The following is a 144,179-nucleotide window of genomic DNA, read 5'->3' as shown; positions in this document are numbered from 1 at the left end:
CATGCATTGATAGATGATTGGATAAAGAAGATGTGGTATATACATACAATGGAGTATTACTTAGTCATAAAAATGAATGAAATTTCCCCATTTGTGACAACATGGATGGACTTAGAGGGTATTATGCTAAAAAATAAGTCAGACAGAGAAAGACAAATACCATATGATTTCACTTATATGTGGAATCTAAAAAACAAAACATGAACAAACAAAACAGAAACAGACTCATAGATACAGAAAACAAACTGGTGATTGCCAGAGGAGAGGTGGTTGCTCTAGGTTTCACCTATTAGGTGAAATAGGTAAAGGGGATTAAGAGGTACAAACTTCCAGATATAAAAAAATGTCAGGGGGATGTCATATACAGCATAGCAAATATAGTTAATAATATTGTAATAACTTTGTGTATTGACAGTTACTAGACTTATCATGCTGATCATTTCATTGTATAAATGTTGAATCACTGTGTTGTACACCTGAAAGTAACACAATATTGTGTGTCAACTAAACTTCAACGTTAAAAAAACACCAAGGCCATTAAGGCACTTAATTTTCACTATACTGATTATAGTTTTTTCCTTACATGTGTACTTCCTTTATTTTTTCTTTCTGTGTGAGTAATGGAATACCTCAAAATGGAGGTCTTCAAGAATGTACCTGCTGAAACAGTAACTTAAGTTGTTGTGCTAGCTCTTATACCAAGTAGTGTCTCTTTTTTGTTCCTTTCTTAAAAATAATGTTTATTTTCTCATATTTCTTTTCTTTTCTTGGATTTTTTGTTTCATCTCATTTGATGCAGGAAAAGCATTTGACAAAATCTAGTATCCTTTCATGATTGAAAAAACCCTCAATAAACTAGGAATAGGAGGGAACTTCCTCAATATGATAAAAGCTACATATGAAAAACCCTCAGGTGACATCACACTCAATGGTGAAAGACTGAAAGCGGAACCTAAGATCAGGAACAAGACAAGGATGCCCACTTCTATTCAACTTTGTAATGGAAATTCTAGCCAGAGCAAGTAGACAAGAAAAAGAAATTAAAAGCATCCAAATTGGAAAGGAAGAAATAGCACTATTCCTATTCATAAATGCCATGATATTTATCTCAGGAACCCTCAAAAATCCACCATAAACTATTAGAGCTAATAAACAAATTCAGCAAAGTTATAGGATACAAAATCAATGCACAAAAATCACCAGTATTTCTATACAGTAACAATGAACAATCCAAAAATGAAATTAGGAAAACAATTCCATTTGTAATAGCATCAAAAATAATAAAATCTTAGGAATAGATTTAACAAAAGAAAACATATTCTGAAAACTACAAAATATTGTTGTAAGAAATTGAAGAAGACCTAAATAAATGAAAAGACATTCCATGTTCATAGATTGAGAAATTTAATATTACTAAGATGGCAATACTCCCCAAATTGATCTACAGGTCCCTATGAAAATCCCAGCTGGATTCTTTACAGAATTCTTGACAAGCTGATCATAAAATTCATTTGGAAATTCAATGGACCAAGAATAGCCAAAACATTCTTGAAAAAGAACAAAGTTGGAGGATTCACATTTCCAAATTTTAAAACTTACTACAAAGTTACAGTAATCAAGACAGTATGATACTGGCTTAAGGAGAGAAATATAGATCAATGGAATACAATTGAGAGTCCAGGGAAAAAAGACGTATGTTTATGTTCAGTTGCTTTTCAACAAGGGTGCTAAGACAATTCAATAGGGGAAAAAACAGTGTTTTGAATGTGTGGTATTGGGATAACTGGATATCCATCAGCAAAAGAATGAGGTTGGACACCTACCTCACACCATATAAAAACATTAACTCAAAATTGATCAGAGACCTAAAAGTAATTGCTAAAACTATAAAACTCTTAGAAGAAAACATGAGTAAACCTTTGTGACCTTGCACTAGACAATGGCTTCTGAGACATGAAAAGCACAAATGATGAAAGCAAAAGTAGATAAACTGGACTTCATCAAATTTAAAAAACCTTTGTGTTTCAAAGTACATCGTCAAGAAAATGAAATGACAACCCAAAGAATGGGAGAAAATATTTGCAAACCACATTTTTGCCAAAGGACTTTTACATAGAGTATGTGGAGAATTCTTACAACTCAATAGAAGAAAGACATATAACCCAATTAAAAATGGGAAAAGGGGGCCGGCCCCATGGCCAAGTGGTTAAGTTCACGTGCCCCGCTTCGGAGGCCCGGGGTTCACTGGTTCAGATCCTGGGCACGGACCTATGCACTGCTCATCAAGCCATGCTGTGGTGGCATCCCACATAGAAGAACTAGAATGACTTGTGACTAGGATACACAACTATGTACTGGGACTTTGGGGAGAAAAAGAAAGTAAAAAAAAGAGAGGAAGATTGGCAACAGATGTTAGCTCAAGACCAATCTTCCTCACCAAAAAAAGCATACCTTAAAAAAAAATGGGGAAAAGATCTGAATAAACTTTTTTCCAAAATGTATATACAAATTGCCAATAAGTACATTAAAGGATACTCAACATCATTAGCCATTAGGGAAATGCAAATGAAAACCACAGTGATATATCATTTCCCACCCCCTAGGATGGCTATAATCAAAAAACATAATAACAAGTGTTGATGAGGATGTCGAGAAAGTGTAACCCTTTTACATTGCTGGTGAGAATGTAAAATGGTACAGCTTCTTTGGAAAACAGTCTGGCAGTCGCTCCAAAGGTGAAACATACAGTTTCCATATAACCCAGAAATTCTACTCCCAGGTATATATACACAAGAAAAATGAAAACAAAAATTTGTACATGAATGTTTATAGAAATTATTCATAGTAGCCAAAAAATGGAAACAACTCAAATGCCCATCAATTAATGAATGGATAAATAAAAAATGGTATATCTATACAATGGAATATTATTCATCAATAAAAAGGAATGAAGTTCTGATACATAGTATAACATGGATGAACCTTGAAAGCATACTAGGTGAAAGAAGGTGATCACAGTACTGTATGACCTATTTCATTATGTGAAATGTTCAGAATAGGCAAATCTGTAGAGAGAGATAATAGATTAGTGGTTGCCTAGGCTTGGAGCGTGGGGTTGGGGGAAAATGGAATTACTGCTAATGGGTACAGGGTTTCTTGTTTCTTTTGGGGGCAGTGACAGTGTTCTAAAATTGATTGCACAACTCTGAATATACTAAAACCATTGAATTGTAGACTTTGAAATTGTGAATTGGTTGGCACGTGAATTATATCTCAATAAAGCTGTCTTTTTATTTTTTAAATAAAACATAACCAGTTGAAAGCATGGGGGGAGAGCGATGTGAATGTTGCTGAAACTTGCTGGAGTGACTGAGGCAGCTGAGGCTAGGTGGTCCCTGAGTGATTACAAAAGGAGAGAGACTATCCTAGAGTTGGCAAAGTAAATTCTACAAAGTAAACTATTGGTCAGGGATTATAATATTTTACCTAATTATGTCCAAGCATTGCCAGGAAAGGTGCTCACAAGCACAGTTCTCTCAGCCAAAGCTTGTCTTCCACCATTTTCTTCTTCCTTGTGGTGCTTAGCTGCAGGCCTCTTATATTCCAGAGCTTCCACAGCCACAGCTGCCACCACTACCACCACTGGCAATGTACACCAAAGATGGTGCTGCCACTGAGAACTGATGTTAAGGGCATTATTTTCTGCATCATGGGTCTTCTTTGGGCCGGGATATGCCTCCATTTTTAGGCTAAAATTAACAAGAAAGCTCCCAAAACAAGGTTGTTTCATGTTTCTTATATCTGCTCTGTTTTTGGCAAAAGAGCCATCACCGTTTTTCCTCCTGTCACACTCTTTTTAAAACTAAGGCTTGAGTGTCCTCAGATTTGGGCCAAAGAACAAGCTTGGTGGTAGACATTGCCCTCAGTGCTCTATTCAGTTTTACATTTCTCATGCTATTCAGCCAACCTTGTGGGCCTCCATTCTTTTTTTTTTTTTAGGCTAAATTCTTTCCTAGAATACTTCTCAATCCCTCATTTACATAGATCCCTAAAGAGACTACCCTATCAGTCCTCTAGACATATCTGAATCCTATACTAAACAGTATGCACTTAAGCTGAGACCCCCTGCTCCATCCCATAACTGGCACAATTTTCATTCAATCATTCATACTTTATTTACTAAGCACCTATTATGTGTCAGACCCTATTCTAGACACTGAGGATATAGAGGTGAACACAGTGCAATCCCTGCCCTCATGAATTTTCTGTTTTGAGGGGGACAGACAACAAACAAGACATTATATAATTTATTTAATTGCAATTGTGCTCTGTAGGAAAATTATAGGCTGCTGTGACAAGATTTGATAGGAGCATCCAACAAACGCTCAGGCGGCAGGAAAGCTTCCTTGAAGGAGTGATATTTCTGCTGCATTCCAGAGGCTGTGGAGGGCTTAATCAGATGAAAAGGGTTGAGGCGGAGAGATGAGCTTTTCAGAGGGAGGGAGCAACATTCATCTTTCATTCATTCATTCATTCCTGCACTCATTTAACAAATATTTATTGAACATCTACCATTTATCAGGCATTGTTCGACGTGCTGAGGAAACAGTAGTGAAAAAGCAAGCAAAATCCATGTTCTCACATTGCTTACATTCTAATGGGGAAAGGGCCGATAATAAACAATATAAATATGTAAAATAATTGGTATGTTAGATGGTAAGTGTTATGGAGATCAAAAAACAACAAAGCATGATAGGGAGTGCTGATGATAGGTATTGGGGAGGAGGGTGGAGTGCAGTTTGCAAAGATCTAAGGTAGGGAAGCTCCTACTACTTTCCAGAAAGTGAAAGTAGGCAACCATGGCTTTGGGACCAAGAGTGGATGCTTGTCCTGCTATTACTACTAGCACTATCTTCTATTTATATAGCACTTTGTTTTTATGTATATTGTTTCACACGCTGCCCAGTCTTGCCCAATTCTTGCCAACACAGCATAGTTGACCCTTCTTCACCAAAAGCTTTTGATTCAGCATGTTGTAGGGGCAGTTTCCATGGAAACATGCCTTCAACTTTAATGAAAGTTAATACAGAATTAGAGAATTAGGATTCTCTTTACAGAAATGTGTCTTAGCTAACTTTGCTGGGTTGCAAACATGTTTGTGGAAATGAATATTTTAGAGCTTTAAATTCTTGCTGATAAGACAAGACAAAGGTGAAAGAATGTTGGCAGAATGACCAAATGTGCAAAGGAAGAGAATGCTGATTTCCAGGGGAAGGTAATGCTCAATAACTTCTGCAAAGCAGGGAAGTGGTGGATCTGGAGGTGGTATGTAGCTGAATGTTCAGAAGTCATGTCTCCTCTAACAAGTAGGCAAGTCAAAGTCCATCAGCATGTTTGTAGAGAATGAGTCTATATTGCATTGTTCCTGACACACTGCACAGCATTCAAAGAAAAGCACTGGGAAATAGTGAAGGTAGTGGGGTTTAAAGTGGAGGAAAGGATGGAGACACTATAGCTATTGAGCAGACTTCTTTTAGTCTGGGCTCTGTCACTTACTACCTATATGAATTTGAAGGAGTCTGAGCCTCAATTTCCTTACCTTTAAAATGAGGATGGGAATATGCCTTTCACAGGATATTGTGAGAAATAAATGTGATAATGAATGTATAAAGTATTTTAGGCTAACAATAGCTCATTTTTATTGAGATCTTAGTATTTTCCAGAAACAGTTTTAAGGATTTGACATCAATTAATTCATTTAATCCACAACAACTCTAGGAAATTGGTGCTATTATTATTCCTCCCGCTTTACAGATGAGGAAACTGGGGCTTGGGAATGTTAGGTAATTTACTCAAGGTTACAAAGTGAACCAGGATTGAAAACTCCAGAGGCCATGCTCCTAAGTGTCATACTACACTGCCTAGGTAGCAATCCAAAGGACAACAGAGTTAACTTCTCAAAGGAGGACATAAAATCTAGCTAGTAAATAGCAGAAATAGGATTCAAACCTTGGTCTGTCTGCAAAGTCCATGCTTTTTCCATTGTTCAGTCTCCTAACAGCACATAATAATGGTAGCTATCATTTATTGACTGCCTACTTACCAAGCACTTTATGTATGGTACTACAATCTTCATAAGGTAGATAACCCTACAAGGTAGACATTATCCTCACCTGACAGATGAGGAAAATGAGCCTCAGAGTTTTCCTTGCCTAAAGTCACACAGCTCAGGGTTTGAATCCACATGTGCCTCACACCAGAGCCTATGTCAACTGTACCTTGCTACCGTTCTTGCAAAGTGTAAAGGGCACAGGTGTTCATTTGTAGAGTCAGAGTGCATGACAAGAAGCATCAGCTGTGTGCTTTTGGAAACTCAATTGATATTATTTTACATGAGGATGGTGCCAATTAGCTAATTCCTACAGCATCCATCATCTGATTTAAGGTGGTACGTCTGCTTATTTCTGGTATCCCTTCCCTTCTAGCTCTTTCTCTCCACACCATCCCCCCATCTCTCCCTCCTTGTCTCCTTTCTCTTTCCTCCCCTACTCTCCTTTTTTATCTTCGTGCTTCCTCTCCCAGCCTCCTTGCCATCTCTAGGGCCACGTGAGTTCAGGCAGGGAGACATGAGGGCATCTTCTGTGGGATGAGTTGTCTTCAGGGTCACACCAACCCTGGAACTGAGCCTCTTGTAAAGATAGCGGTCCCAGTCAGGGTGACCTCATATTGAATGAGGAGCTTGGCAATTGGCTCAGCCTCCTCAGGTTTTATATAAGCATGTTAACTGAGCCAGGCTCAAGAGAGAAACAACTGTATTTGGAGACATGCATTAGGAGCACTCATCTGTGGGACCATGGCTGGTGTAAAAGTATGCATGAAATATTCAGCTCATTCACTTATCTAGACATTTTATTCTTCAAATATAAGTGCCTACCACTGTCTGAATGGAGGGACAAAGAGAAGGAAGCAAGTTCCCTGCCCTCAAGGAGATAGGAACTCTCAGTTCAATGTGGGTGCAGACACATGCCCAAATACTTGTAATACACAGAGATAAGTGCTTTAATAGAGATTTATACTATTCTAGGTGCCATACATTCCAGAGGAACTAGCCACTTATTCTTTGGGAGAGGGTATGAAGAGTCAGAGAGGGCTTCAGTGAGGAGGTGGCATTCAAGCTAGGCCTTGACACACGAGCAACAGATCACTAGTGAAGGAAGGACATGCAAGGCAGAACAAAGAATTTGTGCAAAGGCATAGAGGCCTGAAAGCAGCTTCTGGGAATAGCAAGTGGTTCAGGATTTCTGGTAAAGGTTCAACTCCATTCCTACCAACTATGTGACTGGGCCAAGTCACTTGCCCCTCTTGGCCTGCTTCTTTCTCTGGTAAATGGTAAGTATAATAATAATGATCATTTTATCCACACTATATCTCGCTAAGAGTGTATGAGAAGCAAATGAAATGGTTAACACGGAATTCTGGCATCACGTAGAGAAGTGAATTCAGCCATCCTTTTCAACCTTTAAAGGCTATGTGATAGTAGATATGAGATAACTTTATAAACTGTAAAGCACATACATGTATGTGTTGGTAATATTGTAAATCTCATGGGCCAAAACCACAGTGCCACAGGAAAGCTCAAGCCTTTAGTTTTTAATCACAGTGTTCAGTCACCTGGCTCCAATCCCTCTCCAACTTAAGGACTCTCCGCTCCATCCCCTCACCCCCATGACTACTTTTCATTAGTTTCTGTGAGGGGATATGTGAGCAAGACTATTTCCCTATACCCAATCCCTATCCTCTTGTTACCTTCTTATCTTTTTGTCCCTGGGCCCCAAACGGGGACATACATCCTTCAACTCTCCCCTTTAGTCCACTCTCCCCTACTTCATTCTAGGAGTTTCGCAGCCTGTAACTCTCTTGCCTTATTCAAGTATCTGGGACACAGATTATCAAATTTTTGGGACACAGTTCCAAAGTCCTATTCACAGTGTCTCCCAGGGTAGGGTGTGGTATGTGTCTAGGGGACATCAAGCAAATAGACCTCCTAGTGGTCTGTCTTAACCTCCTAGGGCTTTAATATAGAATGAAGAATGGGGTTACTCTTGTATTTAAAGGGTTAGTGGTTAGATAGAACTTGGTAATCAGGCATGTTATATTCTGATTCTTGAAATGGGAAGGGTATATGTGCCCTGGGTAATTAGTATTGTATCACAGGAAGCCCAAAAAGAATGGATGTTTCCAAAAAAAAAAAATGGCAGGCTTTCCTGGCTGAGTCCACGGTTCTAAGTTCTATTGAGCCAATGGACTCTCTAACTTATCCTTGGCAGTAGTCCATCAGTCACATCCACCTGTAGATGATTATATCTGGCCCCGTATATGTCATATGTGTGTGTGTCTTCCCTTTCTGGATAGACTCTAAGCTCATAAAGGGCAATACCTATGTCCTGTGGATTTATGTATCTCCATACCATGCCTAGCCTAGCATTTGACACATAGGGGCTCAGTTAATTGAGTGAATGAATGAGTGAATGATAACTACTTGAGTAAATCAGTAAATGCTAAAAGATAGGCTAAGGGAGACAGGATAGCTTGACTTGGGAATTCTTAAGAAATCCTTCCTGTTTGGACTTAATACTATAGGGAGTTACATTTGCCTCCTGGTGATAGGGCAACCAATACTTTCCCAGAGGCTGGCACTTATTCAATCATAACTCTGATGGCTAGGTAGTACATTGTTGCCTCAGCCTGCTTTCCACAGCTGCTTCCCTCTATCCTGGAAGTGGAAGGTAAATCAATCATTTAAAAATTTCCACAATAATTAATTGAACACCTACTATATGTCAGGCACTTGGACAAGTAATGAGTTACACAGAGATGAATAAGACATAGTCCTTGAAGAGTTTGCCCTCTGATCAGAGAGACAGATATGTATTCACACACCTATAATATAGAAGGAGGAATGTACTGTGTAAGGTCAAAAGAAGGGGTATTAATTCAGTCTGGGAGGATATAGTGGGTTGAATGGTGACCCCCAAAAAGATATATCCAAGTCCTAACCCCTGATATCTGTGAATCTGAACTTGTATGAAAAAGAGTTTTTGCAGATGTAATTAAGTGATAGATCTCAAGATGAAATCTTTATGGATTAACCTGGTAGGACCTAAATCCAATGACAAGTGTCCATATAAGAAGATGAGCAATACAGAGATACAAACAAGAAGGTCATGCAAAGATGGAGATCGAGATTGTAGTTATGCTGCCACAGGCCAAGGAACACCAGGAGACACCAGAAGTTGGAGGAGGCAAAGAAAGATCCTCCCTTAGAGCCATTCGAGGGATCATAGCCCTGCCAACACCTTGATTTCAGATTTCTGGCCTCCAGAACTGTGAAAGAATAAATTTCTGTTATTTTAAGCCACCAAGTTTGTGGTAATTTGTGGCAACTTCCTAGCAGCACTAGGAAACTAATACAGGGGGATTAAAGAAAGACCTTAGAAAGGATATGACACTTCAACTAGATCTTAAAGGAAGAGAAGGATTTTAATGTGCGGAGGAGCAGAAATGGCATTCCATGCTGAGGGAACAGCATGAACAAAGACATGGAGATATGAAATGGAGAATGTCTATGTGGTTGGAGCACCAGCTATGTAGAACTGGAAAGATATTGGGACTGTTTCATGATTATTACCCTAGGGATTTCAACATTTTGTTATTCAGATTTTAGGGAGCCATTGAAGATTTTGAAGGTTTGAAGTAACAGAGAGCATCCTGTTATTTAACAAAGCTGAGGACACTCACTGACTGCTCTGAACAAATAGCGATACTGAGTGTATGTTGACTCCACATTTCCTAGATGCCAATGGATTGGTTTGTATGTAGCCAAACAGGGTGCCCAGGCAGAATTTGTGTTAGATTAATGGGAACATCTCTTTTCTTGCTTTGTTCTGCACTCGCTCTTTCGAAACACATCCTCCATTCTGGGCAGGATCTACTTAGGATACATTTTGCTGCATAATCCCCAGTGCAAGGTCCTTGAGGATTTGGTGTGATTGCCTATGTGGATGGAGCTGGAGAGGCTAGTTCAGGGAAGGTCAGGCCTCGAACCCAGCCAGAGCCTCTCTTTCCTTCCTAAAGTAATCTCTCACTCTCCTTTTACCTATATTATTTGCTCCATGGTCTGAACCAGTCATTATTCTCCACATTGTACTATCACCATCACCATCATCACCACCATTATCAACATCAGCAGCAGGAGCCGTAGCTATTAACAGGGTAAAAGGAGGATATCATAGGAACTGCTAGTGTAGATAGGAGAAAACTCACGACTTCTTCATCAATGACTTAGGAAATCCTTCCTGCAGAAAGGGAGATTTCAGGAACTTCTGGAATGCATGCACAAACAGACACATTTATTATATGGCCCTATATGCCAAGCCTTTTGCCAGGTGTTTTCATGCATCTTAGCTTATGAACTTCTCACAGGTTCTCTGTGAGGTAGAGATTATTGTCGTTAGGCCCTTTTTACAGATGAAGAGATTGTGGCTTTGAGAAGACTCAGTAAAATGCTCAGGATCACATTAGTAAGGGACAGAACCCAGGGCCATTTTATTCCAAGTCCATTTCTTCTCTACTACAACACAGCTCACCCTGCTTTCCTCTACCTGGGTTGGTAGGGTGGGGGAATGAGGTACACTCTGAGGTATTGGATTTTATGTGAAAAGGAGTCCTTTAAGGTCTTTTCCTTAAAGGAGAAGAGGTAACTATGTCCAAGAAGCCCTGGGCCAGATGTTTCTAGGGCTAGTTGAGCTCAGTCTGGCTAGTTCTCCTCACTCTGGGACTACTGTTAAAACCATATGTCCTCCTTGCAGTTTCCAACAATGTACATTTGGCCCTACTACTACCTGCCACACTGAATAAGGCCTGTGAGTCTGTGCTTGAGAGAGAGCTCACACTGTGCAGGGTGTTCTGGCCATGCCCAACCCAGGGAAGCCCAGAACCCACATCACACATTCCACACATTGTCCACAGAACTGCAGCGTCACCCAGGTGCACAGCCCCATGATGGAGACCTGCATTTCTCCGCGGGATCCCGTTAAAGAAGCCTGCTGATCTCTGTCCATGGTCCTGTCCTGAGTCTGGACACACTTCCTCACCACCCACAACTCCACTCCCACTTTGCTCAGGCCCTCCTCAGTGCTGCCAGACCACAAACATTTGGCCTGTGGCTTCATCTGGGCTTCGCCAATGGCCCTTGGCAACTGAAGATGGAAGTGGTTTCCTCCAGACCTCAGTTCCCTAACTTTGACTTACTCAGCCTGTCCCAGCATGTTTCAAAGGCTCACCCTGAGAAAGTGCTTAGTGGCAGAAGCTGTCCCTACCTGGGCTGGCTTTGAACACAGCAACCAAGACACCTGAGCATGAAGGGCAAATGGGGGCAGGACATCCCAGACACTTTTGATAGGAACCAGCACTTTGCTCATCTGGCCTTGATTTGTGGGCCCAGCGGTTGCAACTCAGCTCTACTTCCATAAGACAATGAGCTCAACCAACAGGTTTTGTTTGTTTATTTGTTTGTTTTAAGGCTTCAAGGAAGCAGGCTTCAAGGACAGTCATTGTTTTTTAATAGATTGTCATGAACAAATGACATGATGTATGTGAAAGTCCATCATAAATCATAAATGTTCATCATTGCTAGCAATCTGAACCATAAGGTTCAGTGCCTCATCTAGCTATCTATCTAGTATGTGGCCATGACCTTTATTTTCCACATTTATAACGCAGAGACTAAGAATTCAAGGGTAAAATATCCTAGAGTTCCAAAGCCTCCCCAGTCTGGTCCCATTCAATCTGTCCAAATTTGGCTTGCTCCCCAGAGTGATGTGTTACTGATTCTTAAATACATTGTTCACCATCCTGCCTCGGCACTTCCTTAACTCATACTCTTCCTCATGCTCAATGTGCTGTTCTCCTCACTGCCTAGCACAGTCCTACTTCTCCTCCAGGGCCACCACACCTGGTGCTATGTCCAAGGACCCACAAACTCCTTTGATCTCTTGACCAAAGAAGCCCTGACTTATTCGCACCTCTCACTCAGCCCTCATTCTGCACAGCCTGAGAGTATTGCTTTCCTGTGTTTCCATCCCTAGGCTAATAGACTATAGGCTCCTTTGAGGTAAAGATGATGCCATTAATTGTCTCTGTTTTCTCCTCCTGAGATCTAACACTGGGCCCCAACCAAACAATAGCTGAATAACTCAGAGAATGAGGATCCCTTTGCCCCTCCTAGGGCTGCTAAAAGGAAAACAATGAAACATCTGTCTCATGTCAGAAGGGAGAGAGCTATAGTTTTCTAATGCTATCTAGGACAAAGGAGAGGAGTATTGAGGCAGCTTGTCAGTTCCATTATATTTAATGGGAGCCCACAATGTGCTAGGTGCTTCCCCTCAAAGACGAGGAACGGCCAATGCTGATTTCAATTCACTGGCCTCTCAAATCTTGACCCCCTGAGTTCCTTTGGGCCATTCTTTGGAGTTCACAGGGGAAGATGACATAAAGTCCCAGACAGAGGCCATTATTATGATTGTTATATAGTTTTTGGGCACAATAGTGGTACATTATATGAAAAATAATATGATAGTTTCCTCCCTTACATATGCATATGATACTATGATAATGTCATTCTGTCGTTCACCCTCTTTTATCCCTCTGGGCTAGGGCAGAACATAAATTTGAGCTGAAAAACCTCCCGTGTCTGTCTTCAACATAATGGAAAGAAACTTTCTGGGTCCAGCTCCAGGATGGCAGCACCTCTGATGCCCCCCAAATTTTCAGACACTATAGCTCCCTTCACTAGGAACAGGCTGAGTTGTGGGACTGTTAGGGAGTATGGCAGGCTGAAAACCACAACACCCTTGGCACTTGTTGGCATCTGAAAGGCTGTGGCCATTTTGGAATACCAGTTCTAGAGGCTAAGAATCATCCAGGCATGTAACATGGAAGTAATGGAGGAGTTAAATGTTTTTCCCAAAGAGAAACTCCAGTAAACTCTCTTTAATATTTGTTATCAAGCTTTATTAGTCAGTGAATAAAGAGACTATGTTCTCCGTTTTTTCCGTGGATAAACGAAGGGTCAGAGAGGTTCAGTGATTTGCTGCACATCACAGTTTGTCGATGGAAGAATTAAGGTCAAACCCAAGATTCTAGGTCCTAGTCTCATACTCCTTCAGTACTCCACTTTGCCCCAATAGACATGACACAATTGACTGTTAAATAGCAGGAGCCAGTTGTTTCCAAATGGCACCTTCTTGCGTTGAAGTCTTATAGTGGTTCTCTCCTTTAGATCTACCTTACAGAGAGAATGACTATGTAAGAGATCCTTTGTTACTTTTTTAGTCAATAAAACCCCAAGGAAAGGGATGATGTGGGCTAAGACAGCTGCCTTGACCTAAGTTCCATCCTAGACAGAGCAAAGAGTGTAGTGAAAATCTGATCAATGCCTTTATATTGGGTGCCTCTGTTGTGCTAGGCACTGTGCTCTGACTTGGGCACCAAAGTTAAAAGTACCTGCTCTCAAATGAAATCAGTGTCTTGCACTCCCATGTTCATTGCAGCATTATTCACAATAGTCAAGATATGGAAAGAACATAAGGGTCTATCAATGGATGACTGGATAAAAAATACACACGCGTGCACACACACACACATGTTTATATACACCAAATGGAATATTATTCAGACTTAAAAAGGAAGGAAATTCTCCCGTTTGTGACAACATGGATGAACCTGGAGGACATTATGCTAAGTGAAATAAGCCAGATACAGAAAGACAGATACTGCATGATCTCACTTATATGTGGAATCTAAAAAAGTTGAACTCATAAAAACACAGAATAGAATGGTGGTTGCTAGGGGCTTGAGGTAGGGGAAATGGGGAGGTGTTGTTCAAAGGGCATAAAGTTTCAGTTATGCAGGATGATTAAGTTCTGGAGATCTAATGTACAGCATGGTAACTATAATTAATGACTGTATTTTATACCTGAAATTTGATAAGAGAGTTGATCTTAAGTATTCTCACCACATGAAAAAAATCACAACCATGTGAGGTGATGGATATGTTAATTAGCTTGATTGTGGTAATCATTTAAAAATGTATACATATTTTTAAAACATACATATTTCAAAACATTACATTGTACACCCTAAATATATATAATTTTTGTTTGTAAATGAAAAAAGTACCTGCTCTCCTCTCTATAAGTGAACAGTCTAGAAGAGGAAGAAGATACATAAACAGACAATATCAGTATCGTATGCTGAGTATAGTGATTCAGGTAAACACAGGTGCTATAAGAGTGCAGAGGAAGAAGCCCAGGCTAGCCAACAAGTAGAGATAGGGCCTCAGAAGTTTTTTGGAGTAACTACGGCTAACAATAGTGCCTGGCCCATTGAAAGCTCTGAATGAAAGTTAGCTATTATTACTATGGCAGTAGACATTATCCCTGTCATCAAGGAGCTCACAGTCTAGCAAGGGAGAAAGCACCAATACATAACTATAATAATATGTAATTCATGCCAAATGGTCTGTTGGAGAAGACAGAAATGGATTATAGCCCACATTCAATGAATGCTGCCTATGTGCCAAGCACTATCCTAAGGACAGTATACATATTCCTTCATTTAGTTCCCACAACGACCGTATGTTTAATTCCATTTCCCTCAATTACAGGCGAGGAAACTGAGGCACAGAGAAGCAAAGTAACTTGCCTAAGGCCAAGTTGGTTACAACTAATGAATGGTGTTAAGTAGTCACATATGAGAAAGAAAAACTAAAGCAGCCCCTGACATCTGAAAGCTGGCCTGGCACTCACAGGTAGGCCATGTTGTTCTCCTGTTGGATATAAACAATCTCACAAAATACCAACATTAGAGAGCATTACTCTGAGAACATGATAAAGTGAAGCAAAACAAGGCTGCTTCATAATTTAGTCTAAGCACAGACAAAAACAAGGTCACTATGCCACCCACAAAAACTTTACCCCCACTTTATTTATTTTTTAAATTTATTTGTTGTAGTGGTAACATTGGTTTATAACATTGTATAAATTTCAGGTGTACATCTTTCTATTTCCATTTCTGTGTAGATTACATCATGTTCACCACGCAAAGACTAGTTATAATCCATCACCACACACATGTGCCTAATCACCCCTTTCACCCGCCTCCCTTACTCTCTGGTAACCACCAGTCCAAGCTCTGCCTCTATGTGATTGTTTGCTGTTTTTAGCTTCTACTTATGAGTGAGATCATATGGTATTTGACTTTCTCCCTCTGACTTATTTCACTTAGCAGAATACCCTCAAGGTCCATCCACGTTGTCACAAATGACCACTTTCATCGTTTCTTATGGCTGAGTAGTATTCCATTGTGTATATATACCAGATCTTCTTTATTCATTCGTCCCTTGATGGGCACCTAGGTTGCTTCCAAGTTTTGGCTATTGTGAATAAATGCCACAATGAACATAGGGGTGCATGTATCTTTACGCATTTGTGTTTTCATGTTCTTTGGATAAATACCCAGCAGTGGAATAGCTGGGTCATATGGTAGTTCTATTCTTAATTTTTTGAGGAATCTCCACACTGTTTTCCATAGTGGCTGCACCAGTTTGCACCCCCACCAGCAGGGTATGAGAGTTCCCTTCTCTCCACATCCTCTCCAACACTTGTTGTTTCCTGTCTTGTAAATTATAGCCATTCTGACAGACGTAAGGTGATTTATCATTGTAGTTTTGATTTGCATTTCCCTGATAGTTAATGATGTTTAAGATCTATTCATGTGCCTGTTGACCATGTGTATACCTTCTTTGGAGAAATCGCTGTTCAGATCCTTTGCCCATTTTTAAATTGGGTTATTAGGTTTTTTGTTGTTGAGACGTAAGAGTTCTTTATGTATTTTGGATATTAACCCCTTATGAGATATATGTTTTGCAAATATCTTCTCCCAATTGTTAGGTTGTCTTTCCATTTTGTTGATGGTTCCCTTTGTTGTGCAGAAGCTTTTAAGTTTGATGTAGTCCCATTTGTTTATTTTTTCTATCATTTCCCTTGCCCGATCAGACGTGGTACTTGAAAATATGCTGCTAAGACCAATGTCAAAGAGCGTACCGCCTAAGTTTTTTTCTAAAAGTTTCACTCTTTCAGGTCTTACATTCAAGTCTTCAATCCATTTTGAGCTGATTTTTGTGCATGGTGTAAGATATTGGTCTACTTTGATTCTTTTCCATGTGGCTGTCCAGTTTTCCCAACGCTATTTATTGAAGAGACTTTCCTTTCTGCATTGCATGTTCTTGGCTCCCTTGTCGAAAATTAGCTGTCCATAGATGTGTGGGTTTATTTCTGGGCTCTTGATTCTGTTCCATTGATCTGTGTGTCTGTTTTTGTGCCAGTACCATGCTGTTTTGGTTACTATAGCTTTATAGTGTATTTTGAAATCAGGAAGTGTGATACCTCCAGTTTTGTCCTTTTTCTTCAGGATTCCTTTGGCTCTTCGGGGTCTTTTGTTGTTCCATATAAATTTTAGGACTTGTTATATATTTCCATGAAAATGTTGTTGGAACTTTGATAGGGATTGCATTGAATCTGTAGATTGTTTTAGGAAGTATGGACGTTTTAACAATGTTAATTCTTCCAAGCCAAGAGCACAGAATATCTTTCCATTTCTTTGTGTCTTCTTCAATTTCTTTCAACAATGTTTTATACTTTTCAGTGTACAGATCTTTCACCTCTTTGTTAAATTTATTCCTGAGTATTTTATTCTTTTGGTTGCAATTGTAAATAGGATTGTATTCTTAATTTCTCTTTCTGCTGCTTCGTTGTCAGTGTATAGAAATGCAACTGATTTTTGTATGTTGGTTTTCTATCCTGAAACTTTACTGTATTCATTTACTATTTCTAAAAGTTTTTTGGCGGATTCTTTGGGGTTTTCTATATATAAAATCATGTCGTCTGCAAATTGTGACAGTTACACTTCTTTCTTTCCAATTTGAATCACTTCTCTTTCTTTTTCTTGCCTGATTGCTCTGGCTAAGACTTCCAATACTATGTTAAATAAGAGTGGTGAAAATGGGCATCCTTGTCTGGTTCCTGTTCTTAGAGGGATAGCTTACAGTTTTTCTCCGTTGAGAATGATATTAGCTGTGGGTTTGTCATATATGGCCTGTATTATGTTGAGGTACTTTCCTTCTTTATCCATTTTATTCAGGGTTTTTATCATAAATGGATGCTGTATCTTGTCAAATGCTTTCTCTGCATCTATTGAGATGATCATGTGAGTTTTAGTCTTCATTTTGTTAATGTGGTGTATCACATTGATTGATTTTCAGATGTTGAACCATCCCTGCATCCCTGAATAAATCCCACTTGACCATGGTGTATGATCTTTTTAATGTATTGTTGCATTTGATTTGCTAGTATTTTGTTGAGGATTTTTGCATCAATGTTCACCAGTGATATTGGGCTGTAATTTTCTTCTTTTGTGTTGTCCTTGTCTGGTTTTGGTATTAGGGTAATGTTGGCTTCATAGAATGAGTTAGGAAGCTTCCCCTCCTCTTCAATTTTTTGGAAGATAGGTATTAAGTCTTCTTAGAATATTTGGTGGAGTTCACCAGGGAAGCTGTCTGGTCCTGGATTATTTTTTATTTTTTGGTGAGGAAGATTGGCCCTGAGTTAACATCTGTTGCCAATCTTCCTCTTTTTTTTGCTTGAGGAAGATTGACCCTGAGCTAGCATCTGTGCCAATCTTCCTCTATTTTGTATATGGGACCCTTCCACAGCATCACTTGATGAGTGGTACCTAGGTCCAGGCCTGGGATCTGAACCAGCGAACCCCAGGCTGTTGAAGTGGAGCATGCAAACTTAACCACTACGCCACTGGGCTGGCCCCTAGACTTTTATTTTTTGTGATGTTTTTGATTACTGTTTCAATCTCAATACTGGGGTTGGTCTATTCAAATTCTCTATTTCTTCTTAATTCTGTTTTGGAAGGTTGTATGACTCTAAGAATTTATCCATTTCTTCTAGATTATCCAATTTCTTGGTGTATAACTTTTCATAGTATTCTCTTATAATCTTTTGTATTTCTGAGATGTCCATTGTAATGTCTCCTATTTCATTTCTGATTTTATTTATTTGAGCCGTCTCTCTTTTTTTCTTGGTGAGTCTAGCTAAAGGTTTGTCAATTTGGTTTATCTTTTCGAAGAACCAGCTCTTGGTTTCATTGATTTTTTCTGGTTTTTTTCGTCGCTATTTCATTTATTTCTGCTCTGATTTTTATTATTTCCTTCTTTCTACTAATTTTGGGCTTTGTTTGTTCTTCTTTTTCAATTTCCTTTAGGTGCACTGTTAGATTGTTTATTTTATATTTTTCTTGTTTGTTGAGCTAGGCCTGTATTGCTATAAACTTCCCTCTTACAGCCACTTTTGCTGTATCCCATAAATTTTGGCATGTCGTATTTTTATTTTAATCTGTCTCCAGGTATTTTTTTATTTCTTCTTTGATTTCTTCATTGACCCAATCATTGTTCACTAGCATTTTGTTTAATTTCCACATATTTGTGGCTTTTCTGATTTTCTTCCTATAGTTGATTTCTAGTTTCATACCATTGTGGTAAGAAAAGATGCTTGGTATTATTTCAATCTTCTTAAATTTATTCAGTCTTGTTTTGTGGCCTAATATGTGATCAGTCCTGGAGAATGTTTCATGTGCATTTGAAAAGAATGTGTATTCTACAGTTTTTGGATAGAATGGTCTGTATATATCTACTAAGTCCATCTGACCAAAATATCATTTAAAGCCAATATTTCTTTATTGACCTTTGTTTGGATGATCTATCCATTGGTTTAAGTGGAGAGATAAAGTCCCCTACTATTATTGTGTTGCTGTCTATTTCTCCTTTTATGCTTGTTAATAATTGCTTTATATATTTAGGTGCTCCTATGTTGGGTGCATAGATATTTACAAGTGTCATATCCTCTTGTTGGATTGTTCCCTTTATCATTATGTAGTGCCTTTCTTTGTCTTTTGTTACAGTTTTTGTTTTTAAGTCTATTTTATCTGATATAAGTATTTCAACCCCAGCTTTCTTTTCACTGCCGTCTGCATGGAGTACCTTTTCTCTGTCGCTTCACTTTCAGTTTGTGAGTGTCTTTAGGTCTGAAGTGTGTCTCTTGTATGCAGCATATATATGGGTCTTGGTGTTTATCCAGTCGGCCACCCTATGCCTTTTGATTGGAGCATTTAGTCCATTGACATTTAAAGTAGCTGTTGATAAGAATGTACTTATTGCCACGTTGTTACTTTTTTTCTGGATGTTTCAGTAGTTCTCTGTTCTGTTCTTCTTCTCTTGCTCTCTTCCCATGTGGTTTGATGGCTTTCTTTAGTATTATGTTGGGGTTCCTTTCTCAATTTTTTGTCTGTTTATTATAGGTTTCTGGTTTGTGATTACCATGAGGTTCATATATAATAATCTACATATATAGTAATGTACATGAAGTTGATGGTCTCTTTAGTTTGACCTCTTTCTAAAAGCTCTACTCTGTTACTCCCCTCCTCCCACATTTTATGTTTTTGATATCATATCTGACCTCTTTTTGTGTGTGTGTACCCATTACCCTCTTATCACGGAAATAGGTAATTTTAGTACTTTTGTCTTTTGAACTTCATATTATCTTCATAGGTGGTTGATCTGCTAATTTTGCTATATTTTTGCATAACCAGTGATTTTATTGGTTTTTGTAAAAATAATTTTCGTGTTCCTGTTTGTGGTCCTCTCTTTCCCAGTTAAATAAGTCACTTTAGTATTTCTTGTAAGGCTTGTTTCTTGGTGATAAACTCCTTTAGTTTTTGTTTGTCTGGGAAACTCTTCATCTCACCTTCCATTCTGAATGAGAACCTTGCCAGGTAGAGTATTCTTGGCTGTAGGTTTTTTCCTTTCAGCACTTTAAATGTATCATGCCACTCCCTTATAACCTGTAAGATTTCTGCTGAGAAGTAAGCTGATAGCCTTATGGGGTTTCCTTTGTATGTAACTTGTTGCCTTTCTCTAGTAGCTTTTAGGATTCTCTCTTTATCTTTAATTCTTTTTTTTTCCAAGGAAGATTAGCCCTGAGCTAACATCTGCCAATCCTCCTCTTTTTTCTGAGGACGACTGGCCCTGAGCTAACATCCATGCCCATCTTTCTCTACTGTATATGTGGGACGCCTACCACAGCATGGCTTGCCACGCAGTGCCATGTCCGCACCCGGGATCCAAACTGGAGAATGCTGGGCCCGCTGAAGCAGAACGTGTGCACTTAACCACTGTGCCACAAGGCCAGCCCCTATCTTTAATTCTTGACATTTTAATCATAATGTATCTTGGTATGGGCCTCTTTGGGTTTATCTTGTTTGGTGTTCTCTGTGCTTTTTATACCTGGATGTGAATTTTCTTCCTTAAGTTAGGAAGGTTTTCAGCTATTATTTCTTCAAATAGATTCTCTGCCCCTTTGTCTCTCTCTTCTCCTTCTGGGACACCTACAATATGAATGTTAGTGTGCTTGATGTTGTCCCAGAGTTCCCTTTAGACTGTTCTTGTTCTTTTTGATTCTTTTTTCTTTCATCTGTTCAGCTTGAGTCATTTTCTCTAGTCTTTCATCTAGCTCACTGATCCATTCTTCTGTATCACCTACTCTGCTATTGAGTCCCGCTAGTGAATTTTTCATTTCTAATATTGTATTCTTCATTCCTAATTGGTTTATATTTCCCACTTCTTTGTTGAAGTTCTCACTGAGTTCATCCATTCTTCTCCCAAGATCAGTAAGCATCCTTATGACTTTTTGTTTGAACTCTTTTTCAGGTAGATTGTTTATTTTGTTTCATTTAGTTCTTTTTCTGGGGTTTTGTTCTGTACCCTTATTTGGAACATAGTCCTTTGCCTCCTCATTTTGCCTCTTTCTCTGTGCTTATAACTATGTATTAGGTAGGTTAGCTATATCCCTTGATCTTGGAGAGTTAGCCTTATGTAAGAGATGCCTTATGAGGCCCAGCAGTGTACTTCCCTCTCGTCACCCTTTCCAAATGTTCCAGGGGTGTCCCCTGTGTGGGTTATGTGTGTCCTTCTTTTGTGGCAGGTTTGCTCTGCTGTAGGTGCCCAGGGAGGCTAGGCTGTCCCCCTGGCCAGCTGGTTGTAATGCTCAGCTGCTTGTGGCTGCTTATGGACCCTTCAGTCACTTTTTTGGGCATGGGGAGCCTCAGTATGGTTGGCTGCAAAGTCTAATAGCACATTCCTGTTACAGTTTTTCTGTTAAGTGAGTAGGCCCCCAGCATGGCTGGTTGCTAGGCTCAGGGGTTTACAATTGCTGTAGGCCTCCTGCCTGCAAGGCTCTTGTCAGCTCTCTCAGGATTGCAGCTGAATTGGGCTGCAATTCAACTGTTTCAGACTTTGGAAGCTGGGACCAATCCCCTATGTGACTGTTTGAGAAGCACAAGTCTTCTGCAGCTGACAAGCCCCACCACCCGTAGAGCCACACACACTGTCAACACAGTCCTGCCTCATGCATGCCACCTGACCCCCTGAAGTGGACCCAGTTACCCCACTGCAGAGGCCCCACAAACTCCACCAATGCCCCACACACTCCACCTGCTCCTCGTGCATGCCCTGCCCCTCAGAGGTGAGGCCAGGACCCACTCGCCTGGCTGCAGAAGTTCCAGGCGCCCAGCCTATGCAGGCCCACAAGTTGCCTGAGAGCTTGCTATTTGGTGTGGGCAGTCCCTAGGGCAGGCTGCCTGCCCTAGCTGAGCTGGAATAAATCAGCACTCCAGTGAGTGGGGCAGACCTTCTGCTAACAGACCAGTGGAAGAACTCCAGTGGTGTCTGCCTTGATCTGTGTCAGCACGCCTGTAATAGGTCACAATAATGGCTGCAGCCAATGTTTCAGTCACTGGACAGGTCTCACCTCTCACCAATATGCACGCAGAGCCTATCAGCTGAGTCTCTTTTAACCAAAGGACTGTGCTCCTTTCTTTCTTTCCAAAAGAAGGTTGCTTTCTGAAATGGGTGAATTTGTGCATGGGCCCTTTAAGAGCTGGCTTTTTCGCCCTTATGTCCAATAGCTTGTCTAGGGGTATTCCCCCTTGTTGTTAGTAGCCAGCAAAGCCGGATATTATGACCCTTGTTTTGGTTGTGCTGAGTCCAAAGGATGCTTATAGCAGTAACACTCCCCTTCTCAGGTCCCCCACTCCTGCACAGAAGGCTGCATACCTTAGGATTGCTCTGGGCTGGCGGTGAAGTGCCTGGCTTGCAAAGGTGGCTTTTTTTTCCTCCAGAAAGGAATTTCTGCCTCTTCCACCTCAGTCAGGACTGTCCCTTGTTGCAGGGGTTCTTTTTATACAGTTTCCAGTTCTCTCTCAGTAGTAATTGTTTCAAGAGTAGCTGTAAATTTGTTGTGTCTGTGGGAGGAGGTGAGTTCAGAGTCTGCCTACACCATCTTGACACCAACCTCCTTACCCCCATTTTAGTTTGCCCTCCCTATAGTGAAGATTTATTAAGATGCCCAATCATAGAATTTCCCTTGCTTTCTGACAGCATTCAATACAGAATGAACCCTCACTTTCTTAGACTGTCCCTCAAATTACCCAACCAAACCGCAAATTCTGTAATAAGTCCTTTCTACTACCCTTTTACTAAGACACCCCATGACTCCCAATTGTGTTAGTCTCCTGGGGCCGCGATAACAAAATACCACAGACTGAGTGGCTTCAACAACAGCAATTTATCTTCTCACCATTCTGGATGCTACTAGTCCAAGATCAAGGTGTCAGCACATTCAGTTTCTCCTGAGACTTCTCTCGTTGGCTTGCAGATGGCTGTGTTCTCGCTATATACTCAAATGGTCTTTTCTCTGTACGCATGTGCCCCTCATGTCTTTTTGTGTGTCCAAATTTTCTCCTTTTGAAAGGACACTCGTCAGATTGGATTTGGGCTCACCCTAATCGGCTCATTTTAACTCAATCACCTCTTTAAAGGCCCTATTTCCAAATATAGTCACATTCTGAGATATTGGGGGTTAGAGCTTCAACATATTGAAGTGGGGAGGCGACACAGTTCAGCCCATAATATCTATTGTGTGCATTCTCCCTCACTGTAACAAGTAATAAACCTAACTGGTTCAGCTACAGGTGTGTTTCCAGCAGTCTTTGGGTGGAGGGCAAACTGGTAACTGTAACAGGTAACTAACAAGCAACTAACTTTAAAAGGGAAGAAAAGCATATGTGGTTAATACAAGTGAAAACAACGTGCTTTCCAACAATGGAAAAAGAGAAATTCGTTGTGGCCATTGAGATCCAGCCAATAGATGAGTGGTATTTCACATGTTTAACCATTTTGTTTGTTTTTGTTTTTAAGGGCAGCGGCCAAATCTTATTTTTCTTCATATTTACCCCAATGCCTGAAAGAGGCAAATATATTTGCACAGTGCCTAACAGGTGCAAGATAAAGATACTGTTTCTATTCTCAAGATATATATATCTAACTTCTTTGTGGTAAAATGGGAGTAATAAAATTGTGTTTGTTGTGAGGATTAAATGAAATAATTTGTGTAAATTGCTTAGCACAATGTCTGGCACATACTAAGGACACAATCAGTGTCAATTATTTAAGGATGAGCTATTGTTTATGGATGAGTTTCACAGATATAAAATGAGTGGGAAAGGACAAGAGTATTCCAAGTAGGCGGAATGGCAGAAACCAAGGCCTGGAGATGAGGAACTGTAAAAGGGCCCCCTGTGCCCAAACGCTTTAGTGCTCAGCAATAACAGATCCATGGAGAGTGCCTCAGACTTGATAAGACAACCCAGACCTTGTTGGCAATGGGATAGCTAGAACATTTGTCTCTTGTACTTTGTCAGGGAAACGGAAACAGGTCCCCCCCCCCCAACCGTGTGCTATTTCTGGAGAGAGGCTGTGTGACAGGCCATAGAGGCTCCACTGAGGGTGATGGTCAGAAGTCGCACACATCGAGTCTCAAAGCCTGAGCCCTGGCAGCAAAATGAGGCTGCAGCTATGGCAGCAGAGAAACCTGTAATCCGGTTTGCCTGACTGGAGAAGCTGTGCCTAGGCAATGGCTTGCGGGAGCAAGTGCACACAAAAGTAGCTTAGTTTTACCCCTTCTGTTCTAGCACGAACCTTTCCATCTCTTGCCCTGGCTCCTAGGGGTGGTGGCTCAGGGGTTCAGGCCCCAACCTTACCAGGGCAGGGCTCCAGGAGTGCTAAATGGTCCCTTCTAAGTTACTCTCAAATCCCTTGCTGTTTTCTGTTGGGTACCCAGGAATTCTGAAGGGAAATGACCACCTAAGGGATTTCTCAATGACAGCAGTCAGGCAGATCCCATTTCCTTCCCGGCATTCTCATGTTCCCTTCTTTTCTCCTTCTTTATTCCAAAAAACACCTCTCGCCAATTCTTTGGGGAATGACCTACCCTTCCAACACGACCCACCCTCCTGAGGGCCTAGGCTCTGAAGTTAAGGGTAGGCAGAGGTTGAATGGTTAGATGCTTGGTAGAAGAAGCCGTTGAAATATTCTTCCCCAAACTTCAGAGCGCCCCTATCTGTACACATAACTGCCCCATAAGGCATGGGAGAGTAGTGTCCAGCTGCGTGTCTGCCCGGGGAACAACACGCCACTGGCGTCGTGGACTGGGCTGGCTGCAAGGATGCGAGTGGGGGGCGGGGTGGGGGTGGGGGTGGGGAAGGGGGGTGCGCGCCCTTTATTACAGGTGGCCGCGCAGTGCGCGCTCCCGGGCGCCTGAGGGGCGGGAAGGACAGACGGACAGAGTGGGAGGGGGCACATGGGGAAGGGACCGTAGAAAGGGTAAAGAGAGAGTGGGAAGGAAAGGGAGGCTTGTGGTGGGGAAGGAAGGTAGAGGGGGGAACGCGTCCAGCAAGAACAGCCGTGTTGGAGGAAACAATGGCAGGGGCAATAGCGATGGTGGCAGCCGAGGCAGTCCCACTCTGGGCACCTTTCTGAATGGGCAGAGGCAGCCCGGAGAGAAGCGGAGACCAGGCAGCGTCCGCAGAGGCTCTGAGAAAAGCGGCGGAGGGAGGAGAAGGGGGGGGAGGAGGAAAGGGGGGAGGAGGGGGACCAGGCAGGGGGAGAACCCGGGAAGGAAAACCAGTAGCATCAGCAGCAGCAGCAGCAGCAGCCGCCGCCGCCGCCACAGCAGTAGCAGTAGCGGCAGTAGCAGCATTTAGCAATAGCTTTAACAGCGATAGCGACAGTGGCAGCCGCCCTCCTTCCCTCTCCCTCCCGCGGACGACTGCAGCCACCGCACCGAGCGGGCTTCAGCGCCGCGCGCGCAGCCTGCTGCTGAGGTAGCCCCGGCCCGAGCGAGCGGTGCTGCCCGCGAAGCGCGGACCGCGGGAGCAGCCGGCAGCCGCTGAGGCGCTGAGTTTCAGGGCGAGAGAGCCCCACAGCTCTGACTCCATCTAGCGCGGCGGCGGCGGCGGCGGCGCCTGAGGGAGAGAGGCGCGTCCACCTGGCGGGCCCGGCGCATGGAGCTCAGGCAGAGGCGGCGGCGGCGGCGGCAGCAGTAGCAGCGGCGGCGGCGGCGGCAGCTCGAGCAGCGGCGGCGGCGGCGGCAGCCCAGCGTTGACGGCGGCCGCGCCAGCTCCGGCGCCCGCTGCCTGAGCCCGCCAGCGACGTGCGCCTCGGGAGTCGGCCTGTGAGGTGAGTACGAGCGCTGCCATCCAGCCCCCTGGCCTTCTCGCCGGCTCCCCGGCTTGCAGGGGTGGCGGCGGCAGAGGGTGGAACGAATTGGGGGACGCCGAGCAAGAAGAGGAGGAAGGAAAAACGGAAGGGAGGACGTCAGTGTGAGAATGGCGTGCATGTGTGTGTCTGTGTACGAGGAAGCGAGGCGGCGAGGGCGAGAGATCCCGAGTAGCCCTGACAGGCACTGCAATCTAGGAAAGGCCTCTGTGCTGGCGCCGGGGGCGGGGGGGAGGGGAGGCGAGCGGGCCGGGCCGCCGCGTCGCACGCACACAGCCGGCCAGCGGGGACCCGCAGAGTGCAGCCTCCTTTTGGGCTGGTGCCCAGGGAGATCCTGACCCGGGAGCGGGCAGAGACACCGCACGCTTCGGCGCGAGCGGGAAAACCCACGCTGCGACTGCGCCCGGGCGCCAGGGCCAAAGCGGCCAAGGTGCGAAGCGCCGGCTCCGGCGCCTCCCGCGCGCGCAGAGCTGCCCTGAGGGCCAGAGAGCGCCCCCGAGCACGCGCCGCCCGACCGGGGCCGCGGGTAGGTATAAGTTGGGGGCCCTCCCAAGCCTCGCCCAGCTTGTCACCTTTGCGGAAATTGGCCCGCGGCCCCTTCCCGCTCTCAGTGACAGTCGAGTTGATGCTTCCCTGCGTGGTTTCTGGCGCTGCGCTCCGCCGCGCCCCGCAGCAGCCGTCTGCTCGGGTCTCGCACACCCGGTGGGGCGGGGAGGCCGGGAGCTGGCGCGGGGAGCGGGCCCGGCTCCGGGAAAGTGTGGAAAAGGCGCCGCTGAGTTGGCGCCCTTCTGCTGAGGAATCCAGTGGTTTCAGCATGACTGCTTCTGTCTGTCTGATTCGTGAAGGACCGAATCACCAGCGCAAGGTTTTCTTTTTCGAAGTTAAAAAAAAAATTGACATCCCCATTTTGACACCAGCACACTTGATTTTTGTCGAGCTTCTGGTTGCATTTTGGAATAAATGGGTTTCGTATCTTGCTTCTGGGTTTTGACCCCAGCATTTCGTTGAATTCTGTGCACAGCAGTATACTTAGCTATGTGGCCTTTTCCTAACGTTCCATTTTCTAGACTGTTATCTGAAAAGACGTGATTTGTGTGTAGGGCTGCCAGGGCTGTTTTTAAAAAGCATCTCAAACACTTTGACCTGGGATTTGAGTGTCTCCTCACTCGTTTCTGGTGGAGGAGCAGAGTGTGCTAATAGTTCCTGAAATATTTTGTTTGGCGAGAAAAGGTGCTCCAGTGGTCTTCTCTGAACTACACAGACCATCTGGGTTTTGGGGGGTGAATCTTCCTTACGTCTTGTCCCATGGGGTAACATATGACCAAACGTTTTATTTACGGCAATGACGTTCTCTTGGCTGAGGAGAATTTACACTTATTTAAAATACATTTTTAGAAGGGAACAAAAAACCCCTAAGTAACTGTCATTTTACATATTAACTGGGAAACTGGCTAATCAAATAAAACTGGCTGAGCGTCTGAAACTCTATCCCAGTGAAATATGTGGCTGTGAATATAATTAACCATCTGTCTAGTGAGCAATTTAAATTTGGGCTAGTACATTTTTATTACAGTGTCTAATTTCTGGAAGACTTGTACATTTTACCCAGCAGTAACAACAAAAATGTGTTTGCTTACTAGGTCAAAGATTTACTTGTGTGGTGGTGGGATTTTCCCTTCCTCTCTCCCCCACCACATCTTTCCTAGTCCCCATTCTCCTTGACCTGGGAGGTCAAAACGAGCCTCTTGCTTTTGCAAAGGGCATATTTACAATAGAGAAACTCAAACCAACTATGGCAGCTAGTGGTTAGACATTTTTGTTTCTTGGAAATACCTTCCAATATTTTACCTCCCACAGAACCTAGATAGATTGCATACATTTGAGTTGAAAAAATAAGATTTTTGTGCACATGTGTTCAGATGGAGTAGGGTGATTCAACAAAATTTAAGACTTGAAATTGGACCCCGTTTACTGTCTCTTATTCTAATTACCCACCTAGCCCTCCCCTGGCTGTCCCAACCAGCCTTCCATACCCCACAGACACACATTCACACACACACAAACACACACACACACACGCACAAATTGTCTCATTTTGTCCTTACGATCAGTTTTTTAGCTTAACAGTATTCAAATCTGTGATTTTAACAGTATGTTAAGAAACTACTTTTTTTTGGAAATCAAGTGTAAAATACCATAACGTTGTACGTATTTTTAAAATTTTCCCTATGGTGCGATTTTAACGGAAATTTATTACTAGGAAAAAAAGGAATAGATTTTGGGTAGAGGTGAAATGGCCCTGGGAAGATTAGATTTCAGAGGCCTCTACCAAATAGCTGTTGTTATAACATAACATAATTAAAATGAACCATGGATTGATTGTGCAGTGGACTAGAGAACGTCACTTAAAGGAAAATACTTTTAAAACAAATATTTGGCTAAATAACAGCTCTGATAAATGGGTAACAATTATGTAAGCACATGATAGAATTTGACATATGTCAAGTCTGTTAAATAAATCAACCTGTTCAGTGAATAAATCTTCAATGCATCAGTGCTTTCTAAAACACACACACACACACATAAGCAAACTTATAGCACTCTGTTGTCAAAGTAAAACAAGTGCAGAACACTGCTGCTTTCTGTCTGTTTTACTCAATCTGTCTCTCTTCTCTTTCTTTTTTCCACAATCTTCTGATCACCTGTAAACTCCCCAGTGAGCAGAGAGAACTAAAGATGTGGTGCTGTCGCTTGTGTTTGGGAGGTGGGAAAAGAGAGATGAGAAAAGTCATAAGTGCTAGATTTTAAACACTCAAAGATGTGCTCATGGATTTATGACACAATCACTGTGGAGGTCCTGGTCTCACGGAAGTATCTGCTTGGGAGAGAAACTACCCTAACCAAAGAAGTATTGATTGCAGTTCTCTGTTCCTAAGTCCAGTTCTAGTAAATATTTTTTTTTTCCTCCAAATCCCTTAGTGAGGGGAGAAAAGGAGATTCTAATTGGCCTTTGACTCTCTTACATTATCTTTAAATTTATTTATCTGGTGGTACATACATGGTTTAAGTTTTCCGGCTTCCGGTGAGAAAAAGGAGAGAAGGACCAAAGTGGATGATGGGGAAGGGAAGTGATATACTAAGGAGTAGGTCATCGGGCTTCCCTGCTTTTCCCATCTTAAAGATTTCAGGTTTGGACGTTTTAATTTCTTTATATGTTTTTCCCTTTTACGTCCTCTGAAAAATTGCCCATCAGCTAGCTTCCTGACAGTTTCTCCACCAGAAAGCACCTTTTCAAACCCAAGGACATAGCATTAGGCACAAAGGACTTGTTGGTCTCTTCCTGCCACTTCTCCAGGGCTGCTTGGAAACAAAACAAAGGGCACTGGACAAGACCACATCACTTGAGGCTACCTTTAACTTCAGACCTTTTCTCTCGCTCAGAAATTTCATTTTAGGCAGAAGTGAACATTCCTGTCTTCTCACACAACACCGGCCTTGTACAACAGTAAACACATCACAACCTTGGGGAAATCTGGTCTGGGGTGGGATCAGCCAGGAGAGTAGAGTGGGGGGCAGGGGGAAGCTGCCTTTTAGTGATGGTAAGGCCTTTTCTGGGCTGAGTACAAAGTAAGGGATGAGGACCCTCTTTGTCTCTCTTCCCTCCAGACCCTCATTGCCCACAGTGATTTGCAGGCCTCTGTCAGGGAACATGCTCTTTTTGGTCTCTTTTTCTGTAGATAAGCACTATGACCTAATGTCTTTCCCTCCCTCGTTTTCTGGTGGAAAAAGGGCTGAAGTCTTTGGGATACACTACTATGTACATAATTTCTATTTTCCTACAAGGCACTTCAATAGGTCATTTTATCTATCCCCAGTAAGATGATTTTGGTATGAAAAATTCTCTATTTTCGCAAACACCCCCAAACCCCATTTAAAAAGTTACACTTCTCTTCCTCAGTACCCCATTTCAAGTATTACACAACTAGCCTAAGCAAGAAGCTGCTCCTAATGTTTAACCTGAGGAGATTTAGAGGTTAGAGGCCAGGATTATACCATGGGCCTGACTGCTAGAGTAGAACCAAGCCATCCTTCGTTGAGAACAGGCATAGAGATTTGTTTTGTTTGGGGGAAGTTAAAGCATTTCCTCTTTGGAGGACTATAAGTAGGGTGGCCATATGTTGTGATTTATACCTGTTGTCTCAGCATACTTATTTCACCCTCAAAAGTGTCCCAGGTTAGGGGCCGGCCCCGTGGCCGAGTGGTTGGGTTCGTGCGCTCCGCTGCAGGCGGCCCAGTGTTTCATTGGTTCGAGTCCTGGGCGCGGACATGGCACTGCTCATCGGGCCACGCTGAGGCGGCGTCCCACATGCCACGGCTAGAGGGACCCACAACTAAGAGTATACAGCTATGTACCGGGGGGCTTTGGGGAGAAAAAGGAAAACATAAAAATCTTTAAAAAAAAAAAAAGTGTCCCAGCTTGGACAAAAAATTCTGTGGTCACCATAACTATAAGCAACATTTAAATCAAACTGTACTTCTTGATTTAGCAAGATGGTTATATTTGTAAAACTTGGGGGGATAATGAGCTTTGAAGATGTCGTAGTCCCTTAACTGGCTCGGCCTGTTATTTTTCTAGCTAAGAAGTCTTTCTGGAGGATTAGATCCCAGAAATGATTCAGCCTTTGGGCTTGATGGAATTGAATTATTGGGCCCAAAGAGACATCTCTCCAAAATGTGTGTGTGTGTGTGCGTGCGTGCACGCACACACACACACACGCGCGCGCAAACACATGTGAAGAGGTGCTGTCTGCATGCTGGAGAGTGGTTCTTACTTTCATGAAAAACTGGTAATAGGTAGTAAGCTTAAAGCATGTCAGGAGACATTTCAGTTTAGAAAGATCATCCTGACCGTGGTAGTTGTAAGACAAAAGAAGGTGTTACCAGTGGAAGTGTGAATTATTCTTTTTAGAATATGTTTTGAGAGGTGCACAGATAACACTCTCTGTCCAGAATAGTTTGCATGTGGTCTTGCCAAATATATAGATATATAAATAAAATATAAATATATATATTTATATTGCATATATTCCCGTTTGCCTTTTCTGTAATGGACAAGATAAGCTTTTAAACTGCCTTCTAGTCATAAGTATCCATAATTGGCTTTCATTGATCTAGAGCTAGGGTCAAAAGAAACTATGCCCCACAGGCTAAATCTGGCCTGCTATGGAAAAAGAAAGAATGCAGACAAGAAGAAAGTGTGGAGCCATTTAGAGTTGCTTTTGTAAGTGTTTTCAAGCTTCTCCTTCGTAATTAAGCTTTACTTAGGCCAATGTCAAAATGAGTCCACATTTCCTGAACACGTACCTGTCGGCTGGTATCTAGGGCTTGGGAGATTATGCGGAACCTGGTGGACTGGCAGGGGATGACCCAGAAAGTGAGATCCACATGTGAACTTGTTTGTTTGAGTCAAAATGTCAATAGTGATCTTTTCTTTCCTGCCTGTTGCAATAACCTAAATTTTGTGGTGCCACTAAATTCTTTGTGTCCTCCTTCTCAGTATTTGCCACGTTGTTCCGTGCATGCATGTGATTTATTAACCCAGAGACCAGGTCTCAGCAAGTTGCTTTAACAGAGACCTGCTGTCTCTTTAGTTACTAAATAACTGGAACACATTCTGAAGACATGCTTTACTGAGTAGGGGAGTAGAAAAAATGAGCCATCACCATCTAGCTTAGTGGTTCCTAACCTTTTTTTTTTTTTTGGCATGAAGCCACGTGAAAATTTGATGAATGCCAAGGATACTCTCTTCAGAAAAGTGCACATTTACATATGTGACACTTGCATACATTTTCAGGAAGTCCAACCATGCATTGTGAGTGGAAAACCTCTGCACTAGCCTTTGCCCAATTGTTACAAGAATTCTTGTTGCATGGCTGTCATGGTCACGGTAGCTTGAAATGGAAGCCATGAAAATGGCTCTCTCAAGAAAGCCTGTTATTAGTATACTTATACTGCACAGCTCTTAGCTACTGTTCTAAGCACTTTTCTGATTAGCCTTCATGGGCATCTTTTATTATGAAAAAGAGTCACTTAACACTCACTTTGACATTACTATTCTCACCAAAACCAAGTCAAGGCTAGTTTCCCAAATCCTTGACTTGTCAATTTTCAGATTCTTAAAAATGTCTGTTCTGCACTCACTGTTCACAAGTTCATTATAAATATATAAAATATATTTCATAAAAGCTCACTCTGGCTTGCCTGTTCCCATCTGTCCCTCTTTCATCTGTCTCTCTATCTCTATGTATTTCTCTTAGTCAATGGTCTTGACAAGAATATGGAACTCTTGCTAGTACCTATTGTTAGGTAAGGTGGTGGAGTCAGAGAGGGAGGTGGTGTCCAGATATCTTCATGAGGACCCTTGGGACTCATGGGTCTTTTGGAGTATTAGCCACCTTGGAACCCTAACATCGTATATTAAAGGCAGAGCTCCTTAGTTCTGCAAACGTGAATATATGTCATATCTGTGCCTTGCAGCTGGGGTGGTAGGAATAGGTGGTATTCCCATCCGTGAATAAATGTTTATTGCCTGTCTCTTTCTTCTTGTTTAGCAGTTTGGAGTGTGGCAGAGTATGAGGGCTAATAGAATCCTAAATCTGGAAGGATCCATTAAAGATCATTTCTAATTCAATTCAGCAAACATTTATTGAGCATCTACTCTGTGCTAAGCACTGGGATACTAAGGATAGAGAAAAGAGTAAAACAGATTCTCCTGTCTTACAGGCAATTTGCTTTGTTCCTAGCTGGGTCTTTTTACCATCTGTATTAATTTACCCCACCTTTTTTCTAATTTGATGCATTTTTCTATTATTTCTATATTCTCCCTGTTAGAAAATAAGTATAGAGTCCCTGTTTTCCTCACACATCAGGAAATTCCTTGGCAAACAGGTATCTCTAGCTAAGTTGAAACAAGATTTCCAGCCTCCGTGGCACAAATGCTTCAGTTCTTATTTCTGCATTGGCTTAACAGGCCCCATTTAATAGGGAGTAACATGTTTCTTTTCCTTGCAATTCTAAGGCAAGATTTCTGTCATTGCTATCACTAGTGATGTGGAATTGCAAATAGCATTAGCTATGATGTGTTGATCATTGACATAAGATTATACCACAGTCATTGACTTCTGACTAATGAGTTGAATGTACTCTGCAAAAAGCCAGTTGTCCATCTTTGAGTGGGTTAGTTTTTAACCCCTACTTGGTGATTGTATTAGTTTTCTATGGCTGCTGTAACAAATTACCAAAAACTTCGTGGTTTAAAACAACAAATTGATTATCCTACAGTTCTAGAGGTCAGGAATCTGAAATAGGCCTCACTGGGCTAAAATCAAAGGGTGGGCAGGGCTGCATTCCTTTCTGGAGGCTATAGGAGAAATTCCATTTCCTTGATTTTTTCAGCTTCTAGAGTCTGCCCACATTTCTTGGCTTGTTGTCCCCCTCCATCCTCAAAGTCAGCGATGGTAGATTGATTTATTACATCGTATCACTTCAGTCTTGCTCCTAGTGTTGCATCTCCTTCTCTGACTTTCACTTTTCTGCCTCCCTCTTTCACTTTTAAAGACCACTGTAATTACATTGGGTCCAGCTGGATACAGGATAGTCTCTCCATCTTAAGGTTAGTTTATTTTCAAACTTAATTCCATCTGCAACCTTAATTCCCCTTGTGCCATATAACCTACCATATTCACAGGTTCTAGGAGTAGGACATGGACTACTTGAGAGTGTTATTACTCTGCCTACCACTGTGACTTGATGTTTTTCAAATTTTGGAATAATTGTAGATTCACAGGAGGTTGCAAGGACAGAGAGGTCCTATGTACCCTTCACTCAGTTCTCCCCAGTAGTTACACCTTACATAACTATAGTATAAGATCAAAACCGTAAACTTGACATTGGAACAATGAGTGTGTCTAGTTCTATGTCATTTTATCATGTGTAGATTTGTGTGACCATCACCACAATCAAGATAAAGTACTGTTTCATCACCACAAAACATCTCTCTTTTGCTACCCTTTTGTTGTATTTATAGTCACACTTACCCCCCTCACCCCCACTATCTCTCACCCCTGGCAATCACTAATCATTTTTCTAAATTTACAGTTTTGTCATTTGACAAATATTTTATAAATGGAGTCATAGAGTCTGTGACTTTTTCAGGTTGGCTTTTTTCACTCAGCATACTGCCCTCGTGATCCATCCCAGCTGTTTTGTGTATAAACAGTACATTCCTTTTTACTGTTGAACAGTATTCCATGGTATGAATGTATCAGTTTGTTTGACCATTTACCTGTTGAGGGACGTATTGGTTGTCTCCAGCTTTTGGCTATTACAAATAAAGCTGTGCAGGTTAGTGTACAGATTTTTGTGTGAACATAAGTTGTCATTTCTCTGGGGAAAATGCCCAGGAGTGTGATTGCTGAGTCATATGCTAAGTGTAGGTTTAGTTTTTTAAGAAATTGAAAAACTGTTTTCCAGAGTGCTTATACATAACTTATCACAGTCCACAAGTATCAACATTTTACCTGTTTTAGTAAACCTTACCTCTTTTTAAGTCCTTTTATCCTCCTTCATTTATAATGCCATTGTCTTAAATATTTCTTCTATATATAATTAGAACTACATCAGTGTTATAATTTTTGCTTCAACTGTCAAACATAATTTAGAAAACTCAGAATAAGCAAAGTCAGTTGTATTTACTCTTACTTTTACTCTTTCTGTTGTTTTCCTCCTTCCTGAGGTTCCAAGATTCCTTCTTTTATGTTTTCTTTCTGTTTAAAGAACTTACTTTAGCTATTCTTTTAATGTAACTTTGTTGGCAGCAATTTTCTTAGTTTTCCTTCATCTGAGAATTTCTTGATCCTTCCTTCATTCCTGAAGAATATTTTCACTGGATATAGGATTCTGAGTTGACAGTTGTTTTCTTTCAGCACTTGATAAAGGTTGTGCCACTTCCTTCTGACCTCCATGGGTTCTGATGAGAAATCTGCTGACATTCAAATTGCTTTTTCCCGTGTAGGTAAGGCATCATTTCTTCCTCAATGCTTTCAAGATCTTTTTTTTAATGCCTTTAGTTTTCAGAAGTTTGACTATGATGTGCCTTGGAATGAATTTCTTTGGGTTTATCCAGTTTGGAATACTCTCAGCTTCTTGAATCCATAGGTTTATGTCTTTTGCCAAGTTTGAGAAGTCTTCAGTCATTATTTCTTTCAATACTTTTTCTGGCCTGCTTTCTTTATTGTATTGTTTCAGGCCTCCTCTGATGACAGGAAAATTAGATATTTTTTTATAGTCCCACAGGTCCTGAGGCCCTGTTCTCTTTTTTTTCAGTCTATTTTTCTCTGTTATTCAGACTGGATAATTTCTATTGTTCTATCTTCAAGTTAGCTGATTCTTTCCTCAGTCCTTTCCATTCTGCTCTAGAGCCCATCTGTTGAGATTTTTTAAAATTTCAGTTATTATATTTTTTATTTCTAAAATTTCCGTTGGTTCTTCCATATATCTTCTATTACTTTGCTGAGACTTTCTGTTTTTCATTTGTTTCATGAGTGTTTGTAATTTCTTATTGAAGCAATTTTGTCATGGCTCCTTTAAAATCGGATAATAGTCAGATAATTCTAACATCCCTGTCATTTTGGCTCTGGCATCTGTTGATTGCTTTTCTTCATGCAGTTTGAGATCTTTCTGGTTCTTGGTATGATGAGTGATTTTTGACTGAAACTTGGACATTTTTGTAGTATATTATGAGACTCTGGATCTTATTTAAACCTTTTGTTTTAGCTAGCTTTTTATGACACTGCTCCAGCTGGGGAAGGGAGTATGCTGCCTTGTTACTGCCAGATGGAAGTAGAAGTCCAGGTTCTCCACTCAGCCTCTGTTCATACTTGGAGGACAGGGTTTCTCACTACTGCTGGGTGGAAGTTGGAATTCAGTCACATTTCAAGTGCTTTATGGCCATATGTGGGTAGTGGCTACCATACTGGACAACACAGATGTAGAACATTTCCGTCACTGTTTTAGGAAGACTGGGGGTGCAGAAGGGAGCTTGATCCTATAAGAATTGAAGTTTGGGGTTAGATACTGTGGCACAGGTAAAATAAAACAGACTTAGTTATTGAATCTGAGGTCTAAAGCTGGGGTTTGGTTCCAAAACCTGAGGTGCTGTGACTACTAGAGAGATAGGGGTACAGGGAACTCAGCTGGATAATATGGATCCAGTAGAGCTGGTAGAAACTATACCATAGTATTAACCAAGTTTTTCCCTCTCAATCCTGGTAAGAGAGGTGGAGTGACATGCTGCAGATTCCTGTACTTCATTTGGTTAAATGGAAAGTCTTTGCCATTGGAGAGAAGTTAGATTGTTTATTCATGGCAAAAAACTCTACTTCCGTGACTGAAGTAACCATTGATTAAGGAAATATTAACAGAAAAGAGTAGGTTATGAAAAGGGTATTCATTTGGTTTGTAGAATCTAGGGTTTGTTTGGCATCTTGGTGGCACCAATGTTCTGATCCTGGAGACTTCCAATATGCTCAGCCAAGTGGGAGGGTATTTGTGAAAGAGCTCTGTCCTTCACAGAGCTCCATGTTGACTTGGAACTTTTTGTCCAAGGCTCAGAGAGTCAGTAGACCCTGTTACACAGCTTCTTTGTGCACTGGCATAACTCTTGCCTTCTCAAATCTCTCTTTGCTTAGATTTGTAGGGGTGTCCTCAATGTAGATTCAGTGTTCTCAATCTCCCCTTGGGGAAGCTCAGTAACATTTTCCCCTACTGGCTCTCTATATTTGTATATACATCTCTGTGTGCTTGTTTTTATGGACTGCCTATGTACTGTACCTCTTGGCAAGGGAAGAGGTGTACCCATTGTTTATTAAATGTGTGTTGTATGGGTGGTAGATAAGTCATGTTGCCTTTTCCCATAGCAAATCCTATTTGTGCAAAGCTGTGGCCTTGAAATGTTAAGATGTTTCATAAATGACAGTCAAATCCATTTGGCTAAATAGGTGAAAGGAAGGGGAGTTGTGCCTAAAGTGTTTTTTTCAGATTCATGTGGTTTGACTTAAAGCTAAACAAAAACACATACTCATCTGAGGAAGAAGCAGTTTGAAAGTTAGGCTATAAAGAGATAGAGAGACATGCTTTATAACCCAAGGCCAAGGTATCAGTGGCTAAATCCTAGACCATGGCTCAACTATATTCTTCCATATGTATATCTGTGGGGAAGAGATGAGTGTGCCTGGTCTATCACTCAGAGATATGGAGATGATAATAGTGGGAGCAACCAAAATCCCAATTTGTTACTTTGTCTCTCAAGAAGGCTCCAAATATGCAGCTTAATTTTAAAGACAGTGGTCACCACTTAAGCAGAGGGGCCAAAGGATCAGGACACTGCTATGCAGATCTGGGAAGAGAACCTGGAATCATTCTTCCTTGCCATTGATCTCACCCTTTTCCTATAAGCCACTGTTTTTTACCCTATTTCAGTAATGCTTTGGTAGCTACATATAATTATAATTTAGCACCTGGATAAATGGAAAGACTCATTTGTTTATTGTCCAGATAAGGTGGTGATGTCATGATATTGTTCATCCCAAAGATTCATGATTCATCAAGGCCAAGTCACTTCTAGCCAACCACTGAAAGATGCTGAAAATCAGGTAGGTAGACTAATCTCTCCCTTTTGGTTTTCACCTTTACCATTCTACCCTCAGGTATGACTTCGATATCTTCCAGCATTGAGTACCATTGATTAACGGAAGCCTAAAGTGGATGCAGCTAACATCAGGAATGGGATTCCTTTATTTTCTGAAAATTCAGTTTATTAGAGTGAAGAATCCAGAGGCCTGCCTCAGACAGCCAGGTCATATACTAGACAAGAGTACCCTCAAATTATTCTTTTAAATGAAAAACAATTTTGGCATAATATGCCCTGGAAGAAGTGTGATCCTAGGTATCCTCTTTATTTTGCCTTCTGTCCTGTTGGACTTCCTCAGCCTTTTTCTGATCTGTGTGCCTCTTAACCTCACTCCCAATAACCCTTTATGAGGCCCTTTGTAATGAGCTTCTCCCTGCTCCATGTCATCTACTTATGGCGCTGAAATCCTGGGTGTCACATGGTGTAAGGTACCATTGGCCACAACGGGCCCAGAGGAGGATGCTAGGGAGACCAGCTGTTTCCACACCCTCACGGAGAAGGAGTGCTCAAGCAGCTGGAACAGCCTGAGGTGGGAGAGGCAGCAGTGGATGACAGAGCAGAGAGCTGCTGTCTGAGCTTGTTGCTGAGATGGCTAACTGAGGGAGATAGCTGTATGTTCAGTGGTCCTGAGAAAGTGAAAACTCAGACTGGTGTGTCTTCATTCAGGAGACAGAGTTATGTTAAGGGGCCATAGGCACTGAGGCTGCCAATAATAACACCTTATAATTCTATCGACCCTCTCTTCTAAAGGAGTCAAAGTGCTCCTATGTTTTATTTCGTTTGGCCTCACAAACAACCTCATGGACTTAGGAAGGTAAACATCGAAGACCACATAGGACAAGTTGCTTCCCCTCTCTGGGCCTCAGAGTTTTCAAACTATGAAATGAGGGCTTGGTCTAGAGCTGATCTCTAAAGTCTTTTCCTACAGTAACAGTTTCCATGATGGTAACTTTTTCCAGATGAGAGAACTGAGTCTCAGATACTTTAAAGTGAGTTGGCCAAAGCCACACTGTAAATCAGGGACAGAGAGATAATTACAGGCCAAGCCCTGATCCCTTCCCTTAGATTGCCCTATCAGTAGTCTCTTTGAACAGTGAGGTAAGGGGAATTCTTGCTTCCAAACACATGACGCCTGTATTTATCCATTCCATTTACTCATTTACTCCCCCTCCCCCTCCTGACCACCTTCCCAACCTACCCCCCTCACTTATCAGTAAAGCCTTCAACCTTCCCCTTGATGTTGCCCGGGATCCATATCTTGTTTGACTGCAGCTGCTTTCATGGCATATTGTGCGGCTGGATGCAAGGTCATTGCTTCCCTTAGAGAACAAAGTCTGGAGCCAGCACTTTAGTTATATCAGCCAAGAGAGGCTATGGCTCCTGGGTATAGCAGAGGGTTGGGGTGGGAAGAGCCATTCAAAAACATCTTATTGTGAGGTGCCCACAAAAATCAAGGAGGGCTGGGGGAAAGGGCTGACAAAAGGGGCTAGGGAGGAAACCGAGAGAGAGTTGATAAAAGCAAATGGATTCAATTGTCAATCATTATGTAGCAAAGAGCCAAGATGACTGAGTTTTCTTCAGAGTTGGGGGATAAATGTCATTTCTGTCTGTGACAGGGATTTAGCTTGGGGGAAGGCAGTAGGGAAAAATGAAAAACTTTATCTTCAGTAGGTGTAGCTTTTGTAGTAAGACATTTAGTTTAAGAAACGATGTGAGCTGAGTACTGTGAGGGAATAAATTCAGAAAACCATATTCCCCATATGATTCCTGGAAACCAGTAGGAATTTGGCTCAAGAAGGGATGGCAGAAGGTGATTTGTGGTGTTGTAACAGCCGCCTTGGAAACTGAGATGGAAAATTTGTCCCTGAAAGGCTAGGTAGTGGGAGGAGACTCACTGGAAGTTTCTGTCCGGAGAAAAATCAGTGAAACAGAGTGAGGTTTTAAATACACATGGTGGGTGATAGGGGCTGGAACACCTAGGAGCCCCCATCTTGTAATAGGTCCAGTTGTTAAATCTTTGGCTTATGGTCTAGAACAGGAATTTGTTAGTTAATTTTGGGTAAAAAGTTCCTGGGGTACCCAGGGCCTCTTTCTATGTTAATCCCAGTGACTCCCCTCTTTCCTTTTTCTTTGTCCTGTTACTTTTTTCTCTTTTCCATTTCCCTAGTCTTGAAATTAAATTCACTCATCATTTATCAGAATAATCCATGAACATTTCACAGATTTTGAAAAATATAGAAAATAATGCAACCTTTTGCTTTTTTAAAAATGATTTATGTTTTTATTTTGAATAATTAGAAAAGTATCGATAAACACTGACAATCGGTTATATAACAAACCACCTGGATCTCTACTCAGAATCGACAAACTTAGCATTTTTTATTGTGGTGAGAACACAACATATCTACTCACTTAAATTTTTAAGCGTACAATACAGTATTGTTAACTGTAGGCACTATGTTGTACAGCAGATCTCTCGAACTTACCATGTTGCATAACAACTGTTACCATTTTTTTCTTTCTTTCTTTCTTTCTTTTTTGAGGAAGATTAGCCCTGAGCTAACTGCTGCCCATCCTCCTCTTTTTGCTGAGAAGACTGGCCCTGAGCTAACATCTGTGCCCATCTTCCTCTACTTTATATGTAGGATGCCTACCACAGCATGGCTTGACAAGCGGTGTCATGTCTGCACCCGGGATCCGAACCAGTGAACCCTGGGCCGCCGAAGTGGAATGTGCGCACTTAACTGCTATGCCACCGGGCCGGCCCCACCATTTTTAACATAAAGTTTGTTTTAGATTTTTTTTCCAGTGAGAGAAATAAAACATTACAGACAAGTTAAATTCTGTCCCCTATTTCTGGATCCATTCCTTTCCATCCATTCCCAGAGGCACATATGAATTTGGTATGTACTCTTGCATTTTATTTTTATACTTTTACGTATGTATGTATATGTGTGTGTGTATATATATATATATATATACACAAATATATATACGTGTATCTATAGATACATAAATATGCGTGTATATATATCCATAAATAATATATAGAATTGTTCTGTGTGTTTTTCTTAATTTATGTAAGTAACATCCCATCCTAATCTATGTGTCATTCTGCAACTAGTTTTCTTTTCATTCATTCAACATCTTGTTTGGAGATTTATTCCGTTTTTCTTTTTAGATTCCCCTTTTCCACTCGAACTGTGCCCTAGAGCCACTGACATGTACAATGCTGTTTCATGATAAAATAATATATAATCACATTACAAGAAAACTGGAAAGTCCAACCAGTTGATAGCTCTTAAGACCAGAGAGCTCAAAGTTCTACTATAGACTCAATCTGCAAAGGCTGTAGGCAGCTCAGACAGCCCAGTGATTTTGGCTATAAAACACTGAAGAGCAAAATTGGAAGGGTCTCTAGAGATACCTCATTGTCAGTCTCTTACTCCATTTTATGAAGGAGTAACAGAGGCAGAGGCCCAGAGAAGGAAAACGTCTTAGCACTTGCTAAGTCCAGTTAATATTGTGCTCAAGACACCTGGCTCCCTGTCCTGTATACAAAACCTTTCCATGACAAAAAGAGGAAAAACAACCCCTAAAACTGCAATTTTCCATTATAAAAATAATCCATTTTAATATAGTGTGGGAAATACAGAAGAGTAGAAAAATGAAGAAATCAAAGACTGCCCATTTTAGTATTTTGATCTTTCAATCTTTTTTCCTGTACATTTTTTGTTTCTTATTTTTTCCACTTAACATTATAATGTCATAATGCACAGTTTTCAAAAGGCAGATTTGTACATTAAAATCTTGCTAATGAATAATAATGAATAGTGAATAATTTTTAAGACACAATTTTGCTATTTAGCCATTAGAATAGCATAGGCGAGGACTTTGAAGAGAAGGAAACAAGGACCAAGGTATATTCCCCAGCAAGTTTGTTCCTGTCCTTTGACCAGATCTTGTTCTTCTGAAAAACAAAAATGACAACAACAAAACCTAGATTGACATTTCCAGGATTCCTTCTCCTGAAATATTCATTCAGAGCAGTTACTCTGTGCTCTGAAATGGCTTGGGGTGTGACTAAGAGGCCCTGATAGATCCCTCCACCTCCAAACCAAGGATAAGAGAGCCCTTGAGGCCCACAAGGACCCAATTCTGGGACTGCCCAGCTCAGAGGAGTTGACCCCGAGGAAAAGACAGTGGCTGTTTCCCACCATGGGTGGGGTGGGGTGCTCAGTTTTTCCAGAGCTGGAGCACAAAGAGGATGACAGCCTTTAAAACTTCAGCATTTACTCTGAGAGGGAGACATCCATCCCTGACAAAGCCACACCACTTCTACACACACAAACACGATTAAAATTGTTGAGTACGGTTTTGGTTGTGTTCATTGTAATACACGCAAAACTGCATTCAACCATCAAGACATGCTGGAAGAAAGAGAGGTGATGGTTTATCATTCTAGACAGTTCAATGTGTTTGAAACAATGAAGCACCGAGAGATTAAGCTACTCACTCAAGGTCACACAGCAAAAAAGCATGACGCTGAGATTAAAAAATAAAATTTAAAAAAATGAAAGCGCCATTATTCTTGGTCTTGGGTCTCAAAAAGCGGGACCTTAGCCCACTGAAGTTCACCATACTTCTGCTTTAATCAGTTTCATTTGTTGACAGCGTATCCTTGCTGCCTCTGATTCTCTTTGCATGGCCCAAATGTCAATTCGCAGTTAGTTGTTCGGCAGCGCTTGACAGTTTCAATTTTTCAGTTCCGGGCTCTGTTCTTTCATGCAGGGCTGGAAACCAGGAGACACACTAGTGGCTGGCTGCATTTCTGCCCCAAGCTTGGGTGTGGGGTGGGGGGTGTGTGTGTGTGTGTGTGTGCATGTACACCTGCGAATTATTGAGGACTGCAGGATTGGGAATGTTCAAGATTTTAAATCAAAATAATTAAACAAATTCCTCTAAAAAGAACCCTCCCCCCTGCCAAAAGCTTTTATTTTTAAAGACACTTATTTCTGCAGTTGATTGAGGTTTAGAAATAGGCAGGATGAGGGTCAACAAACTGCATTTTGCTGAGGCGTAGGGTGCTCTTGTTTCCAGGTCATAGAAGCCAATGTTGGAACAAGTCCCAGCTGTGTTTACCCTCAGATTCAAGTTTCAATACAAGGGAGCTTCTTTCCACACCCGTTTTCCCTCCCCCCAGCAAAAGCTGCTAAGCTAAAGCTGCCTTTAAGAAGGAGTAGCTTTAGGCACTGAGTAGCATTTCCCCTTCAAACTGGGCAGACAACTTCTCTGTGAAGTCTGAACCTGCCACACCTATAAGAGTCTTCGGGAAATGTGAAGTGGCACTTACTGCATCTAAACTCGGAAGAACTTGCCTGCATGCTAACCAGCTTGGCTGTGGGAAAGCTTGCAGTTTTTTTGCGTATCCAAAGGCCCGCACTTAACCAATCAGGTTTGAATGCAAGGGTATAGTGGGCATAGGGGGGCTACAGGAGGCTCACAGCTGTCCTCAGGCCCAAGAAGAGTGGCAGACCAAGAAGTCCATTATTCATCTGTTTCCAGTGTCTCAGGTAAGTCCTTACTGAGAAAGACAAGACAGGCAAGTAGATGTGAGAGCCCAGAAGAGTTGCAAGAGACCTCAGCCACAGATCAACTACATCCGTGCTTCTCAATCTTTTCATACCCTCCTAAACCCTTCTGCCATCTTTTTTCATAAGGCCCAGCGCTTCTGAGAGTTTTCTTCCTCCTGAAAAGGCTGCATTTATTAAATAATAGCTTCTCCATGGTCATACACACACGCGCGCACACACACACGTGTGCATCAGAGCTTCTGATCAGCATGAATAACCATTGTTATTGTGCTTGGTTGCTGTAATTCCAGGGAAAAGCAAAGAAACTTGACATTTAGATAATTGGGGCAGCTGTATGATATAGTTAAGTGCTCTGTTTTCCTTAAAGTTTTGAAATATTGAAAATGACTTGAGGATCCCAATGATACTTTTGTGGTCCATTAAGATGACCAGGGACCTCAGGCTGGGAACCACTCATTTAGTTAACCTCACCCCACCCCCCGCTGTTTTTGAGTCAGCAAGTGAGACTTTTGGCCAAATAGAAAGTTAATCTTTGAGCTGGGATTAAAACTCATCCCACTGGGTTTTGCATCTTTTACTTGGTTTCCCCTGTGACACTTCTGACCCATAACTTCGATTCATCTATGATCAAATTTCTTAAATGTCGTGAAGGCGACTTTTGGTCAGATCTCTACTAGTCAGGATTCTCTGGAGAAGCAGAACCAATAGGATTGAGATATATATATAATAAGTAATTGGCTCACGTGATTATGGAGTCTAAGTCCCACAAAATGCTGTCTGCAAACTGAGACCCAGGAAAGCTAGTGGTTTAGTTCCAGGTTGAATCCTAAGGCCTGAGAACCGGGAGAGCCAATTGTGTAAGTTCCAGTCCTAGGGCGGGAGAAGACCAATGTCCCAGCTCAACAGTCAGGCAGAGAGAAGCTTTAATATACAATAAAGGCACACAGGGTGGTTTGGAACTGCCTTGAGATTTGAGACAGGCCCTCATTTTCTGGGAGGGGTGTTAAAGGAGCTCTCTCCTTCCATTTACCTGAAGCTAGAAGTCACTCATAGATTACAATATGCTTAAAGACTAGTTACTAAGTATGAGATACTATAGCTGGGAGGAGGGACGTGGTAAGAGTAACAGTGGAGCGGTGGGTGAGTAAAATAGCCCCTATTTCAGGGAAACTATTAGGGAGAAATATGTGCACAGGACTAGTTCTAAGGCAAGGCGTAAGATAGTGCATGTCACTGGGGGGTGTAAATTGCATATGTGATACTTTGTTCAGCAGGATTCCCTGGGACTGAAAGGTGTATAATGGAATCAGGTAAACCAGCAACTGCACTATTTCTAACTGCCTGCTAGGAGCAGACAATTGTTGTAAGTTGTGTATCACTGGCTTTGTGCAGCAAATCACAATAAAATTTAGAAGTACTATCAGCCTATTTGTATGTTTACCCATTAAGCCTCACATTGACATCTTGGCCACAAATGTTTTCTGCCTTCTGGAAATAACTAGGAGATCATCTAAACCATTTTTATCTGATACATTAATCACATTTTCTAGATTACTCTGCCTACATATACCCGTGGACAGGCAACTACCTTCAAAGGAAATCCATGCCAGCACTCCCATTCCTTTTGTTTTATTATTTTTAATTGTAAAATACACATAATATAAAATTTGCCATCTTAATCACTTTTAAGTGTCCAATTCTGTGGAATTAAATACATTCACATTGTTATGCAGCCATCACCACCATCCGTCTCCAGAACTCTTTTCATCTTGCAAAACTGAAACTCTGTGCCCATTAAACAGTAACTCCCCACTTCTCCCCCTCCCCCTAGCCTCAGGCAACCACCGTTCTACTTTTTGTCTCTATAAATTTGACTATTCTAGGCTCCTCATGTAAGTGGAATCATACAGTATTTATTTGTCCTTTTGTAACTGGCTTATTTTACTTAGCATTAAGTCCCCAAGGTTCGTCCACGTTGTAGCATGTGTCAGAATTTCCTCCCTTTTTAATGCTGAATAATGTTCCATTGTATGTATATATCACATTTTGTTTATCCATTCATCTGTTAGTGGATACTTGGATTGCTTCCACCTTTTGGCTCTTGTGAATAATACTGCTATGAACAAATATTGCTGCGAGACCCTACTTTCAATTCTTTTGAGTGTATACCCAGAAGTGGAATCGCTAGATTGTATAATAATTCAATTTTTATGTTTTTGAGGAACTGCCATACTGTTCTGCATAGTGGCTGCACCATTCTACATTCCCACCAACAGTGCACAAGGGTTCCAAATTATCTACATCCTTTCCAACATTTGTTATTTTCTACTTTTCTTCATAATAGCCATCCTAACATTTGTGAGGTGGTATCTCATTGTGGGTTTAATGTGCATTTCCCTGATGATTAGTGATGTTGAGCATCTTTTCATGTGCTTATTGGCCATTGTCTTTTATCTTCTTTGGAGAAATGTCTATTCAAGTCCTTTTCTTGTTTTTTAAAATTGGGTTATTTTTGTTTCTTTGTTGCTGAATTGTAGGAGTGCTTTATATATTCGGGATATTAATCCCTTTTCAGATTTGTGATTTGCAAATATTTTATCCTATTCCATAGATTCACTTTGTTGATTGTGTCTTTTGATGCACAAAAGTTTTTAATTTTGATTTAGTCCAATTTATCTATTTTTTCTTTTGTTACCTGTTCTTTTGGTATCATATCCAAAAGATCACTGCCAAATCCAATATTATGAAGCTTTTTCTCTGTGTTTTAAGAGTTTTATAGTGTTTAACTCTTACATTTAGGTCTTTGATCCATTTTGAGTTAATTTTTGTATATGGTGTAAGGTAAAGGTCTAATTTCATTGTTTTGCATGTGTATATCCAGTTTTCCCAGCACCATTTGTTGAGAAGACTGTCCTTTACCCATTGAATTCTCTTGGCATCCTTATTGAAAATCATTTGATCATATATGTGAGGGTTTATTTCTGGGCTCTCTGTTCCATGCCGCTGGTCTATATGTCTGTCCTTATGCCAGGACAACAATTTTTTTTATTACTGTAGCTTTGTAGGAGGTTTTAAAATCAGGACATCTAATGCCTCTACTTTGTTCCTCTTTTCAAGATTGTTTTGGCTATTTGCGGTCCCTTGACATTCCATATGAATTTTAAGATGGATCTATTTCTGCAAAACATGGGTTTTTTATATGGATTGCATTGAATTTATTGATTACTTTGGGTGGTATTGACATCTTAACAATATTAAGTGTTCTAATCCGTGAATACGAATGTCTTTCTGTTTATTGGTGTCTTCTTTAATTTCTTTCAGCAACATTTTGTACTTTTCAGTGTACAAGTCTTTCACCTTCTTGGTTAAGTTTACTTCTAAATATTTTATTATTTTTGATGCTAGTGTAAAAGCTAGGGATAGTTTTCTTAATTTCCTTTTTAGATTGTTCATTGTTAGTGTATAGAAATGCAACTGATTTTTGCGTGTTAGGTTTGTATCCTGCAACTTTGCTGAATTCGTTTATTAGTTCTAACAGTTTTTCTAGAATGTTTAGGGTTTTCTATACATAAGATCATGTTGTCTGTGGACAGAGATATATTTACTTCTTCCTTTCTAATTTGGTTGCCTTTTATTTCTTTTCAGAAAGTCTATTCTTAAATTGAGCCGAAATATGTTTTCTTGTAGCTTTCCTTTTTTTTAAATAAACTTTTTTATGTTAGAACACTTTTAGATCTACAGAATTATTGTGACAATACTATAGAGTTCCCATATACCCCACCAGTTTCCCCTATTATTATCTTCCATTACAGTGGTACATTTATCACAATTAATGTACCAATGTTAATACATTATTATTAACTAAAGTCTATATTCTTATTTCCTCAGTATTCCCCTAATGTCCTTTTTCTGTTCTAGGATCCCATCCAGGATCCCACGTTACGTTTAGTCATCATGTCTGCTTAGCTCCTCTTGACTGTGACAGTTTCTCAGACTTTTCCTTGATAGTTTTAAGGATTAGTAGTCAGGTATTCTGTAGAATGTCCCTCAATTGGGATTTTTCTGATGTTTTTATCATTATTAGACTCACTGAATCAATAAATGACCCTGTATTAGAATGAAGACCCCCTAGGGGAAATATAATTCTTGTGCTTTGTGCAGAGCTTAATATTTTTCAAAACTATTTAGGAACTCATTTCTTTGACCCTTCTAACCCCTTTGTGAGGCACGTAAGGCAGGTAGACAAAGGCTCAGAGAGGGTACCTTGTCCAAAGTCACATTATGAGTTAGAACTGGATTTTCCTTACTCTTACTCTAGTAACCTTTACATTTTGTTTAAACTTTGACCGTGTAGGGCTAATATTTGTCAAACCTTCAACCTTAATCGGAATTGCTGGTACACTTGCATATGAGCTGAAGTTAGCCTCCTGGTAGAAAATGAGATATGAAAGGTAAGTCTGAAATGCAAACATTTATGAAATGTTTTTAAAAATAAAAATCAGGGTCCAGTCCCGTGGCCTAGTGGTGAAGTTCGGTGCACTCTGTTTTGGTGGCCTGGGTTCTGTTCCTAGGCACAGATCTACACCAATTGTCAGTGGCCATGCTATGGTGGCAACCCATATACAAAATACAGGACGATTGGTAACAGATGTTAGTTAGCTCAAGGTGACTCTTTCTCGGCAAAAATAAATAAGTAAATAAAATAAAAATCGTTTTTGTATGCTAGTAGATATCAATTGGGTGGTCAAGCCAGAACCTAGAAAGCATAGGATTGGCTTTGGGAATAGAAGTGTGAACAGAACAAAGATAAATATTTTCTAATTGTCCTTGCTTGTTGCGGATATTAGGCAGCTAGCTTTGTCTTTTTTTCACCACTTATCAAATTCTAATGGAAAGGTGCTGAGGTGCAGCTAATCCCAAACATTGTATAATCCCCAAATAGTTTATACAGTAATATTGTGTCACGCATACACACCCCAGTGCCCAGTCCCTGCTCTTCTATTTTGGAGGTTGCAGAGACTGCACTGGGAGACTTGGCAAATGGCACCAACTTTTATTCCTGGGATGTCTCTGCTCATTCACTAACCAGGGAAAGAAAATAGTTAAGAGTCTTGTCATATGGGCTAGTACTGAGGTATGGAGGAAAAAAAGAGCTGGAAAACTTTTCTCCCTTTCTACCTGACCACCCCCTCAATCTTAAAGCCAGTTTGTACAAACCAGAAATTGTGGTGTATACAGAATATTTGAGATAAGAACTCTCCGGAATGAATGGTTGTCATATCCAAAGAGCCTGCTGCCTTCAGGGAGTCATCGGTTGAAAAGAAATAGCTAGCTATCTATGGCGCCACCTACTGGCCTGGGTTGGATGGAGAAAGCAATTTATTTGGAAGAAGGTGGTCTGAGGTTTGGCTAGCAAATGGGAAGGGCTGAATTTCATGGCTGAGGTCGGGGAAGTATCTGGAGAAGGAGAAGGGCAGCAAAGGGACTGAGAGCTAGACTTTTCAAATCCGGTGACAAAGGATGGGGAGGAGTAAATGCATGTAGACACAAATCCCTACTCTGAGAGTGGAGGTTGGTGAGGGAGAGCTCTTGGCTTTAATATTTTATAGATCTCTGAGATGGAGGGTCCATAGAGGAACCTGGAAAGTATGACTAACTAGTTGAATCTGCTATGGAGAAAGGGGATATGGGGTAGGCTTTTAATTATTTGAATCTATGCACTTTATTTCTTTGCTACCTGAAAGAGGTTCTGAGGTGAATTGTGTGAGGAATGTGAATTCTGCTAATATAATTTTTTTTTATTGGAGGAAAAACTAAGTCATTTGTAAACTTGAACTTTTTAATCCTTCTTTACCCCCAAAAGTGTTAGTCACTGTAAATATGGTCAATATGATTCTTCCCTAGATAGGGGTATCTAAGTTAATGGCAGAGCCAGGTAATGACTCCAAGTCCAAATTGGCCCCAACTAACCCTAATGGTTGGGCAGCTTTGAATACATTTAGGAGACAAGAATTTCTGCAAAACGTCTGATGAGTCCAAAATGAGACTTTGAGGAAAAGCTTCTACACTATTCATAAATGATATCTGATTGTGAGTACATGGGTGCTGAATATTTTAAAAATCTTTCAGCTTGCCTAAACCCAGTCTTTCCATCTCCATCTTGGATGCCATTATCTCATCTCTTCTCCCTCCCATGTTTGATGAATGCACAAGATTAAATATGACAGTGTTGCACACAAATGAAATGGCTTGCTTAGCTGTGCCTTTAAAGCCAGGCGTAAGAGTCTATACAGGTCTTAGCTCCCTCATCAGATGAACCTTTTAAGTCTTTTGAAAAACCCTTAGGGTGAGAGACAAGAAAACTTTGAGATTTTCATTCTTCCATTTGCTCTGTGGCAGAGATAGGTACTAAACTTAAAAAGAAGGCAAAGTTCCTTTTCCTACTTGTGCCTTAGCTTCTTGAATGATAAAATGACACACATTCAGTTTTCTATTATCTGAAGTCATCCACTTTGTGGATTATTCAGACTCTTGTTTCCTCATCCTTCAGCTGTTCAGTCACTTCTACGAAAACTTACATATATGTAGTTTATTCTACCAGAAGAGCACTCGGAGAGCTTAGGCATATAGGGAGAAACAGAAAAATGAGGGGGCAAAAATCAGTCAGTTTTCTAGTACTTTCATTCCTTCATATGTAAGTCACCATTCTTATTTAAAAAAATAACTGGGTAGCTCCACCTCCTTGCCCACTCCCACTCCCATAGATACATATTCTCTCCCTCCCTCCCTCCTCAGCAACTCTGGTGGACAGACTAGTCTGACACCTCAAAAATACTTTAAGAAAGAAACTAAATTCTGCTGCTGACATTTCATTCCCCCTGTGGTTTTAATTAGGTGTAAATTCTCCTATGCTTGCTTTGAAACATGCCTCAGGATCTTAGGGAGATGGCAGGCAGATGGGGTATTAATTCAGGGTGATGTTTCTCACTTCACGGTGCCCATGCAACATTTATTATCATTAAAATAGTGTCATTCAAATGAGGTGGCTGATGTTGGAAAATGAATGCAAAGTTGATCATTGTTTTGTGGATCTGAGTTGTTGAAGAAGCTGACTTAGAGGTGGCACTTCAACACTGCTTGTGCAATAGATATCTGTATGTTACTCCATAGTGAAACCCTGAGACTCTGACAGGAGGACAAAGCCTCTAAGGCTCTATTAGAGTGGTGGGAATAGAAGTACCTGCCTCTCCTATTTTACCAGGCTGTGGGGAGAATGAGGAATATACTATGTGTACAGTGGTCTGAGTGCCTAGAAAGAAAAATGTAGATGTTTTATTAGTCCTGTGTAAGATCTTTGGTTAATTCCCCAGAGCCCTGGAGAGTCCTGGAAGCCCTGTAACTAATTTCTCTTTTCACTCCTCAGGTTTTTGTTTCCCACTGGTGCCCAGGTTAAAGAGAAATTGATTCCTTTCTATCTTGTTTTAGCTTTTGTCCCTCTGCATTGAGGCTTTGAATTCAGAAAACCTCTTTGGGTCTGTAGGGCTGTCCACTGATACTTAGGCTTAAACATTAAACAACCTCACAGAACTAATTACGTTTTATGGCCTGTGGCCAAGTCAACTAATTTTGCTTCATAGAATTTCTGAGAGAAAAAAATACATGTTTAGGATTTAGTAAAACTTCCCTCAAAATCTCTCTTTGTACATGCAAGTATTGCTGATCCCGGGGAAGGGTTTTATACTAGCCCAGCTTGGGAACATCCAACTTTTTGTGCTGTATTCTTTATGACCACTCCATGTTAACCTGTGAAAAGGTGAGGGGGACAGGAGCCATTTTGAAGAAGTAGAATAGACTGAATCAGATGTCTAAAAAACACAGCTTGATTAATTCAAAACTGAAGCCCTGGCCTCCCCAGTCTCATGCTCCACAGCAATAATTTCTCCTTGGCCAGAGCCCTAAGCATCTGTGTCCAAATCTCATACTCATTACTGGGCGGATTCACCAAGTCAAACCTCGAGTTGCCTGGGTTTTTTTGTGCATCATCTCCTAATTTAAGTTAAGCTTAAAAATGAGAGCCATTAAATAATAAAACAAACATACAACAATAACAGAACACTATGTCCTGGCCCTCAGAGGTCAATTTAATGTGATTAACAGCAGAAAACTTCACAAAAGCTTTCACTGGAAGATTACCAGAAACGGCATCATTCAATATGTTGCCACACGCTGCCATTCTTCCACTTTGGCATTATTTATTGATTGTAGCAGAAGCACGATATTTGTACCTATTAAACCTTTTAGTTTCCTTTCAGCTTTTCCTGAGTAAAAGTAGAACTGCACCATTATTGTTAAACCGTTCTCAAGGCCAAAAACCTCCTGAATATTGTTTACGTCCCTGATTGCAAAGGCGAGGACTGAGGCAGAGCTGCGCTGCCTGCTTTGATTCATATCAAGGGTAGCACTGTGTGTGTGTGTGTGTGTTTATGTACGTATGTGTTCACGCAGGAAGGCATAGTGAGTGGAACGAGAGTTTTAAGGAAGGAGGAGGGGACTGGAAGGAAAAAAACTTTCAATGAATTGAAACTGCATAATGAAGAGATTCTGAAATTTAATTACAAAAATGACTGTGTTTTTTCTCTCACCTCCTCCTCTCTCTCCTTTCTTCCTCCCTCCCCTCCCTAAAGCACTAAAGTAAAATGAGACTGTCAGATCGAAGCCACACACCCACTCTAGGTCTGTTTTGAGAAGGAGATTTTTTTTCTCTCCTTATTTACTTTGTGGCAGTGGCAGAATGGATACTGCAAGATGCAGTTACAGTGTGGAGATTTGCCACTGTTCAGCTTGTTCCCCTCCCCTGTGCTGCTCTCCGGTCTGGCAAGCAAGGTTAAAGCTTCAAAGGCTTGCTGTGGCCACATTTCTCACCATCTCTTGTGCTTTCACACTTGGCCATTCAGTATTCAGTTACCGTCCCTCTGACATATGGTATGAAAGAGTTGGAGGTTTGGTTTCCAAGTTTGGAAATGCTTAACTGTTGCCGTGGAAGGTGGGTTTATCCTTGTGGCTGCAGGTTCTGTTGAAGATTTTTAGAAAAGGAATAAAATGTCTTTTTAACCTAGTAGTCAAGAATTCGTTTGTGAATATGTACATAATTCAAATCATGCATTTTGGGGCATACCCACATTATTTAATATTGGAGTTTCCCTTTTTAATTTTTATCTAGGACTCTTCAGAGTGCCTGTACGTGATTACCCTAACGTTTTTTCAGGCTAGTTGTCCGTTTCCAACTGGTCTAAAATGTAGCTTCTGGATTTTCTTGGCCTCTCCTGGCTTCTATTCTCTTCTGGTTTGTGTTTTCTCCTCAAAATAAAATTGCACCTAATTAATAAGGGTAGATGGATATTCAGTTTTAATACTGTCCATGAAAGCCTATCTCCTACACCCACTCTGTTAGGAATATCTTCCTCACATACAACACACACTTTTCCCATAGTTGGTTGAGAGAGACCTATAGTTCTAGGATCAAAGTCCTACAAGAGGATCAGGGTCATTGGACATGCAACCAAGATGGGGACAGAGGCCCATGGGACAAGAGCTGGGATGTGTAGTGTTGTGAGCTGTGGGGAGGAGGAAGAAACTAAATTCAAGTTTGGTAGAGGGAGAGAAATTGAGTCGGGAAGGACCTGAAGCAGGCAGACAGAGAGAAGGAAACTAAATCTGAGTCTTTGGTTGTGGCTGTTCACTGAACACCCCTCATTGCTCTCTCTGTTCTTATTAAGTTATCCTTCAGCTGCCTCTGAAATGTACACAATGTAGATAGTGCAACTCATTCCTTTAGTGAATTTTATCACTTATATGGTCTTTGTTAGCTTTGGCTTTTTCATGGCTTTTGGGAGCCCAGAACTAGATGTTCCTTCTCAGGAAGAATTTTATCAGTGCTCTGGGAAGATGAATTTACTATTCTGGCTTGTATTTGTATACATGCAATCACATATACGCTCAGCAGCCACCTTATTTACTCATTTCTGTAGAGTCCATTCTAATCTTGAAACTCTTTGCTACATTTCTCAATCTGATCTTAACAGAGATTAAAATAGATAAACAACTAACTAAATAAATAGGGTTCTCAGGTCAAATATGTTTAGGAAATAATAGATTAAACAAAATAAAACAATTTCTTTTTTAAGGAATTTTTAAATATTAGTGTTATTTTGGGTGAGGAAGATTCGCTCTGAGCTAACATTTGTTGCCAGTATTCCTCTTTTTTTTTTCTTTGCTTGAGGAAGATTAGCCCTGAACTAACATCTGTGCCAATCTTCCTCTATTTTGTATGTGGGTCACCCACACAGCATGGCTTGACAAGTGGTGTAGGTCCACACCTAGGATCTGAACCTGCGAATCTGGGCCACTGAAGCGGAGCACACTGGACTTAACCACTGTGCACAGGGCCAGCCCCAACAATTTCTTTACAACATGTCTTCCCAGAGTCTTTCTGTTCATGTATGTTGTGACTCTACAAGATACAACTTTTCTCAAATTCATTTGCTAACAATACCTATTAGTAATATTTTGAGAAATGCTTGTGTCGCAAAGCATACAGTTTGAGAAACACTGTTTTTGAAATTTATAGGACTTGAAGCTTTTAAATCAAATGATTTTTCCTTTATAATTTTGGTTTCCATACCCATTGGTCTTTGCCGCTTCTATGCCCCAACAAAAGAAAACCTTTTACCATCTGATGTTAGTACTTGGCATCCATCCATTTCACTGTGGTTCTCATTTCCAAAGCCTAGCTAGTTACTTTCCCCTCCCATTCCATTCTTTTCTACCTTTCCACTTTGGCCCTGGGAATTAAAATATCCCATCCTGCACCTCACAGCTTATTTCTTCCACTCAGTTTTGCAGACCTGGACCTTAATGGAAATAATAAGCACCTTATAATTGTCTAGTGCTTTATATTTTCAAGATACTTTCACATCCATGATCTCATTTGATCCTCTCCACACCTCAGTGGGTAAGCAGAGCATGGATTATTACCCCACTCTAGCTCAAGGCCATACAGCTAACTAAGGATAAAGGCAATAAGGTTTTTAGATGAATAAGTTCCACTGCACTTAACCCACCATCATTTCCCCAGCCTAATTCCTGCTATTTTTTTGGAATTGAAATATATATATATATATATATGAATCTGCTTGGCAAATATGAGAATTTGCTAAGAGAGCAAATGTGGAAAATTGTTTGGCAGGAAATCACATGTGAAGGGGCCCAACTGGATCACTTGGTGCTTGAAAACTATGTCAGAAAGGAAGCCAAGACAATCCTAGATTAGGCCATCACAGGGAAGACTCATTAGCAGGGGCCCCTTCCTGTTGCTGAGAGGGACTTCTGGTCGTGAAAATCTCTTTCTCCCTGACTCTGTGCTGGAAGGACTGACTAGTTAACCTTGAATCTATTTTTGTAATGTGGCGATTTGCATGCTGATCGGAGCCATACTGGGGGAAGCCTTTGGGTCTAAGGCAGTGGTCTTCAAAGGGGCAGGAGGAAAATTTTGCCATTTGGGACATTTGGCAATGTCTGGAGACATTTTTGGTCACAACTGGGTGGAGGAGTTGCTACTGGCATCTAATAGATAGATCTCTTAGAATTCATAGGAGACCTACCCCCACCCCCACACACATGCAACAAAGAATTATCTGACCCACAATGTCAGTAGTGCCCAGACTGAGAAACTCTGATCTAAGTGAAGAGCCTGGGTCTCATAGAAGTTGTTTTGATTTGATCTCTGCTTTTTACACCTGTACTTGCTCTGTATGTGCATGCACATGTGTGTGTTGGGTGTTATCCATTTAAGTAAATGTAGAAAGGGCTCTCAGCACACCTGAATAGTATCACTGTGCTGTGAAGAAATGAGTGTGCAACATGGTGAACTTGAGAGGAGATTCATTTGGGGTACTGGGCTCCTCTGGGGTGGTAGGTACAGTGCACACACCTGAGGACACAGAATCATCTGCCAGCACTTGCCTGGGAACGTCTTTTTGTCTCACTTCTAACTCTCTAGCAATTCCCAGACTTCATATGCCTCAATTCCCACTTGTGGAGCCCGCATCAGGGGCTGCTGTGAGGTTTAGGACACAAATCTGCCCAGAAGTGCCTAGAAGCTGTCTGAAGAGGAGCTTTTGGGGTTTGAGGATGGATTGCATTCTTTCTCGTAGATTAAGCTGAGAGAAAAACTGGGGGATGGCGCTTGTGATGATTGCCTAGGCTTTTCTCCAACAGTCTTATGTGTAAGAGGATATTGTGATGAACCCAGCCACTGCAGTTGTGAACATGCAGGATCCAAGGAGAGGGCAGTGTACATGGGAGGAAGGGGTGCAGCCATTTGGTGTGTGGAAGGAATACCTGAACATCTGGGTATGTGTTTGTGGTTTCATATTTGGGCTTCAATTCAAAGCCCTTTCATTTGTGTGATAAATAATTTCCTATCCACTCCTAATTTCCATTGACTAGTGGTGATTAACCTTTTCAATTTTGACATTATAGATTATAAATGAAGCTCATTCTTTTAGGCTTTACCACAGTGCTGGTGTTTGAGTAGAAACAAAGGCTGGGATGAGAATTCCTTCAGTGTGTTTTTAGTGCAGCCCTGAAGGAATTGCAAACTCTTGTAAAACCTCTACCTGTAATGTGCAGAACATTACGGTTTGCAATGTAGGGGTGGGACGTGGGAATTACCAAATGTTGTAACCAAGGGCAAGTGTTGGTAAAATCCTGGAAACCTGTCCCTTTTCAGTTTCCTCCTTCCCTCTTCTCTTAGGCCATCCCCATTATGTCAGATGAAATTCATGAGTGGCACAATACTGAGTTCTGTTGCTGGTTAAAGAGAGTTTAGTTCACGTCCTTCCTTGGGAAATTATGTTTGTTTTCCACTCCTCCTCCTTTACTGTCTCCTCTGAGTTTGTATGGGATTTCTGTCTTGGGAAGTAGGAAGTGTTTACCCACAAAGGGTATAAAATAAGATGATGTGGGGATGAGATAGTCCTTTAATTGTAGTCTACGTTGCATAAAACTCTGCCATTTGAAATAGATGCATTTAAGTTCCTAAAAGTCAGGAGTTGTGGTTGAGCCTGACAGCCATTAGCAAATATGATACAATTCAATGGTGAGTACTTATGAATTTATACATGCATGCATTTATGTTGGCGATATTTTGTTGGTATGTTAGAGAATGAATGTGAATATCAATATATGGCCATTTCTCCATTATCCACAACAATTGAGAAAAGCAGTGATACAAATAATCCCAAGCATCAGGTGATTCAAAAATCTTTTCTGTTGAGTTTTAAAGTATATTATTATTATTTTTTAAATGAGCTTCACCTACATGTGTCAAGAGACTATGTGAAGTCAGAGTGGGATTAAAAAGAAAATATTAAATAATGCACAGGGGGAATAACTCTGGGTAACAAATAATTCGATCATGTAGTCTGCAGATATCATGACCAGTGTTCAGCGATGGCTCAATATCAAATCAGCATCCTAAACGTCAATACATTCTTGAAATAGCAGGGCTCTTTACCATGTATGTTTTGTATAGCTTTCCTGAAATTTACTTCCCAGGTGTTTTCACATACTAAATACCACAGCCTTGATCTCTAAGTGATAAATAATTGTCTAATTATCTTAACCTTTTTCCCCTTTATTTTCTCTTCACTTTCTTCTCACTAACCTCTTTTCTCCCATTTTTATACCATCATCTAAATAAAATAATTCCTGACATGATCTGTCTAGGTGTAGATGTCTTTGAGTCCATCCAACTTGGAATTTGTTGAGATTTTTGGATGTGTTGATTAATGTTTCTCATCAAATTTGGAAAGATTTTGGCCATTATTTCTTCAAATATTCTTTTTGCCCCTTTTCTCTCTCCTCTCCTTCTGGGGCTCCCATCATGCATATGTTGGTGCATTTGATGGTGTCCCACAGGTCTGTAAGGCTCTGTTCAGTTTTCTTCATTCATTTCTTCATTCATTTCTTCATAGGTGAAGCTCTTCATTCATGTCTTTAATAGCTGATTTAAATTCTAATAAGTTCAATGTTTGGACTGCCTTAGGGACAGTTTCTATTAATTTTTTTTCCTATGTATAGGCCATACTTTGGTTTTTGCATATCTGGTAATGTTTTTTCTTGAAAACTAGATATTGTAAATAATACAGTGTGGCATATCTGGAAATCAGATACTCTCCTACCTCCCCAGGGTTTGTTGTTGTTGTTTATTTTCTGAACTAATTCTGTAGCATCTGTATTCTTGTCATATATGGTCACTGAAGTCTCTGCTTGACTAGCTTAATGGCCAGCTAATGATTGGACAGAGATTTCCTTAAACACCTGGAACCAAAAAATCTTCCAGTCTTGGCCAAAGGGCTCTGTGTGCATGTTGGGGGCATGTCTTCAACACTCAGGCAGGTAGTTGATAACTTTACCTTAGCTTTCACTTCCTGCTTGTAGAGCACCTCAGGGTCAGCCAGAGGTAAGAGCTTGGACCATTCTCAGGTATTTCCTGAGCATGCACATAGCCCTCAGCTTGAGCATAGCCCTACACACGTACATGGATATTGAGATTCCCAGGAACATGTCACAGTTTTTCAAATCCCCATAGATAGTTCTCCAACTTTTCCTTTTAAGCTTTTTGGTTAGCCTATTGTTTGCCCCATCTGTTATCCACTGCCTCAGACAGCCATGATGTTAAACAATTGCCACTGATTGTTTTCAACAAATTCCCCTGGGGAAAAGCCTGTTTGCACTGAGAGAGCTCCCATCAGGTCAAATAAAGACAAGCCTTGTGAGTGGGATATTCCAGAGAACCACCAGACAAGTCAAATAATGACAATTCTCTGAAAATTGGGCTTTGAAGAAGCTCTAACCCCATTTTGCCCCCTCCAGTGACTACTGGTTTTCACTGTGATTGTGGGCTATTCGTTTTCAAGGCTACTTCAGAGTTGGGGAGGGGAGATGGGAATAGGGAAAGTTTGAAAATTATCAAAGCTCACTGTTCTTACTGAGATACAACCATTTTTCTTGAATAAATGCTCCCTCAATTGCTGCAAGCCTTTGGTTAATTTCCAGAGTTCTACAAATCTGAATTCTAACAATGTTTGTCAGTGGTCTCGTTAGTTGGATGAGAGAGAGGATTTTCTGAGGTCCTTCCTCCACCTGACATTCCTGCTGATGTCACTCTGAATTCCTAGATATATAATTTGACTTTTCTGGTGTTGATGAAGAGATGGGATAGTCCTTTTAGTAGGACCATTTTTTAACTTTTTATTTGGAGATAATGTCAAGTTTACAGAAAGTTTACAAAAATAATACAAAGAATACCTGTATACCCTCCACCCAGATTCACCTATTGTTAATATTTTTCCTCATTTATCGTTTTTTCTTCTCACTGTGTGTGTGTGTGTATACACACACACACAAATATATATACATACATATATATATATATATATATAATCTTTTTCCTGAGCCATTTTAGAATAAGTTGCATACATCGTGGCCTTTTATCCTAACTACTTTAGAGTCTGTTTCCAAAGCATAAGAAAATTCTCTTAAATAACCACAGTACAGTTCTCAAATTCAGTAAATTTAACATTGAGGCAATACTTATCTTCTGCATTCCTGTTTTGTCAGTTGATCCAATAATGTCCATAGCGTTTTTTTCCCTCCAATTCAGAATCCATTCCAAGATTATGTACTACATTCAGTTGTCATGTCTCTTCAGTCTCCTGAATGAATCCCCCATTTGCTTGCAAGTTTACAAGAGAGAAGAGCCATAGTAATTTTTCTAGGAATAATATTTCAAAAGATCAGCTTAAATAGTGACCATGGAAGCTATCTCTATTTCGAAACCTCCCACCCAGGGTCCAAGAAGAGTTTTCAGGTTAGCAAAAAGGGGGAGAGATGCCAGATCCTCCTAGGCGCTGGCATTCTCCTGCCTCTCTCTTTCAGTTTAATGTCTCAAACGCATCTTCTTCCCCTTCTGACTGCTATCCCTTTGGTACCCAACACATGACAGATATGATTTGCCTGAGTTTAATTTGTCATAGCATATCTGACTGAGGAGTATTACAAAATAGCTGGGGACCACAGTGAGCTTTCCTTCCAGGAGACCTTGTTAATTAAATTTTGTATGAAGGAGCCCAGGAACAGCAGCAAAGGTCTTTTTTTTCTTTTTTTGAGCCAAAATGTAGCAGGCATTTCCCAAAGAGACCTCATCTATGCACTTCTCTGTGAGAATCAATTAGTGTTATGAATATGTGATAGCTTTCCTAAAAAAAAAAAAAAATCTGCCACGATGGAAAGTCTACACCTTAACATAGACAGAAATGTTTCTGCCTTCACTCTTTGCCCCTCAATTCTCTTTTTTTTTTTTTGAGGAAGATTAGCCCTGAGCTAACTACTGCCAGTCCTCCTCTTTTTTTTTTTTTTTTTTTGCTGAGGAAGCCTGGCCCTGAGCTAACATCCGTGCCCATCTTCCTCCACTTTATATGTGGGACGCCTACAACAGCATGGCATGCCAAGCGGTGCCATGTCCGCACCCAGCATCCGAACCGGCGAACCCCAGGCCACCGAGAAGCAGAACGTGCGCACTTAACTGCTGTGCCACCAGGCCGGCCCCCCCTCAATTCTATTCTTAAATGTTCTACACCACTACTCCCCAAATATTAATTTGAAATAGTTATTTTCTAGTGGACAGCTCATTAGACACTTTTCCAATGCTGTGTAACCGAGCCCTGCCACTGTTTTCTCCACCCACCTCCCCCCAGTATACACACACATTTATGGCCTGAAGCCAATGACTGCCTTGGATCTGGAGACTTCTCTTACCTACTTACTCATATTGCCATAACCTCAATTATTGTCCCTCAATTATTTTAACAAAAATCTCTTTAAAATTGGTCCTTTTTTATTTGTGTCAAAATGCTTTTTAAGATTAATTTTAATCCTTATCTAATTTTACTTGGCTCAATACAAATTTGCTATCTAACAGAATTCTGTAGCTTGAACTTAGTGTTTCTCAGCACTGTACTTTGGAGATCTCAGGGGTTAGGTGCTTCAATTTGAAACCTTCTATTTTTATAACACTTCTAAATGGTTAAATGTCAGGTATCCTGCTTTTGGCTGACTTGTTCTTCATTAATCATTTTCTTGCCCTTTTATGCCTCTTTCCCCCACCCCCATGCTATTTATCCACCTGTGGGCTACTCATCTTCTATCTTTGCCTATTGAAATCTTTACCATTCTTATCCTAGTTAACCAGATTATACACTCTGAGCAGACAGAGACCTTGTTTTGTTCGTTTTGAAACCTTACATGGCACTAAATAATAGTGCCTTGTTATAGTAGGTGCTAAATGTTGAATGCCTGAATATTGAATAACCAAATTATATTGAAAAACTAAAAGTACTGTATACTTTAAAAAAAAGAATTTTCCTGAGGCCCTGAATCTCTAAGGGTTAAAAGTTCTTCTGGATTGAGTCTTCATTAAAATTATAAAACTTTTATAGTAAATATATATGAATGAAATGTTTAGGACTTTTTTTCAATTAGTTGATACATCTGTGAATCAATATTAATTATTGCCAGAGTATGACAGGTTTAGCATCAGTTTTCTTCGTGTTTTTGTATTTTTAAGATATAAGTGATTATCAACATGCTCATGTAAATGGAACAGGAATGGAAGTTTTGTTTATCAGTGTTACCCAATTCTTTGAACTCCTTTCAAGTTATTTGCTGCAAATTACAGTGATCTATTATAAAAAGTTATTTTAATGATTTACAAGTTGACCATCCTCTAATTTTGTTCAAAGTAAAAAGTTAGATGCTATCTGCCTCGCAAAAGTATGCGTTACCCAGTTAATGGAATAATTGACTTTCTCAACACCTATACCAATATTTGGAATTATTTCTTTATTTGGTGCCCTGGAGGTTTTTATACCCTGGGACTTTGTACATATTAAGATGCAGAGTAGGTGAGAAGTATGCAGTTCTTTAGTAAAGACAGGGAAGGGCCATAAGAAAGGGGACTCCTTAACCATGGATTCTTTCTCAGGCAGTTCAGATTTAGGAAGTAATATATAGGCAAGTTGAGGATCTTCAAATGGATTCCCTTGAAACTATCACTGCCTCCTTATCCACTCAAAAATCTTGGTGATTCAGGCCACAGTTTTAGACCACTGCTCTATGGAATTTAGCACATTTCTGTGTTTGCTGAGTCCTCCAAAAGGAGTAAACAAATGCCTGTATTTATTAGAACTGTGGAATGGAAGTGTTGTTACTAGAATTCTTGGGTTGATGAGTTATCATCATCAAGGTGGATTGAAGACACCCCACCTTCACCCCAAACTGATGAGAATATCACCTGTTTTTAAAGAGAACTTTAGAGCAAACACACCTTGATTTCTTCCTGTTTTCCATACTTATGCCTAGCATCTTTCACTCTCAGGATAATCATTGAAAATCTGTAGTTTTATAGGCTTATATTTATTGTTTTAAACATAGTGTCACTGTAAGTTTCACTATCTTTATAGGCAGAAGTCGCTGAAAAGATGAAATTTGTGCCAATTTGTATATTTAACTAATATCTCTCTTGTCTTTGTAAGCATATTAACAATCACTGCTATCTTTTAAATGGTTAGGTTTTTCTTTCTTTCTTTTTTTTTTTGAGGAAGATTTAGCACTGAGCTAACTCCTGCCAATCCTCCTCTTTTTGCTGAGGAAGACTGGCCCTGAGCTAACATCCATGCCCATCTTCCTCTACTTTATATGTGGGACGCCTACCTCAGCATGGCTTTTGCCAAGCAGTGCCATGTCCACACCCAGGATCCGAACCCGTAAACCCTGGGCCGCCAAGAAGCGGAACGTGCGAACTTAACCGCTGCGCCACCTGGCCGGCCCCAAATGTTCAGTTTTTTTAACAAAACCTCTTTATTAGTTTTTCAGTTCTTTTTAACTTTTTAGGAGATGTTAGTGTGTCTTTATTTTTTAAGCATTGGTTATTGTAGTGAGCTGAACAGTAGCCCTCAGAAAGGTCTGTCAACGTCCTAATCCCCAGAACCTGTGAAAGTTACCTTATGTGGAACGAGTCTTTGCAGATGTATTTGGGTTAAAGACCTCAAAATGAGGAGATCACCTTGGATTATCTGGGTGGGCCCTAAGTGCCATCACATGTATCCTTATAAGAAAGAAGCAAGGGAAGGTAACACAAGCACACAGAGGAAGAGACATGTGGAGGAGAAAGCAATGTGAAGATGGAGCAGAGAAGGATGTAGCCACAAACCAAGGAGTGGCGGCAGCCACCAGAAGCTGCAAGGAATGGACTCTCCCCTGGAGCCTCCAGAGGAGAGTGCGCTCTGCTGACACCTTGATTTTAGACTTCTGGCCTCTTGAACTGTGACAGAATAAATTTCTGTTATTTCATGCCACCACTTTTGTGGTAATTTGTTACAGCAGCTACAGGAAACTAATACACTTATTATGCGCTTTCAATCCACAGTGTTTTGAGGACACAGACCCAATATTAAGCATCTGGCTTCTTTGTCACCTGGCTTGAATTTGGTTTGTTGAACATGAAGAAGTAGATCATTTGTGTTAATTACTTTCCCAACCAGTAGTTTTGCTAAAGGTAATTATCAATTTTTTAAATAAATAAGGACACATTTTTCTGAGCACAGGAGAAAAATCAAGCATAGAGAATAATCATAACCTTTGAATGTTATTCAACAGGAATGGCTTTTTTCTATGGGAATGCAGAATAAAATTGGTAAATAATCAGTTCAGGCCAGACATGAGCTGTATCAATGATTACAAGGCAAAGAAATAATTCAGCCTTAGAACTGAGCAATTCATTTTAAGGAATGGGGAGGAGCCAGTTAAGCTTCTAACTGAGTTGCCTGACCATTTAACTGACTAAAGAGCCATTTAATGCATGAGGTGAATATATATGCTCAGCAAGTGTCTTGCATATAGTATGTACTCAAATTTTAATTTTATATCATTACTACTATTATTATTATTACTGTTATTAATTAACTTATAACTTTGAGTTGACATGGATACCTTTTAAGAGCTATGAAGAGAGTGTTACAGACTGTGCACGCTGCCACCTTGAAAGTGTCCTTGCCAATGGGCACTTGTAATTGAGGTAGAGAGAGAGAAGGTATAAAGGCTGTGATTATAAAGTAGTAAATATTTGCTTTAAAAAAACAGCAGTTATGTATGCAAATATATGCTGCCCCCTTCCAAATTGGTCACTTTAGGAAACTTTTATTATTCTCACAAAATTGCTATTGCTTAACAGTGTTTTTGGTACTCCTCCCTTGAGATTGTCTCTAGAGCCTGCAGCATGTTGCTTAGCATCTACTTTGAGATGATGGGTCTTTATCCTTTGAGGGTGGAGCAACTTTATCATTTGGAATCAAGTTCAAGTTTTCTAGGGTGACTTCTTTGAAGTAGAACACGTATGTATACATGTACTTGGATTTTTTTTCTAAAGACAAATTTGTTTCATTACTTTATTGGCACACTCCATATAACGTCAGCGTTGAAATGGGACATTTTAAAATTCTAGTCCCATCCCCCTCACCCCTCATCCCCACTCATGTGATTACCTCCAACAGTTTTGGGCACACTATTCCGTTGTTACCCACTTATATTGTTAGAAAATTCTTCTATAGTACATGAGACAAGCTGTGAGCAGGTTCCCAGTTTAGTACATGGAACATAATAATGATAAATGTTTATAACTTGTTTGTGTAGCACTAAAATGTATTTCCTTCAAACTCTACCTTCTGGAGCAACAAAGGTTAATTCTTAATTATTCTTCTATATGACAAAGCTTCAATTATTTAAAAATATGTTTACTTAACGTGCCCCTGAACCATCTCTCCTCTAGGCCAAGCACCCTCAGGTCCTTCTGTCATCCTCACATGTCAGAATTTCTGAACAGGATACACTCAAAACAGTTTGATGATAGTACTAGGTAGTGTATGATAAGGGAGAAATCAGTGGTACAGAGAGCTAGTAAAATAGTCCATAACTAGGATATCCATAAGCCAGAATGGTCTTGAGAAGGTTTTGTGATGGAGTTGGAACTTATACTGGGCCTTAAAATTCAAGTAGAATTTGGACAGACTGAAAACAGAATGGACTACATCCCTTAAGTGAGGTGAAGTGGCTTTTGACTAAGTCCTGTACAGTGATAGGTATGCTTATTATTTGTTCTGTCTGCTTGGAGAAGGAGGTTTGTTTTAAGGGGTAGGGGGAAGACAGTGGTAGACAAAATTGAAGATGGTTTCATCCTTTAAAGCTGGGCCCTTCAGCTAGCAGCTGTTCAGTTGAGGATGGTTGGGAGGAGAATCAATGGATTCTGGCAAAATAGACCCTCTAGCTTTGGGAAAAGATACTAATTACAATGAGTGCTAATTTGAAAATTCTCATAGCAGGTTTTCTGAAAACTCTTACATTAAGTAAGCATTAGGTGGGTAACTAAGTCAGTGCTGGTAAAGAATATTCTCTACTACTTGTGTGGAAAGACTCAGTTGCATAATGAAATGAGCTTGATGCCTCCTCTTCTGATAATTGGGAGCTGATAATTGGAAACGTTTTGAGAGAGAATGTTATAATTAGGGTTTGGGGGTTTGGTGTATAGTTTTTTTTTCTCCCTTTGGATTTTTATTGTTTATTTTTAAGGTAAATTGTGACTTACTTTTAGGAGGAAAGATTCAGTTGTTGTCAGTGGTCAAATACGTTGTCCACATGAGTTCTTAAATGACATCACAAATGACTTTGTATGATGTTGGAATAGCACTGTGTATACTGGAAACAGTAGAGCTTGATTCCCTTGTTATTTGACTGGCCAGGTAAGGCCTATATACTTAGCATCTTCACTTTCCCTTCCTCTCTTGCTCGCTGTCTCATTCATTCCTCACCCCACCCCGCCCCCAATATATCTTGAGCTCTTGATCTGTATCTGTTGTATACCACCGTGCTTGAATCTCTTGGGTTGGGGTTTCTAGCCCTTACCCCAAATGAAGATATAGAATGTGAGTTATTTGAACAGTGTTTCGATTGAGACTTTGTCTGTTTTTTTGGAAACAGCACCTTTATTTTTGTATATTTTTGATCCATGTGTATCCTCACAGGAGATTGTCCATTTCCTGACGAGGAGAAACAAGGCATAGCGTATTAGTGGTAGAGCAAGGGGCGTGCCTTCTATTTTATACCTTAGGGAAGATTATGATTCAGTCCTTGTTTATCATGGCTTCTACTTCTCTCTGATCTCCTTCCCCTCAGCACCAATTACAGAGTCATGCGCATAGTAGATACTCAATTAAATAAGGTCTAATTCAGGGACCCTATTTTCTGTACCCAGGGAAGACTTAAGCACTTAATAGTTAACAAACAATATATGTAGATGACTGTTAATTATCTTTACAAATAGCTGCCCTGGTGGGGTTTGTTTAGTTTAGTTAGTTTGTTTGCTTAGCTACCCTCATTGCTGTATCTGTCAGTCACTAACCAGCCAGCGCAAGCCCTGGCCCATTTAAAACATTCATGTCCAACTAATTTTGCTGAAAAAATGGTGGTAGATGTATCACTCGATATAGTTGAGGTGATATCCTACTCTCTGGTGTTTGCATTCCTTCCTACCCAATCTTGTACATAAGAAGCATTCTGAAAATGCTTGTTGAATTATTGAATTGAATCAGAGCTCTAATGACTATCAAATCATCAGCAGTACCTCTTCCAAAATGTTTGGAGCTATTATATATGTGGTTACAGCCAAAAGTCTAGAGAGGGTCTGTTACTTTGGCTTAGATGAGCAACCAAGGTTTGTTAGCTCACTTAAAGAGAAGTCAGGCAAGTCTTCTGTGGACTAGAAATCTCCTCAGTCTCTCCTCTCTAGCCCCCCTGTATTAAGTGTGCATGAGGCTCGCCAGGGGAGTTGAGGAGGTTTACTGCAAGCAACTTTTCTTTGTTCTCTTGAGGTAAGTGGCGTGTGGAAGAAGGAGACTTAGGAGGTTGGGGAAAGTATTGAACACTCAAAACAGGACCCATTAGTTTATGGAGCTTTCATTAAAAATAATTGAAAATCCCAGGTTACACAATGAAAAATGCTACAGAGTTAGAAATAGTTAGAAGGCTCCCCCAGTGACATGGCCCAAAGAAAGAGTCTGGAGATGGTATAGTTCTCTCAGGTCTCTAGGAAAGGACCCAAAGGGTCACTTCTAAGTAGTAAATGACTACCTACTATGTGAAAAGCTCTGTGGGGAATACAGAGATGAACAGGATCCCACACCCTTGCCACCACCTAGTTTTTAGTCTAATTAGGTGAAGAGGAATAAAAAACAATGCAAGGCAAATTATGTTAACTGTTCTAAATGGCACAAGGTGCTGAGAAGAGATAAGAGTGATCTGTAATAATTCAGTGAGTGAGATTATCACAGGAGAGAGAATACATGTGTATTTTTCCCGGATAATTATTTTTAATGGCGACTGGACTTGGTTCATAGTGACAATAGCCTGTACTCCTTCGAGAAAAGGATAATTATTTATATCCTAAGTGAGGATTGAGTAGGTTACTAGAATTTTGCCACAAAACTATGCAGAAGAATTAAAATTATAGGTTTATACTCACACATATTTGCAGGTTTTCATTAGATTTTTGCCATTCCATGTTCTCTTTATACCGTAATGATATATGAGGAAGATACTAAACGATGTATGAGAACCCTGTTTTCTTTATACCTGGGTATGGTAGGATGTGGTCTGGTGGGGAGAGCTCTTCAGTTTCAGCACGACTAAGGGCTTAAAGCAGAGCCTTAAAAACCCAATAGTTTAAAGGAAAGTAACGACTCTGGAGCAGAGCAAAAGCCGTATACACTGTTGGGAGCTTTCAAAGGACACTGATGTATCGTTGCCATGTGTTGTTAATAGCACCTATCCAAGGAACAGCCCACTGGCGAACTGACTGATGGGGGTGACCAGTTCAGGTATAGAGGAGTCTTCATTGGGAACATAATAAAATGTTAATCAAAACATATTATTGCATGTTTCCAAAACTTGCTTCAAAAAACAAATTTAGTGTAAAATTACCCCACTTTGATTCTATTGTTTTAAACTAATTTTCTATTTAACTTACTATCTAGTACCATAAGAATTCTTCTTTTAAAAAAATCTCAACTTAAAATCTTTTTAAGTAAAAAACTGAGGGTTCTATAAGCCTTTGCTTTCCTCATGTTCAATCTGGTTAGAGTTATCACCCAGATTGTAGGGACGAGGTTCATCCATATGCAGGCTTTAGCACATTGTATGTACACATGCACCTACAGCAACACATCAGGATTTTCTGAGCTCTGTTTTTTATTCTTTTAATTCAAATTTATACTTACTCAGATTTCAGTTAATTCTTGTATAAAACAAATTTTTCTTTCAGGTCCAAGGCTTGTAAGACCATGGTATTTGCTATTTGGGACCTGTTTTGATTACTTCTTCCATCTACAATGGTTACCACTCTCTTGTTTTTCACCAGTTATTTGGAAAACACACACACACATACACACACACTCATGTATACATAAACATACATATTTATAGACAGAAAACTGTGTGCTATGCCATTTAAGTAAGAAATTGCTGTGACTGTCTCATGAGCTCAGTCTCATGAGACGTTCCTTTTAATGTCTCATTTAATGACTCTCATGAGTCTCAGCTGAGACATTCCTTTTAATGTCTCATTCATTCCTTCCTTTTATAAAAACCTGAGCGGATAGTTACATATAATCATTGTCCCCCTGAATGACCACTCTCTGATAGACTGACCCTTTCATTTTCGGACCTATGTCTACTCTTGTTTTGCTTTCTTCACAGTGGTCTGCTCAGCCCTTCTCTGGTGTTTGCATTTGCCTTCGTAGATAGAAAAGGGCCTTTGAAAAAATGCAGAAATGGTAGGAAGAAAGAGGGGCAGGACAAGACAATGAAGAAATTCTTCTTCTTCTGTCCCTTCCCCTGCTGTTGGATTGGCTGAACTGTAGAATGTGACAAAAGTGGGAAACAGAAAAGTTATAATTATGTAATGTGTTTCTGTTTAGAGGTAATTGATATGTACTTCTCTCTTAGGTGGCCAAAATGAGAATCTGGTCAGCGTAAGGGAGTTAAAAAAAGACAATTCTTGTGGGGCTGGCCCAGTGATGTAGTGTAAGTTTGTGCACTGTTCTTTGGTGGCTCGGGTTTGTGGATTCAGATCCCGGGCGTGGACCTACACACTGCTTGTCAAGCCATGCTTTGGTGGTGTCTCACTTACAAAATAGATGTTAGCGCAAGCAAAAAGAGAAGGATTGGCAACAGATTTTAGCTCGGGCCAATCTTCCACACCACAAAAAAACAAAAGACAGTTCTTGTGTTTACTAGTATATAGGGCTATTGGAATGTGTAGAAGATTGGAGGGAAATTAATTTCTGTCCGGTCTAGACCTATCATGTGTTGCCTTTCCTAGATTATTGCGCAAGATGGATTCTCAGCAAGTGTTGTAAATCATGGGCTATTTTAGTTTGGGATGCATAGGAGAATACGGCCCTTAGTGGGGCTTGTTGGCTGCTGGCTCCATAGTACAGATTAGGGAAGAGGAGATTAGATGAGGGCTGTAGTAAAGATGAGGTTTTCTGTTCCTTTTTAAGGCTAGGATGTTAAAAATCTTAAAGGAACACCATTTTCATACAGTGGTTTGTTGCCCTAAGTGACTTCAGCTTAATTGATTGTTTCACAGTTGCCTAGTAGGCAAGAGGACCACTAAAACCAGAAGCAGTCATAAGGCATTCTATCTGTGAGATAGAAGGTATTACTATTATTTAAAGTCTGCTATTTTTGAGAAGAAATCAGATACCAAGAAGCAAGAGACTGACCTGAAATTAAACAGCATGTTGGTAGCATTCATTTTATGACAATACCAAGCTAGACTTCCACTTCTTTTCCTACTGTTGAAAGCCCAAAGTGAGTTGGTCAGTGATATGGTCAATTATATGGTAATCAACTAGACTGTTTTAACTTCTACTGGATACCTGTAGCACAGCCGCCGAATGGAAATCTTTGAAGTGATGTAGTACTTGGAACTTTGTATGCGGCATATTCCTACAACCACTCTGTCATCTATTCTACCATAGTACCTCAAATACCTTCCTCTGCAGTTTAAGCCCCATTTTCTTTTTCTATCCTATTGGAGATTGTTAGCTAGTCACACTCCTCCCCCTCCTCCTTTTGTCTCATCCAAAGCAGGTTAAAACCTTTCCTATTAAGGAATGATTTTTCTTTCTGCAAACCTACCCAACTTCTTTCTCTTCTCCATAACCTTCTCTTTTACATGCTGAAAGATCCAAGTAACTTAAACCTGTCTCCAACCCTTGTTTACCAATGTCTTTGTGGTTTTCTTTCTCTATTCCTAACTTCTCACTGAAGATGTGGTAGGGGGCATCCTATTTTCCCCACTACACAATTAAGAAACCATGTGCACCAATTCTATGGGGGTATCGCCTTGTTTTAAGCTGCCTCCTGTGCAATCTACTCATGAAGGCAACAAGACAAAATATCTTGGGAATAGCTTTCTTTCTCCTGGGAGTGGAGTGGGGGCGGAGGGGGATCTGTTCTGATTTACTTCTGGCCTGTATCCAGTGTTGTATTGGAGCTGGCTCGCACCAGCTCTTGAAAACCAATTGTGTTCAGTGCTTCCCAACTCCAAGCTCATGTTCAGTGATGAGTTCATGTTCAGTGATTGGTAGTTTGAAATTAGCCATGCTGGCAGCATTTACCTTATGTAAATCAGCAAAGGCAATAAATCAGGCCTCCCCACCCCTCAAGCTGGTTGTCAAACATTTACCAGCATACAACTACCTGTTTCATAATCATTCTTGATCAGAAAGTTTCATTCTTGATCAGAAGATCATAAAGTACCTTTCTTCTTCTAGTACTTTGTGAACATGGTCAAAAAGAACATGTGAACATGATCAATACTAGAAGCCATATATTTGTATCTATATATATCTATCTGTCTATGTATTTGCAGATTTGAGTCTGGAAGATATAAAACCAGGCCTAGGAAATCAGGCAAGTAAGAATTATAATGTAAGTGGATAGGATCATCTACAACTCTGACACTCTATCTTTAAAACTATATTAGGGGGCTGGCTTGGTGGTGCAGCGGTTAAGTTCGCACATTCCACTTCGGCAGCCTGGGGTTCGCTGATTCGGATCCCAGGTGCAGACCTATGCACTGCTTGTCAAGCCATGCTGTGGTAGGCGTCCCACATATAAAGTAGAGGAAGATGGGCACGGATGTTAGCTCAGGGCCAGTCTTCCTCAGCAAAAAAGAGGAGGATTGGTGGCAGATGTTAGCTCAGGGCTAATCTTTAAAAAAGAAAAAAGAAAAAAAGTTATATCAGTAGTTTCAGTGGACCTAGGATTTCTGCTGTTTAATTGAGTGGGTAGGTATTAGATATTGAGAATGAGTTAGATATTTATAAGAGCTTTTTTTAAGGTAAATGAGCCATCTGAGCTGCTACATATTTGGACACAAAGGTTAATACCAGGCGGAATGAATCTGATTCTATTTTGACAGCATTTCTATTCAAACCACAGATTATGAATGACAATCAGCGTGACCAGAACACTGTCTTATTCTGATATTTGTATTCTTGTGTCTCTGACACTCCTATAAACAGCTCCTCTGCAAACGATTTCAGGCTGCTACAGTATTCTCCAGAGCAAATCACTTATAATGACCTTTATCTATGCATTGGAAATAAAGCTAGGATTAGGAGAATATTGAACAGTGACTGCGCTGGTGGTTTGTGCTCCTGGGCTGAAGCTTGGTGAAATTCCTCATTTATCTCCATGCTAAACTCCCAGCAGAAAGACTCATGTTTCTAGCAGTCCTAGGTCCTATCTTTGCCTAGCACCATCTCGGTAGCTAGAATCTCTCTTGACCTGGATCACTGTTCTTTGCCTCTTCTGGCATGCCAGGAAAGTTATTCCAGGTAGTAGAGGGAAGCCCAGTGATGCTTTAGCTCACATAGCAGTAAGATGCTGTTATCTTACTCCCCTTGACAGCCTACCAACCAATTTCATAGACTGGGGTTAAGTCACATGTTGATTGGGCCAGACTAAAAGGGCCAGACCGTGAGATAATTCGGATTCATAAAATGGATTGGGAAAGTAAGTAGAAAGACCCCCAGGTAGAGAGAGAAGTGGATAGATAAAGCTGGCGATCTGTAGGGAGATCGTATAACAATTAGTTATAACCCGCACATAGGAATTAGGAAGATTGAGAGACAGGACCTCTCAGTTCCTAGTAGTACTGGTAGAACAAAGCAGAACCTCAGTTCTGGAGGAACTGGGGTATTGGACAGGGATTTAGTCACTGGATTTGGGACATAATAGAGATGTTGGATTGCAATGAACTAGTCAATAATCTGGTTACCAGAACTAGGACATTGTGGTAGAGGAACAATATAGCTGTTTTGGATCTGTGCTTCTAAGTGATAGATCCAGGAATACTTACTCTACCTAGAGGATGAACTGATTCAACACCTAGAATGGATGCTGGGACTTAGCTTTAGCTGTGGGAATTAGAGGGTGGGAGGGAGGCAGAAATCAGGATTGACTGCCCCCACCAGATTCTCTTGTTGTATGTTTCAGGCCTGCCCCCCTTGTTGATTCATCAAACAGCCTAGTTGGTGGGGGGTTGGCAATTCTGACCCTTCATAGGGAGTAGATATGAAATATGCAAACTAGCCTTTTATCTCAGCTTTAGTGCTGGTAGGCTTGGGATCATTTAACTTGTCTGGGCCTCAGACGTTCTTGTCAGTGAAGGGGGACAGATAGAGTGGACATTAATTTTCGCTTATGCAAAAGGTATGGCTTATACTCAGTGGGGTAGATAAATGGAAAGTACAGGGCATAGTGGCAAAAGTGTGACTTAGCTTTCTTAGCAAACTAGTCCCTGGAGGTCAGGGTCTATATCTTTGACTAATTTCACACTGTACCATATTTGGAGAGGCGTTTACTAAATATATTTCATTAGGAAATAATTCCCCCCCACACAACAGTACATTTAATATTAGAATCATAAAATTTCAGAACTGAAAGGAACCTTTAGAAATTAATTTAGTTCAATCCCCTTTGTTTTAAAACATTTATGGAAATTGAGGTTCAGAGAGGGAAGTAATTTGCCCAAGGTCACAAAAAGGAGTTAGAGACAGAACTTCATTCAGATCAGTGCTTCTCAAACTTTTGAATGTACCAGAATCACCTGGAGAGCTAATAAAGAATACAGAGGCCGAGGCTTGTTGAAGTATGATAGAGGATGGGCTTTTGTATCTCGGCTAAGTTCTTCAGATAATTCTGATACCCACCAAAATTCTAGACTGATCTAGGCCATGCTGATTTCTGTAACATTATTTAGTATTACTTCAGTGCTTATTCTATCATATCATTCATTATATCAGTATAGGCTATGGTGGCATTTGTTTTTCTTTATACTTGCTTCAAGGCTGTATCTGAAACTGAGAGAACCTGGTATCACCATCATTGCTCTGGTTGCCCAAATTAACCCTTTACCTTCTGTTGTACTGTGTTGGAAGAAAGCATAATTCAGTAATAAAAACACCTAGGCCTACCCTGAAAGTTAGGAAGATGATTGCTAATATATTCTAAGAAGATTGTGTTATATTGTATGGCATAATTTTAAGTGCTTCAGGACTTTGGAGGACAGGGAGGAAAATATCCTGATTAAAGGATATAGTACTTGATGGAGAGTTGTAGGAAGTAAGGAAAATACAGTAAGCAACATTTATATTTTGCAAATTGTACATTGAAGAGGCGGTATAGGTTAGTGAGCGAGCCCTGAACTGATAATGGCAGTTATGGGTTGGGTTCTCGGCCTTCCTGGATTGGCTAAGATACTTTAACTTCTTTGTGTACCTTGGATTTTTAATCTAAATATCTAACAACAGCAATCCTGGTTCCCTAGTTTACTCTTAGGGATGTTTGAAAATTAATGAGATACTAGCAGTTCAGCTCTTGTGAGCTCTTTCAATCCGGGTGTTCCAGACCTATGGCATTACTATTATGCCCCAGAGACATCTTTCTTAGATTTTGTTGGAGAGCTTGTTGCATCTGGAACAGAGCACTTATTATATACCCAATATAGAAACTTGCCCTCAGGACTTGAACGATATGAGGACCAACTAGAAGGGAAGCAGTTAAACTTTGGTAGAGAAGAGTGAATATTTCAGAACTCTAAATGTGAACAGTTGATATCAGTGGATTTTTTTCTTTATTTTTTTATTTTGAAATAATTTCAGATTTACAAAAAATTTGCAAAAATAAAAGTACAAAGAATTCCTGTATACACCTCACCCAGATTCCTCAAATTTTAACATTTTATCACATTTACTTTATCCTTCTCCTTCCCTCCCCATTTTCTCATTCATGTTATCATATTCTGTGTGTGTGTGTCTCTCTCTCCCTTCTTTTTCATGAACCCTTTGAGAATAGTAGCATACATGATGTCTCTTTATACCCCTAAATAATACAGTGTATATTTCATGAAAACAAGATAATTCTCTTTCATAACCACAGTACAATGATTAAAATCAGGAATTTCATCAATAGTCACAATAATGTTCTGTAATAGCAAGGGAAAATTCCAAATCATATGTAGCATTCAGTTGTCACAACTCTTTAGTCTCCTTTAACCTAGAATAGTTCTTCAGTCTTACTTTGTCCTTTAAGACATTGATGTTTCTGGAGTGCAGACCAGTTATTTTTTAACAGCCTTATTGAGATATAATTAGCATACCATACAGTTCAACCATTAAGCACACAATTTAATGTTCTTTACTGTATTTTCAGGGTTGTACAACCATCACCAACTACCCATTAGTAGTTGCTCTTCACCGCTCCCAACCCTAGGTAACCATTAATCTATTTTCTGTCTAGATATATTTGCCTATTCTGGACATTTCTTATAAACAGAATCATACAATATATGGTCTTTTGTGTCTGGCTTCTTTCACTTGGCATAATGTTTCGTTGTTCATCTATGTAATAGCATGTATCAGTACTACATTCTTTTTTAGAGCTATGATGGTTAATTTTATGTTTCAACTTGACTGGGCTAAGGGCTGCCCAGATAGTTGGTAAAACATTATTTCTGAGTGGGTCTGTGAGGGTGTTTCTGGAAGAGATTAGTATTTGAATCAGTAAACTGAGTAAAGAAGAATCACCTCACCAATGTGGGCAGGCATCATCCAATCCCTTGAACGCCCAAATAGAACAAAAGGGCAGAGGAAGGAGAATTCTCTTTCTCTCTTCCTGAGCTGGGACATCAATCTTCTGCCCTTGGACATCAGAGCTTCCCGTTCTTGGGACTTCAGATTCTGGGACTTACACTAGCAGTCCCCCTTTCTTACCCCTTCACCCCCTGACAGCTTGCAGACAGCAGATCATAGGACTTCTTGACCTCCATAACCCTATGAGTCAATTCTTATAATAAATCTCTTCAGATATATATCTTCAGATATCTGTCTCCTATTGGTTTTATTTCTTTGGAGAATCCTAACTAGTACAATGGCTGAGTAATATTCCATTGCGTGGATATACCACATTGTTCATCCATTCCTAAGTTGAGGGACATTTGGGTTAACACATTTTGGCTATTGTGAATAATGCTGCTATGAACATTCGTGTGCAAGTTTTTCTGTGGTCATATGTTTCCAACTGAGTGGAATTGTTGGGTCACATGGTAACTAACTTTTTAAAAAACTGCCGAACTGTTTTCCAGAGCAGCTGTACCATTTCATATTCCCACTAGTCATGTAGGAGGGTTTCAATTTCTCCAAATCCCTGCCAACATTGTTATTATATGTCTTCATGATAATAGCCATCCTTAGTAGGTGTAAAGTGGTGTCTCATTGGGATTTTTATTTGCATTTCCCAGATGACCAGTGCTGTTGAGTATCTTTTCATGTGCTTATTGGCCATTTGTCTATCTTTCGAGAAATGTCTATTCAAATCCTCTGCCCATTTTTAAATTAAGTTATTGGAATTTTTGTTGCTGAGTTGTAAGTATTCTTTATATTTTCTGGATACATGTGCCTTATCAGATATGTGATTGCAAATATTTTCCCACATTCTGTGGGTTGTTTCTCCATTTTTTGATGGTGTCGTTTGGAGCACAAAATATTTTAATTTTGAAGTTCAATTTATCTATTTTTTTTTTTTGTTGCTTGTGCTTTTGGTGTCATATCAAAAGAACGTTGTTGGACCAAAGTCATGAAAATTTACTTCTATGTTTTTTCCTGCGGGTTTTATAGTTTTAGCTCTTATATTTAGGTCTTTGATCCATTTTGATTTACTTTTTATGTATAGTGTGAGGAAGAGGTCCAACTTAATTTTTTTTGTTTGTAGATATCCAATTTTTCCAGTACCATTTGTTGAAAAGAATCTTCTTTCCTTTACTGAATGGTCTTGGCACCCTTGTCAAAAATCAATTGACCATAAATGTAAGCATTTATTTCTAGACTCTTGATTCTATTCCATTGGCCCATAGTCTGTCTTGATTACTGTAATTCTGTAGTAAGATTTGACATCAGAAAGTGTGATGCCTCCAACTTTGTTCTTCTTTTCAAGATTGTTTTGGCTATTCTGAGTCTCTCATTTCCATATGAATTACAGGATCACCTTGTCAGTTTCTACAAAAACCTCCCTATGACTTCAGTAGGAATTGTGCTGAATCTGTACATAAGTTTGGGAAGTATTGACATCTTAACAATATTAAATCTTCTGATCCATGGACATGAATGTCTTTCAATTTATTTATATCTTTTAAAATTTTTTCAACAAGGTTTTATAGTTTTCAATGTGTAAGTCTTGCACTTCTTTTGTTAAATTTCTTCCTAGGTATTTTATTCTTTTTTTTTTGGTGAGGAAGATTAGTCCTGAGCTAATATCTGTGCCAGTCTTCCTCCATTTTGTATGTGGGATGCCGCCACAGCATGGCTTGATGAGCAGTGTGTAGGTCTGCGTCGTGGATCTGAACCCATGAACCCTGGGCCACCGAAGTGGAGCATGTGAACCCAACTATTATGCCACCAGGCCAGCCCCTGTTTTATTCTTTTTGACACTATTGTAAATGGAATCTTCTTAATTTCATTTTTGGATTGTTCATTGCAAGTGTATAGAAATACAATTGATTTTTTTGTATATTGGCCAATGTCCCACAACATTGCTGAACCCATTTATTAGTTCCCATATTTTTTTAGTGGTTTCTTAGGATTTTATATATATATATATATATATATATATATATATATATATATATATATATGATTATGTCATCTGTGAATAGAGATAGCTTTATTTCTTCATTTCCAATCTGAATGCCTTTTATTTCTTTTTCTTACCTGGTTGCTCTGAATAGAAACTCTAATATAATGTTGAATGAAAATTGAATGAGTGGACATTGTTGTCTTGTTCCAGATCTTAGGGGGAACACATTCATTCTTTCATCATTAAGTATGTCATTAACTATGGGTTTTTGTTAGATGCCCTTTTTCAAGTTGAAGAAGTTTCCTTCTATTCCTAATTTGTAGAGTGTTTTTATCATAAAAGGGTATTGAACTTTGTCAAATGCTTTTTTGCATCTATTGAGATGATCATTTGGTTTTGAACTGTCGGCTGTTAATAATGGTGTTTTACATTGGTTGATTTTTGGAGGTTAAACCAACCTTGCATTCCTAGGATAAATCCCACTTGTTCATGGTGTATAATCCTTTTGTATGTTGCTGACATTGGTTTGCTAGTATTTTGTTGAAGATTTTTGTGTCTTTATTCATAAAAGATATTCAAACCAGTTATTTTTTTAAATGTCTCTCAATTTGAGTTTCTCATGTTTTCCAATGATTAGATACAGTGTATTTTTGGCAAGAGTACCACAGAAGTGATATTATGTTCTCAGTGTGTCATATCACAAGATGCATGATGCCAATTTGTCTTATTACTAGCGATACTAATTTTGGTCATATAAGTATTTCTAAAAAGAATTCCTTGAAATTTTACCTGAGGCAAGCAATACTTCAAGATCAGAGCAGCAGGGATATAGCTGCATAGATAAAAGATGGCCAATCTGTCTTTGACCTTTGGAATACCAAGGATAGCAGGCATTTAAAAGCAGCTTTCCAAGTTGCTGATTACTGCTATTTTGTCATGTTGGATTGCCTGGGAAGAGTCGTGATGATCATAAACAACTCTGTGGAGTAGTGGATATATCATTGGATGATATTAGCATAAAGAATGAGAGCTCTGGAATCTGCTTATGTGGGTTCAAACTTTAGCTCTGCAATTTGTAATTGTGTGACCATGGGTAAAATTACTTAACCTCACTAAGACTCAATTTTCTTACTTGTGAGAGGGGCTAATTATAGTATGTACCTCATACAGATTTTGTGAGGAATAAGTGAAATAATCTTCAGCGCTTAGCTTGTAATAAACACTCGAATGTTAGCTGTTGATGATATGGAGGTAAATTTATGGCATCTGGCCTACACGCCAATAAAACTAAGCCCATTTTATCTTGGAAATAAATGTCATAGATTGCTGAACCCCTTCCTGCCCTGAGTCTTTCAGTCCCTTCTTTTCCAGGCTTTTATATATATCCTGATAGTAAGGATCCCTATCTTTTATATGGTACTTTTAGGAAGAAGCATCTAAAATTTAAAGAGATAAAACATTTTAAAGAAGTGTACAAGAAGGTACATAATCAGGCACAAAGATGACTTATGACCAATTTTCAATCACTCTAAATTGTATTAACATATTGTTTTGTTTTTCCTATTCCTCTGTCATTGCCTCCCACTATTCTTTTAACACCTCCACAAAAGAAGATGTGAGGCAGAAGGAATAGGGGAAAATTAAATCAGTCAATCTTGCTACTTTGGTAATAGGGGGAAAGGAAGAAGGTTGAAAACTAATGAGTTAAATGAGTTTTTGATGTAGTTTTCATCATTAATTTTCTCTGTCCCCTAGCATCTTAGGATATTAAGAGTTGATTGTCTAAATTGTCCTATTTGCAACAACATGGATGGACCTTGAGGGTATGATGTTAAACGAAATAAGCCAGACAGAGAAAGACAAATACTGCATGATTTCACTCATATGTGGAAGATAGACAAAAACATGGATAAAGAGAACAGATTAGTTCTTACCAGAGGGGAAGGGGGCTTCGGGGGTGGGTGAAAGGGGTAAAGGGGCACATATGAATGGTGATGGATAAAAAGTAGACTGCTGGTGATGAGCACGATGCAGTCTGTACGGAAATTGATAAATAATAAGGTACACCTGAAATTATATAATGTTATAAACCATTATGATCTCAATAAAATAATTGAAAAAAATGGGTACAAGCTTCCAGTTATAAAATAAGTCAGTCCTGGGGATGTAATGTACACCATGGTGACTATAGTCAATAATACTGTATTGTATATTTGAAAGTTGCTAAGAGAGTAGATGTTAAACATCCTCATCACAAGAAAAAAAATTTTTTTTGTAACTATGTAGTAACAGATGTTAACTAGACTTATTGTGGTCATCATCTCACAGTATATACAAATATCAAATCATTATGTTGTACACCTGAAACTAATATAATGTTATATGTCAATGATATCTCAATTAAAAAAATAGTAAGATAAAAAGCCAGCTGGTTGTCTATAGAAATAGTGGAAAACTGGGTAGTGCTAAAGAAATACCAAATGGCAAAGTCCTTTTTTCCCTTACAGGAAACACTGACTTAAAATTCAGAGACCAAATAAAAGTTTTAAAAAAGCAACCTATTTTAGTTATAGCTTTTTTCCTAGATTTATTGAGATATAAATGACATATAACATTGTGTAAGTTTAGAGTGTACAGTGTGATGATTTGATACATGTATATCTTTCAAAGTGATTGCCCCAATAAGGCTAATTAACATATCCATCACCTCGCATAATTACCATTTCTTTTTTGTGGTGAGAACATTTAAGATCTACTCTCTTAGCAACTTTCAAGCGTATAATATAGTATTGTTAACTATAGTCACTATGCTGTACATTAGATCCTCAGAACTTATAACATTGATTTTATACCTTTGACCAACATCTACCCATTTTCCCTAACCCCTGGCACCGTCATTCTGCTCTCTGTTTCTATGAGTTCAGCTTTTTTAGATTCCACATTTAAGTGCCTCGTAAAACCTACATGAGGACAAACTCACTTGATTTTAGAAATTTAGAACATGAGCCAAGGTAAATATCACAAATAATTTAAATGTTCTTCACTTTTATATCATGGCCAGTTAAAGGATAGAGAAGAAGAAAGGGAGAAGAGAGAAAGACAAAAATTAATGTTGGGAAAGGAATGAGGAAGGTATAGGAAGAGAAGGCAGAAAAGGGTCCTTCTTAAAGAAGCAGACTGTTGTTTTCTACTAAAGCACGAAGATTGAAGGTTAATATTTCTACTGTGTAAGATCGCCTAGGACTAAAGAAATTAGGGCTATTATCATTAGGGAAGTGGAGTTATAGAAAATATTAAGAAGTAGGGTTGTTTACCCTAAAAAAAGAGAGAACTGGGAAGAAGTGGCATGATTTCTGTCTTTATAAACCTTGAAGGCCTAAAAGAAAGACAAGTTAGATTTTTGGTATATGGCAGAAGTATAGGGAAAGAAAGTTTGTCTCAACACAGGTGAGCATGGAATGGGATAACTACTCTCAGGAGGTAGTGAGCATACTCTTCATTGGAGGTATTTCAGCATCAGATGGAGCTTTAGATTAGGTGACTTTTTAAGATCTTCCTGACCCTGTGGTACGTGGACTGTTAAAGGAATCTGGTGTATTTTCTTTCATTGTTCATAAAAGATGATGTGGAAAGCTTTTGTTGGCTTGCTTTAATCTTCCGGAAGGTGGATCACAGTGTTTTGTGAACTGTCAGTGTTTTGTGATGTCCGGTGTGGTATGGGGCTTCTTCACTAGGAACTGGCAGTTTAAGACTTAGGCTATAGCGTTGATGTTACGGTAATCTTCCGTTCTTTGTGAATCCATTTGTAATAGCTAAAGACCAAGAATAAAAATAGCAAATTCATGGATTGAACTTCTGTTTAGTTATCTATTCCCGACACTAATAATTTGTTTCACTGAGGGCTTTTGCCTAGATTAGAAGCCAGACTAAATAAAACACCTCTGAATCTCTCAAGTTCTTTTATTTCACACCAGTGAATGAAATACACTTTTATATTCTAATGGTGAAAAGGAAGACAGAATTGGGTGAATAGAAATTAATAATTTAATTGGAGAAATCAGATTTCAGATTGGACTTTAAAGTGTGTTGAAATGCATTGTGTAAGAAATCTATATAAAAATATGTTTTAATATGTTAATGCTCACAGATTTCATTGTATTGCCATTTAAGTTATTGGAAGAGTTTAATAGGGTCGCAGCAGATGCTATACTATCTTAGACCCATTTTCTTGCCAAGTCCTCAACGGCTGGTGGAAAGGAATTACTTGTGATATGGATATTTTGCTGTCATCCCTTCGTATAAAAGTAAAAAATTTCAGGGCTAAGAATAACTCATTCAGGAATCTGTGTTTACTGATGAGGTTTTAAAGAAAGTCATACCAAGTGAAGGGGGATGCACTTAAGCAGGAGGATTATCAAAAACCATTAAAATGTTAATCTAGCTTTTAAAAGCAATGCTTTTATCTCTAAGTGTAAAGAGGGTGTTTGCTTATTCATTATCTTCATTCTAAATAGAATGAATCATTTGGGAATTAAAAAAGCAAGAACTCATCTTTTCCAATCTATAAAGGAAACAGTTGAATAAATTAACTACAAAAGCCAATATTTTAGTTTCTTTTCATATTGACTGGGCTTGAATTGTTTTTAAAAAACACCTTAGATTTGTAAGATTCAAAGATATGTTCATTTAATTTACCACGTAGATAATTTTGCTCTGAGTGAAAATAGCATAAATACTGATTGTTTTTGGTGAGAAATAATCAACAAATGAAAAGGCAACCTATGGAATGGGAGAAAATATTTGCAAATCATATATCCAATGAGAAGTTAATATCCAGAATAGATAAGGAACTCACATAACTCAAGCGCAAAAAAATCTGATTAAAAAATGGACAGAGGAACTGAATGACATTTTTCCAAAGAATATATACAGATGGCAAATAGGTACATGAAAAGGTGCTCAACATCACTAATCATCAGGGGAATGCGAATCAAAACCACAGTAAGATATCACCTCACACCTGTTAGGCTGGCTATCATCAATAAGATGAGATAACAAGTGTTGGCGAGGATGTGGAGAAAAGGGAACATGTGCGTGTAAAGTAAATTGGTTCAGCCACTATGGAAAACAATATGGAGGTTTCTCAAAAAATTAAAAATAGAATCCAGCAATCTCACTTCTGGACGTATATCCAAAGGAAATGAAATCAGGGTCTTGAAGAGACTTCTGCACACCCATGTTCACTGCAGCAGTATTCACCAGATATGGAAACAACCTAAGAGTCTGTCACTGGATGAATGGATAAAGAAGATGTGAGATATAGGAATATTCAGCCATGAGAAAGAAGGAAATGCTGCCATTTGCAACAACATGGGTGGACCTTGAGGGCATTATGCTGAGTGAAATAAGTCAGACAAAGACAAATACTGTATGATATCATTTATATGTGAAAGCTAAAAAAGCCAAACTCATAGAAGTAAAGAGTAGAGTGGTGGTTGCCAGGGGTTGGGGGATGGAGGAAATGGGGAGATGTTGGTCAAAGGCTACAAACTTCCAGTTATAAGATGAATAAGTTCTGCGGATCTAATGTACAGCATAGTGATTATAGTTAACAATACTGTATTGTATACTTGAAAGTTGTTAAGAGAGTAGATCTTAAATGTTCTCAACACAAAAACAAAATAGTAGTTATGTGAGGTGATGGAGGTGTTAACTAACACTATTGTGGTAATCATTTCACCATATATAAGTGCATCAAATCAACACATTGTACACCTTAAACTTACACAACGTTATATGTCAATTATATCTCAATAAAGCTGGAAGAATTTTTAAATAAATTTAAAAAGGAAGAAAGAGGTCATTGTGAGCTAGGATAGTTGAAGAAAACTTTTTGCAAAAGGTGGGGCTTGAACAGGATAGTGAAGGAAAACTAGAAGGTAAACAACGAAAAGAATGGAATTCACTATGTGATTAATGAATGCTGTTAAGGTGCAGAGACAGAAATGGAAATACTGTCGTATGGGAGAGGCAGTAAGTGCGACAGTTTGTTTAGGGGGCAAGAATTCATATTAGGGAGTAATGGTAGAGCATGCTGAAATGCACTAGGTTCAGATCATGAAGCGCCTTAACACAGGCTAAGGAGCCACTGTGAGCAGTGGGAAACCACTGACGGTTTTTGAGTAGGGAGACAAGGACATGTGCAAAGGGATATTTTTCAAGAGAGTGACTAGCAGTGTAGAAAATGTTTTGTAGACAGACGGAGCAGCTAGAAAGCTACCTTAACCTAACTGTGAACCTAGCATAAGGTACTGTTAGCATTGCAAGAAAAATGCAGTAGAGATTATATTTGGTGACTCCCATAGATTTAGGGCACAAGAATGGTTCCAAGTCGCTCAGATATGAAACTCTGAAACTATCATACCTTCGACAGAAAAAAGATAGTGACCTTAATTCTAGACATTTCCCGCTGATTCTGAAAGGATTTATTTCGGTTAGCTTTGATACATAAAATAAAAAAATTCATCATTCATTTTCATGATGAACCTGAAAATTAATCTTAAAAATGTAAAGTATAAATCACTACTTTAATTGTATAACTACGTATCTTCTAAAAATAAATCCTGCATCTGTCTGAGTTGTAAAGAATATGTATTAAGGTTAAGTCACACAAGTATGCATTCTTTATAGAAATATTGATTAAATTGACTCTTCTTGATTAGTGACTTAAATTAACATGCTTTATTCCATTAATGCAAAGATTCTGTGCCCTCTGTGGTTCTCTCTGGAAGGGCAAGGCAGCTCAGTGACAACAAGAACTGAAAGATTGCCAAGTTAGTCCCAGAGTGTGCCCACTTTGTCTAGAAATTAAAGCCAATAGAAAGTTCCCTGAGGCTCCATGACAACACAAGAATGTATGGTGTGTCATTTATGAACCAACAGAGTTAAAAAGTAGGAAGTCAATTATATTTCAGTCTCTCATTGTTCTGTAATTGTTTCGTGTCAATTATATATTCAGTTGTGTATTAGTTGACTAATTAGTTTGTGTCAATTACATATTCTTCTTTATATTATTGTCAAATTGTTTGTTTTATATGCATCAGACACAGCATTCCTAGGTAAACTGGAAGCTCCCCAAGGACAGGAACTATGCTTCTCTTTTGTTCTCCCCAGTGAATAGCATGAGACCTGGCACAGACTAAGTGTTGAAATAAAATGAAGGTATTTGAGGATATTTGAGTCTGAATCTGTAGTACTATTGTGCAACTCTATTATAACACTTTGGATTCCACAACAGTACTGTAAATGTTGACTTACACCAGAAAGATGACTTTATATTCCTCTTAGAGTTGTTCCCAGATATACTGTTCATGTACAATCATGCAGAATACAAACTAGAAAGAAGAAATATATGCTTATCTGTAAAATGGGAACATCTGACTGATTAATGACCTGTTTTGGCTTTTCCACTTGGGCCTGCCAATTAAGCTTGCTGAGCTCAGAGTTTCCTTACCTGCAAAATAGGACAACAATTCCTATGTTGGCCACTGGCTGTGATGATTAAATACAATAACATGACAATATCCTGGTAGTGCCAGTTCCTTGGAGCGAGAACAGGTCACCCATTGTCCGTTTTGTTGAGATGTGCTACAGGGATGACAGTAAATCTCTCTGACAAATCTATTCAGAAATTCTAGTTCTGAGTAGCAGTATCCATGATTGGTACTAAGGTATTGTTAAACTCTGGAATGCTGTGATTATAATTTTCACAATACCTTTTCATGTGTATTGCCATTTATAGTAAGAAAAATGTTTTTATAACCCTTATCTCATTTGACCTTCACAACTGAAATAAATGCATTAAAAGCATTAATTTTTTCATTGAGTCCTTAATACACGCTAAATGATACATGTGCTCAATAAAATCACTGAGTACTGGTGATGCTGGCAATACATCAGTGAAAATACAGATGATACAGATGAAAATTCTTGCTGTCATGGAACTCATTCTGGTGAACTGAACTCTGAGTGAAGAAAGCTGACTTCTAGTTCTGATACTAAGTTGTGAGAGAGAAATGTGTGTGTTTATATTCATGTATGCAAGTGTTCTTACCTAGATGCTTTCACAAGACATTTATTGTCTCAAATAGATTATTGTCTTGAATAGAATACTGGTTTAATCCCACCCATTGGCAAAGTTTACAAAATTTTTCTTTAAAATGCATATAATTTCTCTGGTCTCTGGTGGCGCCTGTGGGCAGCAATTGGTAAGGCACCTTGTCTCAAGGAGGGAACTGGGGACAGTTATTTACAGTGTGGGTTTTTTTCCTACATGTTATTTTGTACATGTGCCTTTCATTTTGCTTTTTGCTTTGTTTAAATTTTGAATTTAATGCAGTGCAGTGTGGAGGCACTGAATTGTTTGCTTTCTGTCTTTTTGTTTAATTAAAACTGTGCCATCTAATTATTGCATCTTTTAAAAAAAGTCTCAATTGAATGAAATAATTCTTTTCTAAGTGTTTTCTCACCTCTCTTCTTTAGCTTCACATCTTCCCTAGAAGTTTTGGGCCTGTTATTATAATTGATGTTTGACAGCAGGAGGAACTAAGGTATAAAGAAAGTGAATAGTTAGGCCAGTATTCTCAGGATTAAATAAAGTAGTGTTACTCTTAGATTTGTGCTTTGTTCACTACAGCAGGTTTTCCCAACTCAGCCAGCCAGTGATCCACCACACCAGGAGAGAAGGCTGCAGTTGTGCTGAACTTGGAGTCGAAAGATTTGGCCTCTGGTCCTAGTTCTGCCTTTTTATGACCTTGGACAAGCAGTTGAGCTGTCTGGGTTTCTGTAAAATGGGATAAATGATAAGCTTTTCTTGAAGCTCTCTCTCTTTGGATATCTTTCTCTAATCTTACCTTCTTTCCTCTGATTTTTATTTACTCTCAGCTTTTCTTTCTCTTATTTCTTGTCCTCCCGAGACTTACTTTGTCTCTTGTAGCCCTGACTCTGATTTTCTTTAGCCTGCCCCTCCTCCTCTTGGTATTATATTGTCTATGTGATATTTAGCTGATCCATTTCTTGCATCATCCTTGAATAAAGAGAAAGTGAGCCTGATTTGGCTTCTTTACAAAGGATACAATATCTTAATTCATTACTTGTCAGAAGAATATGAAATATTAAACACAATGAAGATTAAAGATCCTAAATAACTCGGTAAAGATCTATTTTACTTTCAGGAGCTAACCAAGTTTATTTAAATACATTTGTTTAAAAAGGGTATCAAACTAGAGAAACCATATATTACTTTGGTGTGTGGGGATGTATGTATGTGTGTGTACAATTTTAACTAAGTTTGGATGTTGTTTGGATCTGATGTGTAAATTGTATTTACTAAACAAGTTATTGTTAGTGATTAGTTGTGAATTGAAGAGCTTCTGAGATGTGTTAGTTACTGAGGCAGAATGCTAGATCTACTGATAGCATGAAACTTACCTCCTAATTACTCCCAGGGTCCAATTCTGCCTTCTATCTAATCTTCTCTAAATCATAGCAACATATTTTTCAGTGAATTATGATTTAGATATCTTGTTGGGAGGGGAGGGATTAGTTGAACTACGTAAAGGTTCTCTTTGAAGATGGATTTTTCCTTCTCATGTTCAGACGGGAATTTATCTCATCCACCCAAGTCCCTTATTTACAGATTTTTCTTGATGCCTCCAAGGCAAGGGCAAGGAGCACAGAGGCTTTCTTCATACATCACTCAGGAGTTTAGCATTCTGGGACCCTTTAAGGAGCTGATGCTGCTAATCTGCTCTCCAAGTTTCGTGGAGTAGGTTCAAAGAATCTAACTAGCCTACAGGCTCAGAGAGATGGCAAGGTACCACTACCTTGCTTAGAGGAATGGATGATTTTTGCTGACAGCGTGTGAACTCAATCTTACCCCTGAATGCTAGTCTCCTTAATCTAGGCTGTGTGACATCTGTTAACTAGCTAAGGAATAGACCTGTAAGTGAATATCTGAAGCTGGTGGAGGGTTTGGATTTGTCTATAAGATATGTTAAATATGTGAATTGCAGTTTTTCACCCCAGACATAAGGGAATGTTATAAACAATGAGACTGAAATGGAGACAGCTCCTACTTCAAGTAGGATGCTTTCTTATGCACTTCTTAGGAGAAGAAGCCAGTTGCATGGCATGTGCCCTACAGATGGTATATGGAAGGAAAGGGAAAATGAAAGAGAAAGTCATATTGGGAGATGACATTGGAAAGGTAAACAATGTAAGCCTTATCTTGGAAGACCCTGAATGCCAGGCTGAGGGGTCTAAAATTTATTGTTTGTATATACAATTAGAGTAAGTCTTGTTGCGATCTGGACTATGAAGGGGTAGAAGAGTGTAGCCTTAGGGTTTAAACAAACCGAGCTTCAAATTCCTCTTTCTGATACTTACTATGGAATCTTGGCTGTGCTGCTACTTCTTTCATGTGTCTCACCCTTCTCCTTTGTAAAATAAGGGTAATAGCAATTTCTTTTGCATAGCTGTTAATGTTAAATGTTGTAAATATTAAGTGAGATAATGTATAGAAAGTTCAGGGCCTGGCATTTTACAGGTATTCAATCAGGAGTAGCTATTATGAGTAATCCTTGGACCTCGGATTACAGCCCTTTGATTCCAGTTTGTTAACTGAGCTTTGGAAGAAGCAAATGAAGTTGCTCTCTGTTTAGCCATTATGTCACTTCCAATTTGTAGAGCAGTTGATAAACTTCATTTGTGTTGTTTCTTTTGATCTTCACAATGACCCTTAGAAGTTATTAGGACCATTTTAAACATGAGAAGACTGAGGCCTAGAGGAGAAATGGATTACCTAAGGTGACATCAGAATATCAGAGCTAGGACTAGAACCCAGATCTCCTACTGCTCAATTCAATCTTCTCTTCATTGCACCATACTCCCCAAAATTTGGAGCTTAGGTTTTTACTTCGGTTTGTGTCTGCCAAGGTTGTGGTGGACCATATTGGGTAGCTTTTAAAGTTAGAGCTATGTGAATGGCACAAGATTAAGCAAGAATAGTAATTTACATACTAATGTTATATGTTATTTATGGTAAACCCATTAGAAAGCCTCCACCCACATCTTTCCCTGTTTTATCTTTGAAGTCTAGCATTTATTAAAAATTAAAATAAACAAAAAGGCCTCTTATCTTTGAGACAAGCTTTCTGTAATTGTAATTTTATAAAAAATCCTAATTACAAAGGAATGCAGCTTTCAAGTACTTGAAGGATGATTCAGTTTATAACTTAACAATCATTATCTTATTCTGTCGAGAGAAGAAAACACATTGAAATTTTCTTCTTTTTAGAAATACCAAAGCCATGTTGATATATCGTCTTTCTTCCTCTTGATAGAGCCTACTCTCATCGAATTATTTTATAATCCTGTTTAAAAGCCAATTCTACCAATAACTGGCTTTGAGTTTCCTGGATTCTACTGGTTATTACTCAACTCTGTTATTTCTGCTCCTTCACATGAAGTAAACCAAACACCCTCATCATTCAGCCAAATAATGAGTACCTACTCTGTGCTAAACACTACTTGAGATGCAAGTGTGATCGATACTACAAAGTCTTGAAACCCAAGCACTGTGAGTTATGGGTGTTTGGAGAGGGGGGACGGCAAAAGCAATGTGTATTATAGTACAGTAGAAAGAACAATGGACTTGGCATCAGGAAACCTGAGGTCAAGCTTCAGCACGTCGTATGAATCAGTTTCCTCATCTGTTAATGAGGCCACTGAACTAATATCTCTGCTTAGTGTTCTTTGGTCTAGTGCTGGCCCAAAATTCTTGGTTGGGTGCATCAGGCTATTAATTAAATTTTGGAGCTCCAGAGGGTAACCAACTTCTCTGAGGGTTCCATAAATCAAAATACAGTTCTCTAACTTTTCTGGTAATTTTTTGTTCAGGTTTCCTGTGAAACAAGTTCCATGCTTCATAGATTCCAACTAATACATCCTGAAATGGACAGTTGTCTTTGCCTTCAACAGGAATGGGCCTAGAATTTTAATTATATTATGATTTTTATTTTTGCTTTTTATTCCTAGTAGAAATAATGGTCTGGGTGTGAGAGGAAAGTGTTAGAACTTTTTTTAAAGTCAGAAAGGGACTGCCCCCTCCAACAGAAAAAACTCCTTTCCATTTCCATTATAATTTGAAGGAATTGTCTTTATTTAGAGGTGAGAGAGCTTTGGAATGCCATATGTAAAAATTAATAGGACCTATATATCTATTAAAGAAATTGAATCAGTAATTAACTTTCCAAAACAGAAAGCACCAGGCCCAAATTGCTTCACTGGTGAATTCTACTAAACATTTAAGGAAGAAATTCTACCAATTCTCTACAGTCTCTTCCAGAAAATTGAAGTAGAGGAAATACTTTCTAACCATTTTGTAGTACCAGCATTTCCCTAATACCATTTTGCTAGAGTGAATAGTGCAGCTATGAATATTCATGTACAAATTTTTGTTTGAACACTGGCTTTCAATTCTTTTTGGTATACACCTAGGAGTGGAATTGTGAGATTGTATGGTAGCTGTGTTTAACTCTTTAAGGAATCACCAAACTGTTGTCTATAGCAGCTGCAGCATTTTACATTCCCACCAGTAATGTGTTAGTATTCCAATTTCTCCACATCCTTGTCAACACTTGTTATTTTCCTTTTTTTTTTATTATAGCTATCTTGGTGGGTGTGAAGTGGTGTCTTATTGTAGTTTTGATTTGCATTTCTCTCATGAGTAATGACTCTGAGCATCTTTTCATGCACTCATTGGCCATTTGTATATCTTCTTTGGAGAAATGTCTATTTAAGTCCTTTGCCCAGGCCTGTTTGTATTTTTGGTTTTTAGTTTTAAGAGTTCTTTATATATTCTGGATACCAGACCTGATTTATTATTTTCAGATATTTCCTCTCATTTTGTGGATTGCATTTTCACTCTCGTGATTGTATCCTTTGAGGCACAAAAGTTTTTAATTTTGATGAAGTCTAATTTATCTATTTTTTTCTTTGTTGTTTGTACTTTGGTGTCATATCTAAGAAACCATTGTCAAACCCAAGATCATGAATATTTACCCCTGTGGTTTTTATCTAATAGTTTTAGCTCTTACATTTAAGTTTTTGATCCATTTTCAGTAAATTTTTCTATTTGGTGTGAAGTAAAGTTACATCTTCATTCTTTTGCATGTCGATATCCAGTTGTCCCAGCAGCACTTGTTGAAGAGACTATTCTTTCCTCATTGAGTGGCCTAAGTACCCCTGTCAAACTCAATTAACCATAGACGTATGGTTTATTTCTGGAATCTCAATTCTATTCCATTGATCTATATTTCTATCCTCATGCCAGTACCACACTATTTGTTTACTGTAATTTTGCAGTAAGTTTAGAAATTGGGAAATGTGAGTCCTCCGAAGTTATCTTTTTTTTTTTTTGATGAAGATTAGCCCTGAACTAACATCTGCTGCCAATCCTCCTCTTTTTGCTGAGGAAGACTGGCCCTGAGCTAACATCCGTGCCCATCTTCCTCCACTTTATATGTGAGATGCCTAAGACAGCATGGCTTGACAAGTGGTGCCCTGTCCGCACCCAGGATCCTAACTGGCGAACCCTGGGCTGCCGAAGTGGAATGTGCACACTTAACCGCTGCACCACAGTCTTTCTTCAAGATTATTTTGGCTATTCCAAGTCTCTTACACTTCCATATGAATTTTATGATTGGCTTTTCTATTTCTGTAAAAAGGCCACTGGGATTTTGATAGGGATTGTATTGAATCTGTGGACCGCTTTAAGTGTGTTGCTGTCTTAATATTAAGTCTTCTCATACATGAACACAGGATATCTTTCCATTTACTTAGGTTTTATTTAATTTCTTTCAACACTGTTTTGTAGTTTTCAGTATACAAGTCTTGGAACTTCTTGGTTAAATTTATCCCTAAGTATTTTATTCTTTTAGATACTATTCTAAATAAAATTGTTTCTTTTTTTTTTCAAATTTCAGTTTTACTGTCTTCTTTCATATTTATAACAAGACTCTTCTCTTTAAAACAAAACTACTAAAATTGTTTCTTTTTTTAATTTGTCACAGTGCTCTTTATTTTAAAAATTGGAAGCAACTTAATTATTCTGTTATAGAGAAATAAACATGCTGTAATCTATCCAAAGGATAGAATTATTTCTTTCCAAATAACTTAATGACAGGAGGGGAAGCCCTAGAGATATTGATAAGATACACTAAAATAACAATTTGAGAAATGCATGTATTCATTCAACAAACAGAATTAATTAAACATGAAATTGTTTCTTAATTTCCTTTAGGATTGCTCATTATCCTTGTATAGGAATACAACTGATTTTTGTGTGTTGATTTTCTATCCTGCAACTTTGCTGAATTCGTTTATTAACTTTAACAGTGTTTTTGAGGATTTTAAAAGATTTTCTATATAAAAGATCATGTCATTTCTCAATAGAGGTAGTTTTATTTCTGCTTTTCCAATCTGGATACCTTTTATTTCTTTTTCTTATCTAATTTCTCTGGCTAAAACTTTCAGTACAATGTTGAATAGAAGTTGTGAAAGTTGGCATCCTTGTCTTGTTCCTGATCTTAGTGGGGAAAACTTCCAGGCTCTCACCATTGAGTTTGATGTTAGCTGTGGGTTTTTCATAAATGCCCTTTATCATGTTGAATAAATTCTCTTCTATTCCTAGTTTGTTGAGTGTTTTCATCATAAAAGGTTGTTAGATTTTGCCAAATGACTTTTTGCCATCAACTGAGATGATTATGTTTTTTCCTTCATTCTATTAATGTGGTATATTACGTTGGTAGATTTTTGTATGTTGAACCACGCTTTCGTTCCTGGGATAAATCCCACTTGGTCATGGTGTATAATCCTTTTAATAGGCTGCTGGATTCTGTTTGCTAGTATTTTGTTGATGATTTTTACATCTATATTCATAAGAGATGAATAGGCTGTAGTTTTCTTTTCTTGTGGTGTCTTTGTCTGGCTTTGGTATCAGGGTAATGCTGGCCTCATTGAGTGAGCTAGGAAATGTTCCCTCCTCTTCTATTTTTGGAAGAGTGTGAGGATAATTGGTGTTAGTTCTTCTTTAAGTGTTTGATAGAATTCACCAGTGAAGCTGTCTGGTCCTGGAGTTTTCTTTGTTAGGAGGGTTTTGATTACTGATTCAATCTCTTTACTTGTTACAGGTCTGTTCAGGTTTTCTGTTTCTACTTGAGTCAATTTTGGTAGTTTGTGTGTTTCTAGGAATTTGTCCATTTTATCTAGCTTATCTACTTTGTTGGCATACAATTGTTCATAATATTCTCGTAATCCTTTTTATTTCTATAATGTCGGTAGTAATGTCTCTACTTTCATTTCTGATTTTAATAACTTGTCTTACCTTCTTTTTTCCTAATCAGTCTAACTAATGGTTTGTAAATTTCGTTGATCTTCTCAAAGAACCAACTTATAATTTCATTGATTCTCTATATTGTTTTTCTATTCTCTATTTCATTTACCTGCACTCTGATCTTTATTATTTCTTCCTTCTGCTCTCTTTGGGCTTAGTTTGCTCTTCTTTAGCTAGTTCCCAGTGATAACTTTAGGTTATTGATTTGAGATCTTTCTTCTTTTTAAATATAGGCATGTACAGCTGTAAATTCCCCTCTGAGCACCATTTTCACTGCATCCCATAATTTTTGGTATGTTATGTTTTTGTTTTCGTCTCAAAATATTTTCTAATTTCCCTTGTGATTTCTTCTTTGACCCATTGATTAAGAATGTCTTGCTTAATTTCCACATATTTGTGAGTTTCTAGTTTTCTATTTTTGATTTCTAGTTTGGAAAGATATTTTGTATGATTTCAGTCTTTTTTAGTTTATCTCAATAAACTTTTGTCACCTAACATATGGCCTAACCTGGAGAATGTTCCATGTGCACTTGAAAAGAATGTGTATTCTGCTGTTATTGGGTCTAGTGTTCTCTATATTTCAGTTAGATCTTGTTACTATATGGCATTGTTCAAGTCCTCTACTTCTTCATTGATCTTCTAGTTAGTTGTTCTATCTATCATTGAAAGTGTTGGGATATTGAAGTCTCCAACTATTGTTATAGAACTGTCTATTTCTTCCTTCAATTCAGTTAGTTTTTGCTTCATGTACTTTCAGGCTCTGTTGTTAGGTGTATATATGTTTATAATTGTTATATCTTCTTGATGAATTGACTCTTTTATCAATATGTAATTTTCTTTTACTGGGTTTAGAGAATTTGCTATTGTTTTGGGCCAGCTAAATCCCCCAATTTGAGGAAGTGGTGTGTGTATATGTGTGTGTCTGTGTGTGTGTATGCATGTGCTACTGGCTAGTGTGTAAATAGCATGGGTAAAAGGGGCTGCTTGATCTTTAATTCCATAGGAGGTCAAAAGAACTTTTTGTTAGTGGCTCTGAAGCCAGCACAAAATTGGATCATTGACTCCCTATTCTAGTAACATCCTATATGTGGGTTGAGAATGAGTCAGTGGACTTATTGTAAAGGGAAGCCAGGCCTTCATTGAGGCCTTTGTGAAAATCTCCCTCTACACACAGGTAACAATTGGAATCCAATCTATTCCACACTCAGCAACAAATATTCTCAAATGTGCAGTAACACTACTCAATAAAATTAAAAGGCAATGGCAATTTGAGGCTTTTCTTCATTGCGTTCTTATTTCACTATCATCTTTTTCCTTTACTTCTTCTTTTTCTTCCTCTCTTTGTCATCAGCTGTTTTATTTTCTCTTTTCTTTCCATCTTTCCTTTCTTCTTCTTCACGTCCCCTTTTCTTTGCCCTTCTTTCTCATCCATCTTTCTCTCTTGTTTTCTCCTTTTCTCTATTATTCCATTTACCCAGTGACTTGCATTATTGCACACTGGCTGTGAGACTAAATATTTTGTGTTAGCATCAATAGGGATATGTTAATAAAAGGAATAACCATAATTTTGTTTCTTTGTGGGGGGGAAAAGTGTACAAATTAAAATAAAAAGCCTATACTCTATCACCATCTAACTAAAGCTTCAGTGTTAACAGCAAATGTACTGGAAAACAAGGTAAAAAAATATTTTAACCTGGTAAGAAAATTATGGTAGCTGGGCCCAAATGTCCATCTTGCTCTTTATGAAAATTATCTAAATACAAAGATGACAGCAAGACTGCCCTAAGAAACACCTTCTTCAGGAAGCCCCTTTGACTTCAAAGCCATGAACTTCAGGCAAAAGCCAGAGTTTCTCAGGTTGTCCGTCACACTGAAAGTTGGGCCTGTTGAAAGTCCTGATTGAGGGAACAATGAAATATATAAGCAACTATTGGGTTTAAGCACTGCTAAATGTGGTGGTGGAAGTAATAGCCTTGTGTTCCTTTCTGAGTGAGGCACTCCTTAATTCTCTTGCAGGTTGATAAGATTTGGAAATATGCATTGAATTTTAGGTTTATTTTCCACTTCTATTATTTTAATCTTCCCTTAGGCTGTAGGCAGGCTGGAATGGGCTAGGAAGACTTTTGGCAGTTTAAATCTTTTACAAGATGGCGATCTAGCCCTTTAGTTTTGAGGTTGGTGTACTGTGTGTGAGTATATATATTTATCACACATAGGCAATATCTTTGAAAGTGAGGGTGCACGTCTTTCTCAGCCATCTCTTTCCTATGAAGCGATTGAAGTAATGTCAATGTCTGAAGCTAGCATATTCTGGTTCTAGGAAGTCAAGAGTTATTTCCCTCAAGGGTTTGTCCTGATAAGGGACCTTCAAGAGTAGGGAGTAATAATGTGATTGCTGTTAGTGGCCCCAACTCTTCTCTGGGATGTAGGCATAACTTGCTTTCAAATATTACCTGCCCATATCTGGTGAAAAGGAAGAATGACATTTTTAAGGCACTTTGGTTTACTGGCAATGTGTCTTTTCTTAGCCAGTGTGGTTGAGCAGCCATGACTCAGCAAGAAGCCACATGTATCTTAACCACAGAAATACAAGTTTTGGTTCATTTTCCCTTCTTCTTAAATGCCACCTAAAGATGGCTTTCACATTGCCCTCATTTCTTGAACAACACAGAACTCTGCCCAGAAAGGAGGCTTATACCATGCGCAGTTCCATCCTGCTGCTTACTGAACCCATTGCTAGTCACTGGAACTCACATAGAACATTCTACTTTGAGCTTGTGTTGGCAAAGCAGCTGGTATTGTTAAGCAAACCCAGGGGAAGCTTTTGGGCTGTGTTCCTGCCTCCCACACAGCTGAAAATATACCCTAGACTGGGTATATCAGAAAGGGTCTTTGGAGACCATCTGGTTCAACCCTTCATAATACAGATGGAAAATTCAAGCCCAGAGTTGAAAAAAGGAACTTGCTCAAGGTCACACAGTCAGATAATGATGGACCTCTGCCTTGAAAAGACTATTCTTTCTCCCTAGTTGTATGTTAAGGAGGAATCTGACAGACATATCTGTTTAGACTACTAACTCTGTGTGTGTGTGTGTCAACATTTTCACATATTCCATATGGTTTAACTTTAAAAAAACTTTGAGATTAACTTTAAATTTACAGAAAAGTTGCAAAAGTAATACAGAGAGTTTCCATACACTCTTCACCCAGTTTCCTCTAATGTTATCATCTTACATTACTACGGTACATTTATCAAAACTAAGAAACCAACATTAGTATATTACTATTAACGAAACTCCAAGCTTCATCCAGTTGTCACCAGCTTTTCCACTAAGGTCCTTTTTTTTTTAATGCCAGGATCCAATCCAGGGTACCACCTTGCATTTAATCAGCATCTATCCTTAGTCTTCTCTGGTCTGTGGCAGTTTCTCAGTTTTTCCTTGTTTTTCATAACTTTAACATTTTTATAGAGTACTGGTCAGACGTTTTGCAGAATGTCCTTCAATTTTTGTTACTCTGATGTTTTTCTCATTATTACACTGGGGTTATTGGTCTTGGAGAAGAATAATACAGAGGTAAAGTGACATTTTCATCACATTATATCAAGGGGTACATAATATCATTAAGATTTATCACTGGTAACTATCACTGCTTAACTTTGATGACTTGGTTAACACAGTGTTTACCATGTTTGTCCACTGTAAAGTTACTATTTTTTGCCTTTCCATTCTCTATTCTTTGGGAGTAAGTCACTAAGTGCAGCTCACACCCAAGCTTGTCCTCCTGGAAGGAGGAGTACCTACATATATTATTTGGAATCATCTTAAGGAAGATCTATCTCTTCTCCACCATTTATTTATTTATTCAATCATTAATTTTTATGTGCACAAACTCACATATATTTCTTTCATTCTTTGGGTTTTAATTTGATACTACCACATTTATTTTGTTGCTCAAATTGTTCCAGCTTTGACCATTGGAGATTCTTTCAGGTTGGCTCCTGTGTCCCTTTGAAATGCCCCCTTCCTTTTATTTTTTTAGTACTTCCTTATTTTCTGGTACTGTAAGATACTCTAGACTCATCTGGTGTTTTTCCTTCCCAAGCCCTAGAATCAGCCAGTTCTCCAAGGGACCCTGGTTCCTTTTATTGGAGAATTGTATTTAGAAACCAAGATCTGGAAGTGGTCATTGCTACTGAGCTGCTGTTGCTTCTAGGCTTTCTTAGTGGACAGAGCTAGGCAATATGTGTTTGTATACTAACCCATGTATATATACATATCTATAATTGTTTCTATATCTTCTATCTATCCATTTGTATATATGTTAAGCTAAACATGAGTTCATTCTAATGTCTCCAACTCTAATCCAGTACTACAGGGTTTATTCTAGCCTTCCTTTCTTGTTTATCTGTAACTTCCCTCTCTAACAGTAAGCATCCTGGTTTTCACTATCCACCATCCATTTTATTTCTTTGTTCAGCCCCAGTATACATGTAAAGTATTTTCAGAATTGTTCACTCACACCCCGTAACAGACAAATCTACCAACTAAAGTACAGTGTTAACGTTTGGTTCTTTTTGTCTTTACCCTTATAGTTTCCAGTCAAAACACAATTTTTGAAAGTTAACTTCATACCACTACCCAGTACAGTTATGTCACACATTTGTAATACCAGTAAATTCATTTGTCACAGTCTGCATTCTATTCCAGATCCCTCGACATCCTGGTTGATTTTTAATTTACGTACATTAAGGCTCATTTTCTGTGAATTATAGTTCTATAGGTTTTGACAAATACATTGTATCAGGTACTACCCACCCCAGTTCTGTCACTCTCAGAGTCCCTCTTCGTATCCCCTTTGTTATCAACCAGCCTGTTTTCCCCCAGCATCTGGAAACTACTGATGGGTGTTCCATCCCCATGGTTTTATCTTTTCCAGAGTGTCATATGAATAGAACCATACATATAATATGTAGCCTTTTGTGTATAGCTTCTGTCTCTTAGCAAAATGCATTTAAGACTCATTCACATTCTTGTGTAAATCAGTAGCTTTTTCAAATAGTTCATTTTTATCAGTGAATAATATTCCATTGTAAAGATGTTTGTCCATTCTTTTGAAGGATATCTTGATTATTTATAGCTTTTGGAAATTATGAATAAAGTTGCTATAAACATCTACATGCAAGTTTTTGTGTGGACGTAAGTTTTCAATTCACTTTGGTATATACCTAAGAGTGCAGGTGCTGGATTGTATGGTACATCTGTGTTTGTTTAAACTACTAACTTTTAACACAATCCCTTTCTAAGAAGTCTGGCCTAAGGATGTGTGTATGGTGTAGTGGGGTATCTGCCGCTGAGCTTGATTGGAATAGTGATCACTTTTATACCATATTCCATATAGATGGAAAAAAGGAATAGCCACAGGATGTCTCCTCCCAAGGGTACCAGGCAGACGAAATTTCTGCAAATGACCACTAGATGGCAGGGTACTTTCTGGCACCCTGGGAGCTGGAAATCTTTGGAAGATTGTGTGAAACTTAAAATTGTATCACCCTCTCCTCTTCTCTTTTCTTGGTAAAGGGATATTTGAGCCAAAATCAAGAAATAGAATACAAGATTTATGGCTCCTAGCACGTATCTCCCTACTGATTCAGGAAGTTAAACTTGGGTTTCATGTTCAAAAGCATTCCAAGAGATAAACTTGTACAATGATAAACTTGGGGTTAGATAACGAGTTTTGACCTGGAATGGGGTATGTGACATCATGTCATGTTTGTATCTCTTGCTGATCTCACTGCAAAGTAGAAAAAGCTTGGAACTGGATGCATGGATTCTAATGCCAGCTATTTAGTGCTCAGCCTCTCTTAGCCTCCTATTTATCATCTGTAAAATAGGGATAGTAATACCTGCCCATTCATGCTCACAGGGTTGTTTGCAAGGATCAACAGAGGATAAATAGTGTGAAATATGTTAAAGTACTTTATAAATTTAACATCACACAAATTTGAATTATTAATTATTAATGATCAAGTAAGACAGAATATAAAATGCTACACATGTTAGGTGGTATTATACATTAATAAATCAGTCCTGAAGATAAAATCTGTTTTCCCTCTATTAGGAGAGGTAGGTATTTAGTTCTTAAAGTGACCCAGTATTTCCCTCAAAACTTAGTGGGTGGGTAATTTTTTCTTTCTCTTCTAGCAGTTGTAGAAAATTCATCAGTTTGATTTTAGATTGAGCTGATTTTATTGGGTAATTCCTCACCCTCACAAAATCCACATTATTTCAGTTTACCAAGTAAACGCTGGCACATTCAGTACATACTGCTATTTTGGGTTCCAGTTGGGATTCTTGATTGATTCTGGTCTCTGGGCCCAGGTGCTCTGGGCCCAGGTTATTCCCTTACCCTTGCTGTGTACCAGGATCCAGCAAACTCCAACTTTAGAGGTGACTGGCTTCATCTTTAGTCTAGAAATCATCTGTAGTTTTTCTGGCTCAAAGCTCAAAGAAAGATTTGACTTCTAAGGAAAAGCAGTGTACTCCATCTCTTCACAGAAGTACAGAAGCCAATAGTCATCAAAACACTGCCACTGTAACTGTGGTCAGATTCTTTTAGACTTTGACATTATAGCTCAGCATTCCTCTCTCCCTAAAAGAAAAGGCAAACTGGGGGAAGGAGCACCTGCTCAGTGTAATCTTCTCAGCTTACTTATCCACATTTGAGAAAGTCTTGAGCCCCTGGGCTCCCTTGCCTTTCTGAGACAAAAAAAAAAGCTCCATATGTATGTATGGGCCTGTATATAAGTGAGTATTGAAAGTATCTTTGGCATCTGTCTTGTGGCATGTGGCACTTGCAGTTATTTGTAATAGAGTCAAACAACCGTCGAATATTAGCTGAATTGGGAGGTCCAGTTCTGTCCCTTCCTTTTACAGTTAGGGAAACTGAGACCCAGACCAAAAAGCGATGGCTCTAATTTGCTAGGTAGGTCTTGTTTTATTACTGGTCACATTGAGTGAATCTTAACAGGAGCTAGAGTAGGTATTGGGCAAATAGAGAAGGGACTCTGAAATGCCCATGACTCCAATCTTTATATTCCTCCAGTGAAAGGGGCATAGCTTAACTGGAAATAGCTGATACCGTGTAGAGCACTGGAGGGATGGATGTGTGTGTGTATGTATGTATGTATAAACAACGTTGTTTTCAACTACCTACTTTCGTTTTGCCTCTAAGTTCTGCATTTTTCCTCCTCCTCCTGTCAGAACTATTTAGTAAATATGTGCTTTTTTAGTTTGTATATGAAGGTGGAGTTAAAGAGTGTCCTTAGTTTAGGAATGTTGCGTGCTCATCTGGCTCAGTATGTATAGTTGCGTATGGGGGCGGGTGCTAGATTCAGGATAGTAGTAATAGTTCCTGAAAACTGGAGCTTTTTAATAAGAGCAAATGGTCTGCCTTTTGTCTTGCAGAGCCCAGTTTTATTAATGGATATGAGATGCTGTCTGCTAGTCTGTGCCTGAAAGTATCTTTATAAGTAATTTAGCTGCCTCTTTCTCCTTTCTCCCCAAATATTCCTTTCTGTGTATGATAAAAAATCAATCTTTCTGTGTTTAGCTGTCCTTTAGCGCTTTCTCAGAGGTTTTTTCTATGTCTGGATAAGCCAAATCTAACCCCCCACACTGTACAACCAAGCCAACATTTTCTGCATAGACAAACAAGCTTCTTTCCTGAGTGATATAAATCTGTGAAAACCCCCAAACATTGTACTCAAACTGGACTTGCTGATGCCAAACTCAGAACAGAAAGACCCTTTAGGAAGCCATTGCCAAGGATAAGATTGATTGTTACACACGTGAATGTCTGCCCACTTCCCTTGCTCAGTGGAAAATTTGTCTAGCATGGCAAAGAAAAGCTCAGCCTAGGGCCTTGAAACTCACCCAATGATATTTTAATATTGGAGATAAAAGCAAAGCTGCAACTGAATTCATTCATTTGCTTTAGTGTTCTCTTTAAAACATGTAACATATTTTCTAAGTATTAAATTTTGTGATTGGGGATTCATTTCATAAGTTTTATCTATTATCCTACCTCCCTCCTCCAGATAGGCACAATCTCCTCCCTCACCATTCGCAGAACACATAGCTTAGTTAGTGAGACAGACTGCACAGATGTATGGGGAGTGTTGAGTGACAAAGCCAGTCCTTTGCGAGTTTAGAGCAAGGCAAGGTTGTGTTCAGAATGTCAGGTCAGAGATAGCTATAAACTTTCCCTTCCATTCTTACCCTAATGACAACACTGAACTAAACCCAATCCATGTGTACAGTTTTATTTGTCAAGGACTAAGCAGAATGCCTGGGGAAAAGCATGCAGAGCAGAACTTCTTTCATTCTTTAAAGTGTAATTTTTTCCCTTGCCCATGCATTCTTGTAGAGTGTCAGTAGAGCCCTGGACACCCTGGGACAGAAGTGAGGTGTGCAAGGAGGGAATAGGGAGAGATGACCTGCGTAAACTTTGCATTTTTTTAGTTGTCCTTCCTCCTTTGCCTTCTTTTTATGTGGGCTGTTGGGCGTACAGTTATAAACTGTCAGAGCTGAAAGAGACCTCTGAATCCATTTTATCTACCCCTCCAACCCCAACAAAATTTATAGAGGGAGCAGTTTAGTGTAGTAGAAAAAGCCTGGGACTTGGAAAGAAGAATTGTGTTCTACTTCTGGCACAAGCACTAACTCTACTCTTGGGGAAGTCATTTGATCTCTCTGAAACTCGGTTTCCTTATATGTAAAATGGAGGTGATAATCCTCATCACATTGTAAGACTGTATTGGTGGTCCCTAAGACCACCCCCAGGTACGCTGATGTGCTAGAAGGGCTCACAGGACTCAGAAGTCATTATAATTAGATTACAGTTTATCACAGCAAAAAGATAAACAAACAAGATCAATAAAGGAAAAAGGTACATCAGGCAGAGGCTAGAGGATACCAGGTGCAAGCTTCCAAGAGTCCTCTCCCAATGGAGTCACACAGGATGTGCTTAATCTCCCAGCAAAGAACTGCAGAAACACATGCAAAGTGTTTTCTGCCAGGGAAGCTTGCTTGAGCCTAAAAGTCCAGGGTTTTTACTGGAATAACTGCAGTAACTGATTGCAGTTACTGAAACTCCAGAACCCCCAGAAGGAAAGCAGGTGTTCACCGTAAATCACATTTTTTATGCAAACTATCTAGACAAGCTGGTACAGTGTAGTTCAAGGCTTCAAGCATACACAGTGCCCTTATCAGTTAGTAGCATAGGGGACATTCTAAGACCTTAGTTCCCAGGAACTGGCCAAATGCCAGTTATACAAGCAGGCCCTTTGGAGAATGTACAAGATTTGAGCAACTCAGGCCTGTTGTTTTAACTCTTTCCTTCACAAGTGGGTATTATTGTGAATTTAATGTACTGCTTTGTCATATATATATATATATGATATATATGTATACATATACATATGTATATACATACATATGTGTATATATGATAAAGCAGTACATTATAATATACATATATCATACATATATTTATGATAAAGCAGTACATTAAATGTATTAAGTTATTATATGTAATAAATATAAATCATAAAGATCATATGATATATCATATGTATATAATAAGCAGTACATTAAATATGAGGGATTATTATTCTTACAAATAAGTAATGAAGGCTAGAGCTGTTCTAGGCTGTGACTAAGTGCAGGAAGAATGGAAATTTGCAAGACAACTCCTCAGAGCAGTGAATGGGAGGCTGTGAAAATAATCCCACTGAAGATTTTATTTTTCTCTGTGATAGAGATAATTTTGTCACTAGAACCATTCTGTCCCTCTCCAGTTTGACATTGTGCTTTCTTATCAGTAGCTATATATTTCTTGGAGGAGTTTGCACAAGCCAAACTGTTCCACCACCCACAATGGAGTTTTGGCAAAGATGTGACCCTCTCAAGGAAGGTGCAAAATTGAGCCTCTGGAGAAGGGCATAGACAGGAGCTTCTCGGCAAACCCTGAGCAAGGCCCAGTGAAAGGCTATGATTAATAATGTGATGACAAATACCAACAGGAAATTTGAGTCTGAATTGAATTGAGATCAATTTATGTGAACCTGAATACTGTTGGAAGATCATTCTGAGCTAAATACTGGGCTAGATACCCAGCCAAACCCTGATCTTTCTCTCAAAAAGAAAAAAAAATTGCCCTCTGAGCCAGCCCTGATGGCCTAGTGGTTAAAGTTCGGCGCACTCTACTTTGGCGGCCCAGGTCAGTTCCTAGGCTCAGAACCACACCACTCGTCTGCCAGGAGCCATGCTGTAGTGGTGGCTCCCACAGAAGAACTAGAAGGACTTACAACTAGAATATATGACTATGTACTGGTGCTTTGGGGAGGGGAAAACATGCCCTCCAAGGATGAAGAAAAAGACTATGGAAAAGAAGCTTGGGCATTGTGTGCTAGAATGATTTCCTTGTGTGGAGGGGGACCAGGAGGGTCATCCTGACGAGGCACACAAATTCATACCTAAAACTGCTAGAAGCATTTACCAAGGGATAGTCTGTATCATCTGAATCTGGGCAGCCGGTAGACTGGAGAACAGCTTGGGGGAAGGTGGATCTTACAGATGGACAACAAGCCTCCTGATAGAACTTTGGTGGGGGAGTGCATTTTAAGAGTATTTTAGCTGCTGTCAGGCTCTTCCTCTGCTTTATACCTGCATAGCTGCTTTAGCTCCCCAACTACAATTGCCCAAGAGTGGGACCTGAGGCAGTTGCCCTTATTCTGCATGTAAGCTAAAACTAGCTGATTTGTCTTGCTGGTATATTCTTTTACCGTTTATCTTGGAAGTACGTGAGCCATGTCGGTGGTTGTCCTCACATTGGCCCTCTGCTCAAACTTACAGAGCATTATGTGAGGCTCCTTTTGAGCCCCTGCTCCAGGTGGCCCTGGAAAGTTTTCATGTACAATGTAATGTAGGCTCTTTTGTGTGCTGGCAGAAAAGGACGCAGAATAGATGAAGGCCCTACTATCAAGGGAGCCCATTGCTGCTTCTGAAGTAAAGTAATTGGCAGGTTGTGCCTAAAGAATTAAGGGATTGAAGCACTCCTTTCCCCACTTTATCACTCCTTAGAAGAGCTTCTCCTACCCCTCACCCCAGTTAAAATACTAGCCCTTGCATTTGTTAGGCATTTTATACTTTTCTAACACTTTCCCTATACATTATTTGATTCTTAGAGTATTTTTGTTCATGCGCCAAAGCCAAGTTCAAATGCTGTTTTCTACAAAAAGAAATTTAATTTTAACTTTAACTTCCTCTGACCTCTTGAGGAACTTTCTATGATGCTTTCTTGGTATTTAACCACTTTTCCTATTTTTATTCTAATTATTTATATACATATTATTTACATACATAATAAATGTATGCATATACATTTATTAGACTATAAAATCTTCAGTGGCAAGGTCTAGATAGGATTCATCAACAACTAGCATATAGGAGACAAGTAATGAATAATGGGGTATAAATAGAATAGAAAACAAACAAATGCTTGAAGCTTAGATAACTTTGCCAAAGTGATTAACTCTAATTACTGGCAGACCTGGAACTTGAATTCAAATTTTCTCCTAATCCTGTACTACTATTTTAGATTCTCCACCACACTGCTTCCCTTATCTTGCCTTCTTACTGCGGATCACATTTATTCTTCAGAAAGAGGGGGATCAGCGAAGTCTCTAATAGTCAGGAAAGGTTTTGAGGAGGAGGTAGACTTTGACATATTGGTATAATTTCACTGGGTGAGCTGCAGAGGGGAGGGTGTTCCAGGCAGAGCCAGCAGTGAAAGCACAAAGAAAGGTAGGAGAAGAGCATAGTCTGTGGAGTAATGAGGCCAAGCCTAATGACCAGGGCAGCAGAAATTGTTTGGGGGCAAATCTTGAAAGCCACGCAGAAATGTTGGGATGTGATGTGGTAGGAAATAAGGGCCCATTGCAGGCAGCCTTATATGGGGGAATGGTCTGTAGTCAGGAGGACTTAGGGTTTTCTGGTTTGCCAATACTTTTTGGAGGTTATAATGATGTCAGCCCCCCTAAGCCCTTCAACCTCCTGTCTCCTGGCTTGGTCCACTCTGAATACAAAATAAATTTTACTAAAATATTCTAACTTGCTCAGTAGCATAAAATGTTAGCTGCCAAATTTCCAAACCTAAGCTCAGAGGGGGCCCTCCTGCAAGTTTGAAAGAGTTTCAGATCTCTTTGTCATGGTAATGAGGATTTTGTCTTGCCTAGGAGATGCCAGATCCTAGAGGCCTCTCTCTCTGGCACTCTAAATTAGAGGAATTTAAAGTAAATGGAGCTCCTAAAGGAGTGCATGTGTCCTTAAGCCACCCTCCCCTCAACCTTTTTAATCTCTGGATTTAGCCTCTGGGGAATACTGTTATTCAGCCTCCATTTGGTTCAGGGCACTCAAGTTCTTACCTACTGTCCAGGCTTTCAAATGTCCGTTTCATCTGCTTGGTGTCCTATATTGGAAAGACTTACCAAATTTTCAATCAGTTCGTCCTTGCCCTGTCCTCAAGAATCAAAGCAAGTATCAAAAAACCATTGGCCTCCACTAGCAGAGCTACACCACACCTTGGTAAGAGAGTAAATCTTAGTATAAATTTCATATACACCAAACGTGAGGCTTCTCTCTTCTCTCTCCTTCTCTTTCCCTACCTTTCTCCCCCTCTACTCTCCCTCTGACTCACTCTCTCAAACATACTTCTTATGGTTTGATGTTTGATACTATTTACATATTTGACAAGGGACAAAAATATAAGACTCCTGCTCTCATCTGTGCACACCAGTGACCCCCTGATTCAGTTGTCTCTGCAGGAGATCCTAGCAATCTCATCCAATGTTCCTTTCCAACCAATATGCTCTTATTGTTTCTCTGGAGAGCCAGGAGCTTCACCAAAGTCTACTTTGTAACTATTCCAAAAGGCAGCCTCTGAAAGCTAAAGAGAGAAACAGACAGAAGGTGGTAAGTGGGAGCTGGTCCCTTGCAACAGAATTGTGAGAAGCAGTGTGGAATAATAGAAGGAGCATAGGTCTGAAGACTACATTTTGGACTTAATTTTCTTTTAACTAGCGGTTATCCAGCCTTTACATATATTTCTTACGCATTTATGTGACTTTAGGGTACAGATTGTGGTTCACATTTGTGTCATCTGACAGTACCTAGCACACAGTTGATGTTCAGTTGAGTCACTAGGGCCCCCATTGTGCTGTACCCTCCCTTCCATGCTCAACTTCTCTATACCCTGGGTTCAGGTCTTATTTCTACCACTTCCTAGCTTTGAAGCCTTGGGTAGGCTTCTTGACTTCTCTGACTCTGCATTCGTTTCACCTTACACAAAAGAGAGAGAATACCTGCTTCATGGTTTTATTGCACAGATCAAATAAAATAACAGATTTGAAATGTTTTATAACCTATAAAGCTCTGTGAAAAATGTAAGGTGGTTTTATCATATTAGTCAAGAAATGCCAAAAAGCGCAAAATTTTATCACATCCGTGAACCATGCTTCCAACTAGGTTATGTTGCATGGTTCCAGGCCTATTTACAGACCCAGGTTTTCTTAGGTTCAGCTCATTTGGGCACTCTGATTTAAAGTTAACATTAGGAAAGAAAAAAAAATCCAGCCTTTATCTGTGTTTGATATGAAGGCCAATAGCAATTACGTCACTTGAATGTAGTTAGATTTCATTTTCCTTTGGTATCTTGGTGAAATTCCCAAAAGAATACTCAGTAGTAATTAAAGCAGACTGGCTCTGGTGGAGGAAGTACGTTAAAGGCAATTAGTAAAATGTAACAAAGTTAGATGAAAACCGAATCTACATTCCCCCAGCCATTTCCAAGTACAAGCTATATAAATCTGTGTTCTAAATTCCCCAAAGGAAATATTTTGAGGGAATCAAGCAGCAAGGATTTAACGATCCCTTGTTGCGTGCCCAGCTCAGTGCTGGGGGCATGGTATGGTGGCAGATGTAAAATCCTGAAAGCCTGCTTTCCAAGAGCTCAGATTCTGGTTGGGTCCACAAAACAGAAAAAGTAAGATTGTTTTTTGTCTGTGGGCTTGGCCTTAAAAAGTGGAATTTAGAGAAGCAGAGAGGAAGAAGGCAGGCAGACCTTGCCTATGTTAGGCCAGTAAGCATGTTGACTGCTGGCTATGGTGCAAGGTAAGGCTGCTGAGGTAGGGTGGAACCAGGTTACGGAAGTCCTTGAAAGCCTGGTAAAGGACACAATTTGATACAATAAGCAATGATGACTCATTCTGAGTTCTTGAGCTCGGAGATTGAAAAGAGAAGAATGTGATAGGAAGCAACGTGCAGGGTGATTAAAGTAGAGACAGGCACCTATTACCAAAAGCCCATGTATTAGCTCCCCTTGTAAGATGTGGTAGTAGGCATGGAGCACTATTGAAAACAAGATATGGCTAAAGAAAAGAAAACTAGAACAATGGAGGTCAGAAGGTCAGGTTATGTCTTATATAATCAGTCAGAACTCTGGCATCATAGGTGATTTTTGTGAAAACAAAAAGCATCTGTCAGATAGAAACAAATTTCTAACATTAAACGGTTAACTTAAAGGCTTAAAATGCAGTGAGTTCCCAGAGTTTAATCAATGAATGCCTTCTGCACCTGACCTGTTTGCAGCAGCAAGCATGTGCAAGAATCCCTCTTCTCTAGACCTTCTCAGAGCTGAGGGACCCGGCATTTATGTTAATGTGACTGGGTTAAAGTGAAGGCCTCTATAGTCTCTGAAAAGAAATTAAGAAAGTGCCAAAGACAAACTGAACAAAACACTAGCAGAAAAAGAGTGTAAAAGAAGAGGAAGTTACGTGAAGATAAGAGAAAAATATTGAAGCAGCAACTTGTTCTTAGTTACTCAGGAGAGTACTGTTCACTTTTACACAAACACACACACACCCCCATACACGCATACATCTCTTCCCGCCATTAAAATTTCTGTGTGTGACCTGAATATATTGGCCTAGAGTGATGGTAATAAGGCTGTGTGACTTTGAGCAAGTTACTTACGCTCTCAGAGAAGCTTTAGTTTTCTCATTTATAAAACAGGAATGCTAATTCCTACCTACTTTGCAGGACTTTTACAAGGGTTAAATGCAAATCAATATAAAGCTTCTAGTATGCAGTAAGTATTGAATAAATGTTACTACAATTATCATTACACATTACGATGTGATAGGTCAGCTTAGTGTTGAGACTTACTTGCATCATTTGAAGGCAGAAAAAGTTTTCCCCAACTTGCTGTTTAAGTAGTTGCTAATATGTAGAATTTAACGTAATCCTATCAGCAGCCGCTTAAATAGCAGCCTGGATTTCATTACACATAGGTACCTACAGTTGGGTTGGGGTTATGTTGGGGGAGTGATCAGCAGCTAGTAAATCCAATGCATAACTTGTCCTGGGGAAATACTATATTTTTAACTTTAAATGTTGACTTATTCATTGTAGTATAAGGTAATCTTACTCTCTACGAATGAAGTGAGTTCACTCCTAAGAGTGATGTGATTCCGGTTTAACTGATTCAAAATTTACATCCTTGTATTTCCCAATGAACCTTGACTATGGTGTAAGCTTCACTTGGCAGAGCTCAAGAGAGAATGAAAGATACCATATGAGAGGGATTGATGGCAAGAGCTGTTTATTGCCATTCACCTGTGAGCACTGTCTGTGCCATGCATTTATGCATACCAGACACCCAAACACTCTCCATTTATCTGCAGCACATGGAGAAGTGATGGCACACTCATATTTTTGGAGAAATTCCCCTTCTGCTTGAGTAGGTTTCCTTCTCTATTCAACAGGGCTAGGATTTTATCTAAGGGAGTAGAAAGGCCACCAGGCCTTTTCCAAGTGAAGTACTCTGTACGTCTTACCCCCTTGCCCTTGATCACTTTTATGGTTAAATAAATAAATAAGTAAATAAAATGTGTTTTTCAGTATAAATAAATCATACAGAAAATACCAAAGAAATCACTTAGCTGCAGTTAATTTGGAAATCATTGGCTCTAAGGTACAACATAATTCTCCATAGTAATTTAGCAGATAGTACAATGCCGAGCCTACTGTGGCCACTCAATCAAAATGGAATCAAATCACAATAGTGCCTTATCATTCCAAAGCTTCTTGGTGAGAAATGGGTGACTGCAAATATTTTAGTGTCAGCAGCTACAGCTGCCACCCTGAGGTGACAGGATTGAGCCCTAGTATATTCAAGCTGGGGGCAGAGGTAAGAAATAGCAGGAGACTTTGTAATGTTAACCCACCTAAAAAATGTTTAACTCTCCGTACCCATTTATTGGAAAACTTCAGCTTCTTCATATTCCAAGAACCCAAGAATGTCTCTCTGGCAGAGGGAACTCAGTAATGAGCAAGGCATTAGCAAAATGGCAGGCCCTAAACTGATTCTGTGATGTGTTTGCAAATGGCAAGGTGCCTTTTATTAGATAGTCTCGGTAGGGGCTCTGAATTGTTAATTACTTGATCACATTTCGGATGCTGTCTTTATAATACTGGCTTTCACCTTTTCAAGGCCCAGCATCCTAGCAAAAAACACCAATTCAGACAAATTGTGGGGTAGTGTGGGGATGGGAATGCCCTATCTGAATGCAGAACTGTTCTAAATATGTTGGGACATTTTGTAACCCCAAAAAGTAAATGATAGCACAAAACTGGTGGAGACAAGAAAATTGGAAAAATAGTTGGAGCAAAAATGAAAAGGGGCCAGTAAGGGATGGGGCAGGAAGAGGGGTAAAGAAAACGTGGGTTAAGATAACAATCTCCTTTCTCCCCCAAAAAGTCTTGTCACAGGTGTTAAGATGCTGCTGCTGGCCCATAGTCCATAGGCAGGCCTAATAGTGGACTCATTTGATCTAAGTATTTAATAAGATTTTTCTCTATTTGTATAATGAGAGCTAATTAAATTGTCTCTGCAACTTGGAAAAGATCAAAATGTGAGTGTAGATTTTCCTTTTCTTCATCCTGTACATCCAGATGTTAGGAGGCATTTTGCTGTACCTCTCTCCTCTGACTCATAAGCTCATTATTCCTGCCTTCTTGCTTGTATCTTGGCCTTTAAGTGAGGCTGCTTCCTTTGGACCCTAGCGATCCTTAGAGTTCAGAGGAAATTTAGGTTAGGTAAAGAGGTAGCCAGATAAGGGAACAGTCAGCAATTCCATTACATTCATCTTATTCTTAACTAATTCAAGGAAAGTACCTAAAGTATCCAGAAGCTATGGAGCATATTTTCAGGTGAGCTATTGTCTTATGTCTTCACCATAATGTTTTAGGTTGGCACGACAATGTACTGATGTACCATAAGTGACAACAGAATGGATGGTCCTCAGAATATTTATTAAAAACTGACTATAGCTCCTCTAGTCACCAAGGGTCTGATTTCTTTCAAGGTACCTGATGACCTATTAAGCACTCTTACATCCATTATTTCTCTCATTTGAGCCCCCAGCAGCCCTATTAAGTAGAAATGGCAGGGATATTCATCTTCCTTTTACAGGTTCACACATTAATAAAGGTGATAAAGCCATGGCTAGAACCCAGAGCCCCTGACTCCTAGTCCAGCATTTCTCTCGTCTACAGTCCTGACTCTCATAATTCATCCTGAGTTGACTAGTATTAAAGTACCACTTTGATCATGTCACTCCCCTACTTAAAAATGTATTAAAGAAAGGATGCCATTCATGATTTCAGGGCCTACCCAGCCCCACCTCAACAACTTTATATTATTATTTCTTTGGTCCTTAGTTTTCTCATCTGTATATAGAGATGATGATACTTATTTTCATTACTCACTCACAGTGTGGTAATTTTCAAGTGTCAGGATGGATGTGATAGTCCTACTAAACTGTAAAGCTCTCTATAGTCCTGTTACCATATTCACTTAATTCCTTAACTTTAATTAGAACTGGTAGTGGAAAAATAATATGTATGACTTTCTTAGCTGTGCAAAAATCTGCTCTTGAAAAAAAAAACAAAAAAACAAAACAAACAAACAAAAAAATCTGCTCTTGGATAAGACCCTATTGTGTTGGGTTTTTTTGGTAAGTTTGACCCGATGAAAATACCTCAAATAAATGCTAACTCTTGATTTCAGATGTTCTTCAGACTGGGATCCCTCTATAACCTCTCCTTTCCTTTCCTTCTTACTTTCCTTTCAAGGGATGTTCCATATGTAAAGAGTTCAACTTGATTGTTTAGAGCAGCGTGTTACTGATTTGAAGTTGCCCTGTCAGTCTTGGGGTGAGTCACTCTGCTTTTATGGTCTCACCAAAGACTGAACCCTGGCCCTCATCTCACCTCATGCCTGGCCCAGGCATCTCGTAAGCCTGTGATGAGTGACAGGACTGTGAGCTTTGGAGTAACTCAGTGCTAGGTTTGAATCCTGATTTCCCTCCTGCTAGCTAGGTGGGCCTGGAGGAGTTAGTTAACTTTTTCTGAGACTCAGTTTCCTTATCTATTGAAAGGGATAATAATACATATCTCATAAGACTGTTGTCTGAATTAAAGTAATCAATATATTTAAAGTGCTTAGTAGAATATCACTTAGTAAGTGTTAATCTCCTTTCCTTCCTGTGCTGTGGACACAAAGGGTAACCAGGTGAGCTTGTGGATGGATCAGTGTAGAATCCTCCACTCCTGGAGAAAGTCCTTCTGAGTGCATACCTTAGGGATGGGAAGGGTTATCAGCATCATATCTGAATACTAATGACAGCAGTATTATAGATGTATACATGATCTGTACACTGCAAAGACATCATCTTTAACAGCTGTGTTTTGTTGAGTAACAGATTTAGAAAGTACAGGATTTAATCTATGTTTTCTCTTGGGATTTCATCACCATCTGATTTATTTTTTCCTGGCTAAAAAGTGTAATTGTAGCTTAGTTCCCCCTCCCCATCCTACCCCCCCCCCCCACACACACACATCCCAGCCATCCTCCCAAAAACTAACTGCCTTTTTAAAATCTGAATAAGAAGCTGGATAAAAATTTGGAAAAACATTGAGGACAGTGGATACCTGAGGAGCTAAGGAGTTGAAAACATTGGAATTAAAGCTTTAGTGACGTGGTTTTTTTTAATAGAAGGTCCTTTTTCCTTCATATCTGCAGGGAACAGATGACTCTAGAGATAGTGCATCAAAGCTTTATTCCTCTTTCTTGCATAGCTGGGTGAGGCAATAAGCGAGATAGAAAGTGTCATTGAGTAAAAGAGGCTAAACAGAGCATGTAGTAGAAATAGAGGGTTTTCTCTTTCCCCAAAGACAGGCTGGTGGGGAAAGGTAGCAGAGGCTTTTGCCATCAACCTTCTAGGGGCAGAAACCACTGGTTCCTATCCCGTCTCTTCCATTTCTCCACCTAAAAACACAGGTGGATTCTGGATTTTACCTTAGGCTGTTTTGAGATCCGACAGCATAAACTTGTCAGGATGTGGGGAAAAGGAAGGATGCTATCATCAGGATGGCCCTAGTGTGGAGGGGCTAAAGATGGGGGGATAAAAAGTAGGATTATACTAGGGCCATAGAAAACCATCCAGTCTGCAGCCCATGGTGGAGGGCAAGGTTTTCCAGTTTATCTTAAATCATGTCCTGCCATGTCTACAGCCCCCCTCCACTCAGCAATGCTTTGTAAGCACCAGATAGATTATAGGAACTTTACCATTCCCATTGCTTTCGGTTCCACAGAATATCTTAGAGATCAACAGGAAAGATGAAGGAAGGACCAGACTGCCCCATTCAGGTAGTTCTCCTCTACCAACCTGTTGAGTTGCTTTGAACACTGGTTTCTGTGCCACCTGCCTTGAACTACCCTGAATCCTGGGGATTCCACCTCCCAATTTAAGAATATCCTATCCAAATTTAAGAATAAATGATACCCTGAGGTGGAGAGGGAGAAAAAGATGAGAACTACTGCTGTTGAGGACCCACTATAAGCCAGGTGCTGCCCTATTTTTATATATAAACCAGTTAACTCTCACGGTAACCCTATGAGATAACTATTACTTTTGTTTGACATATGAGAAAACTAGAGCTCAGAGAGTTTACATAATGTCCCCAGCATCACATAGCTACTAAGTGGCAGAGCTGGGATTAGAAACCAGCCTACTGACTTCACTCAATGCTGATTAATTTATTTTTCCCCACCCCACTTCTATACATCTCCAAAAGAAGATAGCACTGTTTAAGTATTAACTATTATTATCATTATCACTATTGTTACTATAACACGTACCACTTGCCTCTGGAACTGAAGTGGGTATAGAAAGAAAAAGGGAGAAAAAGAAATTAAACTGATACTTACCAAGCCCTATACTAGGCACTGAGGGCATGTCTAACAGTAATAGGTAGCTACTTTTGGACTAAGTCCTAAGGTTGGTTTGGGATCTTTGATTCCACAGCCCAGATTTATTGAAATAAATCCAATCTGTGAAATCAAAGATTTTAAACCAATCAATTCTAATGTTAGCCACCACCACCATCATACTAGAGCCATTCCCTAGGCTACAAAGTGCCTCTTGTCCTGTCGACACACAGGTGAGACCTAGAGATTATGAATACTCATGATTTACTGGGTGGCTGAGGCAAAGTACATTTGTTGTCTTGGAAACCTAGAGTACCCATGTGCCACTAAATAAAATTTATGAAATCAACATTAAGGCATTTTTATTATAAATGTGCTAAAACATAATTTGATAAAGATATAGAGTATGCAGATGTGGGAGATGACTAGGGCTGCATTCCTAGGCTAAGAGCATGGTTTTTTCTTTTTTTCTCTCTTTGTTTCTTCGTCGTTTCTAAGGATGAAGTTTCCTTTCATAGTGTTGGCATTTGATTTTCATTTTAATTTTCAGAGTATGTTTGCACTTAATTGGCACTGTGGCAGGTTCACTGCGTTTTGTTTGCCTTCTGCAAACCTTGATTGTAATTGAGTCTGGGCTAGAAGGGAAATTGAAGAGTACAGCAGGCAATAAAATCCAGCCAAGTGGAGTGTCATGTCATTGGGCTTTCAAACTCTGGGCAGAGCCCTGGAGAAATGTGGCAGAGCCTTCCTGGATAAAACACATTTTTTTTAGGTTAGGAGAGGAGGTAGTGCCAAGGTGCTAAAGGCAAGAAACCTCATCTACCTAGACCAATTTACATGTATCTTAATTGCTTTGGAAAAACTGTCATAGTTTTGGCTGAGAAAAAAATTATAGATTGGTCAAGATTTTTTTGTTAAACTACAGTATTCCTCCAGTTCCAAAAGCTGCTTGTTCCTGACAGAATCTCTCTATCCTTTATAAAAATGTCCCTCAACGTGGCTTGTGTCCATGGACAGGCCATGCTCCTTGTTGCTATGGGCCCACATCCAGGATGGTACTTGGTGTCAGAGTGTGAGAATGTCTTCTGTTACCCTCTTTCTCACACACAAGGCTGGGTAGCTTGAGTAGAACCCAATTTTGTTAGCTTTGCTGTATTTTCTTTTACATCTTTTTAAAAGCTCCTTGAATTTGTTTTAGATTTGTACAATTGATTTTCTTGTTGTCATATTGAATTATAAAGTATTAGCGTTGGAGTCATCTAGTCCAGCTTCTCCATCCAATGCTTAAATCTGTTCTTTAATGTTGCTAAATTGTTGCCCAGCCTCTGCTTGAATACTTCTAGTGACAGGGAGCTCACCTTTTTTCCTATCCCCCTCCTCCAGCACTCATTTCGTCTTTGGACATCGCTGTTGATCCATACGTCGAACTACAATCTTTCTCCCTCAAGTTACTTCCCATTGTGGTCTGACTAAACAAGTTTAATTTCATTTTTTTGTGTGTGATAGCTTTTCAGGTATTTGAAGATAGAAAACACATTTATTGAATTTTTTTCCCCTGAGTTTAACATCAGTTTTGGGTTCCCTTGTTCTGGGCTTTTTCATCTAAAGGAGTTCCAATTTGTCTATACCACCTATCAAAGTTGACTAGAACATACATTCGTTCCCTTTCTGCTACCTTAATGATCCCAAGTGTCCCCTGTTCAATTCCTTCTTTGTATCTCTGCAGATTAATCATTTTTTTAATGTTAGGTCATTAGCATTGACAGATCATTTTAATTAAAACACATACCCTCAACCTCTCCTTCCCACCAACCCTCCTCCCTCCCCAGGAGACAAACACTCTAATTTGGCATGACATTATCTGGCCTAACAGTGCCTGGCATATGAAGTGCCTAAAAGGTCATCTTCCGTTGTTTTAGCCTTCTGGAGTAGTTGAATTAAGTTCAAACTCCGGATGTTTTTGAACTCTTAAATCTCTCTGGGGACTTTTTTCATAACATCTTTGAACTGGATAACACTACAATAAATGAAGTATGCTGCACTGGATTAAAAGGTTATTTCCCTGGTGTGTAAAGCTAACAGAGAACATGAAACCTCCCATTAGGCCCTGGATGTCTCTGGCTGTCAGTGCAGAAATCCTGTCTCCGTTAGGTTCCTAACCCACACTGCTCAGTGAAAACTTTAGCCAGAAAACTACCCATCGAACTGAATCTTGAGTGGCAGCAAGACAAAGAAAAGGAGTTATAGGAAAAGTCAGAAACAAACAGAAGAGATAAGGGACTTCATAAGCTAATAACCTGAGTCCAGGTAATCAGAAAGACCAAAGGAAAACCATTATTTGAGCTTAAGAATAGGCAAGAAACCTCATACAAGATCAGAGCCAAGCGAAAAATGAACAATGACCAATAACAGGCAAAGAATAATACCAGTAAGTTAGAATATTGAAGGATAGGACAAGGGTATATATTCCAGGGAGGGATACCCACAATTAAAAGTGAGGTCACATACTCAAATTACAAGTACTTTTGATTATGATTTTCTTTGAAGATTTTCTGTGAAGCCAGGAACTTCTGCCAAGAGTTCTGTAAAGTGCTAGGCCAGGAACCTGGGGGTTTATTGTAATGAAAGCACAGAGGTAAAATGTGGGTAGGTGCATACCATAGAGCATTATTCAGCAGATAAAAGCAACAGATTAGATATACACGTAGAGTTATGAACGGGTCTTTAAAACATGATTCGTAGTAAAAAGTAAAAGAATGAGATCTATAGCATGATACCATTTACATAAAATTTTTAAACATACACATAAAACAATACAGTTTTTAAAAGAACACATACAAAGATACATATTTACCACATTAGAATGGTTAGCTATGAAAGAGTGTAGGAATAAATGGGAATAAATGAATAATGGCAAGAAAGAAACTTTGCTTGGATTACTGATGAATTGAGGAACATGATAACATCAACCCTTTTTGCCTGAGACCAAAAAGATAGATAAAATGCTAGGCCAGCCCGTACAAAGGTGATGAGATGATTAGGGAGTAAGAATAGCAGTACTACCTAGTAGAACTTTCTTTGATAATGAAAATGTTCTGTCTCTATGCTGTCCAGTATGGTAACTGCTGGCCACATAGCACTTGAAATATGACTAGTGTGACTGAGGAACTGAAATTTTAATTTTATTTAATGTTAATTCATTTACATTTAAATTTGAATAGCTACATGTGACTAGTGGCTTCTGTGTTAGATGGTGCAGGTTAGAAGTTGCAAGTGAGCCTAGTATTGGCACAAAAAAGGTAAATAGATGCTACAGTTGCAGACAATACTCCTTCTAAGAAACACTTGGCCCTACCAGTAGATGAGAAGATAGCAAAGGAACCTAAGAAAACCAGGATTACTAGGAAAGAACGGCTGTCATTCTTACCTTCTCTAGGACTTATTTTGCCCATAAGTAGATGAGCCTCCAGAAGCCTGAGCCCAAGAAGTTCTTCCCTACTGTGGACTTTGCTGCTAGAATTGGAAAGAATACTGCAGAGCTGACTGCAGCTGTTCAACAAATGTGAGCTTTGGAATTGCACGTGCAATGGGTGTTTCCTGTATAGATTTTAATGAGCACAGAGCCCCAGAATGCCATCTGTATGGCTTTGGGCATCAGCCAGGATTGGCTTGAACTGGGTGCTGGAGAAGATAGAGGAAGTGACCCTATCCTTTTCCTTGTTCCTGGATAGCCATTCCTGGTCCCATGTAGAAAATTAAAGGAATATAAGAAAAATTCTGATGGGAGGGGTCTTGTGAATATACGGCATTTGGTTCCTGGGTGCTTTTGTGGGGTTATTGGAATTTTCCTTTCCCGTGTTAAATAAAACTTCTATAGCAGTCGTAACAGTATTTTTGTAAACAAACTCATCTTAAAGTATTTTTCTCTACATATAAGTAGCTAAACAAAGAGATACCCTGTGGAGTACATTTACTGGTGGAGGGTGTCTGGACCCTCTGACCTTTGGCAGTGACAGATCTCTGGTTGTGAAAAGGTCCGGGCATCTACCAGTCTATCAATTTGAGAGTGACTGCCGAGCTCTACTACAAGCGTATCTGCAAAAGGAGTGTGGTGAGGGTGGAGTGGAATCTGAAGCAGTAGTCTCACCACTTGCTACGGGGTTGCCTAGCAGCTGTGTATTTAATAAGAGCACGTCCAAAGTTGAGTGGGAAGTTGCACTTCTCTTCATGGAGTGATCAAAGATGGATTCATTTTTCTAAGCCTTGTGCATATGGATCAGAGGGATTTTTTTTCTTTGATAAAAGAAATCCCAGTTGGACCAATATCTGGAAGACCTATCCTGGCGATTGACTAGGCTAGGGGAATAATTTGAAAGTAAAATCAAAATACAGAAATAAATATTTGAGCCAATCTAAGACATCACAATAAGAGATACCTGCTATGCCAAGTATGCCCCTACCTCTCTTAAACTGTAAGTGCCTTGGCAATAGAGCTTGTGTTTCTCACTTCTGTTTTCCTCATGCCATAGTCTAACATATGAAACAGGTATTTAATAATTGTGGAAATAATTAACATATGTCCACACTCATGTGGTACCCAGCCTTCCAACCAGCTGTTTGTACTAGTTTCCACATAGCCAAAAGAGATAAGGAAGTGGCGTACTCAACTAAGCCCAAGATCCACAGATCTTTATCAGTGTTGAACTATGCTGATCTTCACTGCTTAGTATAGAGGATGGGTACCCTCCCCCCCAGCTTTCTTTGCTAGGAAAGCCTTGGAACTATCTCTGAAATTAGAAAGGAAGGCCAAGGATTTTTTTTTAATTTTTTTTTAAAGATTTTATTTTTCCTTTTTCTCCCCAAAGTCCCCCGGTACATAGTTGTGTATTTTCAGTTGTGGGTCCTTCTAGTTGTGGCATGTGGGATGCCACCTCTGCATGGCTTGACGAGCCGTGCCGTGTCCACGCCCAGGATCCAAACCAGCGAAACCCCGGGCCACCCAAGCCGAGCGCGCGAACTCAACCACTCAGCCATGGGGCCGGCCCCAAGGCCAAGGATTTTATGAATGGTGAAACTGAGGTCCCCAGTTAGTTGTAACAGCTAGCTCAGCATCTCATGGGAAGATTCCAAGGACCAAGATTGTTTCCAAATTCCCGGGCCAGGCTAGTAGTATCACTTTTGCTCTTGAGATGTTTTGTGTTTGGTTATGTGTTGTCTTCAATTTACTTGGAATCATTTATAGATGATTTTTGTCTGCTTACCTAAAAATAGCTGATCTATCAGGGATTGAGTAGATATGCCTGTAATTCTTTAGGGGCTTCTAAATGAGTATAGTAATTAATTTGATGTTTGTTTCTTTACATTCTTGTTTCCTGCTTTGGGGGTTAGAATGAAGTAAGAGATAAGTAAAAGACTATAAAGGAAAACTACTATGATTATTTGGGACTTTTCAAAACCCTTTTTACTTCTTGTGGTGTCCCTGGTCCCTCAACTCCCCATCCAAAATTTCAAGTGGTGTTTTAACTAGGCATTATTAAATAGTTGATTTTTTTTTTTTGAGGAAGATGAGCCCTGAGCTAACATCTGCTGCCAATCCTCCTCTTTTTGCTGAGGAAGACTGGCCCTGAGCTAACATCCATGCCCATTTTCCTCTACTTTATATGTGGGATGCCTACCACAGTATGGCTTGCCAAGCGGTGCCATGTCCACACCTGGGATCCGGGCCAGCGAACCCCGGGCCACTGAAGAAGAACATGCGCGCTTAACCACTGCGCCACTGGGCCAGCCCCTAAATTGTTGAATTTATTTTAGCACTTTCAGTTCAAATGAACTCCCAGTTCCACTTGCCTCCCAACTCTAGTCCAGTATGCTGCATCCTGCTTCCACAATGGGAGAAGAAAGGCACCATGATTTTTTGAGTGTACATGAACATCACGTGTGGGGGGAAGGGAGAAATATGGTGCTTGGACTGGTATGCCTCAGGGCGACAACACAAAGTTCTAGAATACTGAGGCTGGAAGAGGAGTGCCTCCTTCCTAGATGGATTTGAGGTTTGGCTTTTTCCCCAATCCCTACCATTCCCCCTCTTGGGATAAGCAAAGACATTTTTCTTACTTGTGACAGAATTTCCTCCAATAAAGACAAACAAAAAGTTAGTAGCCCTCTGATTAGTGGTTACTTTTATTTATAACTTATACTCCACCTGATATGTAACTTGGTGCCATGGGTATTTTTCCAAGGATATGTATGTGTTACCAACTCACTGTGTGACACTGGGCAAGTAGTTTCCCCTTTCTAGGACTTGGGTACCCCATTTGTAAAATTGGGAGTTTGGGATTAGACTGTCTTCCAAGATCCTTCTAGCCCTGTGGTTCAGTGATTGTATTTCTGAAAAGAATTTAATAACATTTTTAAAATAAAATTAACAAGATAGATTAGTAGTAAGAAAGGAGATTAGAAACCATATGGAGAAAGACAAAAGATAATTCAGCCTACAGTTATTGCACTCAAGCGTTAAACGTTAACTCAGTGTGGCCTGTCAAGGAAGGCACTCTGTGATTAAGACACAATCCTTGTATAAACCCATTCTCACAAAGTGCCAGGCTACAGTGGCATGGTCCTTCCAAGGACTCACCATCTGGTACACACCGACAGGCATTCCAGGTTGGTCTCTCTGTGCTTAATGTGCCATCATACTGCCAATATGAGTCTAGCAACAAGAAGAAAGGGATTCTTTTTAAAAAGAAGCACCCCATTCTTTACCTGACAAACCATGATTGGACTTTACCACTTGTTCCTTGGACTTGAGAGAGAAAGCAGCTAGGAGAAGTCCTGCAAATTAAATTCTTTTGCAAAGGCAAAGGGACACTGAGATGTGCCAGTAAAGTTGAGCTACCTATGGTCTAAAAGTTTAGAAATTAAGACTAGTGGGTAGGCTGACTGTTCCTGACTTGAGCCCATGAGTGCTTGTGCTTGTTTCTTTCTACTCCTAATTCAAGTCTTATTGAATATTAGGTTTTCTGGCATTTGTGTAGTGCTTTAACAAAGACAATGAATTTTCACATACTATGCACTTGCTCTTTTTGGAAATCTCTTTAGGGTGATGTCACAAAGGATGGTACAGATAAGAACAGTAGGGGAAGGGAGAAAAGAAGAGGAAGGGATGCACAACTAGAGGCACTCACAACGAGAATATACAACTATGTACTGGCACCTTTGGGGAGAAGAAAAAGAAAAGAAAAAAAGAAGAAGATTGGCAACAGATGTTAGCTCAGGTGGCAATCTTTAGGAGAAAAAAAAGAAAAGAAGAGGAAGGGAGACATAAGCACTGAGCCACTGAGCTAGGACAAAAATCAGCCACTCTAGCTGCTGCCCAGGAGCCTAACAGCCTCCCCCCATCAGACTGGTGGCTGCCAAAAATGAAGGCAGGTGAAACATACAGAGCCCTGTCACCAGCGGCAGCACTCTATTTGTTGCCTCTGACAGGATTGGGGTAGGAATGCACAAAAATCAGAGGAATACAGGAAGGGACGTGAGATAGAAGAGATAAAGAGTGCCCTCAGATGTACATCTTAGGCTCATCTCAGTATCACACAAAACTTAAATCAGAACTCTTCATATATGTAATTTTTTCCTTACACTTGTGATTTCAATTTTTTTAATGAAAAATAACAAAAATTAAACGAATTATAGATTGCTCAAAGCTGGAAGAGCCCTTAGATACAATCTAGTTCAACTCTTATTGTACAGCTAAGAAAACTTAGAACCAGAGAGGGGAAGGAGCTTTTCTGAGGATACCCAGCTAATTAGTGGTTGTACTCTGTCCATTACACAATATCGCCTCTTCTATATGAGTTTTTTGTGCCTATCTTTTGAATTTTTGAATCTTTATCATAAGAGATGAAATAGATTTATACCATACTTTTGAGATATATAGAATTCTTTAGAGTTTAACTGGGATCACCTCTTTTTGATGTCTCTCTCACCCTTAATATTTTTAAACTTATATGGCTCTTCATTTAAGCATGTTGTCTGTACTTAAAAACATCATACCTCCATATTTCTAACCTAGTATCTTGAAATCCTGGTAGGCATTAGAAAATGGAATTAGCCAAGCAGCGTTATGGATAAGAATGTGGTTTCGGTATTATTGCTGATTCTGTCATCCATCATACTGACTGGAGTTGAACCTAAAGAATCAGACTAGACAGAACTTGGCTAAGCTAGCCTGGAAACCTTCTGTGGACATGTTTGCTACAGCATTCCCATCTCCTTGCTCCATTTCAGTCCCTAACCAAACCTGTAGATGCCTCATCTATACTAGCTGGCTGGTCGGTTGCCTCCTTTCCAGTATGATAGCTAAGACTCTTGTCAGCTTCATTATCCATGTTGGACCTGACAATGAGCTTATTACGCACCTTGCTTTATTCTCATGAAGATCCTGGCACCTGTATTTCTGAGGATACTCTGGCCTGGAATCCAGCCACCCCTAGTGTTCCTTTCACAACCATCTGTTGACTGCTTGACCTTTCTCTTCTCTCTGTATACTGACTCCTGCTCCCTCATGTACCACATCTAAATCATTTTCCAAGTCTATACAGCACACCTCTGCAGTTCTACTCAAATCTAACATCTCCTTTCCATTCTTATTTCCTCCTCTCTAATTCTAATCTTCTTGACCTCTCACACCTGAACATTGTCTCCTAACCTATTTCCCTACCTCTGATTCTCCCACTCGCTGGTCCTAATGTTTTAATCGTAGCGTTCCTCTGCTCAAAACCCTTCAGTGTCTTCCTGAATTAAGATTTGGGTGGCCTCCACAGTATAGCCCCACAGTATAGCTCTTATGTTTTCAGCCATATTTTCTTGTGTGTACTTTATATTTTAGCAAAATTCTTATTGTTCTGAAATTCTTTGCCATCTTTTCCTACCATCCAACATTATTGTCTAATCAACTTTTACAGAGTACATACCATTTTCTAAGCACTATGTGAGCTAGGCCTTGTGGAGGTTGGGGGCCACTTAGTCTTTTGAGGGTATCAGATATAAAGAAGTAATGTCTAGAGGCTGGCCTGATGGTGTAGTGGTTAAGTTCACATGCTCTGCTTCGGTGGCCTGGGGTTCGCAGATTCGGATCCCGGGCATGGACCTAGCACCGCTCATCAAGCCATGCTGTGGCCGCATCCCACATAAAGTAGAGGAAGATTGGCACAGATGTTGGCTCAGCGACAATCTTCCTCATACACACACATAAATAAGTAATGTCTATATAAAGTGATAAACACAGAGGAGATCAAAGTTCTTTCAGAACACAGAGAAGGGAAGAGACTAATATCTTGGGCGTGGGGAGAATCAAGGAAGGTGTCAAGGAAAAATGAGTAGGGAATAGGAAAAAGCAGGTGAAAGGGAGGCTGGAAAGGGGAGGAGGGGAAGGAGGAAGGGAAGGGGAGAAGGTGGAGGGAGGCATTCCAGGCAGAGAGAATATCAAGTGCAAGACACCCAGAAGCAAAAACTGGTCTAGCACATTAAGGGAGCAAAAGGAGTTAGAATATTTGGGAGTATAGGGGAAGGTGAACATAATGAAAGGAGAATACAACTTGAAAAGTTGAGAACTGATTGAGAAGGGTGTTATACGCAAGGCAAAAACAGAAAAGTTTAAGCCAAGTTGTCAGACCTGTGATTCTGTAGCAATTGTTTAGAGGATAGACTGGAGTGGGGAGAGATTCATGCCATCTCATGAGATATCTTCAGCCTGGAGTGCCTTTCTCTCCTCTATACGTCCCCGTGCCCACCTCCTGAAAGACCATCCTCTAAAGTCCATCTTAAATACTGATCTCTCTCCTCTCTAGAAGTAGGATAATCTCTCTCCATTTGAAACTCCCATAGAAACTTTTTGCCTCTCTTTCAGTATATTATACATTTATTAGAATTTGTCTATGGCTTGTTCTCCCCCAGTAAACACTGAGCACCTTGAGAACATGGGTCTAGTTCCATTCACCTAACTTTTCTACTCCACTTCCTGGTACACTGCCATGACCACAGGTGGTACCTCGTCAATTTGTTGAATTCATTTAAACTGATATCCCAGAAATCAGCACTACTCAAACCCCAAAGGCTGTGTTGCCCCAGGTCCATGGGCAGAAACATGATTTACTTTCTTGCTTTGCTTTTTTTTTCCAGTTGGAAAAGGCCACGGACAGCCCCCAACACAAATGCTGGTGTGGGTCATCTAGACTCTGAGACCTGAGGCTTAAAGGCCTTTGGGGAAGAGCATAGCAGCCTACTGGGACAGGATCTATGAACACTTCTCAGGCTCAACTGAGGGGAAAGGCAGGTAGGAGGGTTTGTTCTTCTGGTTTAATTGAGCACTTCCTTGCTTCAAAATACTTGTCTCCATACTAATGTTATTTCAGTGCCATTACACTGCTTGATTTACCATGATCCGTAGAACATTTTGTTGTACATTATCCCAAAAGTGAGAATCAATTTTAAGCTCAAAACAGATTTTTAAAATCCCACAAAATGTGTTGTCCTAAAATGCTGATAGGTGAGGAAAAGCTAAAGCAAGCCCAGAGTTGTTTGTACTGTAACTATGAAAAATTATAATCCCTCTCTGAAATCATTTTTATAAGCAGCCAAGGTATAAATAAATAGAAATGTGGGAAAATATATACCTTTAGGTTGTCTTGTTTATAGCTGAGTTTTGAAGTCATAGGAAAGGACTAAATGATTGTCCACTCAGGGTTTAGCCTTCTAATTCTGTAGAAGAAAGGCCGAAATAATTGATAATCACTAAGTTAATGTCTATGATACTCTCAGTTTTCCCTTTTGAAAAAAAATGGGAAGCTAGTAGAGCCAACCTTACAAAGAGATTATAAATGCAAAATGAGATAACTTCTGTAACTGTATCCAGTCTGGCACCTAGGGGGTATTCATCCATTTCCTCCCCTCTTCCCAGCTCGTCAAGTTCCCATACCACTCTTCACCTCTTCTTTATCTCTTGCCAAATTGTATTTCCTTTATTCTCAACCCTTTAGGATTCCCTTTAATTCAGAACCATAAATCATGGATGCTTGGTCATATTTTTCTATTAGAAAAAATTTATGTTCTTAGGGAAATAACATCCCGGAGTAAAGTTACAATGGCACTAATATGTCCCCTAACATATTGTTCTTTTCCTGTCTGACAAGATTGGATAATTCTTGATACTTTGCTCCTCTATATATTTTATGGTACATTAATTTTTACTAATAATCAATGCTTGTCTGAGGCAGCTGTTCTTTATTTCATTACCTGAAAGGGGGTGGAAGTATAGATCAGTAACATGTGCAAACATATTTCTACAGCCTTGTTTTGACCAGGGATTAGAAGTGGTGAAATTATAGAGAAAACATTTTGCGCTTTAAGGAAAAACACCTGGTCTTTTGGTCAGGAGACTTGGGTCCCTTTCATAGATCTGCCATTGTGTTATGTTATTTTGTGACCTTATTTTAGTTTTTGTTTCTCTCTGCCTTGGTCTTCCTGGTGATAAAACGGACTTCATTGTAGTTAGCCTTAGGCATAAGGGACAAGAAGATACTAAATTATTAAAATCCACAAATAATTTGCCACTTATCAAGTCCCTGCCAAGATGGAATTAGTGTAGGGGTTAAAGAGGAGTAAAATGATACCTGAAGTTCTACTGAGTTCCTTTAAAAAAAAAAAAAAAGATGCACAGAGCAATCCATGACGGCGGTATGATTCCATCTGACCCATACGGTCCTTTCTAAAGCAGAGGCTCAGCCATCCGATCTGTTCATTCAATTCCACCACAAACGAGCCCTCCTTGCCAAGGGATGGGGACTTTGATATTGCTAGCCACTCCTCTCCATCTTTTAGAAATCTTCAGCCCTTCTTTCTGTGTAAATACAAATAAGCATTTCTTTCTCTTTTCCCTGGCACCTGTTGCTTATTGGCTACTCTCAAGTCAGGTCTTGTATAAAATGAGAAGAAAATTTGGCAATTCCGATATATAAATGTTAGGGGGAAACCAGGATCATCTAACATTTTTAAAACTGGATGATTGCCTAGTGCAGACTTCTTATTTTACAGATAAGAATAGGCCCAGATAGATAAAATATCACATAAACTGAATCATGTAAAACTATGTCTGGCTCACTGCTTCTTGTTCCCTCAACACTGGACCTACATTTTATAGTATGCACATGAATTAGGATAAGTGCATATACAATTGAGATTCTTGTAATAGTTTCTTGGCCATCAGTAGTCTTTACTTTTTAATAAAGGGAAGGATACTGACTGAGGAGAAGGTCTAGGAAAAGGGGGGCTGGAATAAATAGAGGCTTATAGATGTTGTAGTGGCACATGGTAGATACCTCCATCTTGGGTGGTCTTGTCTCCTGTCATTTTGCATATACCTACCACCCAGGTAGGTGGGCAGGAGATGAGGGGCTTTGGATATGTGTTCTGTGCCCTAAAAATACCAGATTATGGTGGGACCTTTTCAGAAATTCCAGATCTTCTTTGTGGTCACATTTTAAAATCCTGCTATGGGCTCAGAGGAATACTTGTCAAAACCAGAGTTAAGGTCATGAAAGTCAAGAATCCAAGGAAAGGATTCTCTACTTCTTTCATCCTTAGTAGTCAAATTTTAATGCATAGAGAGAGAAAATATGAGTGTCATTTATATGTGTGTGTTATGTATGAATTGGCTTATTTTTGAAGAGCTTCAGATAATCTGAAGTAGAAATGAGACAAACGTAAATAAAGCCAATCTCCACAAGCACACACCCTTATCTTAGGTTACTCTGGACTCTACTTTGCATCCTTCCTAATTGGATGGCCATGATTAGGTTAAATGTCTTACTATCTGGAAAAAGGTATAAGTTTGCCTGCTTCTTTAGATTTCAATTTTGAATAGTATGGTGGCCTAGAGGGGACAGAAGGATCTAGGATGTATGAATGAAGTGTGAATTTCCAAATTGGCTTATATGGTAGGTATAAACTATGAAACAAAAACATTAGCAGTAATGAGGCCAGTCTGGAAACAGGTAAATTCTGGTGAGCCTTTAAAGACCTCTCTAACCAAAATAACCTTAAAACAGAAAAAAAATTAATAACTGATATTATATATTTGAAATGTGCAGGTTGGACAACATTTGGACTTGGAATGAAACAATAAGAGGTTACATTCATGGATAACCAACAAGATAAGGCTGTTGTTGCCTCAGCCAACGGAGAAAACACTCTGATTAATGGGGTCAAAGAAAATGGTAAGGGAATTTAATTATAGTACAAATGTCTCTCCCAGTAATCCTTGGTTATTACTATAGACTTCCAGTATCCACAAAGTTGGGGTAGGTTAAGTCTAGGATGCCTCTGAGATTGATGTTAATCCTAAACTTTATTCCACCAAATCTCTAACTGGGCTAGAATGGTCTCTAGGAGGTATCTAATCCAACCCCTTTGCTCTCCCAAATGATCTATGTCAGATGAATACTTAAGTTCCTCAAAATTCCTAGTGAATTAGAAATGTGGTCTGATGTGAGGCATGGAATGTCTAGATTCAGTAGGAGCTTCCAGAACAGAGGTCTGAAGGATAGGACTGAGTCTCATTGCTCAAAACCATGAATATCCCATCTGAGCATTTTCCTACCCTGAAAGTCTTGACTTTCCAATTAATCAAGCAGTCCAATTATTTCCTCGTTTCTGAGGAGAGCTCTGTCTGTGTCTGAAGAAAAGGCTGAACCTGAAGAAATATTATTTTTCACTCACATGAATGTTCAATGTAAAATCAGGTTGTTCTTTAACTTTGTAGTTTCTAGTTCTAAAGCTAGAGAAGCTGCAGCTTAGCTTGTATGAGATCTAAGACCAGAAACTGATCAAGGGAAAGACAGTTAATGAGTCTGGTCTAAGACCTTTAACTTGATTCCTGTCGTTTCTTTCCCTTTTCTCTAGACTCAGAGGACCAGGGTGTGGCAATGAAGTCATTTGCAGCTCTAGAAGCTGTCGCACCAATCCAGCCTATACCAGTGGTTCAAAAAGAGACCTTGATGTATCCCAGGGGTCTCCTGCCTCTGCCCTCGAAGAAACCCTGTGTGCAGAGCCCTCCCTCTCCTTTGGGCCTGATTGAACCACCTGAGCATGCTGCTAATAGCACTTCTGTGAATGCCATCTCCCTTACGTCTGGTGTTGCAAAAGGCCTGAACACATGGTCACTGCCCAATGAGTGTGAGAAAGCTCCATTCACCATAATGGAGCCTGCAGGCATGTCAGCTCTGAATGGGGACTGCCTCATGCAGCCAAGCCGGACTTGCTTGGGCTGCTTCATGGACTCCAAGGATGCAGTAGATCCTGAGCCGGGGATCAGTCTGAAAGTCAGTGATCTAAACAGGGATTATGAAACCTGTGCAGTCTCTGATATAGGGATTCAGTGTATTAATGCTGGAGAAAACATGAAATACGGAGAGCAGCTGCTCTCAGACCAGCTCCTGGGCTTCCCCCTGCACAAATCAAGGGCAGGAGATAGACGAGAAGCTGAGAAACCTGACATCGACTTGGAGGATCCAGCTCAGAAAAGTTATTATGAGGCATTACTGTTAGATAAGTGCAATACAGAAGAGGCTTTGCTGGCAAATTCCAATCAGGATTGGGGTTACTTTGAGACTTTCATTAGTGAGAGTAAGATTGAACTGCTTGACCTCTGTTCCAAGAATGAGCTGTCTGTCAATCTATTCTCTGAAGAAGATGTGGATAACTATATGTTCGATGATGATGAGTCAACGTTGGGCAGTGATGTCTGCTCCCTGAAAATTCGATATGAATCCTTCCAAGACAATGTTCGAGACAAGACCACCCTTCTGATGCAGGAGGATGCACAATTCAACTTTTTTCCCAGTGTCTTTACTACCTGTCCTAAGCGAGAGTCTAAGAGTGGGGCCCTGAAACAGAGCAGTGATCTTTCCCAATTCAAGGTCCCTGATGTGAGCATCATCTGGGGAGAGGAAGATAAAAACTTGGACAAGAAGAAAGGCAAAGAAGAAGGACAGGAAGACAAAGGTGTAGAGAAAAAAGATGGAAAGGATAATGGAGAAAAGTCTGCCTTAAATAAACCATGCAGTGGGACTGAGGTAGGGCAATTTAAGAATCCAAAGCAGGGCCATCTTGCAAATTCCTTGGAGGCATCAGGGCATTTCAGTGATGACAGTTCCTTCATTGAGGTCTCTTATGATGCCATGGGAGAGATCAAGGACTGTAGCCGCTATATGGCTCGGGACACTAATTCTGGCAGCTCCTCCTCCCAACAGAACTATGGCCTGCGAGCCAAGAGAAAAGTCAGGTACAGTGAAGATTATCTATATGATGTTGATTCACTAGAGGGTGAAAAAGTAAATGAGAGGAAGGAATGGCTGCCAGGTGGTTCAAAAGAGGAAGATGATGATGAATGGTGTCCCAAAAAGAGAAGAAAAGTAACCCGTAAAGAACCCCCTGTTATTATCAAATATATCATCATCAATCGCTTTAAAGGTGAGAAGAACATGCTGGTGAAGTTGGGTAGAGTGGATGCCAGTGAGACAACAGTGAATTTGAATGAGAATCAACTCAACAAGTACGCCAAGCTGGCCCCCTTGAAGGGCTTCTGGCAGAAGAAAAAGAAACAGAGAAACAGCAATACAGACTCCAACAAGACACCCTTATGCCAAAAGCAAAGCTTTGAACCAGGTAGCTTTGAGATGTCATTTCTGCCACCTGCTCGCAAACGAAAATCTAAACTTAGCAACAGGCACAGAATTCAAAGAATCCCATCCATGGAAACTTCAGCAAGTGGTAAGCAGGTTTCATTCTGCAATGATCAGAGGCAAGCTAGTAGTCGTAAAGAAAATGGAATCCTGAAAGGTACACTGAAGTCAGCACCTCTGGCTGTCCCCAGCTGTGCAAATGGATCACATTTAAATGATATCACAGGTCCTGAATCAGTAAAAGTAAAAGCCCAAGATGCAGAATTTAAGGGGCCAGAGAGGAAAGTGCTCAACAAAATCAAATTTAAAAGTGAAGCCAGGTTAAAATCCAAGAAAATCAAAGCTGGGCAAGAAAGCAAGCCAGTTGTTCAAATGAGCCCTCTTTTGGAAGACCAATCCTCCAAAGCTAATTTAAAGAATGAAGCTATTCCTGGGACCTCAAACAGTTCCCATCTATCTGAATTTCATGAGGCAAAGGTTGCTAAGAATTCTACTTTCCTACCAACCACCTGCTCCTCTGAAATGCCTCTATCATCTGCTAATGTTGCCACCAATATACCTGTTATACCTGGAGGGTATTTGCAGACATTGTTAGATCCTTCTGACTTGTCAAATAATACTGGTATCTCATACTTCACTCACCATTCTCCAGAGCAAAATGAAGGCAACCTCACTCAAACAGAAAAATCATTTGTACCTCTCCAGCCTGCGCAGGATTGTGTGCTTTCCTCACCTTCTGAGTCTGAGCTGCAGCAGCCATCCCAAAACTTCAAAATGGAATCAAACAACTATGGAAATGTGTGGCCCAACAAGCCTACTTCCGGCCCACAGGAATTCATAGCTGAAGTCTCAAGGGAGATAGCTCCAACCCAATCCAGTGAATTTGTAGTCTCCCAAGTAGTCTCCATGGAAAATAATCTCACAGCTACAACATACAATCCAATCTGCCTCAATAGTGGTGGCAGTAGTTGCAACAAGGTCTTATATGCCTCTGTGCAAGACACCCAGCTCCCGTCTGATGACTCTTATCAATTATGTCACTTTAATAATGCAGAGCTCTGCTTTCCTTTCCAGCAGAGCCCAGTCAGTATGGATGATGGTCGACTCTTTAACTTTGATTCAATAACACCACTCTCTGTCAACTCAAGCAATTATTGCTCCTTAAGCTTGAAGCCCTGTGAAAAGGATGGTGATGATGATATCACTGATGACTTCCTGGCCCATTGCAGCCCCAAGCTGGTGATCCAGCAGAGCATTGATGAGATAGTACCACTAAAGGAGTCCACTGACCTCCTGGATATCTCCAACTTCACTCCTGACAAATTCCGCCACTCTTCTCTCTCAGAGATGTCCCCGCCTGACACCCCTAGTCTTTCTCCTCAAATTACCAGATGTGAGGGTATCAAGACACTAGGAACACTGAAGGGGTTCCAAGAGGGTGTCCCAGGACCACTGGGCAATATGGAGAAAATCAAGTGGGACTGCAGTACCCTTTCACGGCAGGTCCAAGTGGATGATGGATTTACTTTAAATAACCATCAGTTTCAGTTCCATATGTTCAATGATGAGGATTCTGTCAGCCTGCTCCAAAAAACCCCTTGTCTATCAACATTTAATGATCCATCTGGTCAAATGAGTACCAATAACAAAGTGTCGAAATCAAGAAAGAAAAGTTCACCCAGCAAGAGTGGGGCTATGAACCAAAGCTCTTCTCAAAAAAACACCAGGAAAAAATCACCCAAAGCCAACAACAAAGGGAGTGAAAAGCCACCTGGCAAAACCTCCCGCCAGGTCCCTAAGTCAACAAAGAAAGGGAAATACATGGCTGCAGTCAATGGAGAGAAAATGCAAATTGGCATTGGCCGTGGAGGAGGTCAAATCAACAGCATATCCACAGGGAAGACATTGGCCGAATGTATCCAGCATGGTGGCCCTGTGGCCTCTATGAAGATGCCAAATCAGAAGGGACTTTCTGGAGATTGGGCTTTGGGGAAGGACACCAACCCAGGCTGGAGCGACATGAGCATGGGCACTAACACCAACAGCCTCCTGGATGATGACCAACGGGAGTTTCAAGAGCCTTCCTATATCTTGTCCAACATCGCCTCTGGTATGGCAGATGTGCAGAGATTCATGATGGCCTCCATAGAGCCCCTTTGGGAACCCTTGGAGCACCATGAGGACCCCAACATATTCTACTCCCCTGAGTCCAATAGTCTAAAATTAAAAACCCTCAAAATATTGGCTGGGACACCACAGGAATCTAAGAAAAAGGTCAACAGTGGGTCCCCAGGAGCCACTAAGAATCACAGGTCCATCAAGGGTGTGAGTAAAAGCAATGGGAAAGCAGCGATAGGTGATCCTGGTCGTGCAAACACGCCTGGTTATAATAATGAGGACTCTTGCTCTGCCTTCTTTGATAAAAAGTATAATAACCTGAGCACTTTAGGCAATAACGGACCAACACACAAAAAGTTATATCGTCACAAATCCAGCTCCAAGGCCCTGAGAGATGAGAAGTGTAAGGGAAAGCGCATGGAGCGGGAACAGGTCCACAAGGATGAGGCTGGGACAGCTTCTTTTGAAAAACTGAGGTAATACTGCACCAAAATGGCTAGGACGATGCACCCTTAGCTTTCCTACTACCTGCTAAGCCCATAGTCCCTCATTTTTTCCCCTCTTGAAAGCAAAAGTTTGCATGAAAGAAACTGTCCCATTCAATTTAAAAAGAAAAGAAAAAAATGCATGAAAATCCCTATGCCTTTGAGCCACCCAAAAGATTGGGCAATTCTGTTGTGGCTTGGCTAGGGATAAGCTCTAACAAGGCTACCTTTTCTGCTATTCAGCATTAGTTTTTACTTATTGAGAAAATAGAACTAAAATATGCTCTTGAATGATTTGGGGAAGGAAAGGGCTTTGCAGTAAGAAAAATTTTGGACAACAGAATTGAAAAGTTATATAGACAAAAGCCAAGATCATTTAAGCAAAAAGAGCATAATTTGGAAAACAAAATCTCATCGTGTGGCAATTAAGAGTGCTTTCCAGTGCCCCCCTGCTATTTGTATCTTTTTCTGCATCATACGGCATCTAGTATGATGTAAACAAATTTAGATGGTATGATCCCTTTGTGGGACATACACTAAGGCTAATAACTAAGATGGCATAAATTGTTTGGTTTTTCTGCAGGGATTCCGACTACAATCTCCTAAAAGCAGAAACAGCATTTTGGGTTTTACCTGTGTTTGAAGAAGAGACTTGCATTTTCCAGAAAGACATTTGATGTTTGTGTTTTATTTCTTTCAAAATATGCCTTGTGGTATGTATGTTGACATGTAAGTGCTTAAAGAAAAGAATTTTAAAGCGTGGGAATAAGTCTTTGGAAGCAAACTTTAATCTGATGTTCTATGTAAAAGGCTTAAGAGTCATACAGTTGCACAAGTAGTTTATGCACTATTTACCCAAGGAAAACATTGTGCCAAACTACAAACAAGTGACTGTATTGTATATATTTTTACTTCTATATCAACATTTGGTTGTGAGTATTTGGGGAGCTTGTCCCTGTTGAATTACTAGAAGCATTCCAGTGATTCTTGCTATTAACCACCCCCACTTATGTGGATAGTACCTGTAGATCACAGTGGAAAAATATGTTGTGTTACACAATTTACCAAAACTTAAAGGATACTGTTTGAAATGTGCCAAATTTCCTTACCTCATCTCACAGATTCACTCACAGTTTAAAGCTCATTAATGAATTTTTAAAAAATATATATATATGCATACATATGTTATTTTACAGTTTTAAAGTCAACTGTCCTGTGTGGAAACATGAGCAATTAAACAAGGCACAAAATAGGGTTTGTTTGTTCCATTGTCTAAGAGTTAAAATGTTGGAAAGGTCTGGAAGTCACAACAGCTAAGGCCATCAGGGGCCCAAGTATATGCATTTACAGAATGTTTTAAAAGGAAACAAAACAGCTGCTTTAAAGTTTGTTTTCTAAAAGCAAAATCTGTAGCTGAAAATTATTTAAAGTGCAAAGTTATATTGCTGGACTTTATATCTCAGTTTTATATATTTTATAATAGTCTGGGATAAATTATAAAATAGTTATAAAATCAACACTAATGATAAATGAAATACATAGATTGCTTTTATTTAAGTAGTTTCCTAAATGTTTTATTCCACTTTTGTCAAAAGTGCACTCATATCATGGCTTTAGTGTTCTTTAAGTGTTTAATCTTGCAATGCCAATGTCATTTAAAGAAAATGTTAAGGCATCTCAGTTCAACTCCTGTGAGTTACGTACATATATCAGATAAACTGAACAATTTGTGGTAACAACTAATCGGGGCCATATATACTTAGTCTTAGGATGACTGGTATTTGATGCCACACACTAAATTTAAATCTCAATTTTTTATATAAATTTTTGAAATCACAATTTTTTATTCAGCCCTCCCCCCCCCTTTTTTTTAAATTTCACAGCTCCAACATCCCTCACTACTAGCGTTTTCTTCCCCTTTATTCACCACTTGACGTCTAACATTTGATCTATTTTCCTTGCACAGTTGAAGGCCTGTGTGTCTGATGACTGATGCATTATGGCACAGATGAAATAATGGATGTGAAAGCGCTTTGTAGATCGTAAAGTGCTATACAGATATAGGGGATTAATATTATTAATGTTGTTGGTTGTTGTTGTTGTTACTCTTACTATTCTTACTAATATTGTTACTAACCTATTAACTTGTGAATATATAGGCTGTGGGTGGGAGGGTGGAGAATAAGTGGGTGGGGGAAAAGGGGATTTTTAAAAAAGGGAAGATGTTTCAAAAGGAATAATTAAGCAAAATATGAACCTACCTAGTCATTGCCACCTAAATATATTCACAAACAGAGAAGCAACATTTGAAAGTAGTAAGAGAGAAATGGAAGGAAGCCTGTCACATATTTAAGTATACACACTTCCCAGTCCATGATTCCTTTCACCAGCCTACTCTACTACTTACAGCTAGGTAGTAAAATGAACAAGCCTGTGTTCTTGATAGTGTGATTGTGTGTGTCTATGGGGATGAGTGGGTGAGGAGCATTTTATGAGGCTGCTTCAGGCCTGTTCCTAGGCTTTGACGCTCTGTGTGTGGTGAGTCCTGGAAAATTACTTAGTGGAAAGGCAGCAGATGAAACATGTCTCCTGCTCTACAGCTGCCATCCCAAAGGGAAAATAATCAAACTGGAACACTTTCTTCTATTTCTCCACTCTGATAGCTAGCTGTTTGTACTAAATGGTATGGCTGGTTCCTAGGAACTGGTCTTTGTTTTGTTTTTGTTTGTGTTTTTATTCTGTTTTGCAGCTGAATTTTGGTTTGGAATCACCAATTCTACCTGTATTGTGATCCCCAAGAGTCCAGACCTCAAAGTCACCTGCTGGCTAACAGGAATGGCGTGCTCTCTATGTAATCAAAAGGTGGCTATTAAAGAAGAAATAAAGAAAATGTTCCATGAGTACAATGTGTTTTATAAAAATAAATATGGGAGCAGTTGTCCCAGTTTTTCTCAGTATCAGTTCAGCTTTAGAGAGTGAGGTGGGGGTGGGGTAGAAGGATGGCCTGAAACTGTTGGAAACAAACAATTTCCTTGTCAGAACTTGCTATCATGAGTCCTTTGGAATGGATACTCTTTCAGTTGCTCCTATGGAGCCCATTAGGGGCCAATTCTAGGGCATGGTTCATCCCTTTCTCTGAAGAGAATTGCCATTTAAAGTACCTTTTTTATTGGCCTACAGTGTATTATGTGTTTTTAACATATAAATTAGTGACTCATAACCAATCATTTTGTACTAAAACATGACAAGGAACTGAGTTTGAGAAATGAGCAATAGGACAAAGCAGAAGAAGATGTTTATTCCCTTAATATCCCTCTCAGTACATTATGTTCTGAGTTCTTCAGTTTTTAGCCCTTTGTTGGTCCTGTCTCTGATCTCACAATTCTTTTTCTTCCTGTTACAACATAGTAGGCCTGATCTTTTGGAGATCCCTTGTTCAACCAGCTATCTTAGTGAAGTGAGGACCAATGATATAAAAATAGTGTTGTGCTCTATAACTGATATCTCAAGTCAGATATATAGAATTTTCCTTGGTCTGAAATTCCAGATTGCCACTCCCTTCTAACCTCTTCTCTCTGAGAAGCTGCTTCCTATTAATGCCTCCTCAACAGAATTTCATTTAATCTTTGCTTTCCTGGAAATGTATTTTCCCTTATTCTTCTTACTTAATCTCAGTCCTTGGTCTTAGAATTTTTCTTCTTTTATAATCTTATATTCCACCTCCCCAAAGTGTCAGAGTATAAGAACCTTAGCCAGGCTACTTTCTACTGGAAGTTCTTCTTCTCACTCTTAATTACCTTTAATTGCCTTGGTCACTTTCAAATCTAATTTTAAACACACACATACACACACAGAGTTATGTCATATGACTGAGGAAAGTTGGAAACTCCTTTTCCTTGAAGATCTGTAAGAGTAGATCTGATCCCCTTTCTACCCTGGTTAGGTGCTAGACTATGTGGAGCAGGGTGCTGAAACAGTGGCCTTGACCAAGGTTCTTCGAGACTTTGGGGGTTATGTTTGGGCTGTAATAACTGGCTTGAACCAGTGGCCTCTCCAGTGTCTCATAAACCAGCTTCCTCACATATGCTGCTTCCTCTCTTCTGACTTGTTACTCTGTGCAATTATGTGTTAAGGCCTTACCCTTTCCTAAATGTTTTCAAACCTTCTGTATTACCTTGACTATCCCTTCTTTAGTCATCTCCGTGATGTCCTTGGTGCTAGGTGGGCTTTTGTGACAACTTTCACTTTCTCTGACCTTTTTCCTTCTAGGAAGCATTTGTATGTGTGCAGAGGGTAGGGGAGATGAGGAGGGGGGTAAGTGTATGTGTAAGAGAGAGAAACATAAAAGATGCTTTACAAGCTGTAAACAACTCTGGCTAGCATCCTATGTCCTATTATGTGAGGTTCTGCATTCCTAGTGAATTTCTGTTTTAGTGGGTTCTAATTTTCATTTACTGCCTAAAGGAGAAAAACCGTATCCAAGGACCTCTTAACCAAACTTGCTCTTACCAAGCTGAACCAGTGTGATGCAGTCCACCACGTCTTCAATTTACAGATGCTCTCAACAGTTCCAAGAGTTGGAGAGAGCTAAGTTTCTGCGCTGAAGAGAATGGAGCACTAGCTAGTCCTAACTAGTGCTAGAAGTAGAAATGTTTGTGTTCTCCTGTATTATTGAGAAATTATCTTAATTTAATGAACTTTTGTTTTCATTTAGGGATTTTTTTAAATGACTGCCCATCACTACAGGAGTATGTCCTTTTTATGAAATAAAACTAATATCAGATTTGTTTTCTAGTCATAAAATGCACTAAGCCCATTATTAAGTTTAGAAGATTTAGTACCCAAATCAAAGATTTTAGTAACAAATAGGGATCTTGTCAACACAATGTAGGCCAGAGATTTTGTAAGAGTTTCTCAAGGACTCAAATAAGGGAGAAAAGAAATTTTAGTTGGGCTGTTTAACTTGGGAAACAATGTCATCATCTTGAGGGTTCTCAATCAGCATGGAATTATTTTGATGGCAGTACTCAGGCTACCCTTTAAGGCACATTTTTTACTCAGAGCATTAAACAGTGGCTACAGTCATGAAGCAGAGCTCCCATTGCAGCTACATGATACTTGAGATGTACTCTTGGTTTCAGAATCATAACTAAGAGGTAAAATATTGGAGAAGGACAATGTAAAAGAGAGAGGCTTAGTACAAAGTTTAAGGTGTGAATGAGGCTTTTAAAATCAGTATCTGGGTGAATAGATACTAAAGATACTAAAGAAAAACCCGTCAACAGGAGATAGAAAGGATGTCTGTCCATCTGACAGGCTTAGTGGTTTCTGGGTCTTAGACATCCCCTTCAAAAAGAAGAAAGGAGATACTTAAATCATTCTGCCTCTTAGAGAGATGCCTGGTTTTTTAGCACAAAAGAAAAGGCTTAGAATAAAAACTAGAGGATGCCTTTTGTTTTTGGCTCCCAGTGAGGAGGATAGAAAGTGTAAGATGCTCTACTGGGATACCTGTAGCACTGACTAGAGTTTGCTGCCTACAGAGTTTTGAATGTACTAGTCCTTAATTTAATTTTCATAAAACTGAATGCACCTCTTTAGTAAGTTTCTGATTTATGGTGCTAAAGAAAATGATTATCCCCATTTTTTTTCTCCTCTCCCAAGCCCTTTAAACATTTAAGAAAATTTAAAATAAAAACGTTAAAGGCCCTTTTTATGAATGTAACCTAAGTTTCTGTTTGACATATGACACTGCAACTTTAAAATGTTAGGAAATTATTTGCCTTTTTTCTTTTAGAGTTAAGCTTTATAAATAATCTGTAGAGTCAATTGAAGTATAAAGCTTAAGGATCACTCTTAAGACGCCTACAAAATCTTGTATATTTTTAAGTGTGCCAATTTGTAACATATTTTGTAAGTGTATATTTTTCTTAGAAAAGTGCTGTGAAGTGTCTGTATGTGAGAGTTTTCCTTTTTCTGCACCACTAGGTGCTAATAAAAGGATATTTACTTCAAAGTTTCTGGTTTTAGAAACCACAATACAAAGAAAAAATTACACTTTTGTTGGGAATTTTGTAAAACAAAACATGTTGTGAACGAGTGTAGTGATCTTGTGCAAAAGAAAATGAACATTTGTGAGCTTCTTGCTGTTTTATAGATTTTCTTGTAAATTATTCTTGTAACACCTCTGGTTTTGTTGTTCTTGTTGCAAAGGTTTTAAATATTTGTGACCGAGTGTATGGTGAAACTGTCATAATGTTACCTAGCTGAGTTTTGTTATTGTTTATGGAATAAATAAAAAGAAAAGTTTAAAATACTGCTTTAGAATCATATGTAAGAGAAATCAAACCATTTCTAATTAAATTCTATGTCCAAAATAAAAAATTCTTCATTATCTAGAGCAGTGTTTCTCAAACTATGTGTGGTGAGGGACCAATCTTTTTTTCCATTTGATCACAGACTGATGCTATTATAAAACACAAAACTGATACTATTATAAAACACAATATAAAACACTTAAAAAGTGAAATGGGAAGAAGATATGCAAAAAAGCCCTAATGTATTTAATTCAACATGTAAAATTACATTTCAAAACAAATATAAGGAAAAAGAAAAGAATTGCAAAAACTTGGTACCCTGTTCGAGACATGTCCACTGATCAATGTCAGATTGCCATAGAAGGTTCTAACCACACTTTGAACAACACTTTGAGTAGGACCAGCAGCATTACCATCATTTGGGAACTTGTTAGGAATGCTGAGTTCCAGGCCCTATACGGATTCTACTGAATCAGAATCTGAATTTTAACAAGATTCCTAGGTGATTTGTGTGCATGTTAATGTTTGAGAAGCACTGGGCTAGAGTTTTGTGCAGGGAATTCTTCTGCCCCTCAAATTGGGGAATCATTTTCTAGTGTGTCCAGTCTTCAAAGACTTTCGAACAAATGGTATCCTTGTTTTGTGGTCCAGATGGATTCTGCAGAAATGCAGTCCTCTCAAAGTGTCCAAGCTGTTTATTAAAAGAAAGTAATAAATTTGTCTGGTACCCAAAAGATGTCAGATTTTCCATAATTCCCTACAGTTCCTACATCATTTTCTTTACCACTCATCCATGGACCCTGTTTCCTCTAGTCAGGACTTTCCCAAGCTCTATCCCCACTGTGCTCAGTATTTTAATGTCGACTATGTCTAGAAAAACCGGACTTTGCTCTCAACTGCCCAGACAATGTGAGCCACCCATCAGAGCCTGGAGCCCTGGCTGAACAGGAAGATCATTGTGGCACACACAAGCCTACAGCCACTTCTTTGGTTTTAAATATTACTCAAATAAACTGTAAAATGTGTATGAGAGAGTGGCCCTCTATTCTCACTGGATGATCTCATTCACTTCCACCACTTCAGCTACCACCTAGATTTCTACAAATCTCTCCTGAGCTCCTAGCCTATATTTTTAGTTATAGGCTGGCTATCTCCACTTGGACATTCCGCAAGTTCCTCAGACTCATCTATTCAAGATCATTTCGTAATCCCTTCACCCTGTGAGTCTGCTCTAGCTCAGTGAATGGTGCTGCCATTCATTCAGTTAGTGATCCAAGTCAAACAGCAAGGTGCACCAGAGTCCTTTCTTTTCCATCCTCACATCCAATTGGCCACGCTCAACTCTGCCTTTCTATCTCCATTGGCACTGCCTTAATTCAAACTTTTATGGTATTTCAGCTGGACTCTTACAACATTGTCCTAACTCAGTGATTTCCAGACTTGGATTTCACATTTGGAAATTTTTAAATAAGGAAAAAGAAATAGAGAGGGGGGTATCTATAAAGTTGCCAACTTTTAATTTTGCTAAGTAAAGACATTTAAAAGATAAAACTATTGGGACTGGCCCCATGGCATAGTGGGTAAGTTCAGCGCATTCCACTTCGGCAGCCCAGGTTCATGTGTTTAGATCCAAGGCATGGACCTACACCACTCGTCAGCCACTCTGTGGCAGCAACCCACATATAAAGTAGAGGAACATTAGCACAGAGGTTAGCTGAGGGCTAATCTTCCTCAAGCAAAACAAAACAAAGAGGGGATATTTGCCACAGATGTTAGCTCAGGGCTAATCTTCCTCTCCAAAATAAAATAAAACTATTCATTATCAATTCACAGAAGATCATTTTAACACCAAAAGATCAACAGTCCTTTATTAAAAATGCACTATGTCGTCTTTTTCTCTTTACCATGGATCATGAGAAACTGAAACCCAGCTCCCAACCCATTACTTTAAAGAGTAAAAAGAGGTTTTGAGTTTCAAGGCTAAAGGAGTGAAGGAGAATAGAGAATGGGAAGCAGAGCAGTTAAAGTCCCCAGGATTGGACCCCTCTAATGTTCTGAGGCTTTATTTCTCCCAATTTCTGTGACTTCCCTGTGTGTTGGAGATAACAAATGTATATTCTTCACGCTGTGCAGGATTCAGAGGTATTCTGGTGAACATGGCCCTAGAGATATCCTTCTTGAACTAAACTAACGGCAGGGTTGGAGTGGATGAGTGTTCCCATTCTTTTCCCGGTGGTTTCACATCCCTTTTTTTCTCCCTTGGCTAAAGTTGAGGTAGTACCAAAGCTTAGGGGAAGATGATAGATCCTTTGTCTAAAACATTTGATCTGTCTGGAGTTGTGCTTTTGATGAACTTAATTTGGGGGAGGAGTGATTATGACTTTTAATACAGTATTCTATTTAAAGTATTTGGAGTTGTAGTTTTTAAATTTTCCAGGCCACATACCACTTTAAGAATCTAATGAAATCAATGGCCCTTTGCCCCAGAAAAATTAACATACTCAGAACCTTTCATAGAATTTCAGAGGATTCACCGATAGGAACTTCTGTGTTCCCCAAAACATCATCCCCACATCATGATGGAGTTTCTTAGTCTATCTCCTCCTCTCCGCTGACCCAAGATAATAATAACTACCATTTATTTATGGTCTATTACGTGCCAGGATCTTTACATGAATTATCATTCCTCACAACAGCCCTGCAAGGGAGGCATCTTCCCTATCTTACACTTAAGAAAATTGAGACACAGAGAGGTGAAGTAAACGTGCTCAAGATCACACAACTGATAGTCTTCAAAGACCTTCAACAGAGCTGACAAAGTGCTCTGTGTTGTCCCATCACAAATCCAAGTTTCTAACTCGACACTTATTTCTAGCATAAACTATATTGTCTGTACCACTTCAAAAATACGATGATAAATATTAATACTGACATAAACCGTTATTCAATAAATACTTGACTCTGTGTCAGGTATTGTGTTAGATGCTAAGAAAACAAAAACCTTAAATATAAAACACGTGCCTTGCCCTCTAGGAGGCCAGATGAAACAGAGAGATACAATTTAATAACAACTAAAAAGCACCCACTAATCAGTTTAAGTTGAATAATCACATATAAAGTAACTAATGATTTGCTGTCCTTAAGTACCTGAGAAGATAAAACCTCCATCCATTGTTCTGGAACAACTAATGTTACAAAATGCCACTCCCAGTAATCAATATCTCACCTTCCACCCTTCCCCCTATTTTGGATTCAGAGTTGTGAGCCTAGATCCACCGTTTACCAGCTGTGTGATTTGGGACAAATGACTTTAATATCTTTGTATCCCAAAGGCTCTGCCAAAAAAAAAAGGAAAACCCAAGTATAACAAGACTATCATTCCCATAGACTTATCGTGGATTGAAGATCACACTTGTGAAGTTTGCACCAAGTGGGCAGTAAGATAATGCTTAACACTTGCAATTGCTTAACAGATGCGTACAAGTGTTTTCCTAATAGTTTTTATTTTGATTCCTTAGAAATCACTCCAGGGGCCGGCCCGGTGGCGCAGCAGTTAAGTGCGCACGTTCTGCTTCTGGGTGGCCCAGGGTTCGCCTGTTCAGATCCCGGGTGCAGACATGGCACTGCTTGGCAAGCCATGCTGTGGTAGGCATCCCACATATAAAGTAGAGGAAGATGGGCAGGGATATTAGCTCAGGGTCAGTCTTCCTCAGCAAAAAGAGGAGGATTGGCAGCAGTTAGCTCAGGGCTAATCTTCCTCAAAAAAAAAACCAAAAAAGAAATCACTCCAGCTCCCTACACCCAAGTATTTGTCTTTTTATTAGGCTGCGAGCTAAGAAAATTAGTAAACTCCTGGCTCAAAGAGCCTTTGATCTTTATTTGGAGAAAGGTGCCATTTTAAAGCTAAAATTAAAAGAGTCATTATATTGAACATATGTTTAATTGCATATAATATATGTAATATATATAATAGTTCTTTTATTAGTGTTAATTTATTATCAGTAGCAGAGTGAGGTAGTTAAAAGAGAAAAATTATTAATCAAGATACCTGGATTCTGTTCCTGGCTTTGCCACTACTTTGGTTGTAAGAACTTGGACAAGTCAGTTCCTTTCTGGGCCTCAATTTCCCCACCTGGAAAATAAGGAGGTTGGGCTAGATGGCTTAGCATTTAAGAGCATGGAGGCTGCCTGGGATTGAATCCAACCTTCTCTTCTTGCTAACAATAAGACCTACCTCAATTTCTCCATCGGTGAAATGGGAATAACTGTGCTGCCTATCTCACGGGATTTGAGGGAGAATTAAATGAGATAATGCACACAAAGCATTTAAAATAATGGCCGGTGCATATATAAAACGCTCAATAAATATTAGCTATTGTTATATTAGATGGCCCTTTCTTATAATTTAAAACCCATGATTCAATGCATTATCTGGATTGCTGTGGCAAAACTAGAAGTTAAAGAAACAACTGTGGACATTTGTTCATTAATCAATTAATTAATTCAACAAATTGTTGTTGAGCACCTATTATGTGCCAGGAACTGTGCTAGATACTGAGGATGCCATGGTGAGCAAAATTGGACTTTAACTCTCTCATAAAACTTACATTAGTCAAAAAATTACTTTGATTATGAACATAATTTAAAACTGAAGTAAGAACTCTGAAGGAAAGGAGCATACTTTTATGAGAACCACTAACAAAGAAACCTGTTACTGCGGCTGGCACCCCAAGGATAAGTAAGTTTTACCTAGCTGAAGAGGAAGATGGAGGTGAGAGTTGGGGACATCCAAGAAACACTACATGCAAAGGTCCTTTGGCAGGAAGAAGCATGCAGTACTCAAGGAAGTAGAAAACAGCCAGCGTGGCTGAAAAGGAGTAGAAAGATCAGGTGAGAGAGCAATGCTACATGTGTTCCAATTTGGTCACATTTTATAGGAATTTTAATTATACAAATTTGAATAGTACAATGCAAAATATTGAGAGTTCGACTATGTATAACTTTTCAAATACTTCAAATAAAAAAATTCATCAGAAAGGGCATAATTAATTTCAAAATGGTCAGGTATGTGAAGAAAAGCCGTATTATGGTATTGCCATATTTTGGTATCATTTTAGCCATTAAATAGAAATAGCTTCTATCTTTTGTCATAATTATACCAACTTTGAATTATGTAAGCTCTTCATGAAGACACTCACACAAAATGCGGACAGACCTCACTTGTCTTTGGTTTTCAGTTAATCTCGCTGGGCCTAATTTTCATCCTCTTGAATGAAGTTGGCCCTCTAAGTGCCCTCCCAGCTCAGGCATTGTTTCTAAGTTTAAAATTCATAAACAGTCCTGTGCAATAACTTACATCAGTCTAACTTAATGTACCAAACTATCCTGAACCTTAAGCTATTTAAAATATGCATCTGTTTCTGCATATTTTCTCAGAGAGTTCTAGAAAGGAAGAAAAACATCACTTTGCATTTTACAAGAGAGTTGCTCACTTAACTCAGTCCCTGGATGCCCTCAGGAAACTGAGTGTTGGGGATTGAATTTGTCTCAGGTTATTAGAAAACAAACACAAACACATTTTTCCTCTCTTCCTATGTTAAGCTTAAAATTAAAAGGAGAAAACTTACATTCTCACTACATAAGTTCATGTTAAACAGGTACAAGTTTGCAAATATCAAAAGTTCTTTTTACAAGTTTAAATTTAAACTGCTTACAAATATTTTTAAAATATTGAAATTACCAAAATGAGAAAATTTACAATATATCAAATAAATCCTGGGCAGCATCTGCTCTTCTGCAAATCAGTAAGTTTGCATTTACAACTCTTCCCAGATATGTCCTGTTGACCAGGAGAAGACCTGACCATTTTAGCCTTTCCTATTGATGGTGTAAAAAAATAACTTTCAAAGAGTTTTCCGTTCTTAAAATAAAATATTTTCCATTAATTATTTGGAGAGAATTATATGAGAAGTGGGTGATTTTCCCTTGATTCTACAATACGTAAAATGAAAACTTTTGGGAATCAGTTGTTTTTAACCTCATAGCCATGGCTTACTCTGCTTGTCCTGTTGACTAGGTGGTTGAAAAATGGAGGTCTGAATGATACATTCTTCAAAATTATGTTGACATATAATTTACATACCATAAAACTCACCCATTTAAGTGTAAAATTCAATAATTTTTAGTAAATTTACTGAATTATTCAACCCTCACTAGAATCCAATTTTGGAATATATTCATTATCCCAGTAAGATATCTTATTTCTGTTTACATTGAATCTCTGTTCCCAACCCATGCCAAGGCAACCACTAGTCTAGTTTCTGTCTTTACTAGACAGATTTGCCTGTTCTAGACATTTCATGTAAATAAGATCATACAATATGCGGTCTTTTGTGTCTGGCTTCTTTCAATTAGCATAATGTTTTTGGGGTTCATCCATGTTATAGCATGTATCAGTACTTCATTTCTTTTTATGGCTGAATGATATTCCAGTAAGTGATGGACATTCGTGTTATTTCTACCTTTTGGCTATTGTAAATAGCACTGCTATGAATATCTGTGTATAACTTTTTGTTTGAACACTGGCTTTCATTTATTTGGTGTGTACACCTAGGAGTGGAATTGCAGGATCTTATAGTAGCTCTATGTTTAACTTTTTGAGGAACCACTATTATGTAGAAATTCCACTGTTTTATATTTTGATGTTTTATCCCACAACTTTGTTGAACTCATTTGTTAGTTCTAAAAGATGTTCTGTGGATTCTTTGGAATTTTTTTCTGTCTCTGTCGTTCTTTCTTTCTCTCCCTTTTTTGAGATACCATTGGTTTATAACATTATATAAATTTCAGGTGTACATCATTATATTTTGATTTTTGTATAGGTTACATCATATTCACCACCAAAAATCTAGTTACCATCTGACACAGTACAAATGTGCCACTTTACCCCTTTCGCCTTCCTCCACCCCACTTCCCCTCAGTAACGATCAATCTATTCTCTGTATCTGTGTGTTTGTTCGTTGTTGTTGTTTTATCTTCCACATATGAATGAAATCATACAGTATTTGTCTTTCTCTATCTGACATATTTTGCTTAGCATAATACTCTCAAAGTCTATCACGTCATCATAAATGGCAAGATTTCATAATTTTTAGCTGAGTAGTATTC

General features: G+C 39.5%; 1 protein-coding gene and 1 non-coding gene across 4 annotated transcripts; both read left to right on the top strand.

Moving 5' to 3' along the window:
• The first annotated feature begins 25,192 nt into the window (after positions 1-25,192).
• NEXMIF (neurite extension and migration factor) lies at positions 25,193-137,093 on the top strand. 3 transcript variants are annotated; one of them, XM_023633278.2, is made up of 5 exons: positions 25,545-25,756; positions 122,538-122,691; positions 125,504-125,629; positions 126,315-130,689; positions 131,282-137,093. In XM_023633278.2, exons 3-5 carry the CDS (start codon positions 125,551-125,553, stop codon positions 131,373-131,375), a joined length of 4,548 nt encoding a protein of 1,515 aa, XP_023489046.1. In that variant the 5' UTR covers positions 25,545-25,756; positions 122,538-122,691; positions 125,504-125,550; the 3' UTR covers positions 131,376-137,093. The 3 variants fall into 3 exon arrangements, with proteins under 3 accessions (XP_070113607.1, XP_070113608.1, XP_023489046.1); XM_070257506.1 differs by lacking the exon at positions 122,538-122,691 and having other exon boundaries at positions 25,193-25,756; XM_070257507.1 differs by lacking the exons at positions 122,538-122,691; positions 131,282-137,093 and having other exon boundaries at positions 25,193-25,756; positions 126,315-130,832.
• On the top strand, positions 94,114-94,213 carry MIR672 (microRNA mir-672). The gene has a single exon (NR_033112.1). It is a non-coding gene; the product is annotated as a microRNA mir-672 (primary transcript).
• Positions 137,094-144,179: the final 7,086 nt, after the last annotated feature.

This window comes from Equus caballus, chromosome X, assembly GCF_041296265.1.
Source record: "Equus caballus isolate H_3958 breed thoroughbred chromosome X, TB-T2T, whole genome shotgun sequence".
Classification (NCBI taxonomy): Eukaryota; Metazoa; Chordata; class Mammalia; order Perissodactyla; family Equidae; genus Equus; species Equus caballus.
The sequence above is the reverse complement of the archived record's forward strand: the minus strand, read 5'-3'. Positions and strand labels throughout refer to the sequence as shown.

What these genes read in the sequence shown, in the direction of transcription:
- NEXMIF (XM_070257506.1), top strand. Translation starts at nt 125,551, where the DNA reads ATGGATAACCAACAAGATAAGGCTGTTGTTGCCTCAGCCAACGGAGAA. An exon ending in TAATGGGGTCAAAGAAAATG is followed by an intron (nt 125,630 to 126,314) that starts GTAAGGGAATTT and finishes CCTTTTCTCTAG; the next exon opens with ACTCAGAGGACCAGGGTGTG. An exon ending in GCTTCTTTTGAAAAACTGAG is followed by an intron (nt 130,690 to 131,281) that starts GTAATACTGCAC and finishes GTTTTTCTGCAG; the next exon opens with GGATTCCGACTACAATCTCC.